This window comes from Mytilus edulis, chromosome 8 (assembly GCF_963676685.1).
Source record: "Mytilus edulis chromosome 8, xbMytEdul2.2, whole genome shotgun sequence".
NCBI classification, from domain to species: domain Eukaryota; kingdom Metazoa; phylum Mollusca; class Bivalvia; order Mytilida; family Mytilidae; genus Mytilus; species Mytilus edulis.
The window spans coordinates 46,633,115-46,755,994 of record NC_092351.1 but is presented as its reverse complement, the minus strand read 5'-3'; the positions used below and the strand labels follow the sequence as shown (position 1 = coordinate 46,755,994).

Below are 122,880 nucleotides of genomic sequence, written 5' to 3'. Positions count from 1 at the left end.
TTTATTACCTCCATGAAGTGTTTTAAAATTTGTATCGGAGTTTTTCCTCAATATCAAGAAAAAGTATCTAGAGAAAAACATTTTTCTTAATCTTTTTTTTTTTTTAAATGAATGTACAGCCGATCAACATTACCCTTTTACACTGAAAGCAGCAATATCAGGCGAGACACGGCATTCCGTGGACTCTTTTGCAAATTTATTGTACTACTGCTTCTATTAGAGAACTGGGATCAAATAATAGGATCAAGTGGTTTGCGAATATCCTTATTATGTCCGAAATACTGTAAAAATTTAAGGATTTTATTTTTTTATTATTGTCTGTCGTTCCCCTTTTTCATACCAATAACTCTGAAGAACCACTCGAACTTTTAAATTACTTTGAACTTTAATTCTGGCGATACCCATCCAAAGCACATAAAACAAACGACATACTGAAATCTGTTATAAAAAAGATTTTTTTTCACATAGTGCACAGTGGCCTTTCATAGCTGACTATTCGGAGTGTATGATTTCTTACATCCACTGCATTTAAATTCTGATAGATAGTTGTCTCATTGACAATCACACCACATCTAACTTTTTTCAACTCCTTTGTTGCGTTTTGCGTACTGCAACATTGTTTATTTAGTACGCATATTCAGGAGCCCTCTTTTCAAAAGCCCGAGCAAAAGCCGGATCTTACTCAAACTCTACCTTAAGAAGTGACTCAAATTCAAAGATGTAACTAGACCTCTGTCTTTAAATGTGACTCCAAGTCCAAAACGAAACTCAATGGTAACTAGAACTTTAATTCTAAGCATGACTCAGGCGCGTATCTAGAGCTTGAAGCAGAAAACGGGGAGGGGGAGAGAAATGTTTTGAACAATAGAGAAGTTTTCTAGTATCTTTTTAGAAGGTATCTATGATAAGTTTATTACTTGTTATACCAAACCATATGTTTTTCAATAAATGGCACACTTTTTGTTCATCCGGTTGCTCTAAATAAACTTTTGATTAGTTTGGTTATTTAATTACAGATCGTTTCTACCCGTTTTGCAATTGCTGTATCACCCCTTGCATCTATTTCTCTAGCCGCGTCTTATCATGTGTGTTGGTAAAGTTTTGTGATCTTAATAAGGCTGTTTGGTGATATTTTGTTGTTTGTTTGTGAGATTAACATTCACTATTTGCTTTACCCAGTTCTGAACGTGCTTTTTTAAACAAACTGTCCGGGTTATCGTCAGTACCGAACAAAACGCAACATTTGCAATACAATTTGTCATGTGAAGTTGAATAGACAGTGCATGGGAAATTGTGCAGCCACGCATATTAGAAGCATAGTTTTAATCCGTACACTTCACGTTTATGAAAAGGAAAAGAACTAGGTGGATTCCAGTTTTCATTTAGAATGCTATACATTTGAGCACTAGGTACAGATGTGAAAATAAAGTTTGCAAAATCCGTAGATTCAGCAAGTGTTATTTTCTAAGGGTCCGTAGAAATACCGCAAAGGACCTCCTTAGTGCACTGAGAACAAAAATGTGCACTAAGGACCTGATGGAATGATACAACGGTCACAAAGGACATGGTATGTAGAAATATACTTTGAAAAACTTCATAATTTCAAATTTTATAATCATATCTTTTGTAATTAGAAAGTTATTTAATGTTTTATCGACACGCGCCTCAATCAGTTGATTGTCACCTGTGTATTCGATAGAAATTCATGTTCGCTTAACCTTGACCCGTTTATAATCCACTTATGAACTGATTAAACATGTATATATGGTTTTTGATATTTCAAAATGTTCTGTGTTTGTTGTTACTGTTGTGTATTTTGTATTTCTGTCTGTTTTATTTGTAACTTCTATGTAATAACGTATTTTCTACTCTTATTCATTGATTTTAGCTTTTTAATTTTGTTTACTTGTTTGTAAAGTTTATTTTTTGCTGATCTCTAGTAAATTTATATACAGATATTTTAAAATTGTTAAAACATGTATATATTTGTTTACAAACACATAAGGATACACATTGTTCAAAATATAACAGTTTATTACATTTTTAAAATATAACAGTTTATGACATTTTTAAACATAGCAGTTTATGACATTTTAAAGTTATAACAGTTAATAAAATAGTTTTTAAATTACAGTCGACTCTCGTTATGTCAAAGTCAGCCGGACCAGAGAAATATTTCGAGATACACGTAGTTCGACTCAAACGAACACCGGAAGTTCGACAATCTAAGGGACACAACTCTTGCTTAGCTTGGTAAAGCTAAAATAAATCCGGGTGAATATGGCAAGGGGATCGATATTCTAGTATCAGATCGATGTATTTGTATGTCACAGTCTTTTATTATTATAATGACAGTATTTGTACTTATTCAATTGTTTCAATTAAAAAAATTCCTATGGCTTTTACAAGAGAGTAATTTCCAATCGATAGTTTCGTTATTCAGGTCGGTTATAGCTGACAAAATTGTTTATTCTCGGATACAAGAGATTTAAGAAAATTTTGATTGCTATTCATTTTGTGTTATCTCACTCTTCCTTTTCAAAAGAAAATATAACAAGATTAAAGACGCCGTTTGAGTAGTTTTTAGGTGATCATCAACGGAAACCATAATCCTCACTTTATACACACCCAAGCTCATTAGTGTAAATCACAAATTAATTGTTTTGTAAACATTTTAAATACTTTTTCATGAACATTAACAATGTATCACTAATTATTTATCAAAATTCTATAAAAGATAATCTTAGGTAAACACTCATGGAAATAGCATGTCATAAATCAACACAGTGGTCAGTGACCGGATATTTAATTACACGTGTATTGTCAGATTAACTCTTCAATCCATTTAAATCCCGGAGGTCATGTTTTGACATATGTGTATTAGTTCGAGATAAAAAATGAATTTTGAATGCTTTGTTAACCTTGGGACCGTAAATTTAGTTCGACTCAACCGAAATTTCGACTCATCCAATTTCGACTCATCAGGAGTCGAATTACATACTTTTGTATGGAATAAAGTTCGGGACCACGTGAAAACTTCGACTCATCCGAAATTTCGAGTCAACCGAGTTCGAGACAACGATAGTTAACTGTAATTTAGATTGATATACATATTTACATATATAGATATACTAGTACAATCATTTGGCAAACCGCGGCATTGTTCTTGCAGCTGCACTTTTTGGTCTATGCCGTTGACCTGGCTTACGAGCTAGACGCTTCACATTTGGAATGACGAGTTTCCCATTTGATGAGGAAATCATTTTGTCTGTTAAGGTCTTGTGCGCTAGTACCTTTTTGTAAAGTTTATCTTTTTCTTCGGGAGTTTTTGTGCCCCATATGTAAGGAGAAGTGTAGAATTTTTTAAACAATTCGGATAGTTCGTAATTTCCTTGACCATATATCGATCGCCTTATGTCTATAAAATGAAGTTTTGTGATGTCGAATATTTTGGTCAGCAGTTCTGGCAGAATCTGCGGCTTTCAGTCTGTTGCAATTTTAAATCTGTGGTTCATGCTTTCACAATTGTTGTTTGTCCACAATCGGTCTGGATTTGATGACTTTTCTAACGGTCTATTGACGTGGTTAAATAGTCTGTTTTTCAATCTCTTTGTGTAATAATCTGTGATGATGGGGTATTTATTGCACAGGTTTTCGGATTTCAAATTAAAATCAATAGTGTCATTTGATGTCACGATACCATCATCACCAAACAAGTCCGACATAATATGTGATCGTTCTTCTTTTGTTAAGGGCAATTTATTTTTCATATGGTCTGTAACATTGTCTTTCATGTGTTTTGTACACAAGAGTCTTTCTGAAGTGTTGAAAACTTTATCAATGGCTTTGGTGATACCACCCTCGTCGTCTGAGCCTATACGTATGTCAATATATTTTACATCGGCGTCGAGACGTGCTTTCACATGTAACAGAAATGAGTGGTAAGTATAATACGATGCGTGCCAGTGACAAAATACAGGACCAACAAATATAGGATGATCACGTGATGATTTTTGTACAACCTTTTTGTTTTTGTACACAAAGTTTGTTACATATGTAGGACCTAGGCTAAATGTTCTGTCAATGCCAAGTATGGAATCAGGATCGTGTTCGGAATGCAGTTTCATGTCTTCCATCTGCATTTGACTGTAGCATATTATAGACGGCGGCATGTTATTTCCACTTGTATAAACAACTTCTGCTACAAATTCATGCTTATTGGCCATTGCCAAGGCTTCCCAAACCGGGTCCGGTACGTTACTTGAACCTAGATTAGAATGTTTCTTATCGTGGTATCGTTTTGATCGGATTTGCTGAAGATCTCTTGGTACGTTTTCTGAGTCTTTGAAAACCATATCTTTATAAATGTCAATGTTTGTTTTTTTGGCCTTGATATATTCTTTGATCTGATCTAACACCTTAGGATCTGTGCGTGTATAGTCATGTGTTACATGTTTTGCGTTACCACGAGGTCCACTGGTTTGGGAAAATTTGCCAGTATATTCGACTAGTGCTAAATGTACACGGTCTTGATGTTGTGTTGGCAAACGATAAAAAGTGCTGTACATTTTGTCTCGTTTTAATGGTGTATAGTATCTTGCAAGAGTTACAATGGAATCTGGACTAGGCTGTGGGTTAAACGGAATGAATGTCTTTTTACCCTTGACCTGTTTTTCGAAACAATATTGACCATCTTTTATACATGTAAAGCGTAAAGTTGAGTCCGACTGAACAACAAAGTCTGTTTTGACAGTACGGCCACAATGAGAATCCCATGCACCACAGTCATCAGGAAACTGGCTTGACTTAGAGTTAGTTTTGCGAGTTATGTTTCTGTGATTGTCGAGAAGAAAATAAACATTTTCTTTTGGACCATTTGGTATAGTGTCATTACAAGTAGATTCGTTGTTTATAAATGCTTTGTAGATTTCGTTGGCAGTCAAATTACCATTTGGAAGGCAATTGGTGTTGAACAAATTTGGGATTTCGGTACTTGAACTTGTTGGTGTATTGATACATGTTGATGAGGACGGTGAAGAGGACTGTTCAAGAATTGACGAAGTTGATAGCTTTGTATAAGTTGGTTGTGAATTCTTCGTATCAGTTGGTTGTGAACTCTCTTGAAAACAAGCATAACTTGGTGTGATTGGTTTTGTATCAGAAACATTTGATTGACAGTCTGAAATGTTAAGCACTTTTTTTGTTGTAGGAAAAGTCTTTAACACCGTTAAGCGGTAGGTACACTGACTTAATTGGCTTACCAATAACCTCTGAAAGGGCGAATATTGTCCAAATAGATGACCATCCACACTGTTATGCACACTCTATTACTGATGAAATGTAGTTTGGTGAAACCCATAAAAGATCTTTTGCAATTGGTAAAATTATACCACGCTAAACCGTTAGGTTTATTCAACTACCATTAACTAATCAATTAGTTACGATCAAAGACAATTGTTTATTCGATAAGGTTGATAGGACATGATGATTGGGAATTTGCAATAAGCCGTTGGTCACGTGTCGAATGGCACGCGCTGATTAAAAAGTCATTTAACTTCAATATTACAAAAGCTATTGATATCAAACTTTAAAATAAAGAGTTTTATACTTATATCTTCTTATATCCATGTTCTTTGTGGTCCTAAAACATCGTTTTAATGTCCTTAGTGCAAAAACTTCCTTCTTTGTGCACTAAGAAGTCCTTTGCGGTATTTCTACACTAATGCCCGCGTCACACTGTCCCGATTTTTACGCCGATGGCAACACGATTATGGAAATTTTCAAAATCGGGACTGATCGTATCCAGATCGAGCTATTCGTAGTGCTATCTTTAGCCATCGTAGAACCATTGGTCACTTTTTCTAGCCTTCGGGACAACTTCGGGAAGGGTTCTTAATTTTTTAACATGTTAAAAAATCCCCAAAGGTGCGTCCGATGTTGAGGGTTCGTATTGAGTTCGTACCACCATCCTCACCATCGCAATGTCACCGGAAATGCATCTTTGAACATCGTATTGCATTCGTGTTTCCATCGTTTCCATCGGCAGTTTTGACATTACGATGTCTACACGAATGAATCACGAAGCTTCCCGAAGGTCTTACGATGGCAACAAGACTTCGTGAAGACCTCGTAATCCCGTCGTGTTGCCATCGATTAAAAGTACGAAGGTGACAAGATGGAACTGCGACGGCAATAAATCCAGCTAAATGTAAGTTAATTTTCGCGCTAAAATACATTTAAAGTGCCATGCGCGATATGCACTAGTCAGTCTAATACGACAGTAAATTATAATCCTGGTACTTTTGATAACTAATTAAGAAAGACGTTCACAAAACATGGAGCTCATATCATTTGATTCTATGAGAACAAGAAAGGCGACAGCGTTGTTTCTTTCAAATCAAAAAGAGTAGCTATTACAGGCTCAGGATATACTTTTACAAGTAAAATATTATTTTTTGTCAACTTTTCATATCAAGTAACATAATGAAATTCATAAACGCGCCTCGTACACCAACACTGCAGTTACACGTATATAAGGAAACCAACTTTTTCTCCATTATTCTGATTTTGTATGTATCGTCTGAGTTGTTGTCACACGGATGTTTACTCCATAACCATTTTGTTTTCTATATGTCATATTTTGCCGCATTTGTTGCTTTCCCCACATCCTTCCTTTTGTCTATATTATTATGATATTCTCCTGGAAAGAGCGCTTTTTGAATAAAAGGGATCAACGAACCCATTACCTTACCTTTAAGATAGATCAGTAAACATGGGCCGGCATAATTATGGGTGATTATTCAGACTAGTGCACACATTTTACAGTTCAAACAAGGCAATGCCGAGCGTGGCATCTCCTCGTATGTAACATGTTGAGGACAAATATGGACACTATATTTGTATATGACACATGCAGAAAATGGTAAATTGAATATGCATATTTGATACATAAACTATTTTTTTAGAAATCTACCAAAACATTCAGTAACTGGAAATACCTTTAATATTGTCTTTAAAACCAGCAGGTAAAAAAATGAGCAACCAATTTCCTATGTAGTATGCCATTTCAAGGAGAAAAAACAAGTCCATTTGCATGACCTTGACCTTTGGCCTTGAACGTAAAAAATGTCAGATCATTACAAGGAGGAACAATATACCAAATGTGGTTAAAATCTTTTGAAGCATATTGGTTTTAGAGTGTCCATAAGGGTGATATTGCCTTGTATTACAACTGCCACTGTGACCTTGACCTTTGAACTTTAAAGTCAATAGCGCTTAAGATATTCTTAACGAGTAACACCATACCAAGTTTTGAGCATTTTGGTTCTAGAGTGTCCATAACAATTTTATCTACGAAACTTACATGTAGTAGGCGAGGGGATAATAAACTAAGTTTTATAAGAATTAGACAAAAAGATCGATTTCCCGCCATGCATGGCAGACTTGTACAGAAAGGACTTCCAGTTCTTTGTCTCTTTTTCTCTGTGCTATGGGTATCCGATTCCGAACTTTCCACTTCTATATCTATTTTTAGTTTCGTCTTGTACTTTCCTGCCTGCTAGACTCATACCCCTCCCTCTCCGTCTTCCTCTCCCTCTCCCTGATTTTGATGGCATTATATGCAGAGACTCAGAGTCCAGTTTTACCCTTCAAGCCCACGGTCTTCCGTCTTATGATTAAACCAGAAATTAAATGTACAATATAATATATATTCAATATTGATCAAACAATTTAAAACGCGTGATGCCTTTGGCATATAATTTAAATGCATCGTAAGCTGTACACGACGTCTTTTAGACATCGTATGGCCATCGCGCCATCATCGTAATCCATCGTGTAGCCTTCGTGATCCATCGAGTAGGCTTCGGCTGAGATATGAAGCCTAAATACCCGTCTTCGGTTAACCTTCATATGTCCATCTTTTGTTATCGTATATAATTTCGGCACCATCGTATAGACTTCGTTATTCATCGTACTTGCTTCGGTCACTTTTTTGGTATTTTAACGAGATCGGGACCAACTTCGTACGAACTTACAATTTTCGCATTCGGGTGTCCATCGTATATAAAAATCGGGACAGTGTGACGCGGGCATAAAGAAAAATCTAATATATTATAGGGTGAAAAACTACTTTTCTTCAAATCAAGCTAACAAAAAACGTCGATTATTCATAAAACCAACAAAGTAATAAAATATAGGAATACCTGCCTTTGATTGTCTTAATTAACATGATTAAATCCTTAATTTTTGTGTAATTTTAAAGATTAATAACAAATAAATGTTTAAACCATTTTTACAGGAATTAAACGACAAAATTTTGCTCTGGCTAAATTTGAAAAAAAAAATGTTTTATCTGAGCTGGACAGACTTTCGCCGTATCAATCATTAAAAACCGGGTCTTTTTAACGTTCAGTCTGTTTACATAACCATGATGTTTCAGATTTACTTTAAGATATGTTTCTTCAATGCAATTTAACAGTCAGGGGTATTTCTAATGACAACATGTGCAAAAAACACTCAATGATTTTTACTTACTATTGTTTTCGACCGTTTTTTTAGTGTACCACAAAACTGGTCATATTCAATATACCCTAAACATAAAATGAAACGGTCAATTTCCTTAAGACTTTGTCAGATGATGCATGGACCCCTACCTTTTCAATGATGTATATATGAGAAAAATTAAACATAGGAAAATGTTGGTGTTACCAAGGCCTACCCCCTTAAATACACAAAACACAGTTTTTTGTTAAGGTTTACGTATCTTGCATGGATTTAACAACATTTGAAGATTTTATTTAGCAACGCAGTAGATGTATCAGCATTCGCGTTGTTTCCGTATAAATGTATGTTCATGTTTGGATTTTGTGCCCCAAAAACATTATCTTAAATTATTTTTGTAATGAAGATCTGCGTACTCACCAGATATAGGCAATATAAAGCCAACTGTAAAATACAGCAACTTCATTGAGTCTTCCGTCACAGAAATTTTTAACGTGGTAGTTAATGTATATGTTTGAATGAAATTGCCAATTATAAGTAAACTAACTATTTATCTGACTTTTATAATGATGTCAGTTTTAGCAAGAATAAACAAAGATGTGTTGACAATGTAATATTTAAAAGTTGTGCAAATGTAGCATTGTCTCTGACTAATTTCTGAAATAAGGTGTGTCGCAATTTTGATGTACATTAGAAAAGTACAAAAATAATCTATAGCAAACACAAATCTACGTTTTCTTTCGCTTAATAACATTTCAATTTTGACTTAAAAAGAACAAATATTTATGTACGTTTTCATATGATATAAACTACTGGTCGATTTATAGATGTCTTTTTGTATACATACGAGGATGACTTTGTTTTAGCACTTTAACATATGTAAACGAACAAACGAGTTGAAGTAGTTTACTAAAAGGAGATATAAAAATACTGAGTTAAATAGCTGAGGCTTTTTCAACACAGGTGCAGCTAAAATAAAGTACTTTGATTTTGCGTGATGAGGTTTGAAATGATCAGTTATTGATCAATTATTTTCGGTTTCTGTAATGTACTTGTAGAGTTGTTACGGAAGAAAATGGTCAAGAATTGCACTGAATTACTTATGTCAAGTAAATAAAAAGAAGGCAATATAAGTATACCGCTTTTCAATAGTCATAAATCGACTAAGCGAAAACAAATTATAAACTGAATCCGGCGGAAGGACAGATTCACGAACAGCAAAAATTAAATAAAGGGAGTTTATTTTCTTATGATCGTCAATACGACACTTGTATAAATATTGATGATTTGGATTTAGCTAAAATTACCAATTTATCGATAAAATCTCCTGTTATATTTATTCAATCAAAATTATCATCATTTACGACAGAGTTAATTGAACTTTTTTTCAATTTTCTCCGTATATCATTGTTCCTTTTGTTGGCATGTAGAAAGTTAAATTCAATTCATTCTTTTTGTTCATTGTTCTTCATTGAATCCATATTTCCTCAACCTCAAGACTTAATATAGTTTTTTACATTATAAAAGTCTTGTTCAGTCCTGGGACGGTTTGGAATGTCGATGTTCTGTTTGCAGATAATTCTTGAACTAGTTTGTTAATGTTGCATTTCATTCCTCTGGTCAAACATGTTTTACTTCACTCTAAATGTGTTGCTCTATTTATATTGCTTGCTATATGTTTGAGATTCAACTTTGCAGTACAGGTTGTTTTATATGTCAAATTGGACTGTTCTTATTGTATGTATATGTTTTATATTCGGTTAAAAGCTCTTGAGAGCTTTTGTTGTACATTTTAACTTATGACGAACCAAAATTCAGTTTTCCTATCTTATTTTTATTTTTTTTACAGGTTTTTCCAAATTATCACGTACTCCCTATTTTTCCTGAATGGTTTTTGGCAGTTAAAAAGATCAATTGGTTATACAATTTTCCATAAGTTACAATATATCAACATTTATTGTGCTCAGCAGACATCAGATGAAGTTTTGAAACTTTTGCATATTTAAATATAAAAGGGAAAATGAAATTGAAACTATTTCACCCAAACTATATCTCTCTGAAACACTTTGGACTCTAATATTATGATGATCGTCATCATTATATGACTAAATTCAATTCCACCCATTATTTGTTTATAATTAAGACTGACAAAATAATTTAGAGCATAGATTGCAGTGAACTCATGTTCAATAATTATAAATGACAATGGTGACTGATTTCATTTGGCTTACACATATAAAAGTTACTACAGACTTATTTTGTACTTTCATTACAAGGGGTGCATGTTATTTGTATCATGTTTAGGATCCATCACGTCAATCATCTGAGCTGCAGAAGAAACAAATTTGGCATCAGTATGGTATTCGGGGTCTTAAGGATGTACTTAGGTGGTCTAAGGTAAAATTTAATAAATCAAGAATTCAGAAATAATACTTTAAACTGGAAGAGTTTTAGTTAAAGATCAAAATAAGTAAAAAATATAAATAGGTCTTGGAGCTCCTTTTTGATATAATGGATTTATAAAATATGGCGGGAAAAGGCTGACTCGGACTTTTACATTCTATTTGCATTGGTATTATTCGGGTCTCAAATCAAAAGAAAGAAAACCAAGAATCTGCATAGATTTTGTTAAATGACCGTTCATAAGTGTCTTATGTTAAAAGATAAATAGGTGTTATGGGGCAAAATATTTTACCTTGTATCGTATGGAAAACACCAAGGAGTTTGAACATTTGACACTTATTCCAAAACGTCACCTAAGTACATCCTTAAGTACACCCTTCCTTGAGGCATCTTCTTATTGAGTTCATCTCCAGTCTATAAAGTAAGACTAAACGCCCAGTATTTACACATTGTTACGTTACGAACTGATACAATGAAGCCAAAGTGTTTACTGCATGCATATCTTTAAATTTTCTGTACAAAGTTATGAATATGTCAGTTGTTACCAAATAGTTCGTTACTATGTCTGTACCATGGCGTTCATATATGTTGCACTTTAACGTTTTTGATCTTCCGTTGTTTTTACCTTATAATAATGTGTTTCCCTCGGTTTCAGTTTATAACCCGGATATGTTTTGTCTCAATCGATTTATGTCTTTTGAACACTCTGGTATTGTATTAATAAAATAGATGTTTTGGTTGAATTAAGTATTTGACCAATGTGTATTCTCATTGTGAGAGAAGAGGATATATCTTAACAGTCTTATGTAGACGAAACGCGCGTCTGGCGTATAAAATTATAATCCTGGTACTTTTGATAACTATTTACACCACTGGGTCGATGCCACTGCTGGTGGACGTTTCGTCCCCGAGGGTATCACCAGCCCAGTAGTCAGCACTTCGGTGTTGACATGAATATCAATTATATGGTCATTTTTATAAATTTTCTGTTTACAAAACTTTGAATTTTTCGAAAAACTAAGGATTTTCTTACCCCAGGAGTAGATTACCTTAGCCGTATTTGGCACAACTTTTTGGAATTTTGGGTCCTCAATGCTCTTCAACTTTGTATTTGTTTGGCTTTTTAACTATTTTGATCTGAGCGTCACTGATGAGTCTTATGTAGACGAAACGCGCGTCTGGCGTATAAAATTATAATCCTGGTACTTTTGATAACTATTAACAACCTGTTTTAGAAGTGTCACTATGGTTTATTCAAATAAAAAACAGAACAAGTAAATATGAGCAGAGAAATGATGGGCGACACCTGATAGTTGATATACTATTCAGTGGTCATATTTCAGTTTCAGCATATGCATTGTTTTTTTTTATAAATGAATGTATTAGTATATGTTTGTCCTTTTTTATAAATTTCGTCATTAAATCATTTCAACAAAATCTACAATCAACTTTATTCCCAACTATCAGTAGAGTGACGATTCGGGAACTTTCCCGATTTTGCTGATATAAGTAATATAAAGCCAATTTTAAAATGAAGAAACATCATCGAGTCTTTAATCACTGAAGTTTTTAAGGTATAAGGTAATGTATGCATTTGGAATAAGATTGCAAACTGTATGATAACTTAAAATATATTTGACGTATGATATGATATCGTTTTAAACAGATATTACAAATATGTGTTGACATTGATAGAAATGAACTATGTATAAGAAACGCGAATCTACTATTGACATTGTCTATGACATATTCCTGAAATAAGGTTTGTCATGATCTAAATATTTACATAAGAAAATTGTAAAATTCATGAAACAAACATGAAATTAACATATTAATTGATTGTGTGCCAACTAATCTATGATTCAGTTAAAACAAATATCTCTATGCGAATTCACTTCATATCAACTGTAAAATGATTTATCAATAGATATGCTTTGCATCAATATTTAATGTTATTCGGTGTGAGCAAAGACTACGGGTTAGACGCCGTTCTTTTGCCTTTAATGGTTTACTTTTACAAATTGTTACTTGGATTGAGAGTTATCTTGTTCGTGGTATTGGCACTCATACCTCATCTTTTTTTTATATCTATCTCACTATGTCACTCAAACATGTGAACATATTCTTTGGTTTTTTTTTCTCGTTTTGATCGATGTATTGTCTTTTTTTTTCTAATTGACCGATGTGCTGTCCATGGTGCTGTATGTTTTCTTTTGTCTTTGGTATTGTCTGATTTTCTTTTATATTCAAGGAGTTGTCCGTCTTCTTTTGTCCATGGTGTTGTCAGTTTCTGAATTTTACTGTTCTTCATTTTGACCAGTGTGCTGCCTAATTTTCTTTTGTTGACGGTGTTGTATATTATTGTTTTGCATTTCTACAATGGTGTTGTCTATGTTTAATTTTGACGAATGTGTTGTTTAATTTGCGTCCTTAGCGTTCTGTGTGAACACGTATTAAGTTAGATCAGTATCACCTCATAAGTGGAAAATTTTCAATTCGACCTTTAAATTGCCAACCTTTCTGATTGACTTAGTTCAGAGAAGTTGGGATTAAGATGAGAACATTTTGTAGTAAGAAATGTTAGAGTAATGACAACAAGTATTATACAGGAATCATCATCATCGTCTTTGAAATAATGTTAGTGAAAGTTATGATGATAGTTTGATCAAAACGTATACAGTATTTTTTTTTTGGTTTCTATGCTGTATTTAGTACTATTATTTAGACATCTGACCTCAATGAAATCGTGTTTTCAAAAACATAATTTGATGTAAATGTAATATCAGAAATTTAATTATATGACACTGTTGAAATGCACAAAGTATGCATTAAGATTAATACATGCCATTGTACAGTTCTCTAGTTATACAGAATGATTATAAATGGTTTTAACAAAATAAGTCACGTTTCCAAACAAAGATGATTGGTCTGATGAAACTCTCTGGCATGTCCTGACAATACCACTGTACTGATACCCATAGCAATCGACTGTTAGGGTACACAATCTTGCACAATCTAAGGCTGACACAGCTTCAACAGTTTGTAGCACTTGCTTGCCACGGGTGTGTACCTGTTTTGTGTATCGTTCATCAATTAAGTAATTTCCTGAAATGACAGTATGTAACATAGTGCAACATATTATGTAGTTGATAGTATAGATACATAGTTTGCATTGGACATATTTAATGTCTAAACATTGCTTAAAAAAAAACAAAAATAAATAAAAGATTGACCGCAGCTGATTAATTTTTTTTCAAAATAATGTAACATTCGAATTTTAGAAACAGCAGGCTAACGGTTCAATTTAACGATTTAATGCACGGAATCGGCTTAACTTAACTGTAGATTGACAAAAATGAAAAAAACATCATTAAAATTTTACCACCATTTTTCTTCCAACACTAATATTTAATTATGATTTGTTGAATGCTATTTTTGTCAAACAAGAACCATAACCAAAAGAACATCTTCAAAATGGAATTTGATCTCCATTTTATCATCCTTTATAGCATTTTAAAACTTGAAAAAAAAAACATTTTGATAAATTTCATACACAATTTTATGGAAACACCACGCGACTTTCCAAGGAATTAGGACTAAAACTCGGGTACGGCAAAAGTGAAATTAGAAATATATATAACTTGACATGCATTAGAAGGCATTGTAATAACATAGGCAATGTTTAAAAACAAATAATCATAAAACAATTGTATGTTAAAGCACGCAAACAAGTATACAACTTGATCCGCTTAGTGATTACTGTTCTCCTTAAGGGATCGTCATAACATTGCATCTTACTTGTTTCACAATTGTTTCCAGTAAATCCTAGAGGACAACTACAACTGTAACTTCTCATACCATCGTTACAAACTCCACCATTTTGACATGGGTTTGATATACAATCGTCCACAGGATCTATACATTTGAGAATAAGAACCTGCTTTTAAAATTCATACATTTTGTATAAGGGAACATGAATCTATTTGTTTTGTTTTGATGAGTAATTAAGATCACATAATTTTATTAATTGTTTTCTATTACATGTATTAATAGCAATGCCCATGTAGTGAAGTTTGTCAACATTGATTTTCCTCTAAGTTCAGTATTTTTGTGATTTTACTTTTTATCTGTCATTCAGTAAGAGGTTAAGTTAGCGATCAAGCACGTATAACCCATCTACATAAGTATAAGGAAGTGTCAGGAATACGACAGTTATTTTTCTTTTGTTTGATGTTTTTGAGCATTTTCTTTTGCCATTCCATAAAAGACTATCCGCTTAGAATTATCCTTGAAGTTCGATATTTTTGTTGTTTCACAGTAATAATATGATGCTTGGCTGCTTGATTCATAAACTGCCTTATTGATGTCAGTACCTCAGCACGGCTTCTAATAAAAGAAGTAACAGGAAAACGAATAGGGACTTTTTTATTGCAGGTTCTTTTTGATATTTGACTCATATCTGACTGTAATTAACCCATTTCTCTGACGCGTCAGTATATTGTGGATTATTTTTCAAGAATCCACTGACCAACATGTTAACTTAAGATAACTTATATCATAACTTTAAACTTTTAGCTTACGATATGTTATCCTCTCAAAAACGAGTGACTAATGAAAGGTTTGAACTCGCGCGTATTTTCAACAGTAAAGTCTGTAGTCTATGCATGATACCACTAGAACACGAGTGCTGATATTAATTATTATTTAAATATCACTCTTATAGCGTATATCTGTCAATGCATGTCAATAGACTGTATTTCTGGCTTTTGTTATTGAATAAAATATATAAACACTATAAAATCAAGGAATTGTAAATAAGTACAATTCCTTGATAAAATAAACATCCATGTACACATTACACTTATCACTTTTAACGTGCAAGGCCTTTTACTTTTCATCATAGCAAATGCTTACTTTTGGTTATCGGATTATAATGATATCATACTATGATCACTTACTTTTTTTTTGTTTGATTATAAATGGTCCAAATATACATCAACATTTAACTGACTTTTATGTGAAAAAAGTGTGATAAGCTACGACAGTAATACTAATTCTTTGACGGTAAAACCAGAAATAAAATCGTCAACTTTATAGTAAAAATAAAATATAGATACCTCTAAGATTAAAAACAATATTTTGGTAGAGAAAAACATAATTAAAAAAATCATTCCGAATACTAGGCTTGAAATTGGCACTGTTTAATATCACAGTTATTTCTTTCGGTACCAACGACTAGACGATCACGGCTATGAACAGCTTACATTTTACATTGCAAAATTGATATAATTATACATTGTACATTTGTAGCAAAAGCAATTCTGCTTGAATTTCAGAATGCGTACCACAAATAATACTATTTCATTAACTGATTGACGATGGATGCCAAATGTAATAACGTTGAAATAATCAAACCATAATGATAGAGAACCAGTTTACAAATACTTAATATATATAATTTTTCAATTAAGACCAATCATTGTATCTATTTTATCTTCAATTGGTGTCTAGTGAAGTGATATTATTATGAAATTTTCACTTCATTTAGATGTAAAATGATTATAGTCATTTTAAATGTGTGTAGTAAATTCAATCAAATGGACATATTGACGACAATGACTTGCTCAATAGGTTGCTAAATACTATTTATGTAATTATTAAAGGTTTATAAATGTTGGTAATTAATTTCTTTTAACTTTCCAAACAAGATTTTAAAAAATCCATCTATCAATTATATGTCTTTTTGAATGAATTATAAATACTAAAATCTAATCAATATTTATTATTTGTAATGATTAAACATTCAATGAAATAATTATTCACAAATACAAAATTCTGGTAATAAAAAGGGGATATAACAACACATTTAAGTTAAATTGTACTTATATTAAGTTAAATATAAATGTGAACCGTGTGGATCTAATCAGTTCCAGCTATTAGAGAAGAAAAAAGACAAAAAAACGAAATTATTTGCATGAAATTCCGTTAATTCATTGTCAGATCATGAAACAGATAGTCGTTTTACTAAAAATGGGTTAAGCTAGAAAATTGATAAGAAGTAGTGGATTCGACTTAAGTCGCGAGTTGATTATCGTTTTCGAATCCACTACTTCTTATCAATTCTCTACTACATAGCTAACGTTTTGTGGCTTAAAAATGTTGAATGAAAGATAAAGGTTTTTTTGTATATTTTTAGTATGTTGTTAGACAATTATTGGCGCAACACTGAATATTCTTATTATGTTGTTATACAATTATCAGGCCAACACTGAATTTGTCTATTGATTTCAGATAATGTATGTTTTTCATACGAAATAAACTTCACGTATTTTTGGCTTTGTGATGTTTTATATTAAATCTTGCCGAATAGCAATTTTGCAATAAATAAACCTGCATGTATCGAAAAGAAAATTAACAAAAATATCGATCTTTAAGGAATATTCAAAAACTGCATGTCCTTTATTCTTAAATGTATCGTCCTCTTTTCCAAAGCAATTGCGAACATTAACTTTAACAATGTTTAAAACAAAATGAAAATTTCAATACTGTTACATGTAACCAACTTATTTTCGCGAGTAGAATAATAACACGAATATAAATCGATGCGAATAACTTGGATCTTTTCTTAATTAACTTCATCAAATCAATCAGAAAAACGCGAAATTAAATAGCTGCGAAGTGGTCAAGAACGGATAAATAGTTATCAAAGGTACCAGGATTATAATTTAGTGCGCCAGACGTGCGTTTCGTCTACATAAGACTCATCAGTGATCACACGCGAAATAAAGTATCCGCGAAAATAAGTTATTTTACAGTAACTGGAAATATTCATATGTGTACGCTATTTAATCTTAAAGGTATATACCTGAACATTCGTACGAAATCGTTAGATACTTGAGTAAACCTGAACATGGGTCAGTTTTAATAAAATTCGGGTAAACATTACAGCTAGTCTTATCCTGACAAAAATTGATAACAAATTCTGTAGCATTTTCGAAGCATGGAGACGAAAAATAAGACGTTCCACAAGTTGTTCCGTCATATCGTCCATAGGTGGCGCTATCAACCAAAATCGTCGAAACAGATCCATAACTAGAGCATGAAACATCGCCCCAGTCAAACTGGCATATGTGTCTAGTGTGCCCTGCAAGAAAACATCCTTTATTATTTTCATATGTAAAATAAAGTAAACTTTATTCCAATTGGTTTCGTGGCATGTTTGTTTATCATAGTGATACCCGAATCGAAAATGTTAAATCAATTATACTAAAATTCAGGTATACAAGATAGAGATGTGTAAAGGTTGTCAATCAGACAAATATCAAACATAGATCAAATTAAGTCGATGAGGAAAAATTCAAATCATAAAAAATACTGAACTCCGAGGAAAATACAAAACGGGAAGTCCCTAATCAATGGCAAATGAAGAGATCAAAAACATCAAACGAATAAAAAAACAAACTGTCATATACCTGAATTTGAACATGCATTTTCTTATTTAGAAAATGTTGGATTGAAATGTGTTTGTAGAGTGTGATAGAGTGTTCTGTTAAATTGTTCCTTTCGAAATTGTTATACGATGATGACTGATGTACCCATATTTTGACTATTTTATTTATTGTGTCTGTTTAGTTAACGCATCAATGTAAATATAACGGAATTTGATGAGACTGTCATCAAAGTGAGAGGTTTAGCGCTATAAAACCAGGGTTAATCCACCATTTTCTACATTTGAAAATGATTGTACCAAGTCAGGAATATGACGGTTCTTGTCCATTCGTTTTTGATGCGTTTTGTTATTTGATTTTGCCATGTGATTATGGACTTTCCGAATTGATTTTCCTCTAAGATCAGTATTTTAGTAATTTTTATTTTTATTTTTTATAGCTAGCTGAACCTATTAATTGGAAGCAATTATATGCAATTGTCAGGCCTTCAACAACGAAAAACGGATGGTCAGCGTTAAAAGGTCCCGACATGACAATATGCCACCATTCAAGTGAGAAACATAGCGGCTTATTTATCACAAATCTTTTTACGAAAAACAAATATGACAAACATGAACCAACTATACCACTGAACTTAAGGCTCCAGTTCTAGACTTGGGAATGGCGGGGTTAAACATGTTTTTGAGCGCACAACTATACCCCTAACATTGAACAGTGGTGTAATAGTACAACATAAGACCAAACTATAAAAATTACTTGAAAATGACTTGTTTGTGGTTCTTTCGTAGACGGAAGGCAGCATGCAAAAAAAGTACATCATGTGTACAAATATTTAGGAGATAAGTATCTATGAATATCAATATATTTAGTACAGTTTACAGACATTAGGAGGAATGTATGTCACGTCATTGTCATAGTTTTTACTGTATGACATTTAGTAATTGTAGACAGCAACAATAGTATTATTATTATTGTTTTGGAGGACTTTGGGATGTCTTAGCGGAACGTCCGCTTGAGGCTCACTGCTGAAGATCTACAACATGCATTTCTAATAAATGCTCATATTGATATTTAAGACGAAAATTATTTGAACTGATTCCTCATTACCAGTAATTAACAGTTAATGATATGTACAGGGGTAATGAGGATGGTAGAAAACCACTAGATCATTCAATTGAACGTGGCGTTTGATTTCTTCAATATTAGTATCCTAGGTATAGGGGTAAATGAAATAAGTTTACCTATTTTTTTTTAAATAATTTCTATTCCGACCTAAGTATGTTTCTTACCTTTTGCTTTCATGTTGTCAAAATAAAAAGTTATTTTCATTGTAGAAAATGTTTACATTAGTATATCATTGATTTTAAATCTACTGCACTTTTAATTGTATTTGAAGCTCATATGACCAGAAATTCTAATTATAACAGTTTCATTTATTGTGAATAGAATCGAACTTAGATATTTATATAATGTCAATATGTGTTTTAAGAAAAATGTACTGTGCACTTAAACAATTCCTAGGTATCGATTTATAATATAACGTCATGGTTATCATATTTCCCTAGTTATATTCGGATTGAGCGTTTCTGATGAAGGAAAATAAAGAAGGGGTTTAAATGGATAATTCTTATAAAATATTATTTTGATTTGTATAGCATGTTATTTTCTTGTGGTAATAGGTTATTGCAATGGAATATAATTATTTCATCAACTTTTCCTTGTTAGTCTACACACGAAATTTTTAAACGTCGACGATTAATTGGTTGTCTTTTCGAACAGCGGTATACTATATACATATTTACGGACGCCATCACGAGTTGGTTGACCGTTATGTAATAACCGTTTCACAGATGATATCGGATATGTTCCTTATGTCTTAACTATAATACACTCCACTTTTAACGATTGTGACCTCCCGTATTAGACTGTTTACCGGATTTTGATAACATAAGAAACACGACGGGTGCCACATGTGGAGCAGGATTTGTTTACCCTTCCGGAGCACCTGAGATCACCCCGGTTTTTGGTTGGGTTCGTGTTGCTTTGTCTTTAGTTTTCTATGTTTTGTCTTCTGTACTAATATTTGTATGTTTGTCTTTTTTATTTTTAGCCATGACGTTGTCAGTTTTTTTTTTCAATCAATGAGTTTGACTGTCCCTCAGGTATTTTTCGTGTCTCTCTTATACTACTGTTGCCATTTCGAACAGCGGCATACTAATGTTGCCTTAATGCACCAGTTGTATGCATATGCAATGAGTTTTTACTAAAAGATTTGTATGCATATATATTATTTTTAATATGACGCTACATACATGTAAATGATATAACAATCAATAGAGCTTCGCAAATGTATCTACCTAAACATTAGGCATAAAAATTAATTAATTCTACTTTAGCATTACAAAACCTCATTAGCGAATAATACAAATATTGAAACAGATTCCCCATCGTCAGTGTCTAGAAGAGAGTGGTGCAAATATCTAAATATGTAATGATATATAAAGGGTTAAGTAGTTAAGCTTATTATAAAACCTATTTAAATGATCCTTAAACAAAAAGTACGGTCTATTGTGGGGTTTGTGCAGTCAATTAACAAACATGGCTGAAATACAACATGGAGTAAACTGCATTAATTGTATTCAGCGTGTAACTTAAATAAAAAAGGAAATATCATTGGAGTCCATTTCAAATCACTACATCAGCCTTGTAATATAAATGAAAAGTCAAAAAGCATTATCATTCTTTACTGAAGTCACATATGAGCATTTTCGAAATGTAAGGAACCTGCTAGGAAGCTATTTGACCAATTACTCGTAGATTTCACTAATTTGACAGGTAGAATGTCATGATCACAAGTGAAACAGAAAGAATGTCGAAAAGGGATACCGGTATGAAGGATGTCACTAGATGAACCGGGAAAATATCACACGTGGGACAGGATGTATGTCACAAGTGGGACAGGATGTATGTCACAAGTAGGACAGGATGTATGTCACAAGTGGGACAGGATGTATGTCATATATAGGTGGAACAGAATGAATGCCAAAAGTGGGACATGAGAACTGTAACATATAACACATGGAGAGTGGGCAGGAACAATGTCATCATGAGAATAGTAAAAATGACACAATGGGGACAGGAAACATATCTCAAGTAGGAAACGGCAGGATGTCATAAGTGGGACCGGAAGGATATCACATGCGGACAGGATTAATTTCACAAGTGCGACAAAATGAATGTCACAAGTTTTAAATGAGAACATGCCCACATGACACATAAAGAATTGTCACCAGTAGTGCAGGAACAATGTCATCAGGAGAACTGGAGGAATGTCACAAAGGGGACGGGAAGGATGTCATAAGTAGTTATTGATATATAAAAATGGACAAGCGGGACTTGAATGATGTCACAAGTAGATATTGATATATAAAGAATGGACGAAATGGACTTGAATGAAACAATTTCACAAAGGAGACCGAAACTGTCTATCTTTCCGAACCTTCTAATAACACTTCAGATGTTTGATAGAATTTTTTTTCTCAATATTTCATTCATGTTTTTGTTTTGTTGAATATTTTGGTCCTTTTATCATGTTGGGTTTTTGTGTTGTCTGTGTTTTTGGTATAAACGTTTTTAAATTGTCCTCTATATAAAATGGAGAATGGAAATGGGGAATGTGCCAAAGAGACAACAACCCGACCATAGAAAAAAACAACAGCAGAAGGTCACCAACAGGTCTTCAATGTAGCGAGAAATTCCCGAAACCGGAGGCGTCCTTCAGCTGGCCCCTAAACAAATATATACTAATTCAGTGATAATGAACGCCATACTAATTTCCAAATTATACACAAGAAACTAAAATTAAAATAATACAAAACTAACAAAGGCCAGAGGCTCCTGACTTGGGACAGGCGCAAAAATGCGGCGGGGTTAAATATGTTTGCTATACAGTTGTCAGATTCATTTAATACAAGTTGCTAGCTTTTTTCATCACTTAGCGTCCATCGTCAACATCCGTCGTTGCGTCGTAAAATACTAGTTTTACTCTGAAACTACTGAACAATTTTCAACCTAATCTAAGAAAGGTTAAATTTATACCGTCGTCAGGTGAGTGTAAAAAAAAGAGTACACAATAGATAAAATCTGCAATTTGGTAGAGTATAAGAAAATTCAATGTGAGGAAATATATATTGTTGATCCATTATAAGTTATTTAAAAATGATCCAAAAACAACAGTAAGATTTTATTATTGGTTTTTTTCAGTCAGATTTTAAACATGGCCAAAATGGCTAAAATGTAATAGAAGGGTAAAAAGCATTAAATGTATTCAAAAAGTATTAATTAAAATGTATTTGATTTAAAAAAGAAATTAAAATAAAAAACAAAATTAACTCAGGAGCTAAAATGCGCAAAATGTCTGTACTTTCTTCCTTTAATTTTTAATTTCTGTTTAAATCAAATAATCAGAAGACTCAGTTTAAGAGTTATAGACATTTATTGACGTATTTTATCTTGTATACAAGTTTTTGTGTGTTATCTTGAAAACTATAATGGGAAAGTAGATATAAAGTAAACGGGACAAATGGTCAGCTGTAAATTATTTTCTATAAAATCATAAATTAAAACGAGGTATCCTTATTGAATTTATTTCCTTAAAATGAAATATTTCAGTAATTTCAATAGTTTTTGAGTGTTCGCCTTCAATCATATCAATGGCGATAACTGTTGTAGAAACTGTAAACAAACAAATTGTCAGCAATGCAAGATTTAGCACTATAGTAAAAAGTCCACAAACATGGTTTTACTGCTAATGGGAGCATTTGCCCTTTAATTAATGTTGTACTACTTTTAAAAAATTATTGCTATTAGAGACACAATGTTACAAGAGTTGTTGCCCCCAAATGACGAATTTGCAAACATGATCAGCAATGCAAACACTATGTTAATTCAAGCATGTCTGAAAACATTGCCATTGGATGACTTTCGGTAGGAATAATGGCCTCTTAACGACATTTTTGTTCTTTTAAATTTGGAGGATTTGTTATTTCGAAAAATATATAGTATATCATAAGAAAAAAAAATGACAAATACAATAATCGGTATCTACAGGAACGCAAATTTGACGGAAACTACTGGTTAAGCCTTAAATAATTATGAGTGAGATCTTCTAAAAAAAACTTTGTTTCACTAACTGAGTTTTTGTCTATTGTTTTCATTAGTACTGTGAGTTATTCAGGCTCTTATAAGCTTCTTCTTTATAAATTGTATTCCGAGGAATCTTTCCCCAACTAAATCATCCCAATCTCTTTTTCTTAAAAAAAAAACACATCAAGCTTACCTGCAACAAGGAGAACATAACAGAGGAAATTGATAAAAACCAAGTTTTGAATATTTGGTACCTCAAATCGTACCATCCTCAAATTGAATATTCCGGGTGACAAAACTAAATAGATAATTATATAAAAAGAAATATAGACCACGATTATTATTGGTCTTCCAATATTTATATGAAAATATATTGTAATGTTAAATGAAAATCAAACACTTTTAACAAATTACAAAGAATGTTTGTAATTATTTCCAATAAAACTAAAAGCTAATTGTATTGACAATATGACATTTTAATAATTAGAATTCAAATGTTCAATAATGTGTAAACCATTAAAAAATAAAACATTATACATAAAAAATTATATACTTAAGCAATGATAACTGTTTTGTTGTACAGACCTTCTAAAATTCAAACTGACCACACGCACGATACACGCACGCACGATACACGCACGGTGAATGCACGATACACGCACGGTACACGCACGATACACGATACACGCACGATGAGCGATGAGCGTTACACGGAGGATTAACGCAAAATGAATGATGAATGATGAACGCACGATACACGCACGATGCACGATGAATGATAAATACACGATACACGCACGATACACGCACGATACACGCACGATACACGCACGCACGATACACGCACGTTGAATGATTCATTGACGAATGAACAACGAACGCTTTTTACACGATTCTCAAAGCTATTTTATTTAGAATAGTATTTAAAATCAATATGCATTTTAATTAAAGGCACTACTTGTAGCTGTTTTGCTGATACCAGCATAATAGATAATATGCTATTTTGCCAGCTCAGATTCAAATAACTTAATTAAAGTCGGCTATTTATAGGCACCGGAAATGTTTATGAACTTGGACAGAAGCTCCTAACAATCAAAATATAGTGTCTTGATTTTGTTCAGCCTGAGAGTTCAAGTTTACGGCAAACGAAGGCGAGACATTGTGTTCCGCGAAACCCTTACTAATTTTATTTCATACTGTTAAAAATCTTAATTTTATTTTTATGCATACAATGTCCGACGCATTATATCTACAGATAGTGACTGGTTCTAGAAATTATTTCAACGACATGTTTGGTATAATTGATTGCAATAAATAAATGTAAGAAATTCAGACATATTTTCAAACATCCTGACACTTCAAATTTCTAGGAGGTGAGATTCACGGGATTTTACCTAAAACTCTTTGGGGAAATGCAATTGTTAATTCCAATTTAAAAACAAACGGTAATAGATATCCCAAGGTTTTTTTCAAATGCATGTCTAATTTGATGAGATTTGAAAAATCGATCTGAATGGTAGTTGAAATTATTCAGTGCAATCATTTTGTGTCCGTTGTTGTCTTTCATACGTATCAATTGTTTGCTGTTCGTAATATGTTGTTTATGGCAGTCAGGTCTCGCGATCGGTGTCCAAATTTAAGCCCCCAATAAGGTAAATTAATGATCATTTATAGGGGAGGGGCTATTTTTCTCGATGCAAACATTATTTTCCTTCCTAATAAAAAACAGCTTAACAATTTTCTATATTTTTTCATTAAATCATAAACCGATGCATATTAAATGATTTTTAAAAAATGTTTAAAAATATTTTTATGGTAAATATATCTAAATGTCAGGGTAATTTTCCTCTCCAAATAATTATTTTTTTCATTTTTTAGGGTAATATTGATATCAGTTATGTAATTTGACACGTGTCTTATAGTTCAGTGATTTTCGGAAAAAATAACGAAAACCGGCACAAGCATTGTTCAATTATTATTTGTGATTTTTAATGATTAAATTTAAATATATGCATTAAATATCAATCTCTATCTAGATAAGAAATTTGTTTACATTGTACATCACTCTTTTAGTCCTTAGTAGCATATTATAACTCATTAGTGCACTTGGGAGTCCTTAGCCGTGTTTGGACGCACTATTTTCTGCTCTTTGGTTAGATTGTTGTCTCTTTGACACATTCTCCATTTCAATCCTCCATTTTATTCAATTAGTTGTGATTCTCTTTATCTCTCTGTTTGATGTTTTGTGCGGACAAAAACAATTCGCAGAATTAATCTAAAAAAGCAGACATTAAACTCTTTCTTTTAGCATTTTAACATTTTTTTTCGAGATTTAACCATTTTAATTTAGCTTAAGAGCATATGTCTCCTCTTTTTAGAAATTTCGCTTGATACCGTATGGAGATTTTTGTTCCAACTATTATGAAAAAATTAACGACTTTTTTTAACTAGATAAAAATTTAACAAAAATACCGTTTCTTCTTAAATCAATTTCTTTTAACAAAAATCAATTATTAACAAAGAATTGTTACACAAATGTAGTAACAACCCAATTTTGTAATGAAGATAATCCTTATCTCTTTACCGAAATCTGCATGTCTTTATATTTTGAAACATAAAATGTTAAGGGTGTCTGCGCAAAGGACAGAAATGTCCAAGAAACAGAAATATTAAGTAAATGTCGAATAATTCAAACCCATTTGTCTTTTAAATTTAGCACATGAAGATATAATTTTTAGCACATATACACATGTACAAATTGATTTTGTAAAAAGAAATCACAGTCGGTCTAAAACTGTATCGCATGCCCATAATTGTCCTAAAGCTTTAAATGTCAGATCATGAGGGTCTGAATGGGGATTCATTATTTCTGTATTCTATTTTAGGCAATTTGTTTTATAATTCGTTTTACCTTTTGCCGATCATTCTTTATTCCATATATTCTAGTACCTCATCATTTTCTTTTCTATATATTTGTCTGGTTATTTTCTGTATTCTTTATTTTTTTGTCTATAATTTCCTTCTATAAACCCCCATCCTTACCCTCATGTATAATGGAAGACGATAAACATTGTAGTATACATATCACCCGTTGTCACTTTCACCTGACATACAAATCACATATTGTTATTACCGCCCGTTATTTCCACCTGGACACAGGACTTATGATATATATATATTACGTAATAATAACGGATATAGTAGATTCAGTAGAATATAACATGTATCAACGCACTCTGACTTGTTAAATGTATTTTGAACTAACAATTGTTAATAATAGTTTTAGTTATTTTAAAACTAAGAATGAAAATCAGGAATATGTCAAAGAGACAACAACCCGAAAAGAACAATTGACAGCCGAAGGCCACCAGTTATATTTGCTAATGTTTTAGCTTCGAATAAGGCAAAAGCCATTCGGTATTTTCAGAAAATCTCTCAACGGATAATGAGAGTTTAGCGATTTAGACTTGCTAACAGCCCTAGCATGGTCTCTCACCCAAAGTTCAACATGCGAGAAGAAGTTTCATTTCCCTTATTGTTTTTAGTGATGTGACTAATCTTTCGAGGTTACGCCACGGAAATATATCTTAAATGAGAAGGTGCATCTGGGTGCATCCCTAAAAAACAAATTTAAAAAAATCTATATATGAGACAATATCTGAAAAAGTCTAATTTCCATGTCCCGCACTTCACCAGCAATTATTTTTTTATTCAACCATATTTTTTGAAAATTTTAAGTTTCAGTATAAACTAAATTATATAATGCACCATGGCCTGTCAATTAAACACTCATTCTTATATTTCTTCCAATAAAACATTGTAATTTAAATGTTCAAACCCCCCTAAAATCATGTTGTCCCCTGTGTTTTTTTGAAAACTAAATCATTCAAATAATATCCAAATTAATTAAACAGGCGTCCGATTCTCACATATATGATATATTATATAATAAACTTGCCCCTAATTTGTCTTTTTATATTATAACTATAGCATGTAATAAAATTTTGCAAATTTTAAGAGAAAAAAAAATTGTCCCCAGGGGTGATTTCCCTCCTGTTACCACTGGGTTTTTTTTACCTGTGGAAACGTTTACAAGACCAATAGTTATTTTCCCATTATGTATTGTGAAAAGCATCATTTCCTGAATGCATTAGTACAAAGAAATAGTTGGAAAGGCGGCCAGGTTTGAAAATTCAAGCCCATCCAAGGTAAGAATTTATAGAAAAATACTTATTGGTGTTCTATCCTGTTACAGCCTTTTCTTACACTTTCTGAGAATATTTTTAAGTGTGCACCACACCATTAAGTGTGTTTTTATATCATCTTTTTAAAAGTTATATGTCACAGGAAATACACTTACATTTAATGTGATAAAAAGGACAAAAACTATCGCGTAATTCCTTTCTGTTACGTTCTGTCATGTTACCAGATAAAAAGTAACAGCATAACCATCATCAGTAACAGGAAGGATGTTCAAGACAATTTCACTGAAGAATCGAAAAGTTAATCTACTATATGCCAACCATTTCATTTAATATAAGTTATCACCACCATATCAAATAAATTCCAAAATAATATACAGTATATTGAATAAAAAAATAGGTTTTTTGCTTTTGATAACAGCAGAGAACATTGTGCAATTCTAGTATAGTAGATAGTAACAGAAAGGAATTTATTTTAGAATTTTTCATTACCTAGGCAGATTTTTCATCTTGCAAATACAGTTTCAAAGGATAAATGACATTATTGATTTACAATCCCATCATGAACAAAAAATGGATAAAAACTACCGATTTTTCTATGAAACAAAATTTATCCTTATTGGAGTCTTTGTCATATGGATTCATAAAGGACAAAAAATGTCCTCAGTTACAGAACAAAAAACACCCCAGTGTAAAAAAAAAACACGGGTGCGTCTAAAGTTTCATAGAAAAATCGGTAGTTTTTATCCATTTTTTGTTCATGATGGGATTGTAAATCAATTAACCGTCTTACACGTGTCAAATTACATAACTGATTACACGGGAATCCTCCTATCTGTTGTGTTAACGTTTAATCGACAAGATCGGTAAAGATGGATACTGATATAAAATGGATAGTTGTTGAAAAAAAATTCAGAACGAAGAAGTATTTTTTCAAGTGTATTTTGTAAAAATTTCAAGTAAATAATAAATTTGTCAACAGAGCAATACACCTAATGTCGGTTTTTAAAAGACCGCATACAAATTCTGCGTTCGTATTTTGGTATCACTTCGTCGTCGTCCGTCGTCAGCTTGACTTGTTCGTGGAGCGTTTTAACAAAATCTGGTATACTTTGTTGTTTCCAGTTAATCGCCATTTTGAATACGTGTTTTATAGATTCGCAAAAGATTCTTGTCCACAAATGAACATGTTGAAGCTGGTTACGAGGTTTCAATACATATTCGTACAACCGTTCTTTAAGTTTTTGAAAATACGTGTTGCAGTTTTGATAACAAGAAAAAGATGTGGTATGATTGGGGATGAGACAAGTCATCGCAAGAAATAAAATGACACAGAAGTTTTCACCATAAGTCACCCCACGGCCTTCAACAGTGAGTAATGAACATACCACAGTCATTAAATTTATTTCATAGATTATCTCATACAATATGTTAAACAGACACTTTGTTAAAAAAAATCGTAAAGGTTCTGCGGAACCCAGTGTCTCGCCTATTCTTTCTGTTAATCGTATGCTCAACAAAAACGAGAAAATAAATCAATAAAATATTCCTGTTGATACTATCTTTTGATTGAAAAAAGCTTCTGTCCAAGTTTGATAAAAACCCAGGACAGTTTATGAATCTAATAAATATTTAAAAATTTCTTGATTCTGTCTTATGATTATAAAAAAGCTTCTGTCCAAGTTTAATAGAAATCCAGGATAGTTTAAGAAACGGTTATTAAAATTTCAAAAACTTTAACCACAGAGTGAATATTTGTAGACGCCGCCGACGCCGACAGAATGTAGGATCGCTTAGTCTCGCCTTTTCGACTAAAGTCTAAGACTCGTCAAAAAACATACAAATCAGATTTCCTTCTGACATACGGGCGCACTACGCTTTTTTATACGCCCGTCAACATTTTGACGGGACGTTTTATGGTATACAAATGTCCGGCGTCCGTCCGTCCGCCGGGCGTCCGCATGTCGCACTGTAACTTGAGAACCGCTTATCCATTTCATGAAACTTAACATATAGTTGTTTCTTATGATGGTTTTCGGAATTTACTCATATTTTTAGTGAAACCATTTGTATATACACGTATCTTTGTCAGAATTAAAATAAAAACGAAACACTTATAAATATATATGTTGGCGCACATAAAAGTCGTGCTCCTATGGCAAACAATTTTGTTGGGAAGGAAATAAAACAACAGCAAAATTATTTGTCCTTTTTATCATTTTGAATAAGAACAACACATTTAATTATAAATATTTGAAACATAAATATTTTCGATACAATTGTTTTAAATTACTTGAAATAAAAAAAGATCGTGATTGTTTATTCAGTTGCTATATGTTATTTGGCACATGTCAATCGGTTCATTGATGTTCGGCATGTCAAAGAAAAAAAGGCACGTGTCTCAATAATGTTGAATATCTCGTTTATTTATGATTATTTTCTGTAAAATTTGAAATTTATGCATTAAATATCAATCTCTAACATGATATATAAACATAATACATATAACAGCCGTGACTCATTCTAGTCCTTAGTGGAATTGTATAGTCAAGGCCTTAGTGCACCAAGGAATCCTTAGCAGTGTTTAGACGTACCGAACAAAACATCCGCCATTCTTTAATAATCATAGATGGTTAACAACTACATGTAGTCTGTTTCCCGGTCGTTATTGAAATTCTTGACAATACCTTAATATTTTTATATTCCGAAGGCATACTAAATGTTTTACAGAGGGGACCAACTTAGTCAGTAACAACGTACTATTGTGAATTATTTTTGCGGATAAAAATCTTTCAGACATACTAGTACATTAAAAACGGTGTCATTGATAGGCAACCATGAACACAATGAAAAACGAATCCGTTAAAGTGTTCCATGTTTATTCAATTCGAATAAAGACTTGTTATGATAAAACCATATATTTAACTATTTTATATTTAAAAAAAAACAAGATTATATCTTAAACTTGTAAATTCAATTTCAAGTTTTTAAAGGTTCCTCAAGTTAAAATAATACATGATATATTTGCCTGATCTTATATTTGTTTAATTAAAATAATGCCTTCAAATACATATAATGTTTATTTTTATTCAATTTTCCACAAAACATTTTAGCTTAGTTTAAATGAAATTCAGAAGAGAGAATTCAAACACTGTTGAAGAGAATATACATATTCGTGTTAATTCGCCTCAGTTTAATTTGTTAATTCAAGTTTGACATTTAACATTTTAATCCGCAATCCACATTTACCCGACAATCTTGTATATTGTATTTTCTCAATGGAATAACATAACGTGCATGTGACCATCAGAAACTAAGACAAAAATGATATTTATAATGGTATTTATCAAATATTTGAAAATATCTTAGTAGCATATAAATTTGCCAAATAAGCGAAGAATTATAATCTAGCCTAGTTCAACCAAGGATTTGTATAGTTTCTTTTCAATAAAATATTGTTGGTGTTTTTGGCGACTATAGCAGCAACATTGCCGTTATTAAAAATAAAAATATAAAATTTTCGCTATCTGATAATTATAGGTTAAAATGTTCATTAAAATGTATAATATTTCTCTTAAAACTACATATAATGGGCATTTTAAAATGACATGAAGTTCATCTTCTATAGTAGAGCTACAACACATGTCATCTCGTGGACTTCTTTTCTTTCATACTTTCCAGTTTCGATTTTTTTAGTGGAGCTTCCCCACATTTAAATTTTGCAAAAGCACATTTGTTTTTAATTGACAGAATATTTTTAACAAATAACAATTGGCCAACAGTATATTTTTAAGTCCATTTTCGCTCAGTTGAACAGAAATTCCAATTTTAATGTCGTAGAAATGTCAATATCATGTTATTGTTTGTACGTACAACATGTATCATTATATCAAGAAGTGTCAGTCCCAGCCAAGATTCACTGAATAACCACGAAATATTTACAGATGATAAAATATTTACACAAAAGTCATAAATCTGTATGAACGTTATGTACGTTGAAGTTAATTAAGTGTTCACAAGAAAGTAAGTATGACTGTAAATTTTATTTAAGTCGGAACATACACATACACACACACTATATATATATATATATATATATATATATATATATATATATATACTGACTCAGACGTACTTATATATATATATATACATGTTGCTGTTTTAAGACTCTTCTACAACGAAATTTGTTTTACATGCACACGTATAAAAATTGCGGTTTTTATCCACGCAATCATAGGTTTGAACGTAGTTTTCAATTTAGACTCGTTTATATTTTTTCGTTTGGGCTTGTATCATATTTTCCCCTCGGTTTATATGATCCGTTCATCCTACATTGACTCTTAAAATTCAAGAGTCTATCTAAAAAATGAGGATACTTTTTCAAAAAAAGAGGGTACTTTTTATATGGCCTTCCAAATACCGTTTCGATCCCTAACATCACTGAAGAGACATCTATTGTCGAAATCAGCATCTGGTGTAATAAAAAAATATTGACACCGTATGTTAGTGGCATAACATCGTGGCCACAAGTTAATTTTTTTCTGTTTAGTATTAAATTTATATTAAGATCCATTTATTACATCTTGTGATCAATTTTATTTGGCAATCGCCGATGGTCAAATGCGTTTTGTTTAAATATACTTTTTCACTTTTTTGGTCTTTTGGAAAATGTTGTTTGTGCTGTTTTTCGACCCTTCTACAACGAAAGGAGTAGGTCCGGTAAGGACCGATTTTGGCCTCAAATTTCAGGTTCATCTAACGAAAGTTGTTGGCCACTTTTTAAACACTTAAGTGTCTATTTCAATTGATTCGATTAGTTAATGTGAAAGATTTTAACTGATTTAGTCCTTAAAAACGTTCTGATTCAAGCGTAAATATGAAAAATCTATCAAATATGCCAAAATACTCACTTTTCAGATTGTTTTTGTCAAAAATGAAAGTGGCCGCATCCGTGTTCATCCTCAACCTTTATATATGTTGTGTATTATCATCAAATACAACTTACATTTCAATATTATGAATGAACACGAATGCGGCCACTTTCATTTTAAACGGAAACCGTCTAAAAATTAACCAAAATGTTAAAATTTTGAAAATTTCAGTAATTTAGCACGACTTAATGATGCTAGAACGCGATATTTGCGCATTGTATTGTCAAAAACAGCTCATATTTATGTAGCAGAAGCATTTTGCTTTCCAAAATATAGCTTAAAGATTACATTTTCACAATTTTCTAAAACTGCTATATTTTGGGGCCAAAAAGGGGTCTTACTGAACCTACTCCTTTGTTTTACAAGCACACGTATAAAAATTCCGGTTTTTATCCAACGCAATCATAGGTTTGAACGTAGTTTTCAATTTAGACTCGTTTATATATACATGTATATACTTTAACCGTGAGAAAAAATATAAGCTTTGGTGAGCTCTATAACCGACTATCCTATAAAAACCGCAATGTATGAACGTTACACAATTAGAGATGAACGTTTGACAAATGCATATTATCTGATATACACAATTATACACGATTGACGAACGCACGATACACGGTTAAGAATGAATGATTGATGAACGCACGATACACGCACGATACACGGTTAAGAATGAATGATTGATGACCGCACGATACACGCACGATACACGATTAAGAATACACGATGCACGCACGTTACACGGAAAATACACGGAACGATGAATGATGAACATACGATTGGCACACGCACGATACACGCACGATGCACGCACGCAACACGCACGATACACGATGAACGCACGGAATAATGGTCAGTTTGAATTTTAGAAGGTCTGTAACTAGTAACAGGAATTTCCTGTCGCCTAACATTATCACCCGTTATAATGAGACTGTGTATGATCTACCAATAATATGTAAAATCACAAAAACACTGAACGCCGAGAAATATTCATAACGGAAATTCACTAATCAAATGGTAAAATCAAAAGCTCAAAAACCTTAAACTAATGGATATCATATTTCTGAAATGATATAGACATGTTATTATGTAAGTAACGGTCGATTTAACAATGCATCATGGGTAGTGTAGATAGATAAACCGCTCACTAGTAAGGGACGACATCTAAAGTTCAATGAAGGATAAAAAACTTAATTCACATAGTTTTTTCACTGATCCCCCACCCCCTTCTTAACTTAATTTGGGAAAAATTGATTGACCCATATAGATATATGTAAATATCAATGTCGGATAACCAAATCTTGCAGCCGTTCAACCCCCCACCCCCAAACTATTTGAATTAAGTTGTTTATCTTACATTGATCTTTTGATGTCGTCCCTAAGAACGTCGTATAAAGTTCCATTAAATGGACATGAATGTGTATACAAAACAAATTAACATATCAAAAGCGACACAACCTTGTCACAGGGAGAGCAAGAGTTATAAGATTTTCGATGAAAACTGATTGTACTAAAGAGTTTGTAACGCCTCATTTTTCTCGGTTTCTTCGCAGTGTTTTATGGATTTATAGTTGCCTTTTTGTATTTTTATCTCTAGATTTCTATGTATTAAACTAGACGATACCCGCGACATCGCGGGTCCGTTACCAAATCTCAGAACCTATGCCTTATTTTATATTTACCACTGGACGTTAAGCAACCAACAATCAATCGACCTTATTTTATCCTGGAATTTTAGAATTCGTATATTAATCATTTGGTAAAGTCACGCTGAATAAAAGGTGCAAAGTTATTCCATGTATAAAAACGGAGTTCAGGTGTGATTTCTACCCGTCTTTTAGCAAATCCTGATTACACCGTTTGATAGTGTATAGATATAGGAAGATGTGGCATAAGTGCCAATGAGACAAACTCTCCATCTACATGTTAGTCACAATTTATAAAAGTTAACCATTATAGGTCAAGGTACGGATATTTTCAATGTTGATTCCCGAAGTGCCTTTTATTATAAAAAAAAAATGGTTGTGGTATGATTGTCAATGACACAATTATCCTCAAAAGAGACCAAATGACACAGAAATAAACATCTGGCCGGCCTTCAACAATGAGAAAATCCCATATTGCATAGTAAGCTTTGTGAGAGGCATAAAAATCACAAATGTAAAACAATTCAAACGAAAAAACAAATGGCCTAACTAATTATATAATTGTACAAAAAATGTAATACTGCAACAAGTCGTAATTTAAACCTAAACAATAAATTGGAACAGTTGTTTGGTGTTAAGCAATAATATTTAGTACCTAAATGTATGATTTATATTGGTAACACCATTATTGACACGATTCTATCAAAGCGGGATGACCTAAAATTGTTAAATTGAAGAAGTTCTTTATTTTTCCCATTGCATGTTTCTGAATATCGTTGCTACCATAATATAGAATAGCGGGACACATTTAAATGTCTTAATCAATGACATCATTTTTCAAAATATTACCTCGTCGAAGTTTGCACTTTTTATGATAATGACCCATTCTAAATTCGCCATGCTGGTGTTATCTAACAAATATTCCAATTAATATCAGAAAATAGAATAAAAATTCTTTAGATTTATAATTTTATTTATTTAAATATCGCTGAGGACGTCACAGTAATACTGTGAAAGGCTTAATTGGTCTAGTTTTATATTTTTCAAAATCTGTGTTCTTATGATTAAATCATGTGACATATGACTATCATGATTATACTCCAACTTTGAAAAGAAAGGTATAGTTGGTTATAAATAACATATACACTCGCAAAACCAATTTCGTGTCCTGTCTATTTTGTACCATGACTATTTCGTACCTCATGGAATAGTAACTTACAGATATACTTGTGGCAGATACATATGTATGCCATTTCGAATTCGCACCTCATGGAAGACATATAATTTGTATGCTCTTGATTTCTTGGTAATTAATACTATTGTCTTATTGGTGTTCGCCATTTCGTACCTTACCAAAAATGTGCATGTATGCCATTTCGTATAACACTTTTGATTTTAAAACATTCAAATACGAAATAAAAGACGGGTTTTTGGTCTGTTTTATAGTGTTCTTATAACAAATTAATGTTCAAAAAGCTACAAACTATCATAGAAATTGTTTCAACTCGAAATAGGGAACTGATGCATTGATATACATTTGCAATTTCAATTGACTTGGAGCTAGTTTTCCAGTTAAGGGTCGGGTCCATGTGTGTTGGCACTCCGCAAATGAAAACTGGTGACCTTGGAGTAGGCAATATTGCTAAGACTGGTATTAAACAAAAAAAAAAAAAAAAAAAAAAAACAATCCAATATGTAAGATGTTATCTACACAGATTGTGGTTTTGTAACACAAAAATTATTTATCTGAATTTTAATTATAGTTTTTTACTATAGCAATATGTCTTTATTGTATAACTATCCATTTTGAATATGGCTGTTATATTTGCCACTTGATAGACGTAGTTTTCACAAAACCTGGAGTCGATTTCACCAAAAAACTTACGACTAAGATTGATCGTATGTATACTGATTTGTTCATGATTAACGACCAATTTTAGTCGTATTTTTTTAGTGAAACAAACTCCTGGGCGTAATATAATGTAATTTTATTTATACTGCACTCGTTCTATTTGAGCAGTCAAAATGCGTTGACTGTATATTTCTATGTCATATACACAGTCACTGACCCGATATCACTTTTCCTCATGAATATTTAAATAGAAGTTGCCGAAATAATATTTAATCATTCAATACGAACTTTTCAACCTGTTCTTGTTTCCAATGCACACGACGATGCGTGGTACGACTCAACCTTGTTTCTTTTGCAATTATTGGAAAAACATATTTCATTTGTTAATATTTTTGTTTGCAACCTATAAATCATTATGTTGTATGCTTATGGTTGATAAACTATAACAATTCATCATCAGAATGTTCAGTATTATGTAAATCAATTAAGCGAGTCCAATGATGTGTATACATTAAGTACTAAGTAGAAAGATTGGACTTTGAATGACTCAAAAATGTAACTATTTACAAAGTAAATTTAGGGAGACAATAGATATAGGAAGATGTGGTATGAGTGCCAATGAGACAACTCTCCACCCATGCAGGTCACAATTCATCAAAGTAAACCAGTATAGGTCAAGGTACGGTCTTCAAAACGGAGCCTATATCACACCGAACAGCAAGCTAAAATGGGCCCAAAAATTTCAAATGTAAAACCATTCAAACGCCGGGAAAACCAATGGTCTAATCTATATATATAGACTGTAAGAAAGTTTTATCACTGCATGCACTAATTAAACAAAATCTTATTTTCTTTCTGAATTCAATGCAAGAGTGGTATTCAAGGTTCTTTTATTCATCCCAATACCTCGGAATATAAATTGAAATGCATGCACAACTCTAAGGCTTCCAGTCTGTTAATAACTCATTATAATGATTTCGATTAATTTCCATTGATTGTTTGAAGTATTTGTTGAAATGAGATATTCATGAGCTAAAAGAAGTTCAAATAAAAACATGCAAAAGGAAAAATAACTCTTATATATTTTTTCTTCGTGAAATAACAAGAAAAATGATGACACATCATACATTTCTATCCTTTTGTCGTCTGGATCTTTTTTTTCGGTCCCTCTGTTGTTTATTTTAGATAGGAAAAATGTTTAAACACAAGTTAAGTTTTGAGCAAAAGCATATTAAACGTACATCACTTATCTCCAAAGTTGTATAAGGGTTTAACTTGTCTTTATAATACCTTTAATACAGTGTTCCACTGCTATAATTAAGCTGGTTCCATTATCAGGTGGATCCCTTCTCCTTGACTGTTTCGGCGCTGTCCACGACAATCTCCAGGAGGTGCGCCGACTGAGTTGTTGAGTTCATCAGACTCGGCCAGAAACTAGCTAGCTCTTCCACTGTTTTCTCTTCCTCCATACCCAACCAGAGGCTTCCTCCGCCTGACTCCCAACTTTTCCTACCAAGCTTCTTCTTACAGGTTCAGTTTTTTTTCAAAATCCTGGTACTTGGCAAGCCAGTTTTCTCTCATGGGCTTCTTCAAGTCTTGTTTCCCATGGCACTAGTAGCCGTCTACAAGAATGACGTGTCTGATGATTCCTGGACCACATCACAATGTCTTGTCGGAGGGTTGTTGTTAAAATCTCTCTTGGGAAGGTGGTCTTTTCCCCCAACATATATTGACAAGATATATACTGTAAATTCAGAAATTATTGCGTGCATTTATTATTGCGATTTTGTCATTTTACACTTGAATGCGATTTTAATTTTTACGATGTTGAGAAAAGTCATGCTTAGTTCAGTTGAAATATTACAAAATGCGAGTTTTAATTATTGCGTTTACAACTCAGTCGCATTATTCGCAATAATAAAAACCTCGCAATAATTTCTGAATTTACAGTATTGTAATCGGTTCCCAGTGTCCATGTATATAATAAAAGAGCTCCTCAGTTTCAAGTTATATACATCTGTCCCAGTGTACATGTGTATTTTAAGAATTGAATGCTTCTTTTTGTAAATTTATTGGGGTGTAAAAGCGTTGACCGAAGTACATTTTGTATGAAGCGCGGAAGCGCTTCATTCTAAAAATGTACGCACGGTCAACGCTTTTACAACCCTATAAAGTTACAAAAAGAAGCATTCAATACTTATAATTACATTTTTTAGCTGGGATCATGAAAACACGAATTTTATATATTTTATTATTTAATTCACCTGTGCACTTTATTGTTGGAGCACGTGTTATCATGAGAGAAAAGCTGTATTGAGCAATGCAACTCAGCTTACGGAATAACACGTGATGTGCAGTTAGCCAATCAGAATAAAATATTATAATGAAACATACATCTTATGTAATTATATGTACATTTGTATGTACATTTGTACATGGACACTATATATGTTGTTCCCATTGCCAATATCAGAGACATATATACACATGTGTATATATGTCTCTGCCAATATGTAATTACTACAAATAAAACGTCTAGTGCCTACATGTGATCCAACAAATTGAATGCTTTATGCTTGGCATCTCTCCATTATTTATAGTATATAGACTATCCCTGTTTTGAACCCTCCTATGACATTATCATGATTATGATAAATGACTGGATATGCCCCACATGCGTTTGTGGAGTGAACCCTCCTTTTTTAATTTTAATTTTTATATTTTATTTGAAAACATTTTTTTTTTTTATATTTCAACTTTTCAACTTATATTAATTAGTCTTACATGTACTGGCTATATGATATATATTGTTTTACGGATAGAGGAATTTTTTTTTACTGATATGATTGTTAAATCGCATTGGAAAGACATTGAACACCTTCAAAAAGTAAAACTAAGTTAACGGATAAGTTAAAATATAAAAAAAAATATATTCAAATAAAATATAAAAAAACCCAAAAATAAAAAGGGGGTCCACTCGGCCACACTGAAACGCCTGAGATCTGCCCCTATAATATTATAATTCTTCATTTCAGGGAAGTGTTTTATTCATACGTTAAGTATCTGTTATAAAGGTGTTTCCTCTATGAGGAAAAACCTTTTTGTTTTTTTAATTATGCTTTAATTTTTTGTCAATTTATCAAGATTTTTGTTAAATATTTTTTTTTTGGTGTTTATAATTTGTTGGTTCTTTTTGGTTTTATTATTTTATCTTGTTTCGTTTCGTTTCGTTTCGTTTTGTTTTGTTTTGGTTGGTTTTTTTGTTTGTTTGTTTTTTTTAGTTTTACATTATTTTTTTTATTGAACATGTTGAAGATGATGGCCTATTGTGAAATGTACGGATGACACGTACACACAATTTAACTCCCCCTTATCGATACCGGTTCCTTGTCAACTACCACGGCTTACCGCCCGTACCAGTACAACATAGAGAAAATTCATAAAATGGCTGACGAAGTTGTTGACGAGACCCAAAGTGGCGGATTTTTCTCAAATCTTTTGTCAGAACTGATTGGAAGCCCACTTAATCTCTTGCTTCTTGCAATATGTTTGTTTTTATTGTACAAAATAATTGGCGGAAGACGTGATACTACACCCTCAGCGCCGAAGCCGCAGATTCCCCGTTTGAAGAAAAAAGATTTTGCACTTGAACAATTGAAAGAATATGATGGAAGGGGTCAAGATGGAAGAATTCTAATAGCTGTCAACTTCAAAGTGTTTGATGTCACACGAGGCAAACGATTTTATGGCCCAGGTAGTTAATAGAAAAATGCATACAATGATTTTAACCTAGAAGTTACACTTCAGGGCTTGACTTAGTCTATTCTACCTGCGAAACAATTACATGGTCCACAAATAGTATGAAATAACCTAAGGAACTCTGAGCTAGGGTTCCGCAGCTAAGTCTAGTCCTTATAATTAGAACTGACGCCTTACATCGACAGAAGAAGTCAAAGCAAAATTTTAGAATAGCATTTCAAGACGTCATATAATAAATGACATATTTATTTTGACTAGACTCACAGTAGAGTGTCTGCACGGCATTGTGATATCACGCAATAGCTGATTTTGTCATACAAACACAGTAACACAAACAAATTCGTTCTTGTTATTGTTTTAGCCTTCCAAAGGGATGAAAAAGAATAAAATTGATAAGTTCAAGAGTTAATTAATAACTGCAATCCCACGATTTGCCATATTTGGCCAATTTCAATTAAAAAAAATACATCATCAGATAAAATTTGTTTTATTTAAGTCAAACTTATATCAGATTAAAATAGTTTTTGCTCTGCATCCTTGGCAGTGTATTTGGTTCAATCTCAGCTATATTTCCTAGTATAAAATCTTTCCATTATTTAAAATAAGCTATTTTTGGAAGGCATGCCCGAAATCCTGGACATTGAAGAAACTCTTAGAACAGGGGTTTCCCTAATTTTGGACACACATTAATCAAAATCTAGAGGATGATTGAAACCATACAAAGATTTTATGAAATAAAAGTATGTTATGAATTTGTTCACTCAATATTATCCAATTATTGGTTTTATCAGTTGAATGAATTGAAGTCATAAGTCTTAGGTGCACGGACACACCAGACTGCACTGTAGTCCAAATATTGATAAGGCATTAAGAGAGGGTGTTAATGCCTATTACTGTCGTGCGTCAAACAGTCATTTTGGGCTACTGTTAGCGTCAAATTGGTTAAAAATTGTAATGAGATTCATCTAAATATATCCAATATCCTTATCGTGAAACTAATTTGTCATAGCCATTGGTCTCAAACAATTATTGTTACTGTTATGTTTGCGAAAAAAATAAATGTGATTCGTCAAAATTAGTCAATTTTTCCAGAACCTCCAATGACTTAATTAATACCACTAGAAATTTTAATATTAGCACATTTTAGTGACTTAAACATTGACTTTTAAATATTAGTGTTTTATTCAGGTTTTTATAACTTCAAAATGTTATATAAAATGCAGATAAGTTCTAAAAGATCGTTATAAATATATGATTAGCTCCAACATGGCAACCAAGGACAACCCATATACATTGTATACATGTATATGTAGGACTCTATAAAGTGCGATGGGGACGCTAAAGTATGATGGTCACGCTAAAGTGCGATTGTCTACGCTAAAGTGCGATGCTTCCATACGCTAAAGTCCGATGGTTCGCGAAAATATAGACGTTAGAAACGCAGTTAGATTATGACGTTAACAGTCGTTTATACATAAACCAAAAGTATACATGCTGTAAGATGAATATTTAATCAACATCTATTTTTAAACCAAATGTCTATGACACTATTTGAACCTAACTGTGATTTGTCGGCTGAAGCAAATACGTTTTTTGGTGCTGAAAGAAGGATCCGTGTCCTGCACCCGACCTATTAAAGCTTGTACAAATAAATATTATTTATTCCGACATTTTGTATTTGAAATTTACAATGACAACTGTAAAAAAGGAGGGTTAGGATATTTATGGATGTACTTAGGTGAGGGTAGGTGAAAATAATAAATTAAGAAGTTAAAATTTATACTACTAACTGGTAGAGCATCAATTAAGGATAAAAATAAGCTTAAAATATTGACAGGTCATGGACCTCCTTTTCGAGATATTTGAAATTTGAAATATGGCGGGAAAAGGCTGACTCGGACTTTTACCTTAATATTTGCATTGGTATTATTAGTTCTCATAACAAAAGAAAATTAAGAATCTTCTAAAATTTTGGTAAATGACCTTTCATGAGCTATTAAGTTTTATATGAAAAAATAAATGGGTGTTATGGGGCAAAATATTTTACTTTGTATTGTATGGAAAAACACCAAGGAGTCCGAACATTTGACACAAATTCCAAATCCTCACCTAAGTACATCCTTATGAACTATGTGAACGGCAAGCTTCGCCAATTATCCAAATATATCTATATGCGCCTGAACTTTAAATAATGATTGAACAGGAAATACAGTATTTTGTCAGACCTAAATTACCCTTTTTAGCAAGTATTACGTGGTAAACAATCACTTAATCCTACACTACAGTCCAGTATATAAAGCCTACATGTACATATATCACATTTGTTATACCTTAGCATATATATATGGACCATAATTTGCTATTGGGCTCCGTTTCCTATAACTATAGAAAAGTGATAAAATGTGAATTACTGTAAGAAAAGTTGTAACTACATCTAAAGATGCCATTATTTTTATTAACATACAAGTGTATGCTACTCTTCCCTAGAAAAAAAATTGAAATATACGAATTTCAAAGATTCTACAACCGTATTTTTGTGTTGTTTCTCGCGTTACTTTTTGCTTCCGAAGAGCATAACGCTGACTGATTTATAGATAATCGTCACCGGCAAATTCGTAACTTTCGCTTTCAAATAACAAAGAACATCGACCAATAATAATAGTGAGAAGAAAATGCCGAGAACTATAAGTATTTATGTAGCAGATGTAAGAACAGTGGCATGATTTTTGTGTCCGATTTCGTAACGCAAATTTTAGATGATGTAATCTGCTTTGTTGTAATAGAATTCTTAAAAACAATATGCAAATATGAACTCTCGCGAGATGTTCAAACAGGTAAATCAGAGATGATTTACATTCTTGTTTTGATCTTCGTAATAATTAAGTAAGAAAATGACGTTATCGTTATGCGTTACATTTCACACGAAACAGAAGTCCAGTTATTTATTAAAATTGTTTTTGTCCTTAAGTTCTAATCATTTCCGGTCATACGTGAAACATGTGACTAACATGTGATCACGCCCTTACAGCCGGACATACAATATACTAGTTCTAAACATTGTTTTTGTTTCAACGGGATGTTAGCAAACATAATCTGTAGACTTGTTTCGACTTGTTTAAAAAAGGAAAATACAATTTTCAAAGAGATTACGCCGGGGGTCTATTATTATTCCTATGTGCATAATGTTACATACGATCTTGTGTGAAAATAAATGCCCAATGACTTGACAAAATCGATTTCAAATTTGACCGACGTTTAAACACACTACGTTTCCCAATAACGATGTAAAGGGTCCTTGGAAAATTCAATCGAAATTACGTCTCTTATCATGGTGCCGATGTTCGTTGGATTGATTTTGCTTCAGCAGTAAATATTACAGGATATTTTAGGTGAATAAAGATAATTAAATGAAAAATGCATGTTAATATACCGTTACACTAGGAATGTACAAAGTTGGTAACTTTGTCACAATTTTTAATTACTATTTTTTTATTCATGTTCTGCAAACACTTTTCAGAAACGCAATAAACTTGTCAAAGGAAAAGTAAACTTTTACCAGGCATGACTTGAAAGGAAGTACTTTATTGATTTTAGCCCACTAAAGTAGGTTAAAATGTGGAAACCATGTAGATGGTGTACAGGTCACAAATATCACATGGTGCCTATTTTAAAGATTTTAATTCCAAGTTAAAAGTTTTTTTCTTTACTGGATTTAAAGAATTTTACATTGCCAATGATTTGGAATAAATTTTATATAACTGGAATTTCAAAACCAAATATAAATATATTTTTTTGGCCAAAACATCAAGATACAACGATTATGGTATCCTGACTGTATCAATGAAGAAAATATGGAAAATTCTGAATAAATTGTACTAATTGTTTTCAAAACAAGCACATATTTAGGAGTTTTATAATACTGTTACATTTAAGATGGATTTTAAGAAAAAGTATACTGTTCAGATTATTTTAAGCAGATTTTGCAATAAAATAAAACTAAAAAAATGCTTTCGGTTTCTTATGGTTTCCTGTCACGTTTAAAAAAAAACTTTAATATAACATTGAAAATAGATTTTAAATATTAACATGAAGCAAGTAACACTAGTAATGGTGTTTATTTATGCCTTTTGAATTATATTGTGCAAAATAAAGAAAATAAAGATTGGTTTCCTGTTTGGTTTCCTGTCACGTAAATGGTGAATCAAAATGTATTAATTTTTTCTCGAAAAACTCAATTGTTCCATTCATACTATTCTAACACCAACACAACCCACAAAATAAAAGTTAAAATTTTAGAACTTATAAAAAAGGATACAAAAAGAAACCAAAGGCCGAATACCAAATTATGGTCCATATACTAACTTTTTTTACAAAAAAAATATTTTTAAAAATCATTGTACAACGAACCTTACCCTATGGTGTATTGCACTTTAGTGTGATATACCATCGTACTTTTAGCAAACAAACAACCATCGAACTTTAGCGTGAAACACCATCATACTTTAGCATGTTTAGCAAACAAACAACCATCGCACTTTAGCGTGAGACACTATCGTACTTTAGCGTAGACCATTGCACTTTAGCGTGCCCATCGCACTTTAGAGTACCATCGCACTTTAGAGTCCTACATGTACATATATACACCATGTTGGATGAACACTTATTGACACTATATTTAAAACGATCTGTATGAAATTACCTGCTAGCTGTAATTAATTTTGAAGTTTTCAAATTCACTTTTAAGATACTATTATTTTGTAATCAATGTTTAAAAGACAACAATATACTTAATAATTAAAATTTCAAGTGTTATTCGGATAATACATTTAATAGTGTAATTCGGTCATTCATGTTACTCAATTTTTCATCTTCTGAAAAAAGTGCACATTTTGTCGTCATGCACTGAACATTACACCACGGTTAATGCCATTTTTTGCCATTATTCATCATGAAGGTACCCCCATTACCACCCTCATAAGAATGACATATTAGCAAATGATAAGCATGATAAGTCTAAGAATGGGGAAACAGTAAAAAATAGAATAAACAGTTACATTTAATGATTTAGCATGTATAGTGATTTGATACTTAATGATTAACATGATGAAGTGAATATGTCATAATTATTTTTTAACCACACAGTGACAAACAGTACATGTTTCTACTAAACCTACAGGGTTTTGTTTCTTTCCCAGTGGTCTTCTTAGCCCAAGACAAAATGGACTCTTACATTTCAAGTTTTGTCCTGATACCCTCAGACTCTTCCAATACGCCCATGTGCCAATTACAATGGCAATGTAATGTACTATTGAAATTGCCCTTTGAATGATCAATATATATCCGATCAAAAAGTTCAATAACAATCATATTTTTTGTTTGTTTGTTGTAAAGTCTTTCTTAGTCGAAGGACGAGTTAGTATTGATTTACTGAAGATGTTGTAAATATCTCTTTAACTCTACAAACTTTGAAATTGAGAACAGAAATGGGGAATAAGTCAAAGAGACAACAATCCGACTAAATACACGTACATGTAGCAGAAATCAGCCGAAGGCCACCAATGGGTCAGACCGTCTTCAACACAGTGAGAAAATCCTTCATCCAAAGGCGTTTCTACTGGCCCCTTAACTAAAATGTGTTCCACATCAGTGATAAAAGATGTTGTTCTGAACTTCGAAATATATAAATGAACTAAAATTATAAATCATACTAGACGAACAAATGCCAGAGGCTCCCGACTTTGGACAGGCACAAAAATATGGCAGGATGTTTTGGAGATCTCAATCCTACCCAATACCTGTAGCAAGTCTAGCCAATGAGGACTATACAAACACAAAGATATAGGAACAGTAAAAGAAGTCTGAGTCAGATGTCAATATTGGTAACAAAAGAAACTAAACAAAATGACAATGATACATAAATTAACAAATGACTGCTAGCAGTCTCATTGGCACTCATACCACATCTTCTTATATCTATATACATGTAGCACAATGACAGGTTGTATAAGTACAGAGCCTCATCGTAAGAAAAACAAAACGCATTATTGAATTTGGATTTACTTCCACCCATGAAATCTAGGATAATTGGTATCCAACTAACATGACTGATAATGAAGTGGCAGCCACAGCAACATTAAAAAAAAAACAGTGTAATATATATGCAATTCTGAGAGTGTTGAGTAAAACAGGTCTATTAAAAAGTTTATATCATGATATTTTATGGTTGTATCATTATTTTCGAGACTACAAAAACTACAGTTCCTGATGCATGTAATGGTTGTTCCCCTGTGTTCATGGTGTTCAAGTTGTTGTTAATAGTCAAAATCAAATCTTAAAAAGAAGATGGGGTATGATTGCCAATGAGACAACTCTCCACAAGAGACCAAAATGACACAGAAATTAACAACTATAGGTCACCTTACGGCCTTCAACTTTGAGCAAAGCCCATATCACATAGTCAGCTATATAGGCTCAGTCTGCACGGTTAGCCACTAGTCCGATGCCCCAGACTAGTAAAATTTCATTTGGACTAGTAAGTTTTTGCAAAATTTTGTTTGGACCAATAAGAAAAATGTCAGAATATTGGTCTTCAGAGTAGTAGTTGAAAAAGTTTTTGGTGCAGACTGTAGGCTCAGTAATGACAATGTAAAACAATTCAAATGAGAAAACTGACAGCCTTATTTATTTTAAAAAAACTTCTTGTATTTCAGATGGAGCCTATGGAGTATTTGCAGGTAGAGATGCATCACGAGGTCTTGGTACTTTCTCACTCAATGAGGATGCTCTGAAGGATGAATATGATGATCTATCAGATCTTAATATGGAACAGATGGAAAGAGTCAAAGAATGGGAGATGCAATTTACAGGTAAAACAAAAAGGATTTCATAGAATTCAAAATACATACATTTGGCAAAAGTGAAAATTAAAATTGTTTGGGGTTGCCTTTCTACTCACCTAAAAAGCAGCCGTCTGGAAATTTTTTAGGACACACATCTTTTCAAAAAAATATTCCTGCTTCAGCACAGGGGTCTCATTGGCCAAGTGGTCTAATTATTTACAACTGTAATCACTTTTTTTGCCGATACATAAAAGTCTGATTACATATTTACTTGTCTTATGCGAGGGACCAGTGGCTAATGGTGCAGACTGGCTCTTATCTAACACTGCCAGAACTGGCCATGACATTTGACTCTTTCATAACTTTGCTTTCATCAGTTTTCTCAATATCTTTATCTTCATGTAACTGATTACAACAATCTTCTCCGTAATTATTATATCTATATAAATGTATACCTACAAACAAATATTCATAATCCCAAAGAAAAACACTGAACACTGTTATCATGGTTATGACTGTACAATTAGGATTTATAATAATACTGAAAATCAGCCTTTTGATTGCTCTCTATTAAAGGAATATATGCATCTTTTTTTTCTGCTAACTTTTAATTTAGAGCACTTAATGGGAATGAACCAAGCTGTTATCATTACCATAGATGTATCTCCATACGTGTATTGGTGGGGGCACTGTCCCTTTACTATACTTCTGCGATTTATCATGGTTATCTTAAATTCTGATTTGGCTGCCATTTGTTCTGAAAAAATACTTATGATAAAAATTTAATGACACATCAACCAAAAATCATGCACTGCTTCAATTTATACCAGATATTTTATTTTTTTTATTTAATCATAATTTTATTTTTAAATAATGTATTTTGTTTGTATGAACATTTACAACATGTATGATATACAAGCATGATATATATATTTATTCTTAGTACATCTAAAAAGCCTCTTGATTAATCAATTACATTTAATCTACATGCATAGGTTCCGCAACTATTCAAATGTGTGTTGTGCATTTGCCAATACACTATTTGATATGTTACGAAAGACGAAGAAAGATAAGGAAATTCTAAATACTGTAAAAAATTGTCAGCAGCTGTATCTTTCAATCCCAAAAAAGATCCTTGGAGCTTCAAAGATTAAATTTTGTAGAAAGAGTTGTGCATTTGATGTTAACAAAAATGGTTTTACATGTTAGCTACCTTAAGCTTGTTCCCACCTATTAGAAAAATCAAATCTACTACTTCAATGAATTAATTATTAAAGCAGTTTTGTTTATAATATCAAAAAGATTTGATTCAGCATTCTTTGAAGTAGTAATTGAATTATTCATACAAATATTTTGCAGAGAAATATGATTATGTTGGACGGTTATTAAAGCCTGGAGAGACGCCCAGAGAATATTCAGATACAGAAGACGAGCATTCAGAAGACAAGAGCACAGAAGAGAAGAAGAAAGACTAGTTTGTTTTTTGTTAAGGTGTTGACTGGTGCTATCTGCCATGTTGAAGCTGCCAACTTATCTGTCTGGACCACATTGACATGTAATAAATCCATAGAGTTCTCTCCCTTTGTAGTAGTCCTGAATCATTAGCAAGTAATCCAAATGTTATGTCCAAGACATACAGTCCTTTATCATGTTTATAGTCATGTGATTTACTCATGTCGACGCTAAAGCGTTAGATTAACAATGATTCATAAATATATAGATATCTTGACCATATCAAGGATTTACATACATGGTTTTTGTGGTCAGTTGTTGCAGCTTAAATGAAAGAAAAAGTATTTATTAAAAATCTTGTACACGATTGTCAAACTGCTTTTAGTCTAATTTTACTTTTTTTTTTTTTACTTTTTCATATTGTATAAATGTATGTGCTATTTATATTAAATGAGTATTACATGTATGTTATTTTTATCTATTTTGGGGGATCAAATTGTGCAATGATGTCACTGGTTTATTTTGCTATATCTTGCTTCAATATCATGAGTATATACTAGTAAAAATTCTTACAGGTTACCTTATATATTTTTTTCATGCATATTTCAAACTTAATATTTATGTCTGAAATAACATAAATATTTAAAAAGTGATAACATCCAAAATAGCAAATTGCAAAACCTTTTACGAAAAGAAATAAAGTGTACTTTGTGTGCACTGGTTGATTAAATCATTCTAGAACGGCGAGGGACCAACAATACTTCCAACAAGCAATTTAAGCATGTTAAGCATTATTTCACTATTTTTTCTTCATATTTGTTCCAAAACATTTTGAAATGTCTGGTACCCGAATCTTAAATCATGATTATACCTGATCTTATATCTTGTAAATGCTCAGTAGAAGGAAAATAGAAAGAACCTGATCAGTATGAATATAAGTGCCTGATTACTATTCTTGAGGGGCGGTACAGGAAGGTGACATCCCCAAAATATTTAAACATTCTTTCCCAGATCCCTGAATTATTTATTAATTCCCGAGTCCCAATAGGTGAAAATCCTGAATTCTGATGACAATAAAGATTAATCTAGAATTACTGCTAAAGTAAAGACCAAATCCTGTTTCTTGAATAATGTTCTCCGACCCCTATTGCTTTCTTTTACCAGATTAACAAAGGAAGACTATGTTAATGAGTTGACTTCTCATTCTTGAAGGCCATACAGTTACTTAAAATTAAACTTAAAAATTGTTCACTTCATTTGAACTTTGGTGTACGTAAAGTCGTCTTATTGGAAATCATATCACATCTCTTTATTTTTATATAAATTTATGATACTTTTGACTACCTTTGTGCAGTATTGTATATCATGTGTATCTTATTAGAAGATATATTTCTGAGCATTATTAAGATTGAAAATTAGCTTTAAATACCCATGTTGCTTATTGTGAAAAGCTTGCATCAGAACTTTGTTTTCTATAGATTTTAAAATCTGTTTATGCACTGCTAATTTTAAATGCATTTTGAAAGGTTGTCATTTCTGTATGTGCTACATGTATATTGTTATATATTTTTCATTGATTTATTCCAAGTTTTACTCATATTGTTTCTCTTAAAATGAGATAGAATAACTAGTTTTAAACACAAACAAGTGCAAGTATGGAAACAGTACTTGGTAATATACAATGTATGTTATTCAAAACTATTATTATGTGAGCTAATAGTTTGATATATGCAGTGCTTTATTTTTTCAAATTAAGTATGTTGTCTACGGCTATAGTGTGGGAAATATATACAGATTGCTTTGAAATTGATGATTTTGAATGAGGAAGCTTTTGCTGTAAATGCACAAAAGTAGACACCAGATTACACTTTGCCATAATGTGTTGAGGCTAATGTTTGTGTTAGTTTCTTAAATTATGTAGACAAAAGCCACTGAATTTAATGAAAAAAAGGATTTTAAATTAAGAACAGAATGAATCATGCTGTTCGAGGTAAATATATTGTAAAATCTTTTGAATTACTTCCCTTTATATAAAACCAATTAAAAATGTCAATAACAATAATTTTATTTCCATGCAATTTAATCTACCATCTTTACCATCTGTTTAAAAAATACATGTATGTTCAAAAAGCAACATTAGTCTAAAATAACCATATTAGAGACAACTATTTTATTTAGAAGCTGACATTAAATTTGCTGTTGTAGGATTATATTGCATTATATTTCACAGGTGCAGGTATTTTTCAATTTTTCACTACTTGGTCCAAGGTACATTGAAGCATACTTTTGTTAAATGTCAATATTTAAGTAGAAGATGGAATGGGATTATAGTGTGTAAAAGTAGAACGATTATTTTTCAGAGATTTGTTATTTTCATTTTGTTTGCTTGAGTTTTTTTTTTTCGTTTTTTCTTCATTGAAAGATCTCTTTTCTATATTATTTTATTTTGTGACATTCCATCAAGTTTTTGTATATTTCTGTAAATGAGTGGTTTGAAAATTAGTGTCTGATATATAAGTCTTAACCCCTCATGTACAAATATCTTATATCTGTATGACATGTGGACAATAGCTGATCTATAATACAGGTTTGAAATAGGATTTTTAATCAGGATATCTGGTGCACTCAAGTGGATTTTTGTGATTGAAAATTTCAGACTAAATTTGATCATAGGATGTGCCATATAATTTTTTATGTTTTAGATTTTAGATTTTAATAGAGGGAAAAGGGATTAACCACCCTAGGGAATTCTAAGTAATGTTAAAATGAAATTGAATGCCCATGAAAACTATTGAAGTTTATATTGTTATGGGTTATCAAGTCAATGCTGATAAACTTAACTTACTGTAAAATACAAGTTACAAATTTATTGTTGTGGTTTTTGAAGAATGAACAAAAAAATCAAGATTAGTTATTGGTGATTTTTAAATAGTAAATGCCTCATGCAAATTATGCAATAAGAATTTTTTGGCAACACCAAATCGGTTACAATTTTTTACAATCATTAAAACATTGCATGTTGTTTGGAATATACCATACCAGTATACATTTTTAAGTATGTGAATCATGGTACCATGGTAGAATATGGTCATTGTAAGAATACTGATGTGCAGTCTTTATTTTCAGATAAGCAGATAGTTTTTCTCCACTAACTCAGACAAGAAATTAGCATAATATATCTAAAAACCAAATATCTTTAGTGTGTTTCTACTTGAGCTCTTTGTCCCTGTACAATTCATATAAGTTTTGCAGTAACAAAAAAAACTTTACCAAATTATTTGACCTGTAAATGATATGCATAGTCTTTCTCATTGTCGGCAACTTTAGAATTAGAGATGAGTCCCATTTGATGATATCATGTATAACTTGTTATGTGAGATACCTGTCAAGTACACATTTGTTGCTTAAATGTAAATGTTTGTGTGAATATAAAAATGGGAATTGACAATTTTTTGAAAGACAATTTTATTGTTCTAGTCGTGTGGAGTTGCACTGTATTGTGTATGGTTGAGATGTATATATTGTTGGTGAGGTATGAAATATTTTATTTTATAATATTCAATAAAATATGTGATTCTCAAGTTGAACAAAGGTTGGTTAATTTATGTAGATTTGAATAAGAATTGTATATATAAACATTTTGGATTATAGATTGTCTATGTTTTTTCGAAACATGAAAGTTTCTCAGTAACTATCTTATCTTAGGGCAATAGTCCTAAGATAGGATCACAGAGATGCGATGTCATTCTAAGGCAATAGTCTGGAAATGAGATGTCATTGTAGGGCAATAGTCTGGAGATGTGATCTCATTGTAGGGCAATAGTCTGAAGATGAAATCTCGCTGTAGGGCAATAGTCTTGAGATGAGATGTCATTGTAGGACAATAGTGCTAAGATGTGATCTCATTGTAGGGCAATAGTCTAGAGATGAAATCTCGCTGTAGAGCAATAGTCTTGAGATGAGATGTCATTGTAGGACAATAGTGCTAAGATGAGATCTCATTGTAGGGCAATAGTCTGGAGATGGGATGTCATTGTAGGGCAATAGTCCTAAGATGAGATCTCTTTGTAGGGCAATAGTCTAGAGATGAGATGTCATTGTAGGGCAATAGTCTGGAGATGAGATGTCATTGTAGGGCAATAGTCCTAAGATGAGATGTTATTGTAGGGCAATAGTCTGGAGATGGGATGGATGTCATTGTAAGGCAATAGTCCTAAGATGAGATCTCATTGTAGGGCAACTGTCTGGGGATGAGATGTAATTGTAAGGCAATATTCTGGAGATGAGATCTCATTGTAGGGCAATAGTCTGGAGATGAGTTGTCATTGTAGGGCAATAGTCTGGAGATGAGTTGTCATTGTAGGGCAATAGTCTTGATATGATAGTTCTTTGAAGGGCAATAGTATTGAGAGAAGATGCTTTAATAATGCAATAGTCCTTGGATGTAGCCAAGAAACCTTTTGGGGTTTGAAAGAACATAGAGATCTGTTAATAAATATTCATTTAGCTCATGTCATTGCATTCTCTTATACTAAACTGAAAAATAAAACCATCACAGTCAAATTGAATGAAAAAAGGGGGAAATCTGCAGAAAGGTAAACAGCAAATTTAAAAAGAACGAGATGTTGAAAATGTGTAAAAGATGTGATACATAAATAAAACTTTGAGCACATTTTGATTTCAAACTTTTTAACAGCTTTTTACTAAATGTTTCTCTTATGAAAATTTACTATTTTAAATACTGAATGCTTAAAACTTAATCTTAGAAAACCAATTTTTAAGTTATGTCAAATTGCCTATTTTGTAATAATACTACATTTATATGGAAACTTCATCTATTTTACTTTTTATTGCTAGTTTTACTTCAAAAGGATAAGTACATAATAAAGACATATGCATGATTTTACACAAATTATTGTTGCTAAATGTCAAATGGATTTCTGAATTCAATGTATATATAAATATATGATATATTGAGTAAAATACATTTAAGCAATATGATTCTATTGTTGATTGTTTTTAAGATATTTGCATTTTTAAATTATTCTTCAAAAAATTCTAGTTTTTAAAATATTTGCATTTTTAAATTATTCTTCAAAAAAGAATTTTTGACAGTATAACCTTAGCCTATAGTACTGTTGCAATATTGACAGAATCCCATATATTTATTATTGTACAATTCTATTTAAATTACAGGGTAAATATGAAAAAGGGAGATAACTCTTTTTAATTTTGATCATTTTGACAGCTTTATATATATATGAGGAGAGGGTCACACACCAACTTTTTGCTTCTGTTAATATCAAATACAAAATCAAAGATGTATAATTGTTCCACACATTGTTTTTTAAAGCAGCTGATTTTAACAAATGAAACTAAATGTTTATTTTTAACATTATTTATAAAAAAAATGTCACTTAGGGTACCCCATAAAAATCCTCTTAGATTAAAACAGTTAGAAATGATAACTGCCTTTGTTTACCTGAAGCTTTCAAAAGATGCTATTGAATTTAAGCCATGACTTCGTTCATGATACAGACAATTCAAATATATATTTTAAATGATTGTTTTGCTAACGGAGGTGTCTTTTTAACCAGACTTTTTGCTTCGGTTATGCTCAACTTTTAACTAATTATATTTATTTGCCAATGAGTAATTGTAGATTTTGGTATAAAAGTTCTGTATATATATATACACTGATTGTTATTTAATTTGTCCTATTGTATGATTATTTAAATCAAATTAAAGGCAAAGTGTACAGTTGAAATCTGTGTATGTACTCCTTCTTACTAAATAAAATTAAGAATGGAAATGGGGAATGTTTCAAAAAAGACCACAACCTGACCAAAGAGCAGAGAACAGACGAAGACCACCAATAGGTCTTCAACACAGCAAGAAAAGATTGCATCCAGAGGTGTGCTTCAGCTGGCCCCTAAACAAAAATGTGTACTAGTTCAGTGGTAATGGACATCATACTAAACTCCGAAATATATAAGTGAACTAAAATTGAAAATCTTACCAGACTAACAAAGTCCAGGCTCCTGACTTGGGACAGGCGCAAAAGTGCAGCAGGGGTTAAACATGTTTTGTGAGATCTCAACCCTTCCCCTTTACTTATAGCTAATTAGAAAAAAAACGCATATCAATACGCATAGTAAAACTCAGATTTAAAAAAGTTCAAGTCCGATTTCAGAATAGGTAACAAAAGAAACTAACCAAAATGACAATGATAAATAAATTAACGAAGGACTACTAGCTGTTACTTATATATGCAAGCTTCAGACCTCAATTAAAGTTTAACTAATATAACAAACATAACAGCAACCAATAAGATCCAACAACAATCACTGAATAACTGAGTTGGTGTCTCTAAACTTTGGACATGTACATATAGAAAATGGTGGAGTCAAACATGTTTGTTAGAGCTCAACCCAAAGCTTTTTAGCTCACCTGACCTGAAAGGTCAAGTGAGCTTTTCTCATCACTTGGCGTCCGGCATCCGTCGTCCGTCGTCCGTAAACTTTTACAAAAATCTTCTCCTCTAAAACTACTGGGCCAAATTTATCCAAACTTGGCCACAATCATCCTTGGGGTAGCTAGTTTTAAAAATGTGTCCGATGACCTGGCCATCAAACCAAGATGGCCCCATGGCTAAAAATAGAACACAGGGGTAAAATGCAGTTTTTGGCTTATAACTCAAAAACCAAAGCATTTAGAGCAAATCTGACATGTGGTGAAATTGATAATCAGGTCAAGATCTATCTGCCCTGAAATTTTCAGATGAATCGGACAACCCGTGTTGGGTTGCTGCCCCTGAATTGGTAATTTTAAGGAAATTTTGCTGTTTTTGGTTATTATCTTGAATATCATTATAGATAGAGATAAACTGTAAAGAGCAATAATGTTCAGCAAAGTAAGATTTACAAATAAGTCAACATGACTGAAATGGTCAGTTAGTGTTAGTAATCTTTTACAAAATTCTTCTCCTCTGAAACTACTGGGCTAAAGTTAACCAAACTTGGCAAAAATCATCTTTGGGGTATCTAGTTAAAAAAATGTGTCCGGTGACCCGGCCATCTAACCAAGATGGCTGCCACAGCTAAAAATAGAACATAGGGGTAAAATGCAGTTTTTGGCTTATAACTCAAAAACCAAAGCATTTAGAGAAAATCTAACAGAATTTAATTGTTTATCATGTCAAGATCTATCTGCCCTGAAATTTTCAGATGGATCGGACAACTGGTTGTTGGGTTGCTGCCCCTGAATTGGTAATTTTAAGGAAATTTTGCAGTTTTTGGTTATTATCTTGAATACTATTATAGATAGAGATAAACTGTAAACAACAATAATGTTCAGCAAAGTAAGATCTACAAATAAGTCAACATGACCAAAATTGTCAGAGAACTCCTTAAGGAGTTATTGTCCTTTATAGTCAATATTGAACAACTTTTCGTCATTTTTGTAACTTGTACAAAAATCTTCTTTTCTAAAACTATGGACCAAATTTAACCAAACTTGGCCACAATCATTACTAGGGTATCTATTTTAAAAAAGTGTCTAATGACCCTGCCTGCCAACCAAAATGGCCGACATCAGTAAAACAGTAACAGGTGAGCGACACAGGCTCTTGAGAGCCTCTAGTTTAAAAAGACCGTCCTAAACAGTTGTCCATCCGTACACGTTTGAAGATGCAAATAGGCTCAAAATTGCGAACTTGGATTAAATGTGCATTACTAGGAGTACAACAACCCTCTTTCTGAAATAAATAACTTTGAACTTCATTTCAAACCAATGAGAAATGTTAAGTTTAACATCTACCTTCCGTTCGGAACTGTTGTATGTATGTGACCTAAATATACACGGTCACATGTAGTTGCTATTTCTGTGTCAGTTCGGTCTCTTTTGAAGAGTTGTCTCATTAACTATCATGCCACATCTTCTTGTTTATATTTGATGTAATGATGTGTCTCAGGTTAAGTTTGCGTAACGTCCAGTAGCAAATAGTTCTTACATATTCAAGACACGAAGGACTTTGCAGTTTTTTAAAGTGTATAGTTCTCGACTGACATTGAAAAATCAATCAATGTCAGTTGAAATCAGACATAACTGTATTTGTGGGTGCAATATCAATCTCAGACATGACCTTTATATGCATGTACCTACCAGTGGTCAGTCTTCTTCTTTCTAAGACCCCAATGGTTAACATGTGGTTTTTCACTAAGATAGAACTAAGACTTTTATGTTTTATGTGATTTGAAGGAGAAAAACGTATTGAGACTGATCGATTTCACACAATTTACAGCGATTCAACTTTATAACAATATCATGTGTTGCCGTCTCCCGTGTTATTTTAAGTTTCAATTGTACATTCGGATCATGTAAACAATTGAGTCTGGAAGACCCCTCCCATTTTCCATCACCAGTCACGCAACTATGATTGGATAAAATACGAATTCTACACATTTTGAAAGTTTGAAGATTTTTTTTTTGCTAAAAAAAATGTCTACTTTTCCGATGCGTTTTTTTTTTTTTTTATTTTGGCCAGGATTTTTTTTATGTTACCGCAGACACTTTCTAGTATAAAAAGTCCTTGCTTACCGGGACCGAATTTATGGCGTTCTACTGATACCTATAGTAAACCCAATGGATGACTTAATACGAAACAATCCACAAGAAAAAAATTATGACCAAGTTTTTATACAAATATAATAAACAAAAATTATGACGGACAGCAACCCTCGGCGAGACTTTGACTATGTACAGATAAAAAATATCTTGAAGTGCAGATTGTCCACAAATATTCACTCTGTGGTTAAAGTTTTTGAAATTTGAATAACTTTCTCAAACGATCCTGGATTTCTACCAAACTTGGGCAGCAGCTTGTTTATGATCAAAAGATAGTATCCAGAAGTAAATTTTGTAAAAATAAACTTCCATTTTTTCCGAATTTTACTTATAAATGGACTTAGTTTTTCTGCCGGGAAATATTACATTCACTCTGTGGTTAAAGTTTTTAGAATTTTAATAACTTTCTTAAACTATCCTGGGTTGGTACCAAACTTGGACAGAAGCTTGTTTATGATCAAAAGCTCGTATCTAGAAGAAATTTTGTAAAAAAATTAATCTATTTTTTTGTATTTTACTTTTAAAATGACTTAGATTTGCTGCGAAACAACACATTCACTCTGTGGTTTAACTTTTTAAAATTTTAATAACTTTCTTATACTATTTAGGATTTGTACCCAGCTTGGAAAGAAGCTTGTTTATGATCAAAAGCTAGTATCTAGAAGGAAATTTTGTTTTCTTCTAGTTCACATTACATTCAGTGTGCAGTTACATTTTTTAAACATTTATTACATAAACTATCCTGGATTTTTACCAAACTTGGACAGAAGCTTCTTACAATCAAAAGATAGTATCAACAGGAATATTTTATTGATTTGTTTCCTCATTTTTGTTGAGCTTGCGATTAACAGAAAGAGTAGGCGAGACACTGGGTTCCGCGGAACCCTTACGAATTTTTTAACGACAAAGACTGACTGTTAAAGCCTTGGTCACAACGAACCCACAACACATCTATGCGCCACGACAAGAAATTTGGTCAAATCGCGGGTCATCTGTGATTATCGTACAACAGTCGCACGATATTTTGAGCATCGTGGCGCAGTCGTGTGTCGTCGGAAGAAAATTGGACATGCACCTTTTTGCTCTACGATTTTTTGTCGTGTCACTGTCTTGTGGCTGTCATAAGAGTGTCTTACCACAATCGCGCGACTGTCGTGCGATAAACACACGGGCGTGGGTACCAACATAAACTATTTTAAGAAGAGAAAAAATCGTACGACTGTCGTGCCACTGTCTTGAAACATGCAAGGCTTCATCTGCATGAATATTCGTGATACAGTCGCACGATTGTCTCATGAACATCAGATTTCGTACGATGCTCGCACAACATTGATTGTCTGTCGTACGACAGTGGTACGTTCGTCTTGCAACATATTTTCGTTTTGTTCAGAAGAATACAATTCGGCGGGAATGAATGTTTGGAAAACATACCGTCTGCCGTTTAAAGAGGATGGCTATTCCACCAGAACGATTACGTTTGGCCCTGCTGAAAATGTGCCTTGCCGGACTCCAACAAGAGCAAAATATCATCCATTTATTTTTCTTTTCGTGGGCATCCTGGGTTAGACTCGTTGAACAGTTATAATATAAACTAATACGAAAAACGTCGTTTACTTGGACCGGACTTATAATGTCACTTAACTATATTGAAAGCAAATTGCAAATAGCTTGCAACAAATCAGGCCTCTATATATAATAGTACTCCCGGAGTCATACTCGTGAGTGACCCACGACTGTTGTGCGACAGTTGTAAGACAGTCATACGATAGTGGCACGACACTGACACGACAGTGACACGTGCATCCCATGACACGAAAACCTAAAAAATAGACACAAAACAACTCATGATTGTCGTACGACTGTCGCACGACCGACTTGCGACAAACCCACGACAGTATAATTACAATTATTTTCTTTCTGTCATGTACCCATCGTGGAACCATCGTGGACATACGACAGAGAAAAAAGAATTGTAATTGACTGTCGTAGGTAAGTCGCAAGTCGGTCGTGCGACAGTCGTACGACAATTGTGAGTTATGTGGGGCTTTTTTCAGGTTTTCATGTCATGAGATGCGCGTCTTATCGTCGTGCCACTGTCGTACGACTGTCGTGCCACTGTCTTGAAACATGCCAGGCTCCATCTGCATGAATCCAACGAAATCACCGGCAGATTCCAGCTCCAACTCTTGCATCAGTGAATACTATTCTACCCAAACATCAAGGCGCCGTTCGATCCATGGTCTAACCCACTAACGTCGAGCGTTTCGCTTGTTCCTATACTGTTCACGGGCTCGAATCAACGCTAACAGGACCATATTTTGCTCTTTCTTGAGTCCGACAAGGCGCCTATTTAGCAGGCCCAAGCGTAATGCGTTCTGGTGGAATAGCCATCCTCTTTAAACGACAGACGGTATGTCTTTCCAAACATTCATCTCGGCGAATTGCATTCTTCTAGATAAAACAAAAATGTGTTGTACGACGAACGTACCACTGTCATACGACAGACAATCAATGTTGTGCGAGCATCGTACGGAATTTGGTATATATATATATATATGTGAGACAATCGTGCGACTGTATCACGAGTGCGAAAGTCGTAGGATTGTCGTACGATAGTCGTGCAACAGTCGTACGATTTTTCTTTATTAAAATGGTTTATGTTAGTACCCACGACAATGTGTTTATCGGACGACAGTCACAAGAATGTGGCAAGACACTACCACGACAGCTACAAGACAATGACACGACAAAAAAATCGTAGAGCAAAAAAGGTGCATGTCCTATTTTCGTCCTACGACACACAACACCGACACGATGCTCAAAATATCGTGCGACTGTCGTACGATGATCACAAATGACCCACGATTCGACTAATTTTCATGTCGTGGCGCTGCATAGATATGTCGTGGGTTCGTTGTGACCAGGGCTTTAAGCCCTCTGACTCTTACCTTTTGCTTTTTTAAATTATGGATGCACACACAGACGCTTCTGGACAGAAATCACTTTTGTGTACTTACATCATCGTATATATTTCGAACTCAATATGTAACACCCGTCCCCTCGTATTTGAATTGGGAGACGGCAATGTAAAATCTATTGTGTAAGTAATACTATGGCCATATCCAATTACAGCAAAGAAACTGAATTACTATAACTATACGAAACACGGAACGGAGAAATGCATGCCTTAATTAGTTGCAAACTCAACGTTCTTGTGTTCATTGTATGTGAGACCAAGAGCTTACTACTCTTATAAAAATTAGCAGGGTGCAGGCATATGTGGAATACTCCAATATATTATTGCAGTTCAAATAAAATTATCCTTTTACTGACTGCCGAACAAACATATCAATATCACTTTTATCACTACCAAATAATCTACATATACATGGATAATTTGAAGACAAGAAATGAAGATTTTATTAAACTCAAACTGGAACCAGACTGTCGTTCGATGGTTCATACATGACCCGACCATTAAAAAATGCAGTTCATGTTGCCATCCCGTCAACTGTTCTATCCGTTTTGCAGAAATTGAAATTTGGTTAATCTTTGTTTTTTGTCCTGACGATGTATTTGCCACTGTACGTAAAGCGAAAATCTACGAGTCATTATTATGTTTACAGTGACTGTCAAAGTTATGATTACATGTACTTAATATACTGAATATGACGAGGGACAAACATTCTAACTGATAAACAGTATTGGAATAAGTAAACATCGTTTCTGCACAAGACCGTATCTAAGATTGTAATGACATATATTGGAATTTGTATACTTACAAAGCGGGAGGTAAAGGTACATGTATATATTAGAAAGTGCCCATCGACTTAGAACGAAAGTTAAATCACGAAATTAACATATAGAATACATTTTAAGTGATGTGCAACAAACTATGTCATTGAAGATTTATAAAACTAACAAATCAGAAATAATTTCAAATAAATAAAATGAAAAATTTAACGAACGTTTTGGTTCGTCTGTCTGTAGCTAGGTGTTTGTTTGTTTTCGCGTAAAGTTATTGAAACATTTCAAAGTTGGAAATACACCAAAATTAAAATGAACTGATGTATGAAGATGATATAAAATGCTTCAGGTTGCCTAATCATTCTTGACTTGATGAAACATTAAAGTGAGTCCAAGATGTTGACTAACAAAGTACTAGCAGTACTAGCAGTGGCTGCTCAAATCTTGATATTTTCAACAGATACAGGTAAATTAACATTTGTAATGTCAAATGATTACAATTTACGTAAAACAATACAGTTAATTGTTTTCACAATTTTTTTGTACTTTGTCTAAGTGACTATTTCTTATAATTAAAGATTTGAATAAAGATGCAATTAACTATATAAACAATGCGCAATAAAGATTCAAATATTTTTTTCGAAATATTTTTCCTTTACTTGGACCAGGTGTGGATTAAAATTGTGTCTTTTAAATTTATTCACAAATTTTATCGAGTTAATAAAAGGTAGACTTGTTGATTCTATTTTACCGACAGTCTAAATCAAAAATAATATAATATCAAGCTTTTAATCTAATCAATTGAAAACTCGATATAATTATATTGAGTTAATAAAGACTGTCGGCAAAATAGAATCTACAAGTCTACCTTTTCACCAATCATGAAGTACCTCGTTATTTTTTTTCTTTCAAAAACTCTTAAAATTGATATTTCATTGTTTTTAGATGCTGCCTGTAAGGTTCCACCAGAGCTTCAGGGCAAAGATTGGGTATACGAATACACAGACGTGTTGACAGGAGAAACGATGACAAAAACCTTAAGTTTTGGCTCTACAACCATACAACAAGGCATCAGTTTAGAGGTTCAGGGATCAAATGTAAACGCATGGACTTGTCTATCTGATTTAACTATCTCTGATACTGAATCAGTTGCTGTATTCAAGTGAGTACTAATGAGGATCTGTGTTGTGGGGTCTTCCTTTTTGTATTTATCAATTTATTGAGCCGTTTTTTGCAATTCATCAAATATTTTGGCAAGTATATTTTATTTTTGAATTTTAGCACGGAATTTAACTGTTTTTATTTTTTGGCCCATTTTCTTTATTATTTTGGACCATAATTCTCTTCTACGTGAACCCCACCCATACCCTCACTTAGATATGTAGTTACACCAAACGTCATTTAAAAAAAGGGTTCATGAACTCGTTTTCAAGTTAAATCAGTTTGAATAATAAAACTTTGAATCAGTCGAAAACTGCATCTTTTCCCGATAAATCACTGTTTGACGTCTTTGAAACTTTGAAACTTTTTATTTCACTAAAGGCCTCACATGAGGCATAATAGTACAATTAATTTAACAAAATATATATTTAATGCATGAACAAACATATAATATACATATGAAGTTGATGTAATTGCAGCTGGAAGCTGAACATTACAAATATGATTATTTGAAAACAGACATAGCAAGTTTGCAAAATTAGGCCAGTCCTATAAGTGTTTATTTATCGTGACTATTCATTAAATCATACAGGCTAATAATGTTACTGTTGCTTTAGATATGAGGAGGTATAAATTTCTGTCTTTCAGCACTAAAAAAGTTACAATTAAATCGTGAAAATAGCAATTTACGTTAGCAACATCATTACCTCACCTGTATCTGTATCGTATGCCCACAATTAGATGAAACAACTTTATATAAAAATTTACATCTAAATCAATGTTTTTCGTAAAGATAAAAGAATAATTATTAAGAAAATGTGGTATGATTTTCAATGAGACGACTCTCCACAAGAGACCACACGACACAGAAATTAGCAACTATGGCTTTTTTTTCTGAGTCGGAAAAAATATTTTCTTTAGTTTTTTCTGAATTTAACACTTTAAAGTATGTTGGAAATTAGGATTCAGAATATTTTATTTGTCATCTGCTTGACCAGAATAATGATTTTCATCAAATTGGGTATCAGACAATTTTTTTAGAAAAAAAAATCGCACCCTGTTAAATGGCCATTCCCTCATTCCCTACGTGTCGATGAATATTTTTGCAATACAGTATTGTATTTGTTGTAGAAGTGACATCACTTTCGATGTATTCCCGGTTATGGGCAGACGGTTATATCTTTGTATGAGATTCACAAAAGTCACAGATGACCTATTTTATTTTCATCTGATGTCGGGTAGGTATGACCCTTTTTTATTTTCATCTGATATCGGGAAGGTATCTTTTATTTTCCTCTGATGTCGGGTAGGTATCTATTATCTATTGCATTTAAAAAATCACAGCAAGTTTTGTCTTAAAAAAATTAGATAGTATATCGGAATGAAAGACTTATTTTAATAAATTAACCGAGTGCTATCATTATATGCGACTAATCATAAAATATCCACAATTTATGATGTCATCACTGATTTGTATAAAGCTTCGTTTTCATATATATATTGTCTTTAAAATCTTAAATTAAACTCTTTAATGTTATTTTACGATGACAAAGGTAAAAACATGACTTATTGTTTGACCATTGCCGATTGTTGATGACCTAATGTTGACTTGTGTATACATTTGTCTGTGTCATTGTCCAACCGACGTGCATTAACTACACATATAAATCTTTTTCACATTAATGGGCCATTAATTAGAAGACATAAAGAAAAGAAATATACAGAATAGAAAATAGAAACGGGGAATGTGTTAAAAAGACAACAACCCAACTAAAGAGTAAAAAACAACACAAGGCCACCAATTTGTATTTAATACAGTGAGAAATTCCACACTCGGAGGAGGGCTTCAGCTGGCATTTGAACAATACATGCAATAATATATACTAGTTCAGAGAATTGGACACCAAACTTAACTTCGAAACTTTCAGTGATGTCTTTTAGACAATTTTACGTAAAATATGAGTTTATGATACTAAAAATATCTGTACCAAACATATCTTCATAACAATGTAAAAGAAATAATGAAATTAACATTTTTGTTTTTTATTTCAACATCTGCCCGAAAAAGTACAAAAAGCATATCATATTTGATATCAATAAACAGAGGGCACGAAGCTGGTACACAAGACATGATAACACACTTTTTAAATACTATCTTAAGTTGTGGTCACACATTCACGATTTTTACTGCCGTCCTTGACAGGACCATTCCCGATTAAAATTTGTCAAAAGTCAGATCAAGATCCTATGAATCGTGGATGGAAATTCAAACTTTAAAAAAAATTTGTAATGCAAAACAAATAATTTAACCACGACAACAATCAGATATTGTTGAGGAAGCGTCGATATTCAACCGTTTCCAAGCGAATTTATCCCGATAATCCCGTTCTCAATCCGCTTCTAATCCAATTTGTATCTTTCGTCTGGTAAAATTCGACCGAGTCTGTCACAACTGCGTCCCGATTCTACCGAATGTAATCCGACAGAGATCAGACAGTCACCAGACAGCGAACCGACGCTGACGGAAGTTATCCGTTCGAAAACTGTCGGCACACTCGGGGTGATCAGGTACTGTCGGAACGTAATCCTATCAGAAGTCCGCTCTATCCCATTGCAAACGGCTTTGTATGGTCTCAGTCGTATTGTATTCTGTAATTTCGGGACTCTGACGTGGGTATCATTGACGAATTTCATATTAATAACGGGACTGTTCCGGAACGGTTTCGGCAAAAACGGTTCGCAATCGACAAGATCTGAATGCAATCTGGACTCAATCGGCAGAAAAACAGCAATGACAAATTTCTCCAGATCATTCCCGTTCCACAGGACACCGTCCAGAATATACATAACATTGTAAGGATTTTGATCTGATACAGCAGAATCTGTCACGACATAGGCACGATTGTTATCCGACTAGACAAAATCGGCTGCTTTTCCCTGAATGTTGCGAGACGCAAAAAAAAACCAATCAGATATTGTTCAGAAATCATCGATATTCAAACGTTAACCAAGCGAATTTGTCCTGATAATCCCGTTGTTAATCCTATTCTAATTCGACTTACATCTTTTGCATGGTAGAAATCGTCCCGCCAGCGTTCCGAATCTACTGAATTAAATCCGATAAAGATTAGACTGTGACCAAAAAGTTAACCGACGCTGACGGAAGATATTGTCGTTAGAAATAGAAAACTATCGCCATATTCGGAATGATCAGGAACTGTCTGAACATACTCCTATCACGGTCCGCTGTACCGCATTGCAAACGGCTTTGTCTTTGTTCTGTAATTGTCGGGACGTGGGTATCATTGCCGAATTTCGTATTAATAACGAGACTGTTACGGAACGGTTTCGGCAAAGACGGTTCGCAGTCGACAAGTTCTGGATGCAATCTGGAGTCAATTAACAGAAAAATAGTAATGTCAAATTTCTGCAGATAATGCCCGTTCCACAGGACACCGTCCAGAAAACACTGAACATTGTTGGGATTTTGTTTCGATACAGCAGATTATGTCATGACATAGTCACAATTGTTATCCAACTAGACACATTCGGCTGGGTTTCCGGGACGCACCTAACTGTCGGAGTTGCTTGGGCGACCTCTCTGGACCATTCCCGATCCGTAGGTATTTATAAAGAACGTATACGATTGCGTTCAGACAATGATAGAACATTCCCGAATTGAGGACAGTAATCAGAATTTTTCACTTTTCGTGTCTTATCGCTGACTGATCTCAAACGTGAGTCATAATCGGCAATGTGTGAATAAACTCATGATAGATAACAGGACTAAATTTTGTATATACGCCAGACGCGCGTTTCGTCTACAAAAGACTCATCAGTGACGCTCGAATCTAAAAAAAGTTAAAAAGGCCAAATAAAGTACGAAGTTGAAGAGCATTGAGGACCAAAATTCCTAAAAGTTTTGCCAAACACAGCTAAGGTAATCTATGCCTGAGGTAGAACAGCCTTAGTCTTTCAAAAATAAAAATTTTTGTAAACAGTTAATTTATAACCCCGCATTTAACTTGTCAACCCCAGTCACACCATACTACGATCGTACCACGCTCACCGCGATCTAAAATGAATCCAGATCGTGGTGAGGTTGCGGTATGAGCGGCATGCGCATGTTTATTTTCGTTTCTTTTACGTTGCTACTACGTCCTCATAACCTTCTACAACGATCCTGCTACGATTAAACCACGTTCTCACCACGCTTATTCTGCGAAATCACTACGATAATCACTCTTTTTTTACGCTCATCTCGTGCTCACTAAGATCATACCACTATTTATCCGAGTGCAATACGATCTTACCACGCTTCTACTGCGATTATAGCACACTCTTATCGCGACCATTCTACGATCCTACCACGTTCATACTTCGGTCTTACTACGCTCTCAGCAATAACGTCTACATCGTGTTCAGTATTAATACTGTTTAATTTCTTCGATTTCTCACTGATATTTTTTTGACTTTGACAATGTGCATGATGGTCGTAGTGTGAACGTAGTCAGGTCTTAAGAAGAGTGTGACGAGGACGGAATTGGCGTTCTTAAATCGTATTATGGTCTTGAACAGGGTGGTATAAACGTGATATCGACATGATTTCGCCACGACCCTACCACGATTGCTTTGAACATGTATCATTCCGCCGTCACCGCAGTCCCACTAGGCCACGATCGTACTATGATCTCTGAAAAAAATGCAAATTTTGACGATCTTAGTTTGATCGTGTATATCGTAGTGCGATTGTGTAGATCGCAGTAAGGTCGTTGTACGTATACAGTCGTGGCAAGGTCTTCATAATTGTAACGAGCATCGACGAATGTCAACATGTTCAAAACAATCATGGTGCGGCCGTGGCGAAATCAGACCAATTCGTAGTTATTCAATATGGATTGTTTGATCCGACATCTCATCTTGATCTGGATCGTATCAGAGGCCCTTCTGACTCCACCTCTACACCTACCACTAGGCCCACGAGCTCTGGTAGATTTGGGTGGCATGTCTGTGTTGTTTTTGAAAATTTTACGTTTCAATGAAAGTAAGAAGAAATGGAACAGTTTTTATATGGAACAGTATTTATATATGGAACATGATGTTGTCTTATTGCTGAGAGCGTAGTTATATTGCGATATGAACGTAGCAAGATCGTATAATGGTCGTGGTAAAACTAAGGTGCTACATGTATAATCACAGAAGAAGTGTGGTAAGATCGTGTTGCCATCGGATAAATCGTGGTATGGTCGTAGTGATGAGCGTAGAAAGATCGAGATGATCGTAGTGAGGTTGCAGAATAAGCGTGGTTAAACCGTGGTATAATCGTAGCAAAATCGTTGTAGAAGCGTTATGAGGACGTAGAAGCATCGTGAAAACCACAAAAATCTACATGTTCATGCCGCTCATACCATAACCTCACCACGATCTGAATTAATAAGTGTGGTGCGATCGTGGTCTAGCGTGACTGGGGCATTAAATAAAGGCAAATAGGTCAGGAAAACAACGCATTCTTAGATGAAAGTTATGTTCACATAATATATGCTTAATTGTTTACAACGACGATCTATCAAAGCCTGTAGGGATCATACTTTTATAAAATACGATAAAAGTATTGATCACCGTGCTATTTATTTCTTCTTTTCTTTTTTTTTTTGAAAGGGGGGGGGGGGGGGGCTTGGTGGCCGAGTGATCTAAGTAGTTGCTACTAGCCAGTCAAAACTGAGGTTGGGAGTTCGAACCCCGACTCCAATCTTAATTGCCCAGGATTGTCAGTTTTCCTATCGAAGTTCGGTGGTTTTCTCCGGACAATCCGGCTTCCTCCACCAATAAAAAACTGGCCGCCACGAAATAACACAAATGCGGTGCTTAAAAGTGGCGTTAAACAACAAACAATAAAAACAACAATCTATATTTTGCAAGCTACAAATCGTGCAAAAGTGCCCAATTATATAGATGGTTACTTTTTTGGATTCGAGCGTCACTGATGAGTCTTTTGCGCGTCTGGGGTATATACAAAATTTAGTCCTGGTATCTATGATGAGTTTTTTTACGTAAAAACACATTTTTGTGAATAAAAAGATGTCTGTGAAATAGAATTTTGAAATTAATTATGTGAATATAGGTTTTATAATATGTTTTTAGAAAACAAAAACAAAAACTTGCTACAAGAAAAGAAATGAAAATTTCACTATCATTCAAGTATAAATTTTTACTAGAAGAGTCATCTCCCCTTTAATTGCCAAGTTGAAAAATTGAGTTAAACATTTTTTGGTTTTGTTTGAACATTTAGGATAATGCAATGAATCCCATATTCTACTTAATACAAATAAGAGACTTACATATACATTGCATGTCTGTCTCAAAATTTGAAGCCTTAGGCAAATAACTAGAAATATTGTAGAATCCACGATGGCGGTATACAATGAATCTACTTTATGTGTTACATCATTTCAAATAAGCACAAACGTTATGGAATAATTACAACAACATAACATATTTGTTTTTTTTTCAGACAAAAATGGCTTAGTTACACCAAAGGAAAGGGTATTCAGTCCCGTATCAGAACCGGATGCAAATGCTGATGTATGTAGTACGTACTGTTCTTACGGAGATCCAAAACCAATGATTCGAACACTTCGCAAACCAGGTAAACATTACTTAACATTGTATGGGTATCTATTATGCAAGTTCATTGCTAGCATGATGAAACGCCAAACTTGCATGTTATCAATATTTATTGAATTGTCTTAATACGAAACAAACCTAGTGTAAACCAACTTATTTTCGGAGATACTTCTTTTTCGCGTTTTACTGTTTCTAGTCCACTGCGTGACTATTTAATTTTGCAATTTTCTAGTTTACTTGATGTAATTAAAAAAAGAAAGATCCAATTTTATACATATTTGCGTTATTTTTCTACATCCGAAGTCGCGAAAATAAGTTAGTTTTAAGTACTTGGCCATTCTTTGTAGATGAAATATTAAAGATTTAATTATGTAATTACATTTAAGACGTGAGAAAAAGAACACAGTCGGTGATGATGGTCGATTGAACTTCACTCATATCTGATAAATATACAATATTAGGTCAATGTCTGGCGTATTAAATTATAATTCTGGTACCTTTGATAACTATTGAATATTAGGTTCTACCGAGCCCTTCCCCAGTTTTGTGCCGAATACAAATTTGTTTTTCTTATGACATTGACCTAAATTAAATATTGTTATTATACTGCAACTTAAATTAAAACATTGATAGCTATTTTAACTGGAACATAAATTTTAAACTTATTTTCATTCCTTAATGAACCCCTGACTGTTGAAAAAGTATTGCATGATGAAATTGACATTGCACAAAATATAGCTGTGTTACAATATTTAGAAAATAAACACAACTAGTTGCAGTATAAATCGGATGTATTTCTTGGTTGGGAATAACAGTAAATTACTGAGGAGAAAAAAATGATAACAAGTTGTTTTATTTTCAGACACCGCTGATAAGTTACCAACTGATGCAGATCTGTGTGAAAATTGTGGCGATTCCTGTATTGTTTCGAGTAAGGATGCAGGTTATTATCTTTCAAAACGTTTAAACTTGCTGCATTTGCAGCTGTTCGGTATGAGCCAATGCTCCGTGTTGAAGACCGTACTTTGATGTATAATGGGTTTTCTTTTTCGAAATGTGTCTTGAATGGAGAGTTGACTAATTTACACTCATACATATACCAACTCTTCTTATTTCTTTGAACGTTTTACAATAACAAGTTCACTTTAGATTAAATATGGTCTTGAATTTCAACTTTATCATAAAGTTTCAAAATTGCTATAATTTGTTCATCAATTCATCTATCTTAAAAACTTTATATATTACTTTGCTTAAACTTGAATCTTTTCGTAACAATTGATTCTTAATTTTGGATATATTGTCAAAATACGTGGATTTTGTGCATGTGTGAACATAAAAGCTTGAGGAATTCCTTGACTGCAACCTGAGTCCAAATTATCACAACTATTTCTATATGAAATTAGTAAATTTTTGGCCTCATTTAAAAAGCATCAACAATTTTAGGCCCTACGCGAACCTTCTTCTTTCAATATGATCAAATATTAGATTTCATTCAAGTATATAGTTTATTTTGAATCGTTTCAACCAATACATGTGGTTTATGAAATGAACATTTCCAATAAAAAATACATTGTCCTTCTCAATACATTGACAAACGCTTTTTTAAAAAAAACTGGAACCTGTTATGTAGGACAAGTAAACTGTACACGGCACTTTGAAAAGAGTCCGATACACAATCTTCATCCTAACTAAAATCAATGTTTGTCTGTAATAGATTTGTATTATCATAAAAAAGTGATTTCGTGGAATGATTTTGTAATACCTTTCCGAAATTGTCATATTCTGTTGCACTAGAATATGAATAAAAAAATTAATGTAAAAAAATGTTCATGCAACAAATGAAGATAAAAACATTTAGTCTTTAAAAAAATAATGAAGCAAATATTTCAGTGAAAACATAATTATATTACAGCGAAACAATATATTTATACAATGCAAAACAAACAATTATCATGATTATATTAATGCACCCTCTTAATATCAACACTACTTAAAGATATAAATTGCAGGATTAAGTGATATTTATCAGAAAAACTATCAAGACATTCACGAATTAAAACAAGTTAATAGTTTATGAATTTCTCCAAACTGGACAGGCTTTTACAAAAATCATATGTATGTACACAGCATTGTCTTTCTGTAAAGTTACTTGCCTTATTTTAAATATCTGTTTCTAAAATCTATATACATGTATTTAAAAAAAAAATGTTGAACGCCTTTTTTAGTTCTTTTTCTCTCTTTTTATATTGTTCTGAACATGCGGTTTCGTTTTATTATGTTCACAATGTATTATGACATCTAACGGACAAATACATTTTTTTAGAGCGTTTTAAAGGCACTAATTATATTAAAAAAATACGGTTGCATTAGAAAAAATTCTTCATAACAGTTCATATGCAGCTGACATCCTTTTGATTTATAACAATAATAATGTCTTAACTTTAAGGAGCGTAGTTCATTTTGATTAAACAATTTTTTTTTATTAAGGACTATACATACAATATCTAACAAATGAATAAAATATAATTAATTTACTATTACACACATATAAAAACAGATGTATAGAAACCCAAATATGAATTTTAAAATATAATTCGTGATTTATGGTTCAAGTAATTCTTGATTCTTTTTAGTAAAGCTAATGAAGAATTAATTATTTTGTTTATATGATTAAATTGATCATACCAACAATGAGTGGCGTCAACAAAAATATCAAGGACTTTTTCACAAAAACTTTTATTTATTTGTCGGCCATTTTGGATATATTTAATTAGTCATTTTACATAACAGACAATTTTTTTTTTTATTTATACAAATGGTCTTAATTTTTGACACATAAACTAGCATTTTGTTTTCATCAACCCAATGACAAATATTTTCTTTTCTAATACAACATCGAGTGCTTGACTTGTATTATTAATACCTTTTGTCTTTTCCAATTACAGAAATAGTGCAATCATCTGATTTCAACTACTGTAACAACAATCCTTGTTCAAATGGTGTATGCGAAAACAAGGTTGATGGTTATACTTGTTCTTGTGCTTCCGGATATGAAGGGACGAGCTGTGATATAAGTAAGAAATGTAAATTTCGTATCAATCAAAAACGACATTTTTTTCGCCCTAAACATACATTATTGGCTTTATGATAAATTCCATGATCAAAAACACCTTTTGTCTTTTGAATGATTTTAAAGTGAAACATTGCTATTTTAGTATACTTACAGATTTCTGTTTTAACAAAGCAGCATTGATTCAATGCAAACGAACAGTTATATAAAATGTATCATTTTAATATCAACCAAACCACTTAAAACATATGTTGCCGAAGTGACTGATATATCAAAAACAATCACGACCGTGATCAAATTAACGAAAATTCACGAATTAAAACAAATGCGATTTATATTGTTAAAAGCAATTTATAGTTTATGTCGATTATTAAATTGCACAATCAAAAGTTCGTATGCGTAATAGATTCGTTTCTTTTTTTCAAACGATATTTACAGTTAAAGATATATGAACCACGAAATGAACCATTGCAGAATGATTCATTATGACAAATTTATTATTGTAAAATACCCCCAAAAAATGTATATTACACTGTTTAAATTTTGCTATGTTCTAAAAGTACCAACTATTTATGCCAAAGACAAAAACAAATGCAAGATTTTATGTATACAAGCTGTTAACCTTTATTACAAAAAAGACGGTTTATGGTGTTTCCTAGCAAGGGTATATTCTATGCAGTGTGATGCACCATTATCATAAACAATTGAACAGATGTCTTGGCTAGATATCTTACTTCAAGGATATATATTCTTTCAATTGAGATGCACCACCATGATAATATCTTAGGTTTTGATGGCTATTTGAAACAGATTAATCCAATTACAATCCCGTTTGTTTTCTCTCCAAATTGGACAGGCTTTAACAACATTAATTTTATGTACACAACATTGTCTACCTGTAAACTTATGTGAACTTCATACCGTATGATTTTGAATATATGTTTCTTAAATCTAAATGTTTATTGAAAAGAAAAAAAATAACCCGTTTTTAGTTTTTTTATTCTCCTTTTCAGAATTATTCTGAACATCGTTCGCGGTTTCGTTATATGTTCAAAATGTATAATGAAACCAAACAGACAGTTGATAAATTTGCAAGTTAGGGCTTATAAAAAGCACTACTTACTGTCGAACAGTTAGTAAAAAAAACTGGTTGCATTAGAAAAAAGTTTGTTCATAATAATTCACACGCAGCTGACATACTTTTGATATATTCAGAAATCGACGACTGTGCCCCGAATCCTTGTTTAAATGGTGGTGACTGCTCTGACGGTGTTGACTATTTCACTTGTACTTGTGCTGCAGGATATGAAGGGAAAATCTGTGATAGAAGTAAGATACCTTATACATTTTTGATAGAACAGATTGGATAATCATTTGTCTATTATTGACTGTAAAAACATTAATCAAAATCCATTTTGTCTTTTAAAGACTTAAAATAGTATCAAAACAGTATATTGATTTCAAGCAAAATAAACAATAATATGAAAGTGTCCATTTCTCTTAACGAAACCATTTAATTACTGTTATTGAGTTATCAAAGTATCAAAAACATCAACGACCATGAGCAAATTAAAGCGAATGCTAGTTACATTGTTAAATTAAATTGATAGGTTATGAATTGTGGACGTTACTGAGCTTGAACGTACATTAGATACAGGATCTTCCCCAAAGACAACGCTGTTATGTAATAGAAAAATGTAAATTTTTTTTTACAAAAAACCGAAGGCAAAAAGTAAAATTTAATGAAATTATCTTACTTCTAAGAAAATTCAAAACGGAAAGTCCATAACCAAATTTCAAAATCAAATACATGTATTATTGATAGTTTTATTGCTTTATTTATAACAAGTTAAAAATGTTCTACATGATATTGCACTGTCAAAAGCAATCCTTGTTTTGAAAGTACCAAATATTTATAGCGAAGACCACACATTTGCATGATTTTATTTAGATAAGTTATTCACCTTAATAAATAGCAATGAAGCTTATGATTCAGAGGGTACCAAAGAAAATAACAAAAAATCGTAACTCCGAAGAAAATTCAAAATGGAAACTTTATAATCAAAAGCTCGTATTTTGGGATAGATGTTTTGCTCTTCATATAACACTATTAAAAGTTAAAGATTGATGAACTATTCCACAATTATTTCTAATGACAATTTTGTTTTTGTAAAATTCTAAAACGATATTGTACATACTACTACAGTATCAAAAGCTTTTTGGGTCTTTTTCTCTGTTTCAATAATGTACTGAATATCGTTTTGTGGTTTCGATATATGTTCACAATGTATAATGACTCCAAAACGACAGATGATAAATATGCAATTCGGAGCAGATTGAAAGCTGTCCTTACTGTCAACCTGATTGCTTTAGAAAAAAAGAGTGTTCATAATGGTTCGTACGCAGCTGACATGCTTTTGATTTTTTCAGACATCGACGACTGTGACCAAGATCCTTGTTTAAATGGTGGTCAATGCATTGACGGTGTTAACCTCTACACTTGTAATTGTGCTGCAGGATATGAAGGAAAAATCTGTGATAGAAGTAAGATACCTTTTAACATTTTTGATAGAACAGATCGAACAACCATTTGCCTTTTATTGACTGTAAAAACAACATATTGAACAAAGATCCATTTTGTCTTTTTCAGACTTAAGATTAACAAAATAATATGTTTATTTAATTCAAAAACAACAATAATACTAAAGTGGTCAGTTATTTAACAAAACCATTCTAATTGCTGTTATTGAGTTATCAATGTATCAAAAACATCCACGGACATGACTGAATTTGCCAATGAGAGCAAATGCTAGTTACATTGATAAATGCAATTCATAGTTTAATAACTACGGACGTCACTGAACTTGAACATACATTAGGTAAAGGATCTTAATCAAAGGCAATGCTGTTATTGAAGAGAAAATGTACAAAAAATAATTAAAAGAAGATATATAGCTTCTGAGTCAAAAGCGTTCCATATTTTGAAAGAACCAAATATTAAAAGCAAAGACCACACATTTGCATAATTTTAGTTAGATAAGTTGTTCACCTTAATATATAGCAATGAAGCTTTAGGTCACAGGGTTCACAGGAAAATAACAAAAAATCGTAACTCCGAAGAAAATTCAAAACGGAAACTTTATAATCAAAAGCTTGTACATGTCGTATTTGGGATAGGTGATTTGCTCTTCGTATAACACTATTTAAAATTAAATATTGATGAACCATTTCACAATTATTTCTAATGACAATTTTGTTTTTTCTAAAATTGAGAAACGACATTGTACATACTACTACATTATCGAAAACTGTTTAGGTCTTTTCAATAAGATAAGAATTTGTAATTAAACAAATCAGATGGAACCAAAAACAGAATAACACATTTTGTATGGAAACCACTAGGACTCTGTTAGCAGATTATAAAAATGTTCATCAATAATTTTCTTTTTTTTGTATTTCCTATTTATTTGTCTTATAAAAAAATTACATGTTTCAGATAACGTTGCTTTCATGGAGAAATTTGAATACTAAACATTATACTTTATTTAAAGAAGGGTATTTGATTCAAAATGGAGACTTAGATCCTGGGATATTGATAATAAACTGTACATTACTAGAAAACAACGAAATATTGATGCCAACGTTTAAAGCGATAATAATGTAATACAAAAAAGGGGCAAGAGATACTAGAGTGACATTCAAACCCATATATTGAAAATAAACTGACAACGGCATAGCTGAAAAAGAAAAAGACAAATAGACAAATAAAAGAACACAATATATCAAAAATATGCATGAGTGAGTGTGTAATTGAACACAGAGAGTATACAAAAGAACATCGAAAAGGTCAATAATCGATCATTATAAAAATCAGATTTTTAGCCATATCAATACAGTTGAATAATTTTTTTTCCAGAATTACAATACAAATACAGCATTATAAATACCAAAAATGTTCTGTTTTAATAAATGTGTACATATTGTAACAACGTACTTAGTGGAAGAACTCATTTGTAACCAAACTAAATGTACATACATTGAGTTGATTATAACGTTATCATGACTATGTAGATCAGCTGTCAACTATCAACTATTTAGTCATAGCTTGAATTTCATTATTGTTGTCATCTTTTATCTCCAGTTGTTTGTACAGTTTCGGGAATGGTGCCGTTTGCAACAGGACCTACCGACGGAAGCTACAATAACATGGATACTATAACTTACTCTTGCATTCCTGGATATGAAGTACAATCTGGTAACCTTGAACGTTCATGTCAAGCTGACGGAACATGGAGCGGAAGTACTCCGGTTTGTGGTATGTTTCTGCTTTCAATTCAAATAATTTGAATTTACTTTGAATTTAAGTCAAACTAATTAAAAAAAATGACTTATGCGTTAGAACTTTTTATGTGAAAGTAACGATGCATAACAATGACTCAAAATTAATGAGAGAAAAATAAATTCACAAAGGGATTTATCCAATCCTACAGAAAAAGTGAAAATAATTGTCAATGAGACAAATAGCATAACGAAAATGGAAGTGTGACGCTATATGTCACCGTCAGTCCTGGTCCAATAAGCCAAACACACATTGTATAGTAAGCTTTCAAATGCGCTTCATCATTCAAATTGATAACAAGGTAAACGAGCTAACTTACAATATCATACTTATGATTATTTGTATCACTGTGTTAACGCCATTGTTATATTACGCGAAAGACCAATCGACTGCCTAAGCTTTTACTCTTGATCGCACTATTTTATGATATGGTTTTAAGTTAGTTCTTCTGTAATACATAATCACCGCGATATAACGTTTTGCACAGATGCGACCCAAAGAAATCATCAATAAATTGAAGTTATACATGAAGAACTGCAACTCATTCATTATTAGTTAGATGTAAATTTATGTCCTTGCAGCGGCGGTTAAGTGTCAAGATCCAGAAAATGGTCAATTTACAGAAGAACAAACTTCTCCTGGCTATTACTTTCCGGAAAGGGTAACCTATTCTTGTATATTTGGCTATGAAGTACAATCTGGTGATCTCGAACGTTCATGTCAAGCTGACGGAACATGGAGTGGTAATCCTCCGGTTTGTAGTGAGTATCATGTAGACACTTTGATTAAATAATTAATTTTATCACTTTCGTGACTCTTATTCAATTAAGGCATCGATGGACAGAAAACACAAATTCATAGATATAGACAGGTTTTTTTTGGACGTGTCTCGCTGCATTGAAGACCCATTGGTGGGCTTCGGCTGTTGTGTGCTCTATGGTCTGGTTGTTGTCTCTTTGACACATTCCCCATTTCTATTCTCAATTTTAGTTTGTTGAACGTAAATGAGAACATTTGAAAAACTCATACTTAAAAAACATTACATCTTATAGCATTTGTGAGAACACCATAGGTATCCATTATTTTGCATTCTCAGTTTACATAATTCGACAAGCTTTCTCACACAAAGGTTCATAAAACACGAGAGTACACCAAGCGACACCTAAAAGCAAAAGTTTAAATTTGTAACAGTACTTACAAATAACAAATAATTAGGAGACAATATTCCGTTAATGATACAACTTGAGTTAAATATGATGTGTGATTATTTAAGGTGTAGTGGTAAAAGATTAAAATTGAGACAAGTAAACATATTGATGTTAAGGATGTACTTAGGTGAGGTTTTGGAATTTGTGTCAAAAGTTCGAACTTCTTGGTGTTTTTCCATACAATACGATGTAAAATATTTTGCCCCATAACACTCATTTATTTTTTAATATAAGATTTATTAGCTCATGAAAGGTCATTCACCAAAATTTTAGAAGATTCTTGATTTTCTTTCTTTGGTTTTGAGACCCAAATAATATCAATGCAAATAAAAGGTAAAAGTCCGAGTCAGCCTTTTCCCGCCATGTTTTAAATCTCAAATATTTCAAAAAGGAGGTCCATGACTATCAATATTTTTAGCTTATTTTTATCCTTAAAGAGTGCTCTACCAGCTTATAGTATCAATTTTAACTTCTTAATTTATTAATTTTCACCTAACCTCACCTAAGTACATCCTTGATAGAAATGTAAGATTTCACAGGATTTTTTAAAGATTATCAGCAAACTTATATTACGAAAAATGATAAAACCGTATCCGAAACGGGTTGAAAATGGTTGCTTCTACAAATCCATATTTACTGATCCCAAACTAATGTGCATTGTGCATGTTGTGTTTCTTTTTAATTTTATTATTCGAGTTTGTCATATATACAATTGATGTGAATCGGAAGTTTCCAAATTATTATTTGTGCAAATTGTTGGTTTCCAATTACTTGACATCAAATAAAAGTAATCTTAATCTACAAAAAAAAAAAAAAAAACACCAACAATACAACATTTACCAAACAACAGCGGTTAGGTGTTTTTTTTATATATACAAATCAAAACTCGTACCAAATTAACACGCATGACGTTTTATATTATTTATTTCTAAAATTTTCTTTTGATGGGATTCTTTAACATCATTGTAATCATGTAACGATTGCAAACTCCGACTATTAACAATATCCGTTGATAAAAAGTTTGGTGTCCTCATTCTTAAAAAAAAATTAAATTGCCGTTTTAACTTTCATATACGTAATCAATTAAACAAACTATTTTTCATTTATTCACAGAAATGACCGTCGACTTTTTTTGTGAGACTCTTTTGGAAAAAATGTTTGAAAACAAAGAAAACTCCGAGAAGAGTTCGGCTGAAAGTCCTGAGGAAAGCTCTGAGATTGATACCCGGGGAAAAAGTAAAGCCAATGGCAAATTGAAAAACTGGAGGAAAGGAAGAAGATGTGGTTACTATAAAGCACTCGAAGCTTTGATATTAGAAACATGCCTACTACCATAAGCGCCAGCTCCTGTAAATCCCAATTTTGTGTATAAACTACTTATTTGTAACTGTTCAAAAGCTTTACGATTGAAAAAAATAATTACGATAACACCATAAGATATTACTCGTCATTGATTTACATTGATGTAGATTAAAAAATAAGATAGATCATGATACTTTTTTACATTGTATTTGGCCCCCTATTTTGTCAGAAAATCATTTTCATCTTATAAATGAACTGAGCATCATAACATATCTTAATATGTTTGTTCTTCGGTACCACATGCCCAATTTGTCTTATAGTAAGGCATAAACCTGATCTTGGGTTGGCTAAAGTGTGTTGATAACGTCAAAAGATAGAAAAATGTCCATTTGTGGACTGCAATCCTTCGTTTTTAAAGGCCTCCGCTAACGTGAGCCACAGTAATAATTAGTGATAAAGATGGCATACAAACAGGGTTTTCCGAATATGAAAAGAAATTATTGGCTCACGTTGGCGGAGGTGCTCAAAAATTAAAAAAATCTCTCGTAAAAAACAACAATTTGTGTCAAACCAATAGTATCGGATCGAAGTCGGAGAAAGAGCTGAAAATATCCGCATTCGGCTGTTACGACAAGACACCCTCAACTAAAGCAAGAATACTTTGATAGGTGCTCATGGTTTTCAGTTGTAGGATTTTGCCATCATTCAGTTTCAAATTGTATTTTTTATCTTTAGATCAAGGTGGAGTGTGTTTTATCGATTTAAATCAACACCTTAAGCTTTCATAGTGAAAACATATTGTTGGGTTCTTTAGAATAATGTGTAAATTCGGAACAAGATACCTTGGGTCGAGTCTGTAATTGCATACGACTTTGCAAAATACCACCGCCGAAAAGAACAAGTTAATTCTGTTTTATATTATCGTGAATCTTTTTTGTTTCGAGTACACATCGTCTCATATAAAGGAAACAAATTGAGAGGTAGTCCCGGGGAGGTAGTTAGCCCTTGTCCCAGATTTCTTTTTTCATTTCTATCATGACTTTACAGTATGCCTATAAATACATACATTTACCACATTTGAGACAACGTAGTGTAGTGGTATCGCGTCGGCTTTTGAATGCCGCGATTTACATTCGAATCTCATACTGTGTATTTTTTTGTCCAATACGTTTTTCTTCTAATGATATTTAAAAATATTTCAACGAGATAGAATGGCTGGAGTATTTGTTTTGATTATAATAGCTATCATTTAGTTGGTTGTCAATACACATTCTTTTTTAGTATTTTTCAATGGGATGTTTTGGGACATTCTTCACGGTTCTAGTCTCACTTACACTGTTTATATATAGGCCGCTGATTTCCGCTGTTTCTGGGTAATTTTGGTTTTAACAAAAAAAAAAAAAGCTGTAGAGGCTTTTTGAAAAAAAAAATATTTAAGAAAGTACCTATCTATATACATCATGTAGTTTCAAACGCACATGAATTTTTAAGGGTATTACCTTTGTCAATGGATAGCAGACAAATGTCCTTTCAAAATGATGTTTATATTTTGAAAGTTAAAATGAATAATAATCATGACATGATAAAAAGGTATAAAAAAATCATGGCCAATCTGATCATTATGATATGTAACGTTTGCTATAATATATATATATTACTCGCAAACTCTTTTTCAATTGATAACTTTACATCTAACCATTTCCCTGTCTTTACAAATATGAAATTGGCATTCTGAAAATGTAAACCATGAGCGCAACATAATGCAATACATGGAATGTCTTGTGTCTGTTCTCAGTTAATAGTATAGTTGTTTTGTTGTATATCATTAAAGACTTAATGATTTTTGTATTCAAAGATCAGATCACTTTTTAAGCGACCGGGAAAATGTTTGTGTCCGTATAATATTATCATGTGTTGTTGTTTGGTGTTTGTTGTTTATTTCTTGACCAATTTCAATGGGATTTAATTCCGGGGGTTCCTTAAAATGCCGCATCTTACTGTGTTTTATGTTTTTGGATTCAAGGCCCCGTGTTTAAATTGGTCTAAACGTGAGGTCTAAAGTCTAAAATTAAACTTTGTTTAATTTCATCAAACATTAACATGTATGCCACATATATCCGTGAATATATATTTGTCTATTTTGGGCCCGATTTCATATGAGGCCTACAATGAGGTCTAAAGGGTAAATTCTTGCAGTTCTTTTGATGAGCTGAATCTAAATGTGTATTAAGATATTTGATTTTGGAGCACCTGAGATCACCCCCAGTTTTTGGTGGGGTTCATGTTGCTTATTCTTCAGTTGTATATGTTGTGTCATGTGTACTATTGCTTGTGTGTTTGTCTTTTTCATTTTCAGCCATGTCGTTGTCAGTTGTTTTTTCAATTTATGAGTTTGACAGCATTGATTTTCCTAGTATTTAGGGGAAGGAGCCCAGGGCCCATGCAATTGAGGATAAAGTTCGTGAAATGTTGGATTGATGGGAAATATATTAGTTTATTTATACCGATGGCACACAGCACCAGCCGTTTGCAACTTTGAAGCGGTGTTTGGGGACTAGGTCCTCAGGAAAATTTGGAAAATTATGTGCAAAATTCTGAATTTTGAGAAGGAATAAGTTATAATTGCATAAATTGTGAACAAAATTTAAGAGATTTGTAAACAAAATACCACGCTACGATACCAACAAAATCTTGCAACGATGTCTTTATACAATGATATACACCTGGTAATTTTATAGCTGAAAATTGAGAAAAACAGCATATTTCTCTTTGGGACAGGGGCCCATAATCGGACCAAAATATAAGGGTTGAAAAATCTCTAGACTGTCCCTCTGGTATCTTTCGTCCCTTTTTTATGAAGTCTGATTTTACCGTAATTACTAAGGCAAAGGTTAATCATTATGTTAATGATGTCATGAGTAGGTCTGCATGAAGGTCGATATAATTTCGATTTTGGATACACACTTTTTTCGTATGTCATGTTTATTCATTTATTTATTTGCTATTTTTGTTGGGAGAAAAAGGGTGGGAGGTGTTGTTTGTTGAAAGTAAACATCAAGCTTTTTTCATCCATAGTCGGACAGAGATTAATCTATAAAAGCTCATTTACTTAGACGACAAAATACTATTAGAAAAAGACAACATCAACGTAAATCATAAATGATAAAGGTCGTTGCTATGCAGTTATTATGGTTGCTAGGTAGTTTCTTAGCGAAAAAACAAGCCAAACAAATTGTAAGATTTGTACAATTGTCCTGAAAGTACCTAGCAATAGAAACATAGCTTTGGTTAACATATAATTCTTTACATAAGCCATGAACATATACCAAAGTCTACTGCTGCTTAATATACATTACTGTTGCTAAGGGCAATACTGGCAGTTAAGGTGTTGATAAATATTCGTTCACTTAATATAGATAACATTACTGCTTTAGATTTCCATATATGTATTTTACAATTATACATTTTGATTCATATGGAAAATACAATTTTTTGTAGATAAGTTTTAAAATAGCATATTATTGGCAGGTTTCAAATCTGTTGCGAGGCAACCAAAAAATGAGAATCACCTAAAAAAAATGCCATTTTTTTAATCTTCTATACCTAGTCTATTGAAATTATAAAATTTAATGTCTTTCAAGAGGGGGCCAAAATTTGCCCTTATTGTACCTTGTCCTTTCTCTCAAAGTGTATCAACTAAAGTGTAGAGGTTATCATTACCTGTTTGTCTATCAATAAATTAACACCATGTTAAACGGGTTGAATATTGTTTTTTTTTTTTTTTAAATTTCAGGTATAACTAAGTCTTATGGTTTCCTTAGATAAATATTTACCAACACTAAAAACAAACAACAATATCACAGTTTGAATCTCCCTTAACAAATAAGCATTTGGAAGAGACTATTTACAAACAAGTAGAAACGATTACACCAGCGTAGTTATGGACAAACACTTTTTCATCGACCTAAGTAAAAACATTCTTCCAACTAGATCGCCCTGTGGTAGTTTTGTTTCAACTTTCCATTTCTGTGGAGCAACATCCCAGCAGCACCAGCATATGGAGTATATGTGTCTCAATTGATATGTTACTCTAGAGCTAGCTCAAAGTTCGTTGAGTTTGTTGAACGAGGAATACTGCTTTCTCAAATGTTGCTAACACAGGGCTATGAACCAATCAACTTAAGGTCAAAACTCAGGAAATTGTACGGTCGCCATCATGAGCTAATCGGCCATTATGACAAAGGTGTGTCAGAAATCATATCTGATATTCTTCCTCAGTCATAAGAACCTTCAATCATTACCGAACTGAACAAAGAAATAACACGACAGGTGCCATATACGGTGCAGGAAATGCTTACCTTTCCGGAGCACCTGATTTCACTCCCGAATTTTAGTGAAGTTCTAGTTGTTTCTTAATTATTAACTGTTGATGTAAATGTCCTTTGGTTTTATGATTGTTATAGTCTTGTTGACATTCTTTTATATCTTCATCACTTGATAGGGTTAAATTTCATTAGAACTATTCTTTCTTTCCTGCCGGTTAGTTTTCTTATTTTATTTTTTAGAGATTATTACCTTGCATTGAAAAAGGATGCAGTTGTTTTCCATTAACGGGCGAGTCAGTATAATTTGTGATATAGCTATTTTTCGGTCTTTTAAACCAGTAATTATATCAGAACCTTTACACGATGAAAAAATGAAATTCCTTCCTTTTCGGCTTACCAATAAAGGATTTGGGCAATCATTATATATGTTGTATAGGATTAATTAATTGATATAAGCTAAAGACCGGTCCTTCATGTTAGTAAAAAGTGCACAATACTCCAATTAACGTTAATAAAGTTTAAAAGCACCAGTAATGAGATGACCGTTTGATTTATCAACAATTTAAGAACAAACAAAAAGTAAAATCACAAACATACCAAACTCCGAGAAAAATCAAAACGGAAAGTTCCTAATTAAATGGCAAATTGAAAAGCTGAAACATATTTAACGCACTATATATTATATATGATCACTGTCATATTCCTGATTTGGTGTAGGGATTTTCTTACTTAAAGGTGGAAGATGAAACCTAGTTCTATAGCTTGCTTAACTGCTCACTTGTGAAAATCATCTAGATTTTAACGACAAGTCGTCAATGGAGAGAAATTCCAATGAATGTATGGATTGGAAGACGTAATCTGAAATAAGTGCGGTATTACGTAAATCGAAAATTGGAACATAATTTTTTCAGTAAATAAATATTTATAACAAATAATAATAAAAATAATATAGATACAAAGTATAACAAGGCAAAAATATTTTTTTTAAATCAAAATGCTCATCAAAATAAAAATACAGCAGAGTTTTTCAATTAACCATTTTCCGGCTTAATATTTGATAAACGGTAATCAAGAAGATAATACAATTTATACAGTACTTGTATTATGTTTACCATTTTTATAACGATGCTTTATTTGTTTAGCAATGAGAGCAAAATCTGGTAATATGATTGCAAGGATAAAACATATCAAAATTGTAGCGCCTGACCAACCAATTACCGTAGCAGAAAATCTATGGTCTCGAACTGACATATAACGTCGTCGGTAAGATGACAATGTAGTTTTGTCGATTCGTAGATCAGGTAAAGATATTAGATTTCCATGCCTTGCAGTCGAACTTTCACATACGCACACACAATTTAATATCTCATCCATAGTTCCTAAAAAGATTCAGAAAAATTTTACGTAGATAAAAAAAATACGTGGTTTGAGTGACAATGAGATAACTCTCAATCAAAATCACAATTTTTAAAAGTTAACTATTGTAGGTAAATGTACAGTCTTCAACACAGATCCGTGGCCCATACTGAACAACTAGTTTCAAAAGGCCCAAAAAATGACGTGTGTTCAACAGTTCAAACAGGAAATCAACGGTCTGATCTATATAAAAAAAAACGAATAACGAGAAACATTTATGAACCATACCAACAAACGACAAATACTGAAAATCAGGTTTTTGACTTAGGACAGGTGTGAACACATGCAGTAGATTTAAAAAGGTGCCAATATTGACCCTTAATCAAAACCATGGTCTAACATCAAAACAATGAAAGACACTCTATAAAATATCAATTTAAATGCCACAACTCAATCAAAAGACGTATAAAACTTCACTTCATCTGAAACAATAATGTGACATCTCTACATGTATGATATTAGACAGGATTATTTAGATGTTCGAGTGGTCTCACTAGTAATCAATATCATACCAGCTCTGAGGTTGTAAGTACTTACCTCTTAAATTGTAAATTTTGTTCGATTACGGTGCTGATTTAAAATGATTACCGATTTTCCAGTCGAACGTTGTTGGTAGTTTTGGATACTTTGGCTTCGTCCATCATAGCGGTTAATGGGACTATAAATACGAAACATTATTAATCACTGCGGTGCAACTTTGCTTTATTCATTCTTTTTTCTTGTAGCACAAATTTTGGTTGTTTTTGATTATTTGTAGAAATTTATTGGGGACTGGAAATACTGGTTGAATTCTATCTCTGAGGAATGTGTTCTCATATTGGTTATCATTTATCAAATTCTCAACAATATGATATGAAGAGATTTTATGTAAGTTAATTTATAGATTGAGTATTTTTGTTGACATACCCGTATTTTCCGTCGAAATAGGTTCAGTAGTTGGAAGAGTGTGGTCATCATTAGACGTTGATGATACATCTTTATAAGTTGTCGTTTTACTTGTATTTGTATAAGAACCACCAGAAACGTTGTACTTCCCTTGTGTACTTGCAGGTTGCGATGAAAGTCCATAATTGAAACCTTTAAACATAACATGACATAACGTATTTTGTTAATACTAACATTTAGTTTAACGAAACATAGGTTACTTATAATTTGTCATTAGATTTGAAAGATTATTCAGAAGACGCGAGTACTTTTAAACTATTATTCTTATTTTTTGTCTTACTGTTTGATAAATTTATGCTCTTATCGGCCAAAAAATTGTTAAAACACTTGATCTTTGAAGTTTGGTTTTGTGTTGTGCTGTTTTGCCATTTTCATAGGTGAAGGGAGGGGGTAAGGGGGTACTAAAATATATTTAATTGCGAATAGAACTGGGGTTTATGTCAAAGTGAAAATTACTCGACCGAAGAGCATTACAACAGCCGATGCCTACCAATGGGTCTTGTCCCAAACTCAGGAGCCTGTAATTCAGTGGTTGTCGTTTGTTGATGTGTTACATATTTTTTTTTATCATTTGTGTACATAAATGAGACCGTTAGTTTTCTCGTTTGAATTGTTTTATATTTGTCATTTCGGGGCCGTTTTATAGCTGAATATGCGGTATGGGGTTTGATCATTGTTGAAGGCCGTACGGTGACCTGTATTTGTTAATTACTGTGTAATTTAGTCTCTTGAGGAGAGTTGTCACATACACTACCAATAATTTCCCCACACTTTTTTGGTACATTTCTACCCTCGTACATATCAGTACTGTTAGGAAAGACTGAAAACTTATAATGTTATACTTTCAATGAAATCAGTACTGATTTTGTCAGTACTGTTTCAGTACTGATTTTGTCAGTACTGTTTCAGTACTGATTTTAACAGTACTGTTTCAGTACTGATTTTGTCGGTACTATTTCAGTACTGATTTTTTCAGTACTGTTTCAGTACTGATTTTGTCAGTACTGTTTCAGTACTGATTTTTTCAGTACTATTTCAGTACTGATTTTGTCAGTACTGTTTCAGTACTGATTTTGTCAGTACTATTTCGGTATTGTTATTTTCAGTACTGTTTCAGTAGATTTGGTGTTGTTAATCTTTTTAACTTGAAGGTGTATTGTTTCAAAAAATATTTGGAACTGAAAACTTTTAAACTAGGTAAGTATAGTATGCTATATAATAACTGTGGCATATTTTGTATCTTTTGTAGATATCTCTGATTAAGTGTTTATCATTAGAGAAGTTTTTACAATGTGCATCTCAGTACAATTGGTATCCAAATATAGGTTAGATAGTTCTGTGACAATATTATTATTATCCTTTTTTAGCTTGTTACGTTTTTCTCTTTGACTATATCACCCTGCTGTGCAGATTTTTTTTAGCGACGTGAACATGACCAAGGAAAATTATCAAGCTTACTCTCGTCTATCGAAAAACTATTGAAGCGAAGGAAAAAACAACAGAAATGAAGCCAGATAAGCAGTTTATCGGATTTTACCCATTAGGAGCACCTGAATTCACTCCCGGTTTTTAATGGAGTTCGTGTTGTTTTTATATATGTATTTTTCAAAGTGTTGTTGTAAATGACCTTTCGTTTTGTGATTCTTTGCTTACTTCTTGATTTTGATTGTGACTGTCTTTCAGTGTTTATAAAAATAATACGCACTCGACATCAGGGAGATTCACACTGTAGTTCGAGGCTGATATTTTACAGTATCAATGTGTATAATAGCGCATAATTTATATATATATCAAACAAGATTAGAATCTTCAATACTGTTCATTTTTTGGTATTTTGCTATTGCTTAAAATATGTTGTAATTAATGCAGTCATATGTTACTATGTTAGGCAATGCATTATAATCAACACAAAACAATGTCTCGATTACCTTATTATTAATCATAACTGGAATTTCTTTTATTTATCATAACCATTTTTTAATATATATAATAAAACATTCAATGTCATACCAACATGTGAAGTTTGTGGCAAAAATCTCTGTCATTTTCATGCCCCTTGGTTATTTTATGACCCTTTAAAGCTCATAAATAAAACAATCAAAGAAACAATTAATTTTGCATGTATCATGTTTCATTGCTCTCCCCCTATGCCATCTTTTCTTTGGAATGCTTTGTTGAATGTCAGTTTCCTGGCTCTTTTCCTCAATTCAGTCCCGGATATGATGTGTCTTTTTACATGTACAGTGGTAATTCAAGAGGACACTTTAGTTCTAATATGAGCTCATTTTAAGCATCCACCTTTAATGTTTTGGTACTTGTACGAAACTCAGGATTCAATGGTTCATGATTAAATGTTGGTTTTTTTTTCTGATGAGTGCCATATTGATACATCATTTTGTTTATAGGTCTTCAATTTTCACATTGAACATTCCCATGTCTGCTCCTGTCTCCATTGCTGTTTATCATTCTGAGGAAAGAAAATGTAATGAATTTATAAAGGCAACTATAAATTTTCTTATGTTAAAACTTTCCTCATTTCTGTGTTATGTAAAAATAAAAAGAATGCACAATTATGGAAGGGAATGGTCTGACATCAAAATTTACTTATTACTTTATATACTACCAGAAGTCCAGTAATGGACTGGACTTCTGATACTACATGTATATATTATAATCAATCAAAGTTGAAATTTGTTTCTAAATGAAAAAAAAGGAAAATATGATAATTTAATTCATCATCATCAAAGTATTGGTGTTTGCCAGTGGCAAGTATTTCATACACGTGTAGCTTTAACCATCGGTCTATTTATGTGCTCTTTATAATAAGATCCGTGAAACAACGACAAAAGACATTTAAATATATACTAACTACTTTATACAAAAGTACATTAATGTTTAATAGATTGAAGTGGGAATTCAATTTAATTGAAAATTTATCGTACACAGTCATATATGTAGCACCAGAGATGTTATACATCTATCTATGGTAGCACACAGAAACGTGTCCGATTCCTCCAAAACGTGTCAATGTGACGTCAATGATTTGATGAACATGTCAAATTGCATTGGCGAAACCACTTCTGCGGGAAGCCGGTCGAGCAGTACCCTCATAGACATACATTTTGTAAAAAGACATTTAGGCATCACCGGATAATATTAAAACAATAGAATTTACTTACTATTAAACGATAATTTAAACTTTACAAAACGTATTAAATGAAATGTTAATGTTTTTTTTTCTAAATACGCATGACATATTTGCCACTGGACATTAACTAAGTAATCAATAGTTACTTATGTGTTGTAAACTTAGCCTGCAGTTATGCTTGTTATGAATTACCTATGCTGAACAAACTAATGCTTATCAATGACATACAGTAAACATGGTCAAGCACCGGGAAAAAATACAATATAAAATGTACATGATGTATTAGTTTTCTAAATTGTGAAGTACCTCTGTCTGAACTTTATTATAATAATAATCATATTGATAAAGAAAATCATAAATTAAAGCGCTTCAAATAAAAATAACTTTTTATTGTGCAATTTTTTTTTAAAACCAGACCTATAGTCTGTGTCTGCAAGCAGAAGAAAGAGTGCACAGTGTAGCATACCTTGGACATTTGTCTGTACGGATTACTAAACCTTTCCTCCAGATTTTTTTTGGCACCTGCTTCGACTTTTTTTTCTAATCATTTATAATCCAACCGAACAATACGGGTTCTATCGTATCCCACACCATTAATATTGAATTGCGTTTTTACTTTACAGAGTATCATTGGGGGTATATGAGTTTTGAAATATTCTGGCGTTTTTAACCGGACACATTCTTAAATTATCGGACACGTTTTTGAGATTGTAACAATACAAAAAAAGTTATTGTCTTTAGTCAGGAGTTTGGTATTCAGTAGTTGGTTTTCCCGCTTGAATGGTTTTACACTAGTAAATTTTATTGAGAACCTTCAATGGTTGTCGTCTGTTTATGTGGTTTATAAGTGTTTCTCGTTTCTCGTTTTTGTAAAGATTAGACCGTTGGTTTTGCCGTTTGAATAGTTTACCGTGGCACTAATAATTTTTGGAGCCCTTTACAGCTTGCTGTTAGGCGTGAGCCAAGGCTCCGTGTTGAATTGCCGTACCTTGACCATAACTGTTTACTTTTATAAATTGTCACTTGGATGGAGAGTTGTCTCATTGGCACTCATACCACATTTTCCTATATCTATAGACCATTGGTTTTCCAGTTTGAATGGTTTTACACTAGTCACTTTTGGGGCCCTTTATAGCTTGCTGTTCGGTGAGAGCCCATGCAGGCACGGTGTTGAAGACCGTACTTTGACCTATAATGGTTTACTTCTACAAATTACGACTTATATGAACAGGAGACTTTTCTCATTGGCAGTTATACCACATCTTCCTATATATTAATACAACACTGAGCCACCCAACCCATCCACCCCAATTACTCGTTTGTGAGGGCTGCCTAGAGTCAGAGGTGGATTTAGGGGAGGCAGGGAACCCGCTCCCCCCCCCTTTTTGGGAAAAAATTTGGATGCTTATATAGGGGAATCATTGAAGCGTGACTGGAGCCGGCCCCCTCTTAGGTCAGTCAGTGGGCCCCCACTTATGGAAATTTCTGGATCCGCCACTGAGAGTGGTTACACCGGGCCAAAAATGCATCAGACTGAAACAACATACTGGTTGTGTGTACACTGACAATCCAATTAAAATTAAAAAAATGTATAAAATATGGTAAAAAATAATTTTTCATTTGAGTGCATTTACGTAACAATAACACAATGTAACCGTAGACATAAATATCATTGTTACACTCGTAAGTATTCATGCAGTTCCTTAGTCAACCCTAGGCCTGCATTCCGGCGATATAGCCTAAACTTCATTGTAACAATAACTTTTTTATGACTGTTACATTTCAATATAACCATAGCCAGTACCAAAATAAAATAGAAATTTAAATATTTCACAGACATCTTTCTTTACAATATAAAAATAGGAAGACTGTTGGATGATTTTTACCACATCAAATGCCCAATGAGCAAACCCATATATCGCATTGCCCAGATCGCATAGCATGCTAAAAAAATATTTAAAAAAACCCGAAGTAACAGAAATGTTGTTGTACATAAAACCATTTCAAACGAGATCACTTATATATAAAAATATATATATATATATGCAGCAACAACTGAACAGCAACAAACACAGCAGTCAATGTGGCGAGATGAAATAATTTTGTAGGCACCTAGGACTTATATATATTAAAATGTTTCCCAAATTAAATGAAGCATTGGTTACTGGTATAAAAAAAATCCAGTCAAAATAGGAAACATATTTTTAAAAGGGGGTTCCAAATCTGGAGATAGGGTTTCCAAATAGATTTCCCTTTTCAAATTTATGCATTTATCGTTAAAAAGGGGGTCCAACCTTCGGACCCCTCCCCCTTCTTACGCCGAGGGGTGTACCGCACCTCCCTTTATCCAATCATATGTTTAGAAAGTCAGGCTGGTCATTTCTCAAATATGAATTTGACAAATATTAATACTATAATCTATTTAATAAGGTTTGGTAAAGAAGTAATAATATGTATATCCAAAACATGCCCGCGATTTTATACCAATTTTGACATTTACAGAAAGTTCTGTAACCAGAGGTGGATCCACTCATTGTTTTAAAAGAGGGTTCCAAACACTCGGGATAAAAGGAAAAAGGGGGGTTCCAACTATATGTCCCAACACAGTCGCCTACAGATTTCATAATTATAGCGAAAAAATGGGGGAAATAAAATATTTTAAGTAGTATTATATAGAATATTCAATAATGTATTGAACGTCCAAAATAATTTGGTGTTCCAACCCCCGGAACCCCAGGGGTCCGCCACTGTGTAACGCGTATTCTCCTTCTTTAACTAACGTAATATGTTTTGAATTAGCTATGCTACACTTTTCTCAGTTTTAAAATATTCAATGTACTACTATACCTTGATCTACCTTCAATCCCATTGTGGTATTCAATCCAGAAGAAGTTTGAACTGTTGAACTGTTGAAATGCGAGTGCAAAAATAACGTTTGTAAACAATGAATGACGTCATGTGTAAATCCAATCACATAAACGTTTTACAATAGGCAATTGTATGTTCCATATTGACGCGCTTTTGTGATTACGATAATAACATCAACGGCAAAATTTGAGACAACAGCAGATCAGCCGGGAAGGATAGGATACAGAAATACAGCAGAGAAAATGATGGTTTACCAGCCACTTGCAGAAAGTCTTAAAGTTACAGAAAGAGACGATTGTTACGACAAGTCAGAGATGGCGGATCCTTTTCGAATCATCTACGGATTGCTATTGTTCATGTATGTTTTACAAATGTATGTCTTCATCCATAACAAGTTTTATTCCGTGAGCATCCTGTCAGATCATATATTTTGCCGGAATCAACATGTTGATTCTGTATTTTGTTGACACAACATTCTGTATTATGTTGACATTTATGCAAAAACAATGTCTTTCCCTTCAAGAATTTAGTTCAAATGTGGTTCATAAGGGAAAACAGAACATTCGATTTACATATATATATATATATATATATATATATTTGTTTATAAAAAAAGATGCCGTATTATTGCCAACGACACAACAACAACAGCAACAACATATATTTTATTTGCCAATCATGGCACCCAAAATGAGTGGAATAATCACAACTCTCCACAACAGATCAGATGACCAGAAATTAACAAATATAGGTCACCATACGGCCATCAATAATGAGCAAAGCCATATCGCATAGTCAGCTAAAAAAGGCACCAAAATGACAAATGTCAACGAATTTAAACAAGAAAACTAACGTTCTTATTTATGTACAAAAATGAACGAACAATGAATATGTAACACACCAACAAACAACAACCACTGAATTACAGGCTCCTGACTTCGGACAGGAACATATATACAGAATGTGGTGAGGTTAAACATGCTAGGCCTAGGGTCTTCCCCCTAAACCTGGAACAGAGTTGTAACAGTTCTACATAACAACAAACTATAAAATTCAGTTGAAAAAGGCTTATTTAACTTTAAATAACATGAATGCAAATAGAAATACATCTCAGTAACAAAAACATAATGGACGTTACCGTTACCCAACAAAAAAAGTCACTAAATACAGATCTGAGAGTACTTGCAGTTACTGACAGCTAGTTCAAAGCCACTAACAACTAATAACAACAAGAGTGCACACACTGAAATGTCTTGCCCTCTTTACTAATCCTTGATACTATCTTGATAGACCTAAATATAAAGCTTTACTACAACTGTCACATAAACTCAACATTAACCAAGAAAATTAAAACATTGATCAATGAACCATGGAAATGAGGTCAAGGTCAGATAAACCATGCCAGGCAGACATGTACAGCTAACAATTCTTCAATATTACAAATATAGTTGACTTATTGCTTATAAATAAAGAAAAACAGACCAAAATACAAACACTTAAAACTTAGCAATGGACCTTGAAAATGAGGTCAAGGTCAAATAAAACCTGCGTAACCGACATATAGATCATAAAATATTTCCATACACCAAATATAGTTGACCTAATGCATAAAGTATTAGAAAAATAGACCATAACTAAAAAACTTAACTTTGACCACTGAACCATGAAAATGAGGTCAAGGTCAGATGACACCTGTCAGCTAGACATGTACACCTTACAATCATTCCATACACCAATTATAGTAGACATATTGCATATAGAATAAGAAAAACAGACCAAAACACAAAAACTTAACTATAACCACTGAACCATGAAAATGAGGTCAAGGTCAGATGACACCTGCCAGTTGGACATGTACACCTTACAGTCCTTCCATACATCGAATATACTAGACCTATTGCTTATAGTATCTGAGATATGGACTTGACCACGAAAACTTAACCTTGTTCACTGATCCATGAAATGAGGTCGAGGTCAAGTGAAAACTGTCTGACAGGCATGAGGACCTTGCAAGGTACGCACATGCCGAATATAGTTATCCAATTACTTATAATAAGAGAGAATTTAACATTACAAAAAATCTTAACTTTTTTTTCAAGTAGTCACTGAACCATGAAAATGAAGTCAAGGACATTGGACATGTGACTGACAGAAAGTTCGTAACATGAGGCATCTATATACAAAGTATGAAGCATCCAGGTCTTCTACCTTCCAAAATATAAAGCTTTTAAGAAGTGAGCTAACACCGCCGTAGCCGCCACCGCCGGATAACTATCCCTATGTCGAGCTTTCTGCAACAAAAGTTGCAGGCTCGACAAAAATCATGCATCTAACTTCAAAGACTTAGTTCATAGTTTTTTTATACTTCTGTTGATTATATTTAATCTTAGTTTTTTCCTTCTGTTAAAAAGAGATTAAATAACAGACGCAATGTTCAACATATTTGTTTTAAGATGGCAAATTTGTGTTACATTCGTTTAATTTATAATAATACACACAAACTAAAGAGACAGAAAGACAAAAGTTTGCCTCCAACGACAAGCAAGAATAAACCAAGAAACAGAAAACAGACAATTTTCCAATGTCCTATTTTGCTGGCTTTCATATTATTCCCATTGTTGTTATAAAGTAGACAAAAGCAATGAAGAATCGATAATAGTGTGGTGCTTGAATATGAAGAAAAGAGAATAACAGGCAAAATTAATAATAAAAAGTGAAAAATGGTATAGAATATTACAGAATACAGAAATGAAAAAACCACTTCCAGACCAGACCCTTTTATAAGTTGCACATTTTTTTATTTTTTTTGGCCTTTTAAATCTTTCGGTTCGGACACCATATTGGTCCGACACCCCAATAGCCTGACGCCCTATTAGTCCGACGAGCCATTGGACCGACACACGAATATTAGTAATCCGACACATAATTATTGAGCAATACTTTGTATGAATAATATTTATATTTCAAGAAGATAATCCTAATAGTTTAAAATGATCCTACTGAGATTCCTCAAAATAATAACATATTGGAGTACATGTGTTAAAAATTTGCTTAATGTCCAGTGTCAAATATTACATGTATGTTCAAAACAATTGTTAAATAAGTACAATAGGTAAGTCCTGTAAAAGATGTCATCTGGGGTGAAAGAAGGTCAATGAAACTTGGACTGCCACTGGACAACGAAAGCATATTGAAGGTGGACAGGAATTTGCCCTCCTGCATATTCAGACAAAAGGCCACCCATGGCCTCTAAAAGAGTTGTTGCAATAGTTATTAACCTGCAGAGATCATGGCACTCTCTTTCTATACATGCTATATGAGGCATCCGATTAAATGTGACCAATCCTACATTTGTTGAAAATTAAACATCCCGCACTATTTTACTACCAATGTTTTTAAAGGCAGTGCTTTAAGGCCTGACTTTCAAGTCATGAGGTTCATTTTTCCTTACGCAAATCTTTGCTGGGGGTCATTTTGCAAGAAATAGATCCGGAAATGTTTAAATTTCTCCTCTACTTTTTGTGGTATGTATTGGTTTTTGTTCCTTTCATTTACATTGGGAAATAAAGAAACGATCAGTGTGTATTGTTCGTTTTAAAAATCTGTTTATTAATGTGTCTTTTGCATTATAAGCAGTCAATCTGATTACAAACTATCATTATTCGAATTCCGTGTGGAAAGAGGTCCGTTCAATTTCGAGTACTATTTGCGATCTAAAGATATTTTAAAATCATTTCACTCGTTGATATAACATGATATTATAATTAAAAGTCGACTGACCGTGAATTATATTGCATAATATACAATTTAAAGTATTTCTGTACGTGAAGCCGTATGACGTTATAGTTATTTCGGTCTCAGTTATGTAAAATATGAAATTATCGTTCCTGAATAGGGTTCCACTAATTAAAGACAAGAAGCGTCAAAAAGTGATAAGAAGCGACAATAAAATTAAAATAGCGATAAGAAGCGACAATATAATTAATTTAGCGAGAAGAAGCGTCAAGAAGACTATATAACGACTATACATAAATAAAAAAAATGTCATTGCAATAACTTATTCCCCATAGATATTAAAAAAAACATGCATTATTTTTTATTATAGGGGCGGTTATAAAACATTTTTTATATTACTGTACATTGATAGATAAAAATATGTTTTTATTAAGAAGAAAGGGATTAGTTTTTATTGATATAAAAAAAATATATTTTATGCACACGCTAAAAATTGGCCATCAAAACAAAAAAATTTCAATTTCCTTTTAAAGAATTTATTGAATCAAAACCATGCAATATCATATCCTTTCTAACAGTGAAATTCTTCTTTTTCATAGGGACATATTTGATAGGTGTAGCTTCACCCTATCACATCAAATTAGAATAGCCTCGTGAGAGAATTACGATTCGCTTGTCCCTTGTTCGTTATTGTCGCTTCGTCACTAAATTAAACTTCTTGTCGCTGTTTGTCTCTAAAATTCTTCTTGTCTCTTATTAGTGAAACCAGTCAGTTCCGTCCTTAACTTCCGTTTTTGCACTGCAAAACAATCACACAATTAACGATGCCTAGTCCGTGTTGGTGTGTACCTGAGTGTCATTTAAGAGGAGGACTTGCATTTCTAAATGACTTAATAAGAAGGAAAAGTTGGATCAACGCCATGGCTCAAACGTAGATTGTCATGTGCGATGCAATCGTAGAACCCATATCAATCAGCTGTTGTTTGCAAGGCACATTTTACTGAAAACGACTACGTTCAGGAATCTATTCATGGTAAAACTTTATTTTCTTTAAGAAATATAAATATACTGTTATTTATATAATCGCCATGCAAGTAAACCAAAGTCTGTTTGCAACCGCAATTATCGTTTTAGAATAAAAAGGGGGGTGAATTCAAGACGTCATAACTTTTGGGATTACGATTCAATATCATCTGTTTGACATTTTTTGGTTTATACTACAATTGTATGGTTTTTCTACAAGAGATATATTATACTGATAATTATTTTAGCAGTAATTATGTAAATTTCGGTTGTAATGACAAGAATTCATGAGCTATGCCTCGGGCTTTCTTGAAAAATATCAATGACAATGTAAACAGGAACAAAACATTGACATGAATGATGCTCTCCACCTATGTTATAGTTATTTAGGTATGTGTGTTGCACAAGTCTTTCAAAAGTTTCAAGAAAGCTAATGTTATAAAACTTTTTTCAGGGCACATACCCACTTTATAGAGACTTGACTACTGCCATGCATTCCCATCCTATTTTCATGCACCATTTGTAAGCAAGAGACTGAATGGTTTACAAGACGGTGTCCCGTTAAACCAAAAGAACTAAACTGGATGCATATTGTAGGAGAAATCTAGAGGAAAGTTTTGATTTGTGAAATTGGTTTTCCTGAACAGATGTACATTCATCCTGCAGGAAAGATTTATAACTGTCCACCACCAACTGACGAGCTAATGTTAGGCTTCACAGATGGAATTACTCAAACACCATAAATGCCTATGTTTTAAGCAGATTTCACAAATCATGACACAGCTGTGCATTTTTATGCCCCACCTACAATAGTAGGGGGGCATTATGTTTTCTGGTCTGTGCGTCCGTTAGTCTGTTTGTCCGTTCGTCCGTCCGTCTGTCCCTCTTCAGGTTAAAGTTTTTGGTCAAGGTAGTTTTTGATGAAGTTGAAGTCCAATCGACTTCAAACTTGGTACACATGTTCCCTATGATATGATCTTTTTAATTTTAATGCCAAATTAAAGTTTTTACCCCAATGTCACGGTCCACTGAACATGGAAAATGATACATGTAGTGCGAGTGGGGCATTCGTGTACTGGGGACACATTCTTGTTTATACCTGTTAAGAGTCGAAAACTAAATATTATTTTTATATAAATAAACATATACATGTATTGTGTCATATTAGAACTTATATTTTTCCAAAGGATGCATGAATGAAAGTAGTGAAATTCATTTTGCTTTGATATATAGATTTGAATTACAATTGTTCATGTTATTGTAATGCATATAAAAATAAGGAGATGTGGCACAATGTAAATATATGATATTCTGTGAGTTTATCAAACTAAAGGGGATAAGAAATGGGTATAAGCAGTTACAGGACTGTACTACTGTACAATCTCCAACAATGAGAAAAATTCATACTGTAAAGAGAATTTCATATTTACAAGTAAGTTTTGTTTTTGCATGAATAATTTTCTTCTATTGTCTTAAAAGCAAATATGGGAAGTGGTTAAAATGCTAATGAGACAGCTTTTATGGCCACCAGATGTCATTGTTACCTTGATTAAAAACTCCTTTTTATCTCACCTGACCTGACTCATCACTTGGTTTCGTCGTCCATAAACTTTTACAAAAAATCTTCTCTGAAACTACTGTGCCAAATTTAACCAAACTTAGCCAAAATCATCATTGCGGTATCTTATTTAAAAAATGTGTGGTTAGACCCGGTCAACCAACCGAGATGGCCACTATGGCCAAAAATAGAACATACAGGTAAAATGTAGATTTTGGCTTATAACTCTGAAAACAAAGCATTTAGAGCAAATCTGACATAGGGTGAAATTGTCTCTTCAGTGAAGATCTATCTGCCCAGGAATTTTCAGACAAATCTGACAACCCGTTGATGGATTGCTGCCCCCAAATTAGTAATTTGAAGGAAATTTTGCAGAGTTTGGTTATTATCTTAAATATTATTATAGATAGAGATAAACTGTAAACAGCAATAATGTTCTGCAAAGTAAGATCTACAAATAAGTCAATATGACCAAAATTTTAAGTTGACCCCTTAAAGAGTTATTGCCCTTTATAGTCAATTTTTAACAATTTTCATAAATTTTTGTATTTTTTGTTAATTTTTAAAAAATATTTTCAACTGTAAATACTGGGCCATGTTTATTATAGATAGAGATAATTGTAGCACCAAGAATGATCAGTAAAGAAAGATCTACAAACACATCGCCATCATCAAAAACACAATTTTGTCATTTTATATGTGTCCGTTGTTTAATATGCATTAAAAAGGAAAAGTTCTTATGTCTTAAAAATGCATTTCATGGCGAGGTACAGAAAATATACTGTAAACAGTAGACTATAGATATAGGTGAACTAGGTACAAGAGAACTCTAAATCTTAAATACTACAAACCACCTCTGTTCTATGGAAGATAATGATATAACTGGACTAGAAATACACACAACCTGTAATTAACTGCCTTTACAGCGCTTTCGCGCTTTGATTACTGTTTTTACTGTATCACATAAACATTATCCGTTGTGATGACAGACTTGCACTTCTGGTGACATTTTCTTAGTGTGAATGTGTTCACATATGGAACAAATCTTGTCCTTATGTCCCACGTAAGTGTCATCAATTACTCCTGAACCACTTTACAGAATTTTGTAAATCATCGATACAATCTTTATCTCATGATGTATTTTTTCAAAGGACAATTTACAAAGTGTTACGTCCATAATTAATACCATAACATGCATGTTGGGAAAAACAACTTTTTTATAAATGCATGCAAAGTATTTGATGCAGTATGATCTATTGTTATAGGTATCTAAAAATGGATCCCACCAGAACACAAAGACTAAGTCTATGAGGAAAATAAAGTTTTAGATCAACGACTAAAAATTGTCATGAACAGATAAAATATGAGATAGAGATAGAACTGGTATGAAAGGTGACAGTAGAACATTGACATAATTTGAAAGGTAGGTATATATATTTATAGTTTTACACTCAATTATGATTTTTTTAAAGTAAGTATTTGCAATTATTCCTATAATTGTATTTCAATATCATGAAATGTTGTAGTGTGTTCATATGACAACAAACCAACAACGAGCAAATTCAAAAGAATAAAGAGTAGAAATACAATTCTTCAACAAATGAAAGATATCATTAAAGTTAACAAAAAAGTCTACGGGAAGTACATATTCGTACACACAACTTCTCATTTAACTGTTTCACAGATTGCATTGATATTGTGCTCGAATAATCAGATTATATTAATACATATGTGTTTTGGTACCGATCCAAAGATGTCAGAGTGTTACAGCAGGACATAGTTGAACTTAGAAACCTAAGGGAAATATAAACAAACATCTCCTTCTCTGTAACCGAATAACAGATTTAAAAAATAGTAATATATTATAATCATTAATGAGAATTTCCACTGGTACTAATAATGAAAAAATTCACAAAAAGAATACTTTTATTATTTTTTTAAACGATTGCATAGTGTATAAAATTGTGGTAAAGTGTTATTTTAGGATATATGTATTTTATATATAAGTAATACTGTAGTATTATATTATTGCATGGTTAAACTATACGGAGTGTATATTTCAGGTTCGCTCAGGTGTGACTTTTATCAGGTGTTTCAATTGTGTTTTATTGGTATTGATTAGTGGTCAATTCTTTGGCGGGAACTTTACATTTCTACATGGTCACTTTGTGTAATGGACACCATTTTCATTGTCTAGTAAATTGTAATATTATATTCTATTTGGAGTTTGGTTTTCCTATTTATAAGGTCAGTTATTCTTCTTATACTAATATATTAGTTATCTATCCTTATAATTATATGTATGCATGATTTACGAATGTTATGAATAAATGCATGTTTGAATGATGGGTAGATGTGATATGCAAGTGTAACAATAGAAAACTTAAAAGAACTTTAAATCTCTTTAATAATTGTGCTTTTATGGTTAAAACAGTAAATTATATAAAACAGCTAAATTTCAGTAAATGGATTAAACTATTGAATTTATGGAATGAATGTTTTATAATAATTTCAGATATTAAATAAAGTCTTAAATTGATAAAGATAATAACTATCTTATTTTGATATGCAGATTAGGTTAGTTATGAATTTAATATTTGTACTGCAGGTATATTCCATATTGATGACCCACCATGTCGGCATCAACCTGATGTGATTGTACTTTTATTGTATTCAAGCCTTCACAAATACCTGTGAGGTAGGTTTTGTTATGTTGAATCTATGTGCGTTTTGCTTATTGTATTGTCTGCTTTAGAAAGTGCTTTATGCTTTGTTTGCACGTATGTTCTTGCTTTGCATGTATATGTTATTTTTAAATATGCTTATTTAAATTTGGTATTTAACAGTTCATTGCATTGCTGTTATAATGTATTACTAATGCATCGACATATGCATTATGATTAGATTTGGTATTTAGATGTATTCATGAGACAATAGAATTGGAGATCACTATTTCCGACTTAATGAAATTATATAGTATTCTTTTATTATTTAAATGCTTGGAAAAGTAAACAGTTTCCTTGTTCATAATTGTTAACATAATGTTTTAAACCTTTTATATAGTTACTTAATTATATTACATCCATTAATATAATGTATTGTTATTACAGGGTATTTATTTTGGATTACAATATATAACGAAATAAAGAATCCATAACTTTATATTGTCTTGGTGTAATCATTTGCCACGAAACAAGACTACATGTTTGGCGCCCAACGTAATATTTCGTCACAGATCAAATCAGTTGATGTCACCTGTGTTCTACCTGTGTGCGCGTCATCGATAATTCTACGTCACAGATCTACCTACGTATATTGACTGACCAGTAACATTTATTTAGCTTCCGGTGTCAACATTCAGCACGTTCAGAAATTGGATTCATGTGGATATCAACTTGGATTGTGAATTCATTAATGGGTCAGTACTGTGCATTGTATGTTTATATATGTTGTATTGTTTGTCATATGTATTGTATAAACCGATCATAATTATTTGTTCATTTGGAAATTGCCATTAGAAACTTTAATTGAGTTTGAAAAAAACTTTGTCAAAATTTTCATTCATGTTTTAGGTTACATTGAAAAAAAAAACCACTTGATATTTTATATTGAATAGATAGACAATCGTTATTTGGTATTGAGCATACAGTTTACATGTAAATTAAGTGTGATATAGACATTATTCATACATAGTTTTGTAATTAGACTTGAACATTTTGTGTTTGTTGAGACCCCATACACTTGTATCCCTACCCCCGGGAAAGGTCATAGAGGTCAACCGGAAGTACTAGATATTGACATTTTTGTTTACATTAGCAACTACATATCAGTAGTTAGCAGTTAGATACACTGATTTAAAATTTACTTTTGATTTTTGTGCATACACACATACACTTAGTTGTACATTGAAAATATTTTACAAATTTATTTGTTTTATTCGGACTTAGTAAAATTACCAGTGAGATATCAACATACACTGATTGATTGATAGTTACACATAAACACACATAGTCCATTCCACCTTGACTTAGCATTTCACATTGTACTTTACATTGTTTATATTTGTACATTGTCATGTTTATTGTTTATGTGTATTGCATTTGACATTGTTCATTGTTGTTTACATTGTCATATATGTATGTGTATTGTGTACATGTGTATTGTGAAATTGATTTGTTTGTGTACAATTGTCATTGATATTTGTTACATTTAACATTTGATGAAATAGTTAAACTTTTCTAGAAACTAAATTTTGAATTAAAAGTTTAAACTTTAAAAGTTTAATTGAGAGCAGTGAGCTTGTGTAGTACAATTAACACTTGATTATTTAACCTTCATACTTACCATCCTTACTTATCCACCATATTACACCATACCTTGGAAAGGCACTTATACTATATTTAACTTTCTATTACTCTTTCTTGGACTTAGTCTTTAGTGGAGAGAGTTATTTAGGTTGGTTTAGGTTAGCTTGGTATAGTTTGTTGTTAGTTTAGTTGTACTTTGACTTGAGTAGATTGGAACAGTGATACAGTATAGTTATCTTGTGATTATATTGTCCTAGTTGTATATATAGTTGTCTGTATATTCATTTGTATATATTTAACTTGCATATTTATTTACATATTTTTTTTTTCTCTTTGATTTGATATCATACTTGTTTGACATGGGTTTGTAGACGTACAAGCTTTACAACTCATATACAAGTTCAGGTTTTGCATATAGTTGGTAAGTCATTGTGGTTATATATATATTTCTTATATTGATTTGTGTTATTCTCTTTAGTATTGTTTATATATAGTGATTATCTTGAATTGCTTTTCATTTATTAATACATTGATTTTCTTTGTAGTTATTAATATCTTTATTTTTCTTTTTGATTTTCAGATATACTATTTTGGTTTAGAGTCTATACTGTGTGATTTTGATTGACTTATACTTTATTTAGTTTCAGACACATATATTTATTTACTTGTATTTATTGTCTATTGCTATTTACATTTGACTTTGGATTAATTTATACATTTGCTTTTCAGACAATTTGAATTTGATTTTTTTTACATTCTTTACTTAAGCACTTACCAGTGAAACTTATTTAGTCACTTCTTAGTGAAACTTATTTAGTCACTTCTTAGTGAAACTTATTTAGTCACTTCTTAGTGAAAATTATTTTAGTTTATTTTTCATTATTTACTTATCATTTCTTTTTCAGAATATTTAGTTTATTATTATCAACTTGAGTGAAAACTTTATTTCATTTTTTTCTCATTATTCATATTGAGTTGAATTTTGTTTTCTTTATTCACTTTTTAGTGAATCTTTATTTACAAATCACTTATAAGTGAAACAAATATATATCAACATGGCGAATCCAGAAGAAATTGCACCTGAAGATATCGCTCTGTTGAAATTATTGAAGAAAGAGGTGGGAGAACACCCAGTAGATATTGCAGAATTCATGAAGAAATGTTTGGCTTATAAAGGAGAGGAGTCTAAACCGAAAGTGAAAGATGAACCATCCAAACATACCAAGTACAGAGATCCACCCAGGATATCAAACTTTTCTGGAAACAACACCAAAGGGGAAACCAGCTACGAACTTTGGAGGTATGAAGTAACTGGATTGATGGCTGATAAATTGTACGACCAAGAGAACATCAATTATGCTGTTAGACGATCACTGAAAGGAGATGCAGGAATGGTTGCCATGCACCTTGGAGCAAAAGCCAGTATACCAGATATCTTGCACAAGCTTGACAGTATATATGGAGCTGTGGAGAAAAAGGAGGATTTACTTGCTCAGTTCTACCGAGCCAGACAAGATGATACTGAGACAGTTACTAAATGGAGTTGTAGATTGGAAAACATCATTGGTCGAGCAGTAGATAGAGGATTAGTACAACAAAAAGAAAGAAATGGCATGCTACATTCTATGCTATGGACTGGTTTGAAGACAGAATTAAAGGATATATCAGGCCATAAGTTTGACACCATAAAGGATTTTGATGAGCTCAGAGTTGTACTTAGACAGATAGAAACAGATCATGAGGAGAGGAAGTTATCATCTCATAAGCCACAACCAGCCAAAGCAACTGCAATTTCTGATACTTCAATACAGGAATCACAGATGAATAAATTTGAAGGATTGATTAATCAACTTACTACCAGGATGGATAGATGGGAAACAGATTTTAGAGGAAGAGGATCAATTAGAGGTCGAGGTTATAGGAACAATAGAGGATATTTCAACAGAAATCAAGGACAGTACAACAGAGGAGGAGGACATGTACAACAGCAAGGATATCATGAGTCATCTACACCACAAGCTACTTTAACTTCAAATTACCAACACCAGGAAGAAAAGAAATGCTTTCGATGTGGATTACCAGGACACTATAAGATTGGTTGTACAGCAATATTAGATGGAAAGAAGAATTTAAACTACAAGAAGTCTATGGGTCAGGACCACCCTTAGGCTTATGCGAGTCAACTACGACAGGTCCTTCTACACAGATACCACCAGGATTATTTGGAAGCCCAACAGAAACTGAGGTAATACTACATGGTAGAACAGTTAAGAGTCTTCTTGACACTGGATCAACAGTTTCAACAGTCAGCCACACATATTACAACAACAACTTAATTGATTTGCCACTTCAACAACTTAACACCTTATTAGATATAGAGTGTGCAGATGGACAGCAACTGCCATATGAAGGATACATAGAAACAGAACTTCAGATACCACTTCAGACTGAAAGATACCCATGCATTATATTGGTGATTCCAGACAGTACATACAACACCCAAGTACCACTACTCATTGGAACCAATATCCTACAACACATCATGAAGTTATTGCAACTGCAACATGGCAACAGGTATTTACAAACATCAAAACTCAGCACTTCATGGTACCTTACCTTTAGAACTATCACACTCAGAGAAAAGGAACTTCAACGTCACAATAACACATTGGCTGTTATCAAGAATGCTATTGGCAAACCAGTTACCATCAAGCCAAATTCAACGGTTCAGATACCAGGTTTTATCGACAAAGAATTACCATATAGTACAACACCAGCTATGCTTCTTCCATCAACTTTACAACCCAACTGCAATGATCTTGAAGTAGAACCATCACTTATAGAATTCAAGTACAGAAGTAACGGAAAGATAGACGTACAACTTGCCAATGTAACATCACGCACCATTACTATTCAACCAAGAGCAGTATTATGCGAAATACAACCAGTCTGTATTGAACATCAAACAGAAGATATTGAAGCAAAGATACCCATTATTGATCAAGTGGAAATCAACACCATTGACTTAACAGAAGAGCAGTTGAAGATAGGGAAAGATTTTATTAAGTCATACGAAGACATCTTTGCTAAGAATGATCAAGATATTGGCAACACTACAGTGAAACATCGAATAGATTTGTTAGAGGAACATCCGTTTAAACAACGATACAGGCGTATACCACCAGCCATGTATGATGAAGTGAAGGCACATCTCAAACAGTTGTTAGGAAATGGAACTATTAGACCATCACATAGTCCTTATGCTTCAAATGTAGTTCTGGTTAGAAAGAAGAATGGCAAACTACGCCTATGTACGGATTATAGACAGCTGAACAGAATTACGAAAAAAGACAGTTATGCGTTGCCTAGGATTGAAGACCTTTTCGATGCTCTTGCAGGCAGCTCATACTTCACATGTGTTGATATGAAGAGCGGGTATCACCAAGTGGAGATTCTAGAACAGCATAAGGAAAGAACCGCCTTCACAGTGGGTCCACTCGGGTTCTACGAATACAACAGAATGCCGTTTGGTTTGACTAATTCACCAGCAACCTACCAAAGAATTATGGAGGAATGTTTGTCAGATTTACACCTCAAGATTTGTTGCATTTTCATAGACGACGTGATTATCTTTGGCAGAACCTATGAAGAGCATCTGGACAATCTCCGCCTTGTATTTGACAGGATCCGGAAACACAACATGAAGCTTGCACCAGACAAGTGCTCATTTTTCAAGACCAAGGTGAAGTACGTCGGCCATGTTGTTTCAGCGGAAGGTGTGGAGGTTGACCCAGCCAAAACAGATAAAGTAGTGAATTGGCCAAAGCCCACCAGTCCTGAAGATGTTAGACGATTTCTCGGATTCGTCGGATATTATCGTCGCTTCATTCGACATTTCAGCAACATCAGTAAACCACTCACAGAATTGATGCCGAATCCGATGAAAAAGAAAGTAAAGAAACATGAGCAGAAACCATGGCACTGGGGTCCCGAACAAGACAAAGCGTTTGAAACACTAAAGGAACGACTTGTGTCAGCACCTATACTTGGATATGCCATTAGCAATCTTCCATACGAACTACATACAGATGCATCAGGATTTGCACTTGGAGCTGTATTGTACCAGAAGCAGGGAGAACATTTGAGGGTTGTCAGCTATGCCAGCAGAAGTTTATCAAAGTCAGAGAAGAGATATCCACCACACAAGTTGGAATTCCTCGCTTTGAAGTGGGCTGTTTGTGAGAAGTTCAGGGATTACCTCTTAGGCAGCAACTTTACAGTCATGACAGACAACAACCCCATGACATATGTGTTGACCACGGCTAAACTCGATGCAACCGGTCACAGATGGTTGAGCAGCCTTGCAGACTTCAACTTCAACATCTTGTATCGACCTGGAAAGAAAAATGGAGACGCAGATGGACTCAGCCGAATTCCAGATGCACAAAGTATAGATAGTGGAGAAGTCATATCGATAGAATCCGTACAGGCTATCTGTAATTCACAGCTTCCGAACACATTCATCGAGAGTTTAGCTGTTAACCCAGATGTAGTGCAATCTGATGATGATGAAGATGAATACAAAGATGAAGATATCATCAATTGGAAACAAGCGCAAGCCATGGACTCACAGATAGCGCCGTTTGTGAGATATGTTAAAGAAGGAAGGAAACCTACAACAGCAGAGGTTGGATCATCATTACTCTTGCGACAGTTTCAACACCTTATTCTCAAAGATGGCGTATTATACAGAGACGTGATGATTAGTGATGACAGGAAATCACAGCTGGTATTACCATCTGCACATATAAAGATCGTCCTTGAGGCACTGCATGATGATATGGGCCATCCAGGCAAGGATAGAACACTATCACTGCTGCGTGACAGATTCTACTGGCCAGGAATGGACAAGGCAGTTGATGATTGGATAGGACAGTGCAGTAGATGTTTGAAAAGGAAAACACCAGCTAACAGTCAAGTTGCACCCTTGGTCAGCATTACCACCAGATTTCCACTAGAGCTAGTTTGCATTGATTTCCTGAAACTTGAGCGTTCTAAAGGAGGATATGAAGATGTACTTATCATCATGGACCACTTTACCAGATACGCCCAGGCTATACCAACACGGAATCAAACAGCTAGAACTACTGCCCAAGCACTCTTTGATAATTACATCGTCCACTACGGAATTCCGCTACGCATACACTCTGACAGAGGAGCGAATTTTGAAAGTAAAGTGATCAAAGAGTTGTGTACTTTGACTGGGATGAAGAAATCCAGAACAACACCATACCATCCCATGGGAAATGGTATGCCAGAGAGGTTTAATCGTACTTTGATGGGGATGCTTGGTACATTAGATCGACAACAGAAGACTAATTGGAAAGCTTACGTTGCACCCATGGTTCACGCCTATAACTGCACTCGTCACGAGTCAACAGGAGTTGCACCGTACTTCCTCATGTTTGGACGACAGCCACGTTTGCCAATTGATTTAGCTTTTGGACTTCACAAAGACACCAAGATGCCAGCTACAAAGTACATCAAAGGTCTTCGTGATAGACTTTCTTCTGCATACCAACTGGCATCAGAAGCATCCAAGAAAGCACAAGCAACACAGAAGGAAGCATACGATCTTCGAGTCAGAGGAGCTTCTATACAGAAGGGTGACCGAGTGTTGGTGAAGATTGTATACTTCGATGGCAGACACAAGTTGGCTGATAAATGGGAAGATGTACCATATGTTGTTTTGGATCAGCCAAATCAAGAAATTCCTGTATTCACCGTTATCCGGGAAGATGGAGAGGGGAAAATGAAGAAACTACATAGAAACCTACTTCTTCCAGTCGGCTACATCAGAGACCAGGAACCAGTAGAGTTACAAACTACTAAACAGAGACCAACTCCACGCCCACGTGCTAGTAAGCAACAGAAACTACCAGTGGTTCATGCAACCAAGGAGGATTCAGCTGATGACACAGCATCAACTAATTCAGAGGACTCCGAGGTTGGATTTGTGTTAACAGCGGACAGCGAATCATCTCTTGCTGAAGACTCCGATGCTAACGCAGATATTAGTGATGAGGTAACAAGTCTTTCTGGGGACGCCCAGATTGAAGAGACTGAACCTACTGGAAGCGCTTCCGAAGATGCTGAGAGTATTTCATCAGAAGATACTACTATTGATGATGATGATGTACATCAGGATACTGACGAATTACCACCGGTAGAAATCAGACGTTCTGGAAGGGAACGAAGACCACCTGCTTGGTTTCGATCTGGACAGTTCGAGACAAGTATGGCTGTTGCTGGACGAACTAGTATTCCAGAGTGGCGACAGAAAGCTGATTACATCTCGTCTTTGGCCCAGACGCCGTTATTTAAAGCAACTGGATTAGAGAGAGATGCAGCAAGGACCATATTGGACATTGTCAACCACCACTAGTTGGAAATGACGGGACGTCATTTTACAGCTGGGGGGAGTGTGTGGTAAAGTGTTATTTTAGGATATATGTATTTTATATATAAGTAATACTGTAGTATTATATTATTGCATGGTTAAACTATACGGAGTGTATATTTCAGGTTCGCTCAGGTGTGACTTTTATCAGGTGTTTCAATTGTGTTTTATTGGTATTGATTAGTGGTCAATTCTTTGGCGGGAACTTTACATTTCTACATGGTCACTTTGTGTAATGGACACCATTTTCATTGTCTAGTAAATTGTAATATTATATTCTATTTGGAGTTTGGTTTTCCTATTTATAAGGTCAGTTATTCTTCTTATACTAATATATTAGTTATCTATCCTTATAATTATATGTATGCATGATTTACGAATGTTATGAATAAATGCATGTTTGAATGATGGGTAGATGTGATATGCAAGTGTAACAATAGAAAACTTAAAAGAACTTTAAATCTCTTTAATAATTGTGCTTTTATGGTTAAAACAGTAAATTATATAAAACAGCTAAATTTCAGTAAATGGATTAAACTATTGAATTTATGGAATGAATGTTTTATAATAATTTCAGATATTAAATAAAGTCTTAAATTGATAAAGATAATAACTATCTTATTTTGATATGCAGATTAGGTTAGTTATGAATTTAATATTTGTACTGCAGGTATATTCCATATTGATGACCCACCATGTCGGCATCAACCTGATGTGATTGTACTTTTATTGTATTCAAGCCTTCACAAATACCTGTGAGGTAGGTTTTGTTATGTTGAATCTATGTGCGTTTTGCTTATTGTATTGTCTGCTTTAGAAAGTGCTTTATGCTTTGTTTGCACGTATGTTCTTGCTTTGCATGTATATGTTATTTTTAAATATGCTTATTTAAATTTGGTATTTAACAGTTCATTGCATTGCTGTTATAATGTATTACTAATGCATCGACATATGCATTATGATTAGATTTGGTATTTAGATGTATTCATGAGACAATAGAATTGGAGATCACTATTTCCGACTTAATGAAATTATATAGTATTCTTTTATTATTTAAATGCTTGGAAAAGTAAACAGTTTCCTTGTTCATAATTGTTAACATAATGTTTTAAACCTTTTATATAGTTACTTAATTATATTACATCCATTAATATAATGTATTGTTATTACAGGGTATTTATTTTGGATTACAATATATAACGAAATAAAGAATCCATAACTTTATATTGTCTTGGTGTAATCATTTGCCACGAAACAAGACTACAAAATAATAAAAAGTTGTAGGATTGTCACTGAGACAACTATCCACCAAATTTGAGACGATGTGGATGTGAACAATAATATACAACTGTGCAGACTTCAACAATGAGAAAACCCATACCGTATTGTCGGCTACAAAAGACCATGACATAAACAATATATGAAACAATTCAATTTAGAAAAATTAACGACCTAATTTATAACAAAACAAATTAAAAATGTTAAAAGTGCAGCCCGTATTGAAAACATGGAGATTTGCCATGAACCCAGACTTGGGACGCTAAAATTCTTCTCCAAATCGTATAAGATCAGGCCCTGAAGTCATAAAAAATTTTCTCAGTGCCCGGAGAAAAAAAATCGTGGTCGAAAATTGAAATCCAGCATTTTGATTGGTTGATTTGTTGATTTTGGAGTTTGAGTAAATAACTGACTCGAAAGTTTAATGACTTCAAGGCCAGTTTTCAAGTAGGTAAATCAAACAATGTTCCATTTTTTTTCTTTCATTTTTCTCCCTGTATAATATAAACCTTGTATAATTAACGTTATACCACCTTTAGCAATGCATGTACACTGATTCACATTATGTCATGGTTGACCTATGTTTAATCTTATTATTGGACTTTAACAAAATGATAAATGTTATAATCCACTTTTTCCTTTCCAGAAACAAGTTGGCAAAGATATATATCACATGCATAGGAAGAGCAGTGGAAAATAACATTGAAGCAGAATTATGAAACAGTTATTTTAAAAAACATTAAATTGAGAGAGAGAAAAACACATTTTTTTAGTTTTTAATGCTGTTCATTCTTAAGATTACTGTTTATTGTATTTGCAATGGAAGTTATTGCAGTTGATAAGAAGATAGAACTAAAAATTTGAGTTCTTCAGCTTGTTTTTATTCAGTCAATAAAAATCAATTTTGAAAAGCAAACCATATATGTTCAAAAATCAAAAAGGTTAATTATGTACCAAATGGCCTCCGTCAGACATTAATCAGTCTGTTGGAAATCTTTCTTTAAATTTTTATACTTATTTTACAAAATGTACCTCTGTTTGTATGTCTGTAAGATTCAAATCCATCAGAGATTTCTGAGGAACTACAAACCAAGAGTTTCTGAAAGTCATCAGTCCTCATGTGAACATGCTATACTGAGTAATGTAGTTCTCACCCTTTCAACTCCCCGTTAACGGGATGCCTAAATATTGTAACACCAAATTTCATATACTCTTTTCGTAAAATACGCTTTGCAGTTTTATAGGAAAGAGTACAAGAGTTATGCATACATGTATTTAAGTTACTATTCACAATACACTCATTACAAGTGAATGAAATTGCAGCATGATTAATGTATACAAAAAAAAAAGAAATCTGTCAATAAATGTATTAACCATTAAAAATCTTACAATGAGCATATGATTGGAAATTTATTTATGAGAAATTAGACTAAAAAAGTGGTCGTATTCTGAATATTCGCTCAGCTCACAGTAAAAGGATAAAAACATACACTGTTCAGTCTGACGGTACCTGTTCATGTAGGGGGACATGTCTTAAAGCAGATTCTTTCCTTGTGGTGAACTAGCATGTTAAAAAGGAGCTCAGTGCGTTATTGGTCTAGTTCTGTACAAAGTATGTTAATTACATTGTATTTATATCTGAGTATCATGTCCTCTTCCTGCACTTAACTTGCCACTGGATCACATAACATCAATCCATCCACCCATCTTCTCAAAAGTAATATACCGAGTTCCAATGTTCAATATGTTCTGATTTGACTCAAGCAAGATATAAATACATGTAATATGGTATTGTCAAATAGAAGTATTAATAAGTATTAAAAACATAAACCTTATAGACCACACAAGATGCAATTCTGACAATAAATATGACATAAAGCCAGAATATTTAAAAAAAAAAGAAGGCTAAAGTAACTGTCGAAGAGCTGGATCTAAAGCAAAACCACTTCAGGACAACAAAAATCAGAGAAATAAAAAAAAACATAACGAAAACATTAACATGTCACGATATAGAAAATGAATGGAAATGGGGTTAGTGTCAAAGAGAACAATTAACCCACCCCAAATATACAAAACAACTAGGCATCCCTATACAGATACAGTCTGATTTGAAAAGTGTTATAATGAAACAGTACTGAAGAAATCTGTAACGAAACACTACTTACGAAATCAGTACTGAATCATTACTGACGAAATCAGTACTGAAACAGTACTGTCCACATCAGTACTGAAACAGTACTGACAAAATCAGTACTGAAACAGTACTGTCAAAATCAGTACTAAAACAGTACTGTCAAAATCAGTACTGAAACAGTACTGTCAAAATCAGTACTAAAACAGTACTGTCAAAATCAGTACTAAAACAGTACTGTCAAAATCAGTACTAAAACAGTACTATCAAAATCAGTACTGAAACAGTACTGTCAAAAATCAGTACTGAAACAGTACTGTCAAAATCAGTACTAAAACAGAACGGTCAATATCAGTACTAAAATAGTACTGTCAAAATCAGTACTAAAACAGTACTATCAAAATCAGTACTAAAACAGTACTGTCAAAATCAGTACTGAAACAGTACTGACAAAATCAGTACTGATTTCATTGAAAGTATAACATTATAAGTTTTCAGTCTTTCCTAACAGTACTGATATGCACGAGGGTAGAAATGTACCAAAAAAGTGTGGGTAAATTATTGGTAGTGTAGGCAAATGTATCACATCTTCTTTTTTATAATAACCACGTCCACTCTGTTTTTGTTAGATGTATTTATATTTGTAATCATTTGATGAGTTAAACCTTGTCAACTGATTTTTATAGTTCGTTCTTATTTAGTACTGTTACACCACTGTCTCAGTTTAGTGAAGGGCTATGATCCCGCTAACTAGTTTAACCTCGCAACATCCTGTAAATATGCGCCTGTCCAAAGTTAAGAGCCTGTAATTCAGTTGTTGTCGTTTGTTGATATTTTTTCGGTCATTTTTTGTACATAAATTAGGCCCTTGGTTTTATATTTTGAATCGCTTTACATTTGTCATTTCGGAGCCTTTTAATATGTGACTATGCGGTATTGGCTCTGCTTAATCTTGAGCCTATACAGTGACGTATTGATGTTAATTCCTGTGTCATTTAGTCTCTTGTGGAGAGTTGTCTCATCAGGAATCATACCACATATAAAATTAAAAAAAACATACAAAACCAACAAAGGACAGCGTCTTCTGAATTGAGACAAACTAAAACATGCGGCAGGGTTATACAAATTGTGTGAGAACTCAACCCTCTAATATAACTCTACCCGTTGTAGAACAAAGGAACACACAGACACAGTACAACTCATTTTAAAGGAAATCGATATGGTCAAAGTACTATCTGCCAGTGATCCCACTGCCCTCGACCCGCCTAACGAAAAACAATCACTCGAAATAAAAGGAAGGTAAAAAGGTATATCAAAACGTTGTACGATAGATACATATTTTGCATCTGAGCTCGTCATAGTTATACTTTTATGAAAAAATGTGACAATTGTAACATGTTTTAAACCCAGTTTTACAATTAATTGAACGGCTGTGGCTAAATATTTAATTTTTGAACACACATCATTTTGCACATAGTGTTTATCTTCTTTTACCGGAGTAATGACCAGTACTGGACATTTTATTGGTGAGTTTATAACACAGCACGTATCTATACACCTATCTATACATGCTATAGATGGACTGGTCTATGATGAGCGAACCGTTTAAACTCTGCCAATTCAAATGCAGTATATTAAGTAATACTAGCAGTTACTGAAATGTCAACTTCATACCTCAATTAGACCAATTAAAAGGCTATGTCTTCATTATATGAAAATCGTGTACAATCCTTTCAGTAAAGGGTTTAGTATCATAGTTTGAAAAAAATTGTTATGCAAAGTTGTATTTGAGATAGATAAACTAAATCTGGTAAATTGTCTACTTACATTTCTGTGAGTTCATTACCAGAATGTCATCAACTGAGATATTTCCAGAAATTGCTACAACTACAAACCAAATATTTGATATGAAAACTAAGTTAGTATTACATTGGATAGCAGGTATGTCTTACCGATTTTTACTTTTCTTTGCTAGAGTGTAATACGAAGAAGTTGAATATGACATTAAACTGCATTGGAGTCTGTTGTTTGAACAAAACATCATATGTGTTAGTTCTGTTTTGCTGCTATTTATATTTGTTCATTTAAACTACCAAGACAAATGCAAGTGCAAAAACACATATTTTTTTGGCTGTTAAGAGATATTGGAAAAACAGTAAAATATGAATAAATCTTTTCATTATGTGAACAAAAAACATTATATAATCATAAAGAAGTGGCGAAAGAGTACATACCTCATACTACAAAGTTAATTATCTACTAAGATGTTAACTTTGATATAATTATGGTTTCTTGATTTATACAATTAGCTATAGCAACTATCTTATCTTATGTTTTCTTTTCTATTATGCTTGAATATTACTATTACTCTTAAAAAATGTGTAACATGTATTTCACTAATTATTGTGATGGACTGTCAAACTTTAACTTTAATCCTTTATTTAATTATAAACGTATGTTGCAGAATGAAATTAGTCTAAAAACTTGAAAACAATATAACTGTATTTAGATAACAACTATAGTTTGTCTAATCATTTCGTGATAGCATTTCCAACGCAATCATAGAAACAGTACAATTTATTATTAATTACACGATTTTAATGTTTTCTATAGACAAAACAAAATTAAGTTGAATTTGAAATTAATTTGATTTAAAGGACAGCATTATTTAATATGTTGATACCATTTTAGAACTACTATAATTTTGATATACATCACCTTATCTATCATCTAATTAGTTTTCATGAATAGATCAATTTTCAGTCTGTTTTTTTCTAGAATTTGATTTCCGTTTTTAATTAGCATCTTATCAACAATTACAAAATACCCTTTGTTATAGGGTTGATAACACTTCGCCAATGTATTTATTTTCTTTCATAATGTCGTGTTTCTAATACACAAAGTACATTAAAGTAGAAATGATTTTATTTGATTTTATTGAAAGTGATATGTCGAAAAAAACAAAACAATTTTGTTCAATGAGGACATTTTATACCACTTATACTGCTTTCTAAGGCCTGTGACCCTATGAAATTGAACAATAGTAAACCGATGTTTACTATCTTAAATTCGTTTACGATGATATAAAATGCAAAGTCAAAACCAAATACATTGGATGAAATGTAAAATAACTGACATGCCAACCATAATCTGAAGATCGTATTCAAATTTAGTATATTGAGTTACAGGACATACTCAATACACCAAACAAATAAGGTTTAATTTGTATTTCCGAAATTATGTTTGATATGAATACAAGTGTAATGCAGTCAGTACTATAGACAATTAGTATAACTAGTTTTTTCAACATGTCAAGGCTGCATTTAAGTTAGCTATATAACCAATTTTTACCCAGCATTTTCTACATAATGCCATAATGTACCAATTCAGAAATATGACAGCTGATATCCATTCCTTTGATGTGTTTGTCGTTTCTATTTGGCTATTCGTTAAGGGACTTTCCAAGTAGAATTGTGCTAGGAGTTAATTTTGTTTTGTCAACTACTAAACTCCACTGACGTATTGTCAATAAAACTGTAAGTATAAAATGTACGAAACTGGCACAACAAGAGATAACATATATACATATGTCAATTTAATCAGAGTCTCCTATCCTATCATTTTGATCGTGTAAAATTGTTACTTTAAATTTTGAAAAATAATGACTAGTTAATGTTTCTACAAACTTTTCACTACAATTTTACTTCCATATTATCATTCACCACACCGACTATGAACACATAAAAATAGGAATGAAATAATGTGTGTATGTGTAATGAAACCTAGTAGGTTGATAATTTGTTTAAACAACTTAAAATCGTGACAGAGAGAACTTGCATACTAATGATGTGTAATAGACTCATAAGAATGAACATTTTGCATTATACGGTCGCCGATGATAAAGATGAATTTCTCGAGTAAGCTCGTTGAGTTTTTTAAACTTAATATATTTTGAAATCAGGATTTATTGAAAAATTAGAATTGACAATGGCAATGGGGAATGTGTCAAAGAAACAACAACCCGATCATAAGGCAGAAAACAGCCGAAGGCCAGCAATGGGTCTTCAATGCAGCGAGAAACTCTCGCACCCGGAGGTGTCCTTCAGCTGACTCCTATAAAAATTATGTATACTAGTGCAATGATAATGGACGTCATACTAAACTCAGAATTATACACAAGAAACTAAATTAAAAATCACAAGACTAAACTAAATTAAAAATCACAAGACTAACAAAGTCCAGAGGCTCCTGACTTGGGACAGACTCAAAACTGCGGTGGTGTTAAAGCATGTTGTTTGAGATATTTCTTATAGGGAAATATTTGAACAGTAATGACAATTTGTACTTTTAATATTTCAAATGAATCTGTGGAGTCTATGATTTTCAATTATTCCATTGAATTTTGTAACAAATGTCTTCCATTTTTCTCCGTGTTGTATCCAATAATTCGGATGTACAATTTTTGTATTTCTTAGAAGTATACAAATATTTCGATAAAGCTTATTTCCGATGTATTATGTTAGAAATTGAATATACACGACATTCCTTCATTAAGTAGAGAATATTTATTTGTGTCTTTATGTGGTGGTTTAGGAAAAAAGAAACACTGCGTAATGTTTAAACAAATTTCTCACCTGAAATGATACTCAACAAATGAAAAGGTGTTTAAAACGTCATATGATGTATATCCTACATGTTTGACTTGGTTTTACTGATTTCAACATAATCAATGGAGAAAATGATTAAAAAAAGATGAAATATAAGATCTACATCGAATGATAATTATTCATTAGCACTGGTTGGTTAACATTGTGGAATCTCTTCATGCTCTTACTGAGTCTTACCTGCAACTGAAATGTAGCCAAGAAATGGAGCGCATTATACAATTCACATAACTAGTGTCGTGAGTGTAATTTTAAACCACTGGAGTCTGGTTTATTTATTTGTATTTTAGGTAATATAGAAAGCTATACTAGTATTTTTCACGATGGAATGCCGATTTCTTTCTTGTTAAATTGGAAATTCTTGATTGACTTTATTCTAAGTCCTCTTTTTTCATATTGCTTTTCTAATATTTAGGTCACTGATTTGTTTTAATATCATCTTATGATTTAATATAACAAATGAAACTTTCAATATTTACACCGAACTGTACCTTCTTTTAACGTTGTAAATCATATGTTGATACTATAAAATTAAAGCCCATCTATAACAGTACACTTTGCTTGAGGTATAAATAGTATCAATCAACTGAATATTTGTTCTTCAAACGGAAATTCGTTATAACAAGAGTTCAAACAAACCGAAAGCAATCAAAATTACTTAATAAAATACCAAATGAAAACAGATCATTTTTTGCTTTTGCCTTTGAATATGTTTGATTTTATAAATTTATACAAGCTTTTACATGTTTTATAAAAACAAAGCAACACACAGTGGTATAGATGGGCACTGATAAGTTTGATTAGTCGAAGCTTTTACTTGTTTTATGAAGTTTTCATGTTTAATATTGACTCGTCTTTAGACATATGTGTTGTGTTCACGTTACTTGTATAAACGTGTACCACTAAACATGCTAAAGACACCAGCTGACTTATAAATTTGTATGATTCTATTTTTTAATAAACTCATCAAAGATACCAGGAACAACATTTTATATTTACGCCAGACGCGCGGCGTTTCGTCTAAAAAAGACTCATCAGTGAAGTTCGAATAAGAAAATGTTAAAAAGGCAAAATAGAGTAAAAAGTTTAATAGCATTGAGGAACACAAATCCCTACAAGTTTTGCCAAATACAGCTAAGGTTATCTATTCATGAGGTAGCAGAGCCTTATTTTTTTGTGAAATTCAAAGTTTTGTTAACAGTTAATCTATAATTATGAACATATCAATGCTAACTCAAATCAACACTGGTGGAGACTACATGTATATCCTATATGTCATGTTGCCGAAGATGAGGGTTTCAAAAATATTATCCACGTAATTTGTGCAGGACACTCGTTTCGTCTACAGAAGACTCATCCATGACGCTAGTATATAAGAGGTATGACGTGATAGAATTGTCTACTTACCTTCATGGCCTTTTGATTTCACGATGCTCATAACATTTGTATGGTTTTCCATTTGTACTCGCACAGGATACATTAAGGGTGGATTATGTAGATATAATTCGCAATCACCGGTTGCAGGATAATAAACTCCGGCGAAAGCACGATGCTGATTGCTCATCTGATCTTGACATTCATCCAGATTGTAAGACCAGATTGTTTTTACCTTCGGTGAACTATCAAAATAATCAAGTTTGATCTTCATTTCACTATACAAAGTTACTTCTACAGATCCTGTAAAAAATAAACAAATACAAATATTGTCATAACGGATTTGTATTTTGTTTTATTTCCCGCTATATTTCAGTTCTTTTTATTCGTGATAAAATTTAATTTACAGTATATACTTTTGTGTTGTTAGAACTGTTATTCATTTTAAATATTGTTCGTTATACATCATACAAAAGAAAAACAAAAAACACCAACAACAAAAGGTTAAACATGCGTAAAGGATAAAACCAGTAGAAATAAAGTCATAGATGTCTTTTGTGCAAAGTTATCTGTCGTATGTACACTAATGAACAATGAACTAACATTATTATTATTGATGTTATTGATGGGAAGCAATTGAATTGTCGTTATAGCAACTACTCTGATATTATTGCTTTTTCTTAAATGAGCACATTTCTTGTCAAATGATCGGGATTCAACGAAAAGGATTGATATCTCTAAGGAATATCTCTAAGACGAGGCTTCAAATTTTGTATCATTTAAAATTAAGACGTTTTTATGTCCCATCCATGGGCATTATGTTTTGTTGACTGTATGTCCGTTCGTACGTCCGTGCAATCGTTCGTCTATCAGTTTATTCGTTCGTCCATTCGTCCATCCGGTTGTTCCGCTTCAGGTTAAAGGTTTTGTTCGAGGTAGTTTTTGATAAAGTTGAAGTCCAATCAGTAACTTAGTACACATGTCATCTATGACATGATCATTCTGATTTTTATGCCAAATTAGATTTTCTCCTTTTTCACTGTCAACTTAACATAGAAAATGATATTAAGGATGACACATTCTTGTTTGTGTTTGTTTTAATGCGATGTTTTCTCATTGACATTACACTAACATTCTTTAGATGTATAACTTGAACGTATTAGTGATCTACGATCTTAAAATAAGACGACTTCTCAATTCTTAGATTAATATTAGTTTAAGTAGAGTAAATTGAAAATACAAATCACTTTTCGTAAATAATCGCCATATGTTTTTTTTTACATTTGTTGATTCAAATACCTTTAAAAACGGTATGCATTATTATAATTTCTAATTGCCTTGTACCGTTTATAACCAATTAAAATTATTTTTCGTGTATTAAGATCGAGTGAGAGAGTGTCATGCCAGTAACACGTTAAGAACATTTGCAACAACTGTTTTAGGGTTTCGTGTATAGCACTTAGCTTTAAAATGTTTCGAACTTCATCATGTTGATTCCATCAAGATCTACTTATTGTATGTTTTGTTAATTTGTTATCTTCATGAATATTGTTACTGGACGAGAATTGATTTGCATTGAATCGTTGTTGTATCAAGTCTGTAAGTTGTACCTATGGAAACCTGCGATTGGCACATAAATGGGTGAAGCTCATCGCATGATGCTGCATAGTGAATATCGGTATCATGAAAACCAGACATATTTAACAGCATGCACTGAGAAAATCCTGGAGTTAAGGGAGGTAATGTGTCCTTTACTCTTCCGGTAAGATCATCTACACATTCATTCTGTTCGGCACTCAACCATGTGCTATTGTCACTTGACATAATTCCAAACCAAATGTCAATGTTTTGCCTAAAATGAAAAAAAAAAAAAAACAGTTATGTTCTCGGGTTTTGTGCGGTGTTCGTTTTGCTGAATGATATACCTTACGTTTCAAAGCAAGCTGAATCCCACATCCAGGTGTGGAATTTTTTACGGTGTTGAAGATTTAGATCATTGGTGATCGAGTGGTATTTGTTGCATTTCGGATATACATGTTAAAATACATTTCAATGTTTTTTTTTATTGGTTTATTTTACATGTTTTACAAACGTTTAAACTTAAATAAATGCATACTTTTATTGCGTTTATATTGAAGTGAAAGTATCAAAACAAATAAATAAAAATTAGTGTTAAAAATTGTATGTTTACAAATCTAGTTGCGTGTTTGATTTTCTGAAATCATTTGGCATGCTAATATTAGGAAGGGATCATTAGTTTTTTTTTGTTGACATCTTGATTTTGTCAATTTATTTTATATTAGTATAGACTATACTCCTTTAATGATATATTGAACGTGGTTCTTTTGAATAAGCGTTATACCAGCATCTATCATATAATGAATAAAATTGAGAATGGAAATGGGGAATGTGCCAAAAGAGACAACAACCCGACCATAGAAAAAACAACAGCAGAAGGTCACCAACAGGTCTTCAATGTAGCGAGAAATAGTACACAAGAAACTAAAATTAAAATAATACAAGACTAACAAAGGCCAGAGGCTCCTGACTTAGGACAGGCGCAAAAATGCGGCGGGGTTAAACATGTTTGTGAGATCTCAACCCTCCCCCTATACCTCTAGCCAATGTAGAAAAGTAAACGCATAACAATACGCGCATTAAAATTCAGTTCAAGAGAAGTCCGAGTCTGATGTCAGAAGATGTAACTAAAGCAAATAAACAAAATGACAATAATACATAAATAACAACAATAAAATTGAGAAAGGAAATGGTGAATATGTCAAAGCGACAACCACCCGACCATAGAGCAAACAACAGCCGAAGGCAACCAATGGGTCTTCAATGTAGCGAGAATTCCCGCACCCGTAGGTGTCCTTCAGCTGGCCCCTAAAATATGCATAATAGTACAGTGATAATGGACGTCATACTAAACTCCGAATTATACACAAGAAACTAAAATTTAAAATCATACAAGACTAACAAAGGCCAGACTACTAGCAGTTAACTGACATGCCAGCTCCCGACTTCAATTAAACTGATTGAAAGATTATGATTTCATCATATGAACATCAGGCACAATCCTTCCCGTGAGGGGTTTAGTATTATACCATCATAACATATATGAGAAGAACATTACCCGTGTCATGCCAACAACCGGTTTTTGAATAAATGTGTTTAGTTCCGATGCAAAGACCCTATAAGTGAATCAATTTTAACGCCAAAATATGCAATCTTTAATGACCTGACAACAGTATCGTAACTATATCCCTTCTTAATAAGTCTATTCAAAGGTTTTGTTAGTTTTTGAGGTGAATACTGACACCTTTGTGCTTTATAAAATATATTTCCATAAAAAATTGGATGTGAAATACCTGAGAGTATAAGAAGTCCACAAAAGCATTTACATAATGGCAAAAACCAGTTAAATGCTTTTCTTAATACACATTCATTTCAATGGTTTTTTATTGGTTTATTTTACATGTTTTACAAACGTTATAACTTAAATAAATGCATACTTTTATTGAGTTTATATTGAAGTGTTAGTATCAAAACAAATAAATAAAAATCAGTGTTAAAAATTGTATGTTTACAAATCTGGTTGCGTGCTTGATTTTGTAAAATCATTTGTCATGCTAATATTAGGTAGAGATGATTAGCTGTTGTAAAGATTTCTTTTATTAAAGTCTTGTTTTTTTTCAATTTATTTTATATAAGTATAGACTATACTCCTTTAGAAATATATTGAACTGTCTTATCGTACACCTCATGTAAATAAGCGTTATACCAGGATCTATCATATGATGGAGTCCACAAAAGCATTTACATAATGGCACAAACAAGTTAAATGCTTTTCTTAATACACATACATTGTTTGTAGATTGGAATCCCAAAAAAGAAAATGAATACAGAGTTAGAGTATTTATAAGTACTCATTCTAACAAACACAAATTCATCTATAAGACCAGTTTTTTAATGTATGATTACATTACCTAAACTTGTCGTATAGATTGTACAAGTACACCATTTAAGTTCATGATAACATTTTTTTTTTTCAAATTTAGTAGATACATACATATACATTTACCTACCACCCATTTTGTCTAAGAACACTTCTGTCATGTTGTAAATGTGTATTAAACGTAGACAGTTTGTTATAGAGGCGGCCTGATTTAATATTTTGTGTACATTGATCAAAGGCTTGAGCCCAAGACACATTCTGCATTATAGCATAGTTTCTTTTCAAGTTGTTTGCACCATAATGCCCTGAAATCGAAACAATAAATTAATTGATTAAATGAAAGGTAAATGTCTTAATTGGTATTGATTGATTATAAAGTCAAGTCTGATTTTAACGTCATTTGTACCAGGTTTGTATTTATACATGTCTACCGAATTAGACTATTTACCGGATTTGTTATCACATAAGCAACACGGCGGGTGCCGCATGTGGAGCAGGATCTGCTTACCCTTCCGGAGTACCTGAGATCACCCCTAGTTTTCTGGTAGGGTTCGTGTTGTTTATTCTTTAGTTTTCTATGTTTTGTCGTGCGTGCTGTTGTTTGTTTGTCTTTTTCATTTTTAGCCATGGCGTTGTCAGTTTGTTTTAGATTTATGAGTTTGACTGTCCCTTTGGTATCTTTCGTCCCTCTTTTATATGTGTTATGGGTATATCAGTATAGAAACAGTTAGAAAAACACACAAGATAAAAATATATATTATAAAGACAATGGTTATTATGCTTTTAAATACCAATTGATTGCTCGATTTGTGTTAAATGCCATTTCCAGTACTACTGCACTATTTCTTGGCGATCAGTTGCAATTGATGTAGAAAGTCGTAGTTCCCGGAGTTACCCACCTATATAACATGAGAACAAACAATAACAATCAATTTAGATTGAAGTCGTACGCTCCTACCACATGACAGAATTGAACTCATCACCTCATTGTTGATACACAGTTTGATAAAAAAAAAACACTCTGTAAGTACTAAATACATTGAGCAATTATTTACCTTGGTACGGTGTATCTTTTTTTTTTTTATTACATATGGAAAATACATTGCCTTGTACTGTGTCTTTGGAGATAAGTATGTATCTAAACAATATATAATGTACTTACCATAGGCAGTTAGATATTCACACACAACAGATCCTACAATAAATAAATAAAAGTAACATGGGCAATACGTCTCGACAGTTAGGGGAAAGATACCAGAGGAACAATCAATCTCATAAATCGAAAATAAACTGACAATGACATGGCTAAAAATAAAAAGGCAAACGGACAATTAAAAGTAAAACAGAAACAACAAAGAAAATAAAATCTGAGCATCACGAACCACACCTTCAACTGGGGGTGATCTCAGGTGCTCCGGAAGGGTACGCAGAT

General features: G+C 32.8%; 2 protein-coding genes and 3 long non-coding RNA genes across 8 annotated transcripts; 4 read left to right on the top strand and 1 right to left on the bottom strand.

Annotated features, from left to right (window-relative positions):
• The first annotated feature begins 39,532 nt into the window (after positions 1 to 39,532).
• Positions 39,533 to 53,949, top strand: LOC139485747 (membrane-associated progesterone receptor component 1-like). The gene is made up of 3 exons (XM_071270404.1): positions 39,533 to 39,886; positions 46,602 to 46,757; positions 48,090 to 53,949. Exons 1-3 carry the CDS (start codon positions 39,577 to 39,579, stop codon positions 48,203 to 48,205), a joined length of 582 nt encoding a protein of 193 aa, XP_071126505.1. The 5' UTR covers positions 39,533 to 39,576; the 3' UTR covers positions 48,206 to 53,949.
• Positions 53,950 to 60,799: 6,850 nt separating this feature from the next.
• Positions 60,800 to 78,449, top strand: LOC139485733 (uncharacterized). 4 transcript variants are annotated; one of them, XM_071270383.1, is made up of 11 exons: positions 60,803 to 61,020; positions 61,500 to 61,716; positions 62,847 to 62,953; positions 68,227 to 68,361; positions 69,202 to 69,282; positions 71,285 to 71,413; positions 72,625 to 72,738; positions 73,840 to 73,953; positions 75,551 to 75,724; positions 76,330 to 76,509; positions 78,070 to 78,449. In XM_071270383.1, the coding sequence occupies exons 1-11, from the start codon at positions 60,951 to 60,953 to the stop codon at positions 78,291 to 78,293; spliced, it is 1,545 nt and encodes a 514-aa protein (XP_071126484.1). In that variant the 5' UTR covers positions 60,803 to 60,950; the 3' UTR covers positions 78,294 to 78,449. The 4 variants fall into 4 exon arrangements, with proteins under 4 accessions (XP_071126486.1, XP_071126484.1, XP_071126487.1 ...); XM_071270384.1 differs by having other exon boundaries at positions 60,805 to 61,020; positions 69,202 to 69,270; XM_071270385.1 differs by lacking the exon at positions 73,840 to 73,953 and having other exon boundaries at positions 60,800 to 61,020.
• Positions 78,450 to 86,784: 8,335 nt separating this feature from the next.
• On the bottom strand, positions 86,785 to 91,041 carry LOC139485752 (uncharacterized). Its single transcript, XR_011655381.1, has 2 exons — positions 90,940 to 91,041; positions 86,785 to 87,411 (listed from the first exon to the last, which is right to left on the bottom strand). It is a non-coding gene; the product is annotated as an uncharacterized lncRNA (long non-coding RNA).
• Positions 91,042 to 91,194: 153 nt separating this feature from the next.
• LOC139485751 (uncharacterized) lies at positions 91,195 to 110,231 on the top strand. Its single transcript, XR_011655380.1, has 3 exons — positions 91,195 to 91,318; positions 98,542 to 98,699; positions 109,968 to 110,231. It is a non-coding gene; the product is annotated as an uncharacterized lncRNA (long non-coding RNA).
• Positions 95,359 to 97,488, top strand: LOC139485764 (uncharacterized). Its single transcript, XR_011655392.1, has 2 exons — positions 95,359 to 95,728; positions 96,173 to 97,488. It is a non-coding gene; the product is annotated as an uncharacterized lncRNA (long non-coding RNA).
• Positions 110,232 to 122,880: the final 12,649 nt, after the last annotated feature.

Bases quoted from the DNA above. Each gene is read 5' to 3' on its own strand.
- LOC139485733 (XM_071270383.1), top strand. From the start codon at position 60,951: ATGTTGACTAACAAAGTACTAGCAGTACTAGCAGTGGCTGCTCAAATC. The intron at 69,283-71,284 runs GTTATTATCTTT...TTCCAATTACAG, and splicing joins TGTTTCGAGTAAGGATGCAG to AAATAGTGCAATCATCTGAT. The intron at 75,725-76,329 runs GTATGTTTCTGC...ATGTCCTTGCAG, and splicing joins CGGAAGTACTCCGGTTTGTG to CGGCGGTTAAGTGTCAAGAT.
- LOC139485747 (XM_071270404.1), top strand. From the start codon at position 39,577: ATGGCTGACGAAGTTGTTGACGAGACCCAAAGTGGCGGATTTTTCTCA. The intron at 39,887-46,601 runs GTAGTTAATAGA...CTTGTATTTCAG, and splicing joins CAAACGATTTTATGGCCCAG to ATGGAGCCTATGGAGTATTT. The intron at 46,758-48,089 runs GTAAAACAAAAA...AATATTTTGCAG, and splicing joins ATGGGAGATGCAATTTACAG to AGAAATATGATTATGTTGGA.